We start from the raw sequence: 108,028 nt of genomic DNA, 5'->3' as shown, positions 1-108,028 counted from the left end.
GGATGGGTGTATATTAGATGCAACATTAATCTAATGTAATTGTTACACAATTTTTAAATTTTGAGTTTGTTATGGACTGAGGTTTTAAAAAAAATGTGCTAGGAATTTGATAATTTGAAATTTATATTTGGTTATAAATAAGCAGTGAAAATGCTGATGTTTGCTATATAATGGTAGAGTTAGCTTTTTTGCTTTGTTTAAGCTAGAATGAGAATCCAGTGCAGACAGTTCTGGTTAAGATGTGGAGGAACTGGATAATCTAAGTGATGGAACTGAGAGATTTGGAAAGATGAATAAGGGTTTTGATTAAAGATATGAAAGGCAGATAAGAAAGTTTGGATAGTTCCGGATGGGTCAGTTTCAGATGGTTTCAGTAAGTAGTGAGGTTGTGAGGAAGTATTTTAAGAACACAGAAAAATCATGTAACTTGATTTGATAATAAATAGCTCAATCAAATTTGATATGACTCTATCTGAAAGGATATGAAGTGATAGAGTGTACCCATGTGATGGTAAGGAGATGAATTACTGTGCAAGGTGATGTGGAAATGAATTAAGCTGAATGAGTAATGGCTTATTTTAAGTTTTAGGTAAACTTAAATAGCTTAAATTTTAAAATAAATCTAAATGTGGTTGTATTAGTAATTGCATTGTTAAATTAATGATGAATTGGTTAAAAAAGCTGTTATGAATTCTGCGTAAGAGTTTCTATGTTGTAGAATTCCTATTGAGAAAATGAGAATCTTAAAAAAAATACATACATGCACACATACATACATATGTATATATATATTTTATATATGGGTGTGATTTTCAAACCTCTTCCATCTAAGGATGTATTAAGTATGTTTAAAAGTTTATTTCTGCTGTTAAGAAGGAAATTTTAACTAAAATTGCTTTTGCTATGAATCAAGCATTTACAAAAATATGTTTGTAAAAGGAAGCTTATGACCAAATGTGAAAAGGCCTTGGTTTTAGATCTTGTAATTTTTGCCAATTAGGTTCAAGAGGGTTTTGTGATAAATTGTAAACTGTTCTTAGGAGAGGAAAATATTTTTTGTATGAAGAAATGTTTTGTAAAAATTTTTGTATGATTTTTGAAAGGCCTGACTACCAAATTTATATTTGTAAGCTAATTTGCTATAATGACTTCTAGCTTTATGGGGGGGTTGGAAGATAAGGGAAAAGATAAGGGAGACCAGGAATTTTATGGTTCCAGGAAGCTCTGTGATAATTTTAAGACAAAAAGCCTCCTGGCCCCATCCCCCTTTGCTTTTGAAGTCCAGTCACTACAGAAGGACTTCTTAATATCTAATCTGAACTCAGATGGAGTTCCTAAATAAGGAATTTGTTTTGGTGATAAATAATCTCTACTGATTGGTTATTAGAACAGATTCAAGATGTGAGTCCTGGTAAAAGTTTTGATTAGTGAAACCTGCCATTTGGTAAAAGCCTCTGGGACCATTACTTTTTGTGTCCTTAGTGTGGGATGGGATCCTTCTGGCTCAGTTTCCCCATTGTGTTCCTTTGAAAAGGAATGTTTTCCCCCTTGACTATTTCTGAGTATTATAAAGTGGAGATGATATCTAATTAGATCCTTGCTTTTCATCTTCATGGCATGTTTCAATAATCAAAGCAGATAATTTAAAATGTAAACACAATGCAAGAGGTAGAATCTTGATGTTTTCAATTAATTGGGTAAATGGGTACTCTGGTATTGTCTTGTTAAAGATAAAATCTCGGAAATAGAACATTCTTTCTGAATGTTATGGGAATAGTTAGATAAAGGATAGGAAAGCAAAGTATAACTGTGATGTTGTATCATTGTTCCAAAGAACAAGACTGGGATTTAAAGTTAACTGTAATTGTATGGAATTGTTGAGGTTAGGGGTGTTTGGGATCCCTCCCCCCAAAAAATTAGTTAACACATTGGGTCCTATTCAAATGAGTTCAACCCAAACCTTCTTTCAGCTAAAGAAGGTCAATGTTTGTTATCTTATCAACAGAGGAACTGAGGAAGGAGACCCTGACTGAGGAAGTATGGCCCGAGGTGGTCTGGGGGTTCCAGGGATCATCTTGATGGGAGTGGCCAGTAACCTGGAGATTTGGATTGATAGGGCATAGTGATAGGGAAAAACTCATGGGCCTCAGGAGAGCCAGTTCACATGGGGAAAGTCAAGGAGTTTTCAAGGTGAGGTTTTCCAGGGCCCTTTTAGACAAATGGGACTGAAACTCTTTTGGGTAAAGGACAAAGGTCCCATCTTGGAATAAGGTCTTTACCTATTACAAAATGATGTAAAAGTAATTGGGTAAATGCAGTTGACTCAACCAAGTTACTGAGACTAAATCAGAGACATCTTTAGTTTGGGGAAAAAATTTCAGTCTAAGTTTCCTAGAGGCAGGTAGCCTCTGGTAATACTTGGTATTTATGGAAAGTTAAATAATTCTGTTTTGATGTGAATTCATTTCATGAACAAAAGTTGAAGTTAGTGTTTGAACTTATCCTATGTGTAGCTCATTCTTTTAGGCTGAGTATGGTTAGAAAGGGATAGAGCAGTTTGGGAAACAGATATAAATCTATTAGAGCAATAACATGGTTTTAATGGTAAATATGATTATATGATTGTTATTTAATCAGGAACTAGAAAGAGTATAGAAAGGCACTCAAGTTACTTAAGACTTGCTTCAAAAGATGTTCCTTAGCCAGTGTGAAATTACAGGCATATCTGAAACTTCATTATTGGAGTTTGCTATTTTAAGATTTTGTGGGAACTGACCATTCTTCTGAATCTAACTCCAGGTATAGATAGCAAGAAAGGCAGTCTGAGCCATTGATCCATGGTGCCAGTGAGCATGTGAGATGCTGGTATGAACTGCAAAAAGGTGATCTCATGGAAAGGTTGGGAGAGGGGCTGTTCAGCCTGGGCTGCGGAAGGATTCTCCTGACTCAGTTTCCCCACTGACACCTGACTGACTTTAAGCCTGGCTGAGTACCAGCTGATAATCTATTCCTTCCTGGAATTGACATGAGGATAGGGAAATGTTGTTTCCCTGCAATGTCCCTACTGTTAGTGGCAATTTACTATAATCACAAGTTTTGTAAGCATAATACCATATCTATTAAATAATAGATTGTTGGTAGGGGAACATCTGAGGTTAAGTCTAAAATTAAGTTATTAGGCTTGAGATTTAGACCAACAACAAAAAGTTAGGATCCATTAATTCTAAATAATAGTATGGAGACAATCAGGTCAAGGGCTTGTGAGATTAACACGCATAGTTATTATTTTGTCTTAGTTGGTTCATGCTGGAAACAAAAAAAAAATGGTTTGTGGACTATATTGTAAATGCTTTAAAAGAAGCATCACATGATCAGAAGTTGGAATTGTTTTATGATGTGATATGCACTGTGTTAAAAATGATTATTTATTGTATTTATGTAAGTACTGGAGCCTGTTATTGGCTCCTTAGTGAAATCTCATCTTCCTGAAGTGGGAAATGGAGAGTGAATTAATGTAAAATATAAAAACTGGGTTCTAATGTGAATTTCTTAAACATGACAATTGACCAAAGTTACAATTTTGCTTTTGTAAGAGTGATAAGCTTAGGAATGGTCATCTAAAATTGTATCCAGGTCAGTTTTGTAGGACAGTGGACATCTGGATTTCTATAAGAAGATAAAGGGAAGAAGATGCAGAGATGCTATGCTGAAGACAGCTTGAATGAGCATCCAGATCAGAAAAGTGCATCAGATGATGTTCCTTCCCAGACTGCCGCATGAGATGGAATCTCTGAATGGACAATTCATTGATCTACCTTTGTATTTTGAATCTCTATATTTGTACTTATGAAAGGGGACTGCCCTCTTGTAATTTGTCAATGTGTTGGCCAACTTTGCTCCCTTCCCATATTCATATAACGGGGAGATAGATGAAGGGAAGAATTCATAGGGGGAAAGAATGTGAGGAGGTATTTATTGGATTTAGGTGTGGAAACAGAAATTTTAATAAGGAACAAAAAGGGGAATTTTGTGGAAAGCAAGAAAGTTCTGTTTTCCACATTCCTAGGTGATAAGGGTTGTGACCTAGCATGGACAGGTTAGAGATCAGAAACTAATGCACAGGCCCAAGGAACTGTGTGAGCAAAGGCCTATCAGAGAGGAGAACATGGAATCACATGGCCAGGGACAGCATCACGGGAGATCCCAAATTCAGAAAACAGTATAAGAAGCCCCATCTTTCTGAATATGTTGTCGTCATCCTGTAACCTTACTGGGGAGGCTGCCTGTCCATTCAGGGGGAATGGATGTAAAGATTAATAAAAGCTTTCCTGGTTTCACAACAGGCATTGTTCTTTGTTTAAGGTGAGCATGTTTCCCACTGTTGGGGGCTTGTGAGATAGGCTCACTTCTAAGACCACCTCATCCGTACTGTAAATCCTTCTATCTATCAGTTCTCTCTCTGGATGTGGATAGCAACTTTCATAGCTACTTTGTAGTTGGTTTGTGTACTTATGACACGCAAGATGAATTAGTCATTCAAAGTTGTTCTTAGGACAATATTTGGTACTTCTCATTTCTTTGTTCATTATTTCATGCAAGTCTTTCCGTGTGTTTCTAAAACAATGAGCGCCCTTCCACATTCCTTCCAGGTCTCCTGGTTTGGTTACATTGGATGCTGCTGCTCTGCAGTTGTACCTCCCCTCTCCCCTTGTGCTCACCCCAGGAGAATCTCAGCTCTTTTCTTCCACCATTCTGTCCGCTAAGGAGGATACTGGAGGGCAGTGTCGTTCCCTCCCTCTCCTTTCTCTTCTGGCCTCGCTGGTCCCAAACTGCAGCCATAGGTCTAAGAAAATCAAAATCACAAAAGAATGGACAGTGAGGTACAGAGGGATGGAAGAATTCTGGATCTGATTGATGATGCTTGGAGAGAAGATAAGCTGCCCTATGCCCTATGAAGACGTTGCAATACCACTGAATGAACTTCCTGAACCAGAACAAGACAATGGTGGCACAACAGAATCCGTCAAAGAACAAGAGATGAAGTGGACAGACTTAGCCTTACAGTATCTACATGAGAACATTTCCCCAGCAAGAAACTAATTAAATTCTTATCTTCCATGGACAGATTATTTTGTATCCAAAATGTTTTCATGTGGGTTCCCAAGTTGTATCTTTAATCTGTGAGCCACTTCTTTGAACTTTTGATTCTTGTTGACAAAGTAGAATTTAAAAATATTCATTCATGAAGAGATAAGTAATTTAGATTGCTTAATATTAGAGGATTTTAACAAATATTTAGCTCCATGGACCTAAATCTCTTCATTAGCTTGTCTTAAACTTAAATATTTACCTACAACTTTGGTTTTGATCCTATTGTCATAGGTTAGTACAATTTAATTTACCTTTATATTATCTTCAAGAGTAGAAAGACTCAAATAGTAACTGGGAGAATAATGTCAGATTACTGTACTTTACCTTGCTTTTCTGTTCAATGTCATAATCAACCTTAGATGTGAAAAGCTGATGAATCTGTTATGCAAACCTACCAAGACATTAGGAGAAGAGAACTCAATTTTATAGTTTTACCTCAGTTTTGTCATTAGCTAGGTAAGGTGCTGCCTCTACTTTAGTCATGTATTTTGAGTTGATGTGTTTAGAATATTGATACCATTAATATGGACATAAATTATTCACAGATGGATGGAATTAGTATTTTTTTGGTTTTCTTCCATTAAATTTAAGATTTGTGCATAAAACAACGAGCTTCATAATTTCTTAGAGCACAGTAGTGTTCAATCACAATCATATACCACAACTTGTTTAGTTCTTCCCCACTTGAAGGGCATCAATCATTTTAGCCAATCTGATAGGGCAAGATAATATATCAAAGATATTTTAATTCGCATTTTTGATTTAGAGAATTTTTTTCATGAGTATATATCATTTTGAATTCTTCATTGAAAAAAATGCCTATTCATATCCTTTGACCATTTATCAACTGAGGAATGATGTGTATTCTTATAAATTTGACAAGGGTCCTCATATATTTGAGAAATGAGACCTTTATCTGAGAAACTGTCTATAAAAAGTCCTCCCCCAAACCACACTTTTCTGCATTCCTTCTCATTTTGGCTATATTTGTTTTATTTTTATTTGTACAAAACACTTTTTAATTTAATATAATTGACATTATCCATTTTACATGTCACAATGCTCTCTATCTCTCGTTTCTTCATATATTATTCTCCTATCCATGAGTCTTATAGGTAATATGTTCCATGTTCTCATTTTCTTGTGATATCTCCTTTTATATCCAGGTCATGTATCTATCTTGACCTTATTTTGATAAATAGTTTAGGATATTGATCTATATCCAATTTCTGCCAGACTGCTTTCCAGCTTTTCCAATAATTTTTAACAAATAATGAATTTTTATCCCCAAAATTTAAATCTTTACATTTACCAAACACAAGATTACTCTGATTCTTTATTACTGTATATAGTATGTCTACTCTGTTCTACCTGTTCTACCTTTCTATTTTTCAGCCAGTCCTAGAGAGTTTTGCTATGGACTGCCTTAGAATAATAGTTATTCTTTCCACGTTGTGGGGCTTACGGGTGTGGCACCCCTGCAATCTGGAAAACCTTCATTAAGTTTTTTGACCCACCCTTTGTACCAAAGAAGTTTGAATTTTTTTCTTTTTCTTTTATGGGGTATTTACATCATCTTATTGTAAAATTTAGGTTAAGTATTTGGTCACAGGCTCTGTGTCATCTCCTGGCCTTCAGGTGTCATCTGTAGCTTCCACAAAACTCCCCAAAAGTTCCCACTTAATTTCTTACGCCAATGTATGACATATTGAAACCAAGATGGGGAAAGTCTCAGTGTGGAAAGGATAACTGAAGTTTAATATCTCATACTACTAAACCACCTTCCTTTACATTTTTTTCATTAGTTTCTTTGAAATTCTTGATCTTTTTTTCTTCCAAAAGAATTTTATTATTTTTTCTAACTTGGAATTTTTTTAGAGATTTAATTGGGATGGCATTAAATTAATAGATTAGTTAGGTAAAATTGTCATCTTTATCATACTGGCTTTCCCTACCCATGAAAAATCGATGTTTCTCCAATTATTTAAATCTGACTTTATATGTACAAAGAACATAGTTCCTGGGTTTGTTTTCACCGGTATCTCTCAGCTATTTTATACTGTCTGCAATTATTTTAAGTAGGGTATCTCTTACTATCTGTTTTTGCAGGGTTTTGTTGGTGATATGTAAAAATGCTGATGATTTATGTGGGTTTATTTTACATACTACTATTTTGCTAAAAGTCACTATTTCAACTAGCTTTTCAGTTGAATAATTAGGATTTTCCAAATATAATATTATAACCATTTGCAAAATGAGATTGTTTATTACCTTGTTTTCCATTATGATTCCCTCAGTTTCTTTTTTTTTAAATTTATTTATTTAATTTTAGTTTTCAACATTCATTTCCACAAGATTTTGAGTTCCAAATTTTGTCTCATCTTTCCCCTCCCCCCACCCCAAGACACCATGCATTCTGATTACCCCTTCCCCCAATCTGCCCTTCCTTCTGTCACACCTCTCCTTTCACTTATCCCCATCTTCTCTATTTTCTTGTAGGGCAAGATAGATTACTTTAACCTATTACCTCTATTTCTTATTTCCCAGTTGCATGCAAACACAATTCACAATATTAGTTTTTAAAACCTTGAGTTCCAACTTCTCTCCCTTCCTCCCTCCCCACCCATCCCCACTGAGAAGGCAAGCAATTCAAAATAGGCTGTACATGTGTAGTCATGCAAAAGACTTCCATAATAATAATGTTGTGAAAGACTAATTATATTTCTCTCCATCCTTTCTTGCTCCCCATTTATTCTATTTTCTCTTTTGACCTTGTCCCTCCCCCAAAATGTTTACTTCTAATTACTCCCTCCTCCCATTTGCCTTCCCTTCTATCATTCCCCCCCACACCCCACTTATCCCCTTCTCCCCTACTTTTCTGTAGTGTAAAAGAGATTTTCATACCAAATTGAGTGTCCATGTTGTTCCTTCCTTAAGTCAAATGTGATGAGCGTAAGCTTCACTTTTCCCTCTCACCACCTTCCTTTTTCCCTCCATTGAAAAAGCTTTTTCTTGCCTCTTTCATGAGAGATAACTTGTCCCATTCCATTTCTCCCCTTCTCCTCCCAATATATTCCTCTCTCACCCCTCACCCCTCAATTTTATTTGTTTAGATATCATCCTTTCCTATTCAATTCACCCTGTGCCCTCTGTCTATATGTATATAATCCCTTCAACTACCCAAATACTGAGAAAAGTCTCAAGAGTTACAAATATGATCTTTCCATGTAGAAATGTAAACAGTTCAACTTCTGTAAATCCCTTATGATTTCTCTTTCCTGTTTACCTTTTCATACTTCTCTTGATTCTTCTGTTTGAAAGTCAAATTTTCTATTCAACTCTAGTCTTTTCATCAAGTATGCTTGAAAGTCCTCTATTTCATTGAATGACCATTTTTTCCCCTGAAGTATTATACTCAGTTTTGCTGAGTAGATGATTCTTGGTTTTAATCCTAGTTCCTTTGACTTCTGGTATGTCATATTCCAAGCCCTTCAATCTCTTAATGTAGAAGTTGTTGATCTTTCATTATCCTGATTGTATTTCCACAATACTCTGGTCTGGGAGCAACCACAAGCACTCTTCTGTCCAGGATCTGTAAGTGAAATTCCTTCTCCAGAGCCTCCACCAGCTCCACCAGCCATTGCTCCTCCTTACCCCAGGACCGCCACTCAGGGCTGAGACTCAGATCAGCTGCTTGATTCCCTCAGGGTCTTTAGGCTGAGAGCTCCGAAATAGACACTGCTGCCACAGTGGCTGCTGCTGCCCTGGGCCCGGGCTCCTTTCTCACCCAGGTGAGAGACCTAAAAGACCTTCTTACTGACCTTTGAACTTGTCTTTGGTGTTTGTGGGTTGAGACATCTGGGAACCACAGCTGCTACCCATGATTTAGTGCCCTGAATCCTACTCTAGTCCTGTCCAGGCTAAGCCAAGTGGCCAAGGCTGTGCTCTGCTCAGAGCCCAGTGCAGTAGACCTTTCCTGTGGACCTTCCGGGCTGCCTTGGGCTGGAAATCTCTTTCACTCTGTCGTTTTGTGGCTTCCGTTGCTTTAGAATTTGTTTAAAGTCTTTTCTATAGGTATTTTATGGGCTATAAGAGTAGATCTAGAGCAAGTCTGTCCTTCCACTCTGCCATCTTGGATCCACCCACACTCCCCCTTCTCCATTTCCTTAATTTCTTTTTCTTTGCTTATTGCTTTTGCATGCATTTCTAAAAAAAAGATAATATTGGTGACACATAGTGTAGTTTCCCTGTTTATCTCTTTTAATTATATCAATTTTAATTTTAACTTTGTCTGAAATCATGATTGCTGTCCCTGGTTTTTTTACATCAGGTGAAGCATAATAAATTCTAATCCAGCCCTTTGTTTTAACTCTGTGTGTATCTCTCATTTTTAATTGTGTTTCTTGTAAATAACATATTGTTGGATTCTGATTTTTGATCCATTCTGCTATCCATCTCCATTTCATAGATAAATTCATCCCATTCACATTCAAAGTTATAGTTATTATTTGTGTATTTCCCTCGCTCCTATTTTTCCTCACTATCCTTCTTGCCCTATTTATCCTATCCTTCCTTACCGCAAAAAATTAATTTACTTCTAACCACTACCATGTCCTCCTAGTCCCTAATCTACCCACCCCTCTAATTGTTCCTCCCTCAACCTCTCCCAGCCTCCATCTTAATCTACCTACCCCTTTAAGAGTCCCTCCCTTATCCTATCTATCCCCTTGCCCTCTTATTTCTTTACAAATTTTATACCCTTCTAGATGTATACATTGTTCCCTCTTTAACATAGTTCTGATGAGAGTAAGGTTCCAGTACTACCAGCTCTCCATCCCCACTTGCTTCTTCTGTATCAGTTGGTTGGGTTTTTTTGAGTTTTATTAATTTATTTGTTTTCAGTGTTCTACAATCATTGCCATAAAGTTTAGATTTTCTCCCCCTCCCTCTTTTCTCCCTCCCTGAGACAGCATGCAATATTATATGGTTTCTATACATAAATTCTTTTTAAGCACATTTTCTTTTTTCCATAATTCATGCTTTATTCTATGTTGATTATCAGTTGAATACAGTCATTTCTGTTGTCACATTTTCAAGAAATCTTGAATGATTCTTATATATGTATGTTCATCACTATGTTCACGAACTTCTAAGGTGTCACTTTATAGAATAATTTAAAAATTTTTTTATTCATTTTTGGTTTACAACATTAATTTCCACAAGATTTTGAGTTCCAAATTTTGTCCCCATCTCTCCCCTTGCCCAGCCCAAGACACCATGCATTTTGATTACCCCTCCCTTTTATCACACCCCTCCCTTCCCTTGTCCTCATCTCCTCTATTTTCTTGTGGGGCAAGATAGATTTCTATACCCCATTACCTGTATTTCTGATTTCCCAGTTCTATGTAAAAACAATTTTCGTCATTCATTTTTAAAACTTTGAGTTCCAACTTTTCTCCTTTCCTCCCTCCCCATCCATCCCTACTGAGAAGGCAAGAAATTCAACATAGGTTATACATGTGTAGTTATGCAAAAGACTTCCATAAAAGTCATGTTGTGAAAGACTAACTGTATTTCCCTTCTATCCTGCCCCGCCATTTATTATATTCTCTCTTAATTTTTCATAAAGTCATTAGCTTCCATCTGCTCCATTCTAATGCTTAAGGAATTATTTTCCTCAGTGAACTTTTGGACCTCCTTTTCCATCTGGCCAGTCCTGATCTTTAGGACATTCTTCTCCTCATTGACCTTTTGGATCTCTTTTGCCATTTGGGTCAGTCTGTTTTTTAAAGTGTTATTTTCTTCAGCATTTTTTGGGTCTCTTTTAGCAAACAGTTGACTCGTTTTTCATGAATTTCTTGAATCGCTCTCATTTCTCTTCCCAATTTTTCTCTCTACTTCTCTTACTTCATTTTCAAAATCCTTTTTGAGCTCTTCCATGGCCTGAGACCAATTCATATTTTTCTTAGAGGCTTTGAATAGAGGAGTTTTGACTTTGTTTTCTTCTCTTTGCATGTTTTGGTCTTCCTTGTCACCAAAGTAAGATTCTATAGTTTGATTCTTTTTCCAGTTTTTACTCATTTCCCCAGCCATTTACTTAACTTTTGAGCTCTTTGTCAAGGTAGTTCTCTGCTTCCAGTGGGGGTGGTGGGTGTACTGTCAGCTGCTTGATCCCCCCACAATCTGTGGACCTAGAACTCCAGAAACAGTGGCTACAGCTGCCCCTGCTGCTGCTGTGACTGTCAGACGTTCCTCCAGGCCCTCCCCTCTCTTCCACCCTAGGGCTTGGGCCAGACCACTCCATTCTCCTACACTGATCCCACAAGCTTTTTCTATTGACCTTCCTATTTGTTCTCAACGCTTTAGGGTCCTGATGTCTGGAAACCACCACAGTTGTGAGAGATTCAGTGTCCCCAAGGCGTGCTTAGGTCATGTCTGTGCTGGTGTGGCCCATGCTGGACTGTGCTCCACCCCCTGCATGGTGTGATACACACTTCCCAGGGACCTTCCAGGCTGTCTTGGGCTAGAGATTTGCTTCACTCCATCATTCTGCGGGTTCTGTAGCTCCAGAATTTGTTTAGAGCCATTTTTTACAGGTATTTGGCTGGGCTTGGTGGGAGCCCTCTAGAAAGTCTGTGCTGTTACTCCTCCATCTTGGCTGCACCCCCTAAGCACATTTTCACATTAGTCATGTTGCATAGAAGAATTAAAATGAATGAGGGAAACCATGAAAAAACCCAAACCAAAACAAAACATAGCACAGGAGAAAATATTCTGCTTCACTCTGCTTTCCACTTCTGTAGTTCTTTCTCTGGATGTGGATGGCATTTTGCCTCAACTCCTTTGGTAATGTTCCAGGTCCTTGCATTGCTGTGAAGGGCTAAACCTACCAGAAAAATTCCTCGCACACTGTGGTTGTTGCTGGGTACAAAGTTCTCCTGGTTCTGTTCCTTTCACTCAGAATCAGTTCATATAAGTCCTTCCAGACCTCTCTGAAATCTTCCTTTTCATCATTATAGCACAATAGTATTCCATTACATTCATATACCACAACTTGTTCAGCCATTCCCCGATTGATGGGCATCCCCTCAATTACCAGTTCTTGGCCACCACAAAGAGAGCTGCTAGAAATACTTTTGTACATGTGGGACCCTTTCCCAATTTTATGATCTCTGGAATACTGGCCTAGCAGTGATATTGCTGGATCAAAGTGCATGTACATTTTTGTAGCCCTTTGGGCATAGTTCTAAATTGCTCTCCAGAATGGTTGGATCAGCTCACAGCTCCACCAACAAGGAATTAGTGTTCCAAGTCACCCACATCTTCTCCCACATTTTCCTGTTTTGTCATGTTAGCCAATCTGATAGGTGTGATGTGGTACCTCAGAGTTGTTCGATTTGCATTTCTCTAATCTATAGTGATTCAGAGCATTTTTTCATATGACTATCGATAGCTTTCATTTCTTCTTCTGAAAACTGCCTATTCATATCCTTTGACCATTTATCAACTGGGGAATGATTTGTATTCTTTTACATTTGCCTCAATTCTCCATATATTTTAGAAATGAGGCCTTTATCACAGACACTAGTTACAAAAATTCTTTCCCAGTTTTCTGCTTCCCTCCTAATCTTGGTTGCATTGGGTTAGTTTGTGCAAAAACCTTTCAATTTAACGTGATCAAAATGATCAGTTTTGCACTTCATAATATTCTCTATCTCTTGTTTGATCAAAAATTTCTCCATTCTCCATAAATCTGACAAATACACTATTCCTTTCTCCCCCAATTTGTTTGTAGTATCAGACTTTATACCTAGATCATATATGAATTTGGATTTTATTCTTGTGTACAGTGTCAGGCATTGTTCTGTGCCCAGTTTCCACCACAATGTTATCCAGTTTTACAAGGAGTTTTTGTCAAACAGTGAGTTCTTTTCCCAGAAGCTGGGGCCTTGGGTTTATCAAAGAGTAAACTGCTATATGCTTTGACTACTGTGTCTTGAGTACCTAACCCGTTCCACTGGTCTATCCCTCTATTTCTTAGCCAGTACCAGGTGGTTTTGATTGCTGCTTTATAATACAATTTGAGATCTGGTATGGCCAGGTTACCTTCCCTAGCATTCCTTTTCATTAATTCCCTTGATATTCTGGATCTTTTGTCCTTCTAGATGAATTTTGGTATTATTTTTTCTAGCTCTAGAAAATATTTTTTCTAGTGGTTTGATTGATATGGCACTGAATAAGTAAATTAATTTCAATACAGTTGTCATTTTTATTATATTAGCTTGGCCTACCCACAAGCAACTGATGTTTTTTCAGTTACTTAGATCTGACTTTATTTGTGTCAAAAGTGTTTTGTAATTTTATTCATATAGTCCCTGGATTTGTTTTGGCAGGTAGACTCCCAGATATTTTATAATGTGTCTACAGTACCTTTAAATGGGATTTCTCTTTTTATCTCTTGGGGTTGGGCTTTGTAAGCAATATACAGAAATGCAGATGATTTATGTGGGTTTATTTTGTAACCTGCAACTTTGCCAAAGTTGTTTATTATTTCATGTAGTTTTTTACTTAATTCTCTTGGTTCAATATTAGGAAAATTATCAGCATTATTGATCATGTCAACAACAAAACTAACAGAAACCATAGGATTATCTCAATAGATGCAGAAAAAACTTTTGACAAAATACAACACCCATTCCTATTGAAAACACTGGAAAGCATAGGAATTAATGGAGCCATCCTTCAAATGATAAGCAGTGTCTACCTAAAACCACCAGCCAGCATTATATGCAATAGTGAGAAGCTAGATGCATTTCCAATAAGATCAGAGGTGAAACAAGGATGTCCATTATCACTACTGTTATTCAATGTGGTACAAGAAATATTAGCTTTAGCAATAAGAGAAAAAAATGGAAGGAATTAGCATAGACAAAGAAGCAACTGAGTTATCACTCTTTGTATGATGATATACTTAGAGAATCCTAGAGAATCAAGTAAAAAATTACTTGAAATAATAAATAACTTTGGCAATTGCCCAGATTAAGAGAAGAGGAAGTTAAATGCTTAAACAATCCCGTCTCAAAAGAAGAAGTTGAACAAGACATCAATGAACTCCCTAGGAAAAAAATCTCCAGAGCCTGGTGGATTTACAAGTGTATTCTATCAAACATTTAAAGAACAGCTAATTCTAATACTAAATAGACTATCCATCTCATTTAGATTGTCATATTTATTGGCATACAGTTGGGTAAAATCATTTCTAATTATTGTTTTAATTTCCTCCTCATTGGAGGCGAGTTAACCCTTTTCATTTTTGATGTTGGTAATTTGGTTTTCTTCTTTCTTTTCTTAATCAATTTGACCAAAGGTTTGTCAATTTTATTGTTTTTTTTTCATAAAACTGACTCTTAGTTTTATTTATTAGTTCAATAGTTTTCTTAATTTCAATTTTGTTGATCTCTCCTTTCTTTTTCAGTATTTCTAATTTGGTGTTTACTTGGGGATTTTCAATTTGTTTTTTTTCTAGATTTTTCAGCTGCATGCCCAATTCATTGACCTTATCTTTGTCTATTTTATTCATGTAGGCATTCAATGACATAAAACTTCCCTTAGGAACTGCTTTCACAGCATCCCATAAGTTTTGGTAGGTTGTCTCATTATTGTCATTCTTGTTCCTATAATTTGTTGTTCAGCCTAGTTATTCTTTAGGATTAGATTATTTAATTTCCAATTAATTTCTGTTCTTTCAATAACCTTTATTACATGTAATTTTTATTGCATTATGATCTGAGAAGAATGGATTGACTATCTCTGCCTTTCTGCACTGGATTGTGAGGTTTTTGTGCCCTAGTATATGGTCATTTTTTGTATATGTGCCATGTACTGTTGAGAAAAAGGTATATTCCTTTCCATCCTCATTCAATTTTCTGCAGAGATCTATCATATCTACCTTATCCAGAGCTCTCTTGAGTTCCTTAACTTCTTTCTTGTTCATTTTGAGGTTAGATTCATTAAGTTAAGAGAGGAGGAGGTTGAGGTCCCCAACTAGTATAGTTTTGCTGCCTATTTCTTCCTGAAACTCCTTGAACTTCTCCACTAAGAATTTGGATGCTATGCCACTTGGTGCATATATGTTTAGTAATGATATTGCTTCATTGTCTATGGTGCCTTTTAGTAGGATATAGTTTCCTTCCTTATTTCTTTTCATTAGATCTATTTCTGCTTTTGCTTTGGCTGAGATTAGGATTGCTATCCTTGCTTTCTTAACATCAGCTGAAGCATAATATTCTGCTCCAACATTATACTTTTACCCTCTGTGTATTCCTCAGTTTCAAATGTGTTTCTTGTAAACAACATATTGTTGGATTATGGTTTTTAATCCATTCGCTATCCATCTCCATTTTATAGGAGAGTTCATCCCATTCACATTCACAGTTATGATTGCTATCTGTGTCTTTCTCTCCATCCTCTTCCCCCCATTTATGCTTTTAGTTCTCTCCTCCTTTCCTCTCCATAATAGAGTTTTAATTTTGGACCACTACCTCCCTTAGTCTTCCTTCCCTTCTATTAGCCCCCCTCACTTTTATTCCCTTTTCCCTTACTACTTCTTCCCTCCCTTTAACTTCACCATCCTTTTCTTTCCCCTTTCACCTCCTTACTTCCTATAGGGCAAGTGAGATTTCTATACTAACTGAGTTTGTTGTTCTCTCCTTGAGCTAAATCAGATGAGAGTAAATCTCAAACAGTGCTCATTTCCCTCCCCTCTTTCCCTCTACTATAATATGCTTTTGTGCCTCTTCCTCTGATGTAATTTGCCTTTTTCTGCCCCCTCCTTTTCACATCTCTCTTTAGAATCCCTTCTCACTCTTAAATACCATTTTTTTATCATCACATCAGTTAATTTGTACCCACTCTCTCTATGTATATCCCTTTTAAATATCATAATAAATTTACAATTCTCGAGATTAACAAGTATCATATTCCCTTATAGGGATGTAAACAGTTTTTCCATATTGAGTAACAAGTCTTTTTTCTCCTGTTTACCTCTTTATGCCTCTCTTGAGACTTGTATTTGAAGATCAAATTTTATATTAAGTTTTGACCTTTTCATCAGGAAGGTCTGGAAATCCCTTATTTCAATGAATATCCATCTCCTGACCTGGAATATTATGCTCAATTTTGCTGAGTAATTATCCAGCAAAATCCTTGGTTGTAGTCCAAGCTCCTTTGCCTTACAGAATATTATATTCCACTCCCTCCAATATTTTAATGTAGAAGCTGCAAGATCCTGTATGATCCTGTCTGCAGTTCCTCAATATTTGAAATGTTTCTTTCTGGATGCTTGCAGTATTTTCTCCTTAACTTGATAGTTCTGGAATTTGGCAACAGTATTCCTTGGAGTTTTCAGTTTGAGATCTCTTTCAGGTAGTGATTGGTGGATTCTTTCAATGACTATTTTGCCCTCTGGATCTAGGACCTCAGGGTAGTTTTCCTTGATGATTTCTTGGAAGATATTGTCCAGGCTCTTTTTTTCTTCATGGCTTTCCAGTAGATCAATAATTCTTAGATTTTTTTCTCTGCTGGATCTATTTTCCAAGTCAGTTGTTTTACCAATGAAATATTTTACATTTTCTTCTTTTTTTTGTTCTTTTGATTCTGTTTGACTGATTCTTGATGTCTCACAGAGTCATCAGCTTCTACTTGTCCAATTCTAACTTTTAATCGATGATTTTGTTCAGTTTACTTTTGCATCGCCTTTTCCATTTGTCCAATTGTTCCTGTTAAGGAGTTATTTTCTCCAGTTAGGTTCTGTATCTCCTTATCCATTGCCCAATTTTCCTTTTAAATTCTTTCGTGAATTCTTTTTTCGTATTTTTAAAATCATTGGCCAATTTTTCTTCTACCTCTCTAATTTGGCTTTTAAAGTCCTTCTTGAGCTCTTCCAAGAATGCTCTTTGGGCTTGAGATCAGTTCATATTTCCTTCTGAGATTTCAGATGGGAGTACAGTTTCAATGTTGACCTCTTTTGTATTCGTTTTTTGACCTTTGATCTTTTTTTTTTTAATTTTGATCAAAATCTTTGTCCCCATAGTAAGATTCTATGGTCTTTTCTTTTCTGATTTGCTTCTTGCTCATGATGATTGCGTTTTGCTGGCTTTTAAAGTGAATCTCTGCTTCTGAAGCACAGGGGCCTCTGTCCCATTGTTTTTGTGCTGAGAACTTGAGGATTTGTGTTTTGTGGCCTCTGATTCTTTCAGCTGGAAGCTAGAATGCTGCAGCTTACCTTGTGCTGAGTTGGCTGCTGTGCCAAAGCAGAGGCCAGGTGAAGTCTTTCTGAGTTTCCCTGAAGTTTGCTGCATGGGGTGTGAGGGAGGGGTGGTCTGGCTGCAGAAGGTCTCCTCTCTTGAGCTAGAGCATAGGCAGGCTCAGAGGTTGGTGAACCCCTGTCTGAGGTAATGTCTTCCCAATTCTCCTGGCTATGCTAAGGCATGCCTGGGGCTCCACCCCCCTGGGGCTCAGGATCTTCTCCTGGTTCGCTGAAATGGGACTGTCTAGAACAGCACAAGTCCTGAACTGGTCCCCTTCAGCCGCAGCAAAAGGGCCTCTCCTTAACAATTTTCCTGGCCTCTTTAGTTAAGAGACTTTTTACCCCTTCGACTGATCCCACTATTCCAGGATTTTTCTGGGGAAATATTCTCTGGGTTTTTCAAGGTCAACAAGGGGAGGTTATGAGCACTTACAGATCACTCTTACCTCTTGGCTACCGGAAGTTCAAGTAGGTGACTTAAAAACATTCAGTCTGTAGGCTGATAGTCTCAGGAGCAGCTGCTGCTGTTACCAGGGATCCTGCACTTCTCTCTCACTCAGGTCCACTGGACTCCTGTCCTGGCCTGATATGTTTGAGAATCCGCACTGCTGCTTCTGCTTCATTCTGCCCCGGCAGTTCCTGCTCAACTCTGCTTTGGCATCTGCACCATTACGGCCTGTGAGCTCTGCGCTCCCCAGCCACTTGTAACAAATCCTTCTCATTGACCTTCCAGGCTGTCCTGGGCTGGAAATCTTTCACACTTTGTCTCCCAGTGGATTCTGCCACTCTAAAATTTGTTCAGATTCTCTTTTTAGAGGTTTCTGAAAGATTTTGTTGGAAAGCTTCCAGTTCTTCCCTCCTTACCTCATTTGTATGAGATAATTGCTACTTTTTACCTCTCCTTACCCAGTATTATTTTTTGAGAATCAACCCATCATACTCAGTTCAGCCTAGGCCTTTCTTTCAAACTACCCAAGTAATAATGACAGTCTGAAGAATACTGATAACACTTTCACACATAAAAATAAACAGTTTGACCTTACAGAGTCCCTTGTAATTAGTCTTTAATGTTTCCGTTATGTTTCTCCTTCATTTTATATGTTGAATTTTCCATTGAGCTGTCTTTTTGTCACAAATACCTAAAAATCTTCTAATTCATTAAGGATATATTTTTTTCATTCAAGATTATACTCAACTTTTCTGGGTGTTAGTTTTGGTTACAATTCCAGCTCTTTTACTCTTTGAAATATAATGTTCCAAGACCTATGTTCTTTTCCTGAAGAGGCACTATGTCTTGTGTGATTCTGATTGTAGCTTTGTGGTATTTAAATTGTTTTTTTTCTTATTGCTTGTTTCCTTTAACCTGGGAGCTTTGAAACTTGACTATGATATTCCTCTAAGTTTTTATCTAGGGATCTCTTTCAGGTGGTTATCAGTGAATTTTTTTCTATTTCTCCTTTACCTTCTTGTTCTAGAAGTTCAGGGAAATTTTCCTTAATAATTTCTTGTAATTGTATTAGACTCTTTTTTAAAATTGTAACTTTCAGGTAGTCTAACGATTCTTATACTGTCTCTCCTCAATTTGTTCTCCAGATAAGTTGTTTATTTTTTCTAATAAGAGGTTTCACATTCACTTCTATTTTTTCATCTTTTGATTTTGTTTTATTTTTTCTTGGTGTCTTCTAAAGTCATTAGCTTCCCCTTGCCCAATTCTAGTTTTAAAGGAGTTATTTTCTTCCCTGAGTTTATAGGGCTCTTTTTCCAATTGGTTGATTTTCTTTTCATAATTTTCTTGATTTTCTTCAGTTGCTCTTGTTTTTTTTCCCCTAGTTTTTCCTCAATCTCTCTTATTTGATTTTTGAAGTCCTTTGTAAGTTCTTCCAAGAACTCTTTTTGGGCTTGTGACTATTTGGTATTTCTCTGGCTTCTCAACTTCATATCTTCCTCTGAATATGAACCCAGATCTTCTCTCTCACCATAATAGCTGTCTATGGTCAGGTTCTTTCTCCTTTGCTTACTCATATTTATTTTGGTTTATTTTATTTTTAGTTACTTATTATTATAATCAGGCTTCAGTCCCTAGGTGTGGGGAGTTAGGCTTCTTACTTAAATGATGCTTGTTAGATCATCAGAGTCTGCCTGGATAAGTTTGCCCTTCAATCAGGCCAAACCTTCACCCCTGAAGGTCAGGTCTTTCCTGAGATTCTCTGAAGTTGTCTTAGGAGGACAACTGCTTTACCCTGACTTTTATTTATTTCTACCCCTCCATATTCACTTTTGACAATGTTCTGTCTTGTTTATGTAGGAAATTTGGAGAGCCTGAAATTTTCTGACACACTCTGCCATCTTCCAAATAAAAAGCCTTTGTGAAGTAAGAGGAGGGCACAGTCTTTAACATCTAGTAATAACTAGGAAGGCTTCATTGACGAGGTGGCATGTGAAATGGACTTTAAAAGTTGAGTCATGACAAATCTATTTCTATTTAACAGGTAAAGAAACTAAACCTCAAACCCAAGTCTCCTGATTTGATAATACCACATGCAGTTATTCAGTATGCAGCCAGTCAGTCAGTTAATAAGCTATTTGCTAGTCACTGTGTTAAGCTGTTGTCTTTTTCATCCTTCATTTTTGAAGGCTAAAGACATTACAATGTCAGAGTCAGAGTACGGTGTTTAGCTGTGGCTGATCAGACTAATACGAGATTGGAAGGCTGTATCACAGGGCACAATTGGTCCCTTAGAACATTTATGTTGGATGTGGCTCTGGATTTGTACAGCTCAGCATCTGCTTCGATTTGGGCACTGTATTAAGTGAAGAGGACTCAAAGCCCCTGCCCTCAAGGAACTCCCATTCTAATGGCAGAGACTGCACGAAAACAACTATTTACAAATAAGCTAAGTACAGCATAAACTTGTGGAGGTTAAGGGAGGGCATTCCAGGAATAAAGACCAGAATGAGAATAGGCACTAAACCCTGGCATGAAAGGGAAGGGCAGAGGATTGTCCTGCCATCTAAGTCCTTGGTACAATTTTGAACACTGGTCCAGGCAGCTGTCTTCATTCTTCCAGTTTTATTGTCAGGCTCAAAGAAAAGTAGAGTTAAACTCTGAAAACAGAAAGTAAAACTCATGGAAACTCATGTACATTATGACTACAACATTGTAGATGGAATGACCAACATGAATGTTGTGTTATGATAAGAATCTTTTAAAAATTTAATTAATTTTGAGTTTTCAGCCTTCACTTTTGTAAGATTTTGAGTTCTACACTTTCCCCCTCCCTCTTCTTCCTCCTCTTCCCTCTCCCCAAGACAGCAAGCCATTTAATACAGGGTCTACATGTACAATCATATTAAACATTTCCACATTAGGCATGTTGTGAAAAGAAGACTCAGAACAAAAAAGAAAAATCATAAGGAAGATAAAAAAGAAAAAATAGTATGCATCCATCTACATTCAGACTCCGTAGCTCTTGCTCTGGATGTGGACAGCATTTTCCATCATGAGTCTTTTGGAATTGTCTTAGATCCTTGCATTGCTGAGAAGAGCCAAGTCTATCAAAGTTGGTCACATGATGAGGATCTTCTTTGCAGAGATGGGGGTTCTATGGGTATGAAACACTACGTGTGCTACTAGATTCTGTTATTTGTTGTTTAGTTTTGCTGAGTTGTCTTTCTTTCACTTTTGAATCTAAAGTTTTTTAATTTTAATACTTGATTTGGATCTATGACTCTCTAAATGGAGGGGGATTGGGGAACTATAGGCGATATAAAAACAAAAGATATAAATAAAAATGTTTTTAAAAGAAAAGGAACTATTAGGACACATTCACAATGTCCAACCCAGTAAGAGTGGAGGTCTTCTCTGATTCCTCCTGTTGCATTTGTCAAGTGCCCAGCACACAGCGGGTGCTTGGTAAATGCTTGTTGGTGGCTCTGTCCCTCCAGTTGCCCTGGCAACTTGCTCTTCTTTGGGGATGTGGCTTTCCCTTTCTAAGCCCCTCACTGTCTCTTGCCTTCTTCAGGGAGATGTGGATTTTTTTTCAAAATGCACTGGTAGCCACCAGCAGAAAAAAGGGAAAGTAGAAACACCTTCACTTTGCTTTCATTCCCCTCCAGCTATGCTTCCAGATTTCTCCACCATGACTCAGCTGTCTTCTCACCCTGAGATTTCCTTCAGTGCCTTGTACCTTCTCACCTTGGAACATCCATCTGCCATGCTGGCCACCTTCTCCCATTGATGAGTTCTTTCTAGTGTCCTCTATTTTGGAGACAGGTCCAAGTCACTTATGCTTTATTCTCCTGGCTTGTAACTCTGTTTCCACATTGTAAAGTGTTTAGCACAATGCCTGGCATATAGTAAGCACTTAATAAATGCTTGCTATCTACCTGCTTTCCCAGCCTGGAGTACACTTACCAGCTCACAGTTTTATTCCCACGGGCACATAGGTGGTATCAAGTGAGTGAGAGTCCAATACTTGTCTCCCTACTTTGTCCTAAAAAGCCTCTAAAGTCCCCACTTTAAGAAGTTAGGTAAAACGGTGTCTCATCTCAGGAAAGAACATTGTCTATGCTTTTCTTTCTGGATCAGCATGCATTAGCTAAGATAAAACACACAGTTTTGGATTTTTAAAAATTTTATTTATTTGTTTTTAGTTTTCAGCATTCACTTCTATGAGATTTGGAGTTCTAAATTTTCTCCCCCTACCTCCACACCCCAAGACGGCATGCAGTCTGATATTGGCTATACATGTACAATCATATTAAGCATATTTCTACATTAGTCATATTGTAAAGAAGAATTAGAACCTAAGGGGAAAGCCATGAGAAAGAAGAAACAAAAAAGAGAAGATAGTATCCTTCGATGTGCATTCAGACTCCATAGTTCTTTCTCCAGATGTGGATACAGCTTTGGATTTCTGTTGATCAACAGTTTTATCACATCTGTCAGCGTTATCATATCTGTCATTCATCCTTTATTTTCAAGGAGGACCAGTGACATCACAGGTGATATCTTGACTTGTTCATGAATTGGATTTAAGTGAGGCAGAGCCACACAAAATCATCAGCCCCACTCTCTCCTCTAGAGTCATCTGAGTCCAGTGGCAAGACTAAAGTCAGGGCAAGTGGCAATGGCTCACATGCAATGGATGATCTTGAATTCTTCAATATCTGACCAAGCTCTTCAAAGTGTCATGAAAGTGATTTCCTTTAAGACTCAGTTCACATCCTGTCTTAGAAAGGAAGCCTTTTCCCTATCCCCTCCATCACTAGACCTGTCCTGAGATTGCCCCTAATTTACTCTGTGAAAGTAAACATTTAGACACAAGCCCCAAGGGAAACAGGAGGCATAATGTGATTAACTTAGGATACATCTGACTCCTCTCTCCAGAGAGAGAAAGGAGAGGAGGAAGGAGCGCCCTTGCGCTATCTCCTCAGATTGGCAATCTAAGTTTCTCCCAGGACATACTTCACACTCAAATTATCCCCACTGCCCTGGCTCTGAACTCATCTCTGCCACTGACAACCTCTCCCTCCATCACCCTGCATTCAATTCTTCTGCTCATGCCAGTATCTGCTTCTTTGTTCTTCACTTTTCTGCTTTCTTCTCTTGCCTTTCCTCCAGTAAGCCCCTCCCTCAATGTCAAGGTCAGTGGCTCTGTGTTGTTAACTCCCAGGTCAAGCTCTCTCAGCACTTCAGACTGGGAAGAAGAGTGTCGACAGATGCCCCCATCTTCTCCAGCTCTGTATCCAAATCTCTTAGTAGAACTCCAAAAGTTGATCTACAGGTTTAACTGCAAATAAACAAGCCTTCAGCATGTGTCCCTTAACACTCTTTAAAACACTCCCAACTCAGATTGGCCCACATGGGACTTTGCCAAAGGTCAGTCTTCTGGTTATTACTGTTCAGTCATGTCTAACCTTTCGTGAACCCATTGACTTGTCCATGGGCTTTTGCTTTGGCTCCTCAGGCAAAATATTGGAGTGGTTTGCCATTTCTGTCTCCAGTGTGTCCCCATTTTACAGATGAGGAACTGAGGCAAACAGGGGATTAAGTGACTTGCCCGGGCTCACACATCTAGTAAGTGTCTGAGGCCATGTTTGAACTTAGGTCTTCCTGACTTCAAGCTCAGTACTATCCACTGAATCACCAGATGTTTAATTATGAGTTGCCTAAAAAGTTTTCTGTTATCTCCAAAAAAAAGGGGAGAAAACTTGGGTTCAAGCTTTCTCTAAGTATAGGTGAGGCAGGGCTTTTATCTTTTTCCCTTTTCATTTCTCTTTAGAATTTTCCTGCACAGGCAAAGCAATTCTGGAACTTTGGTGGATGGACCAGGGGAGACCTGGGATGGCTCTTTGGACACTGGGGGATTGGCTGGACAAACCATCCTATAAATGAAACTGAATATTATTAAGCCACCAAGGAAGATAGAAGGGGTGATTTTATAGAATTCTGGGGAGTACGAATGGAAAGAACCAGGAGAACAACTGATAGAAGCACAACCTCATCATACAGGAAAAGTTTCAAAAGACTTAAGAACTGTGATCGATGCAACAGCCAGCCATGCCCATGATGAGGCATGTTACCAACATCTCACAGAGATGAACCCCAGGTACAGAAAGAGACAGATACTTCTGGACATGGGCGTTATGTGGATTCATTTTCCTTCATTATGCTTATTTGAGTATTGAGTATTTTTTTTCTCATAGTTTTTAATTGGAGGGAAGGAATCAGGGATAAGGAAGTTACCACTAGTGATTTTTTAAAAAGAGAGCTATTGAAACATGATTTTAAATGCACATTTAAATGAACAGAAGGATCTCTGAAGGAAGGATGGATGAGTAGGATGAAAATAATGTATAGAATTTACTATAAAAAATTTAAAACAACAAATAAGTAATGCAGCTTCATATGGGACCCATTTTTGAATTCTTCTGTGTGTTTAGGAATGCTCTTTCTCAATGTTTGAAGTTTGGAATTCAAAATGTTTAAATAAGAGCCCTCTGTATTGACCCTTTATACTAGACTATAATTCTTCAGAGACCCCAAATCAACATTGGTTCCAACTGCTGATTCTATAAAGGTCTCAGTACAAGGTTTTCTTAATCAGATTTACTGATATCTGTGTAAATCATTTAAGATCATCAATGAATATGCTCGGTAAATCAAGCAAGAGTCAGTAATGATTTTTCTTCCTTGATCATGCCATCTAGAAGGATGTGTGCACTTGTGAGTTGGAGCAAGAAAACAGGGAAATGGGATTGCTGGGTGGAGGCCCATGAGTCAAAGATATGAACAAGAACCTTTGGGATTTGTTTTTTTAAGTATTGTACAACACCAACTCCTCTTCTTTGCAGAGATGGAAGACCAAAGGTATGGAATGTTGCATATTATGTCAAGCTTTTTCCATACATTGGTCACTTTTGTTGAACAGTTTTTTCTTTATTTCCTCCTCTATTAAAAGGGATGCCTTCCTGCAAGAGGGAAAAACATTCATTGGATAATGTAGGTAAAGTAAAAACAAAAACAAACAATAAAAATGGGTTTTTAGTTGATTCTCTAAGGTTCTCTACATATACCATTATATCATTTGCAAAGAGTGATAATTTTGTTTCCTCATTGACTATTCCTATTCCTTCTATTTCTTTTTCTTCTCATTGCTAAAGTTAACATTTCTAGCACAATATTGAATAATAGTGGTGATAATGGGCATCCTTACTTTGCCCCTGATTTTAGTGGGAAGACTTCATTAATCCCCATTACAGATAATCTTGCTCTTGATTGTAGATAGACATTGCTTATCATTTTAAGATATGTTCCATTCATTTCTAGAGTTTTTTAAAAATAGGGATGGGCATGGTATTTTATCAAAAAGCTTTTTTTTACATCTATTGAGATAATCATGTGATTCTGTTGCTTTTGTTATTGATATGGTCAATTACATTGATAGTTTTCCTAAAATTGCAATAGCCCTACATTCCTGGTATAAATCCCACAAGGTCCTAGTGTATGATCCATGTGATAGACTGATGTAATCTCTTTACTAGTAAAAATTGTTTTTTTAATTTTTTAAAATATTTTTTCTTATTTTATTAATTTTTTTAATGTTCTACAATCACTACCATAAAATTTAGATTTTTACCCCCCCACACCTACCCCCACCCCACCTCTCCCTCCCCAAGACAGCATACAATTCTATATAGGATCTACATATACTTTCTTATTGAATATGTATTCACTATAGTCATGCTATGTAGATGAACTAAAATAAATGGAAGAAATCATATAACAAATCAAAACATAATACACACACACACACACACACACACACACACACTCAAACATGATCTGCTACATTCTGCAAATGAATTCCATAGTTCTGTCTCTGAGTGTGGAAGGCATTTTGCCTTAGAAAACCATTGGGAATTTTTTTAAAAATTGATTTTTTTAAAAAAGCACAGTTAAGAAAAGTTTTGATGAATTTTTTGACTGTAGCAACTTTCAAAGGTTATTACTAAGGTGTAGAACGTTTGTTTTGATCCTTGTCAGAGAGGAAGTGGGTATAGTCCAAAGTGACAGACCCTTGAAGCATCAATGAAAGAAAAATGGGAATAGAAAAGCTTTCATGTGAACGTAAGTGGGCTTGGTAGGGATCTGCTTACTGAACTTTCTTCCCAGAGTCTTTGGGAAAGGGGCTGGGAATCTGAGCTCCAGCCCTGGTCTCACCACTTACATTAGCTATATGACCTTGGGCAAGTCATATCCTTGAGTCTCAGTTTTCCTCACCAGTAAAATGGAGGGGTAGGACTAAATGATCCCAAATATTCCTCGCGCCCCTGCTTCTTAATTCTAAGATTTTGCACGGCCCTCCCTCACTTAAATCTGATTCACTTGCAAGTCGTAGAACACCTTCCTGAAGTCATGGTCTTCTTCTAGAACAAAGAGCAACAACAATCCTATGGTTCTAAAATGAGGAGAAAATGAAGGTGGAAGGGATGAAAGCAAAGAGACCTGTGTTCTGGGCACAGATTCAAGCCTCTTCTCTTTTCCTTGTGGCATGAAACATACAGTGAGCATTTACAAAAGCAAATGACAGATGTTTTCCTGCCCAGAGTTAGCAGTCACTTGCTGTGTTTGGAATGGAGAGAGGTGATTTCATAGGGACAGACAGAATGACCATGCCGGCTCCATATGGACAGTATCCTGCCCACTGAGTAGGGCAGAGGAGGGAAGAGACTGTTGGACCAAGAGAGAGATGCTTCAGGCTTTAACCCTTTGAAGCCATGTGCAAACTGAGTCATAACAAAGCTCCCATGATAGGTAGATGACTGGATATGCTCCTTCTTGTCCAAATCCTTTTGCCTCCAGGGTAAAACATGAAACAAGATACACCATGACTCTAATAATGGAAAAGAAAAGAACAAAACTGAAACAATATTTTGAGATGATAATGGCAAAGCTTACTCCGCAGAAGAAGATATGAGATGCCATCCCATGCTTTTTTTAAATTAAATTTTATTTTCTAATCAACAAAAATCAGTCCCTTTACCTAAGCAGGCTTCTTGTGTTTTATTCCCCTCCTTCTACAGAATAGGCTGGTCAAGCGGACTTTTTTTAGTACTTCTTATATGTAGCACTCATCTCTTGCCTCCAGGTTTTTGTTATGGTTGTGCCCCCCTGCCAGGTATGTGCACCATCCTCATTGTGATTTCTTAGAGTTCTTGGTTTCCTTCAAGTCAACAAGAAGCATTTATTAAGTGCTTACTTTTTGCTGCATTAATCACGAAGGAGTCAAAGAAAAGCAAAACACAGTTTGTACCTTCAAAGAGGTAGCATCTTTTTTTTTCCCCAAATATGTTAATTTATTTGTTTTCAGTTTTCAACATTCACTTCCATAAGCTTTAAATTTTCTCCCCCTCTTTCTCCCCTCCCTGAAGAGGATGCAATCTTATATGGGTTCTACACATACATTCTTATTAAACACATTTTCACCTTACTCATGTTGCATAAAGAATTAAATGAATGGGAGAAACCATGAGAAAAAACAAAACAAAACAAAATATAATAAAAGAAAAAATAGTCTACTTGAGGTTACATTCCTTATGGGGAGTGACTGTGCAAATGGAGGCAGCCACTAGAAGTAGGCATGACCTGAACAAAGATCCAGCAGAGGAGACTGAGAAAGCTCCCTCAGAGAGGTAGGGGAAGTGGCTTAGAGAAAAGAGAGGACCAAGGAGGAAAGAGGGATCAGTAGGGTCCCAGGCTGCAGAGAGGTCAAGGAGAAGGAAGGTGGAGAGAAGGCCATTGGACTTGGCAATCATCTCCAGAGAGATCACTGGAAACTTGAGAGAGATGGTTTCAGTTGGATAATGAGGCTGGAAGTCAGATTGTAGAGTGAAGAAGAAAAGACCATTGAAGTGTCACTTGTAGATGACTTTGAGGAGTTTAACCAGAAACAGAAGGAGAAATATAGGACAGTGTCCAGTGGGGATGGATGAATCGATGGTTTTTTCTGAGGACAGAGGACACATGGGCATAGTTTGTGGGCAGCAGGAAAGCAGCCAGTAGACAGAGATTGAAAATAAGTGTATCATTTGTATCAGGGTCAGCCCTGGGAAGGACAAGGGAAGGACCATATCATATTGTGAGGAAGGGGTGGCAGGGAGTGTGGTAGAAGGTAGATGGATGGTATGAAATGAGGAGAAGGGGAAAAGGAAGCTCTTAGGGAACAGCCTCAATTTTTTCATGAAATAGGAAGCCAGGTTCTCAGGTGAGAGGGTGGATGGAGAAGGAGTCGAAGGAAGTTTGAGAATGAAGTTATAGAAAGGATCTTGTGATGAGTGGGTTGGTTGGTTGTTGTCCTTCATTCTCAAAGAGGACCAAGATGACATCACCATGATAAGGTGAAGTTTCAGTGTGTCCAACTGTGACTGATCAGACCAATATGAGCTTGGAATGCTCTACCACAGGCTGGGAACAGATAGTCCCTGTGAATATTTGGGATGGTTACTCCAAATTTGCGCCTCCTACATTTACTTTGTGTTATCTCAATTCTGCTTTGCTCATAGAGCACAGCACCTTTTCTGATGTGCGCACACCATGCTGAGCAGTCCTGTGCCAATATTTCCCATGTTAAACAATCATGAGTGGGCTAGTGAATTGATTAAGGTGGTATAAGAAGATTGCCTTGCTGCACCGAGGGCCCAGTAAAGGTTATGTACAATCAATTTATAGTGGCCCCAATCAGCATGGTTTCATTATTTTCTCCAACTTGTTGTTACTGAGAACAAACCTCCCAAATGTGAAATTGTTTTAGAAAGAAATTTACTAGATCATTTGTAGAGGAGAGCTAGCTGGAAAGGGAGTGGTTCTCTCTCCCTAGATGGTGGAAGATTTGAATTATAGAGGACTTTGACAAAGGGTTCCCACTTAAGAATCCTATATACCCCATGTACATCGGTAAGCAATTTTGCCAAAAGTACAGCCTGAAAGCAAGGCAGATTGAGATAGATGGACATGTGCAACTGTAACCCAAAACAGGAACTTGGGGTGGACCCCTCAGAAATTCCTGGGTGTGGCAACCCCCAGTGGGAAGGCTTTGGACAGAGCCAGGCCTGGGAGATTTGGAAATACCTGGTAGCCATCTCTGGCATTCCTAGAGTTACTGGGGTCAAATAACATCCTGGGTCATACCTTTAATCATATATAGTTGGATTTAAAAAGTATAATAATTTCCCCAAACAGTATAAGAAATATTTTTCCCCCACAAGCCTTATTGAGCATTATGTGAATAGGAGCAAAGGACCCAGATGATGGGAGTAATCCAAAGTTGGAGGCTGACAGAGCAAGAGTAGTGGTAGGATGAGGAGACAAGGGATTCAAGAGGTCAGTGTACAGTTGAACTGTTTCCCCAAGGGGTCGAGATGGGAAGGGAGGAGAGTGAGGCCAGTGCACAGTGGATGGTCTAGGAAAGAACTGAGGGGTCTAGAGACTGGAGGTCAAGTGAGGAAGAAGAATGCAGTTTGGGGTTGTAAATCAACCGATAAACATTAAGTGCCTACTATGTGGTAAGCACCGGGGACTGCTGTTTGTCCTTGATTCTAGAAGAGGACCATGACATCAGGGAGGAGAAGTCATGGTATGCAAATGAACTGGATTTAAGTGAGGCAGGGCTGTGCAAGGTCACCAGCCTCACTTTCTCTTCTGGAGCCATCTGGGTCCAGCCTTAATCATTGAATAGGTGTTGCCTGAGTCAAACTGAGAGCTAGGCACTTGTTAAAGACCTTAACTTGGAAAGACCAAGGTCCCCAACTAGGGATACAGATAAGATAAAGAGGCAGTTCCTGCCCTCATGGAACTTCCAATGTAATTGGGGAAGACTCCTTACTAAAGAGAACGGAATAGCTGGGGCGGGTAGGGAAAGGTACCTGACCTGGGGGCCCTCCTATTAAAGTGGCTGAGAGTACTGAAGAGGTGTGGGAACCAAAGCTGATGCAATCTCATTGGATGATGAGTTTCTGGGGAAGAGATTTCCCAGAATCATGTCGATAGTGGAATTCAAGCCAAGGAGTGCAGCTAGGGGGAAACAAAGAGCTGGTTGATCGATGAGCCCTCTTTAAATGGAAGCTTTGGGAGAAGTTCTTTGCTCTGAAAAAGGCAGAGGGAGAGGTATAATGATGATACATTGAAATCAGATAAAGGAATGTAATAGTTCATGAACATAGAAGTGGTTCTTTCACAGGTGATGGCAAGATGAAGGCTTGAACATCTTTGTGTGTAGCTGAGTGGGGGGAGGGAGAATGAGTGGGGAGTGAGTAACTGGAGGAAGTGAGAGGTTGGGGGTATTTAAGAATCAATGGTGTATACTGAAGTCCCCTCGTATCAGGGCAGATAGTATATACAGGGGCCAAACCCTGATAAACTGTCTTGATAGATGAGTTAAGCCAAGTTGAAGGTAACCAATGGACCTCAAAACTGTTAGTGAGTTGGGGGTGAGGTGTCTAACCCAAGCCTGTGAAGACTTCCCCCATGGAATGGGTAGATGAGAACAATTTGTTCCAACGGCCATGAAGGCAGCTGAAAGCAGATGCAATGATGCTCTTAGAGCTCGGTCAGATATCAAAGATGCCAAAGTCACCCACTGCATCCCAAGCCACTGTCAGTCATCCTGACTTTTATCTTGTCATTGGACTTTAATGGCTCAGGAAAAGAGAGAAGTTGCTAACTTTGTACAGCTCTGCCTCCCTTAAATCCAGTTCACAGGTGAGTCAAGACATCACCCAAGGACAACAAAACTCCACAGCAACAGTGGGATAGGAGTTGAGGAAGAGAGAAGGCACTGAGCTCACTGAAGAAAGAAGGAGAATGTCTTGGAGATCTGTAGGCAGCAGCTGCCAAAATCTTGATTGCGTCATAAGTCCAGATTGAAATGAACCTCAAAGGAGGAGGGGTTTTGGAGTGATGGAGGTTTTGGAGGTAGAGGGAGAGAATGGAAGTGGCAATGGGGAGCAAGGAGGGTTCCAACTCTCCGAGCTCACTAGGAAATCAGAGAAGATGAGTGAAATGTCACCAGTGCTGGAAAGGATAGCCCAGGAGACTGGGCAACCAGGAAGGAGGCAGGTCTCATGGACTACAAGAAGATGGGAGGGATTGGGAAAGGAAAAGATTTGAGATGAAAACAAGTTAAGCAGGTATTCCAGAGAGAGTGGGCAGACCTTGAATGAGGCACAGCCTGGGTTGAAGGGGATGGGAATAAGGCGGAAGACAGTAAAAGATGGTGAGTAGGGTTTGTACCACAACTAAGGGTTCAGAATTATTGGGGTGGGGAGGGCATGATGGGGTGGGAGTGTAAACAGGTTATCATTATTCTCAGGGCCAGTGTGAATGGGCAGGCAGGTGGCACCATAAGAGCAGTGAAACCAGGCCTTCTTACAATATGGAGGCTTCAGGCAGGGACTTCCCAATAATTGAGTCAACCCCAGGGTGTAGTTATCCCAGGTCCCAAGGCTCAGGCAATGGTGTTCAGCCAGAACGTGGCAGGGGGTGGGGAGCATCCAGCAAGGGGCTAAGGTACCCAGTGTGGAGTTTTAGAAGTTCGGAGGAGATGTTAGAGGTGTGATGGAGTGCCAGGGCTAGGTAAGGAGCCATCAAGGCTCAGCTCCCTTCTTGTCTTCCCAGGCTTCAATGACCTAGCATTGATTTGGTATGTATCTATATATGTATGTTTTCTGGAGTCAGACTGAGGGCAGGCAATGTTGTCACTTTTATCTTTATATTCCCAGTGCCTAGAGCACACAGTAGGGGCTTAATAAATGCTTGTGGACTTATGTAGCACCCCCAGTATACAAACTGTATAAGTTGGTGGATTTTCTCATTTTTGTCTCTATATCCCTAGTGCCTGGCACGTAGTAGGGGCTAATAAATGCTTGTTGAATGAGTGATTGAATGACTAGAATATCCAGGGCAAGAAAAATACTAAAATTATATGAAGGCCAAGCACAGAGAATTTAGTCCTCACTCTTTCTCACCGCGCTCTCCCCCCCCCCCCCCCCCATTCAGACTCTTGCCAGGGCCTCTGTATTTCACCTTTGCAACATTTCTTGTATGCACCCTTCTGTCCTCTGACCTTGCCCCTATAGATCCTAATCCCCTCACCCCTGGACTATTGTTATAGCTATGGGGGGGAAGAGGGTCTGCCTGCCTCAAGTCTCTTCCCATTCTAGTTCATCCCCTTTCAGCTGCTAGTGATTTTCCTAATATACAGGTCTGATCATGTCACTCTGCCCACCTCACCTACCACTTCAATAAATTTCAAGACTCCTCATTACCTTCAGAAATGGACAAATCCTCTCCTTGGCATTCAAAGCCCTGAGTAACCTAGTCCTCTCCTACCTTTCCAGTCTTCTTACATCTACTCTCAGACTTGCACTGATCACTGACACTAGCCCATTGGTTGTTGCACAACAGTACTCCATCTCTCCACTCTGGGCATCTTCTCTGGCTGTTCCCCATGCCTCCTCATGTCTGTCTCCTGGCTTAATCCCAGCTAAAGCCCCATCTTCTCCAGGAAGTCTTTTCTAGCCCCTTTGAATTCCAGGGTTCTTGTTTCCTAATTCTCCTGTCTACAGCTTGTTTGTGCAAGTTTGCTTCCTTCTTGCTTCCCTCACTTGAATGTAAGCTCCTTTTAGGAAGGGATTGTCTTTCCCCTCTTCTTGTCTCTTTAGTTAGCACAGTGCCTGGCACATAATAGGTGCTTAATAAATGTTTATTGATTCACTGACTGAAAGAGGACTAGCTCTGGCAGCAGAGAACCTTTAATGCTTTCTAGAGAGCAAGCATGGACTTGGGAGCTGGGTGTCTCTGGACCTGTTCCCTTATCAAGAAGGACCTGGATTAAATGGTGTCTAGGGCCCCTTCCCATCTAGATCCAAGATCCTGTGACAGCTTTCAAAGGCTGAAACCTTTTACTTTCTCTACCTCCTTCCCCTGCTGTCCTGCCCTTGCTCCTCTCCTCCCATAATCGACTGGAGAGGGCTCAGTTCAAAAATCTATCCAAGGGCTTTTACAATCCGAGCTGCAGATGTTTCCAGTCATGGAAGAAGTTCAGAGGAGCCCAGCCAACATCTTAATTTATGGATCCTTCTGTCTGAGGCCACGAGCTTATTGGCAAGGACTGGCAACCTGGTTGGTGAGGCTGACTCTCAGACAGTTTCGTGCAGTTCAGGATCACATCTTGGGTTAATCAAGCTCTTGGCTGCATTTTTTCTTAATTCTGAAGCAGCTAGGGAGCTTTTATTCTCATTCATAAACTTTTTCAAGATAATTGACTAAAAAGTATGTAAATTTTAATGTATTTTCTAGTCTCATTTTTACTCTTAATAACTTTTTGATATTCCCCAATGTAGAGAAAAGGCCTCTTTTGAACAGTGGGGGAAGCGTGGTGTAGCACAGGGCTTCATAACCACTTCTGTGCGATAAGCCCACAGACATACACTTTGGCAGTCTGGTGAAGCCTGTTGACTCCTCCTCAGAATGTTTCTAAATGCATAATGATTTGTCAAGGAAACCAATCATCTTAAAACAAAGTTTTCAAAATATTTTTTTAAAAATTAAAAAAAAAATTGAGTTCAGTAAAACAGTTCAGGTTAAGAACTCTTCCTGGCTGTATATCTAATACCCATGCAACTGGCAAAGTTGACAAGAAAGGAAAATGACAAATGCTGGAGGAGAGATGGGAAAATGGTACATTAATGCACTACTGGTGGAGCTCTGAATAAGTCTAACCATTCTAGAAAGCAACTTGGAACTATGGCCAAAAAGCCACTCACTGTGAATACCTTTTGAATCAGTTATAACACTACCAGGTCTGTATCCCAAAGAGATGAAAAAAGGAGAAAAAAGTCTTATATTTACAAAAATATTCACAGCAGCTCTTTTGGTGTGTATTGACAAAGAGAAATCGGGAATTATCAACTGGGAAATGTTTGAACAAATTATGGTAATATGAATGTTCTGGAATACTATTGTGTGAGATGAAGGACATGGTTTGAGAGAAACCTGGGAAGACTTGTATGGACTGATGCAGAGTGCAGTGAGCAGAACCAGGGTAATGATTCATTCAATAACAATAGTTTAAAGACAACTTTCAAAGACACAGATCAGCACATGACCAACCAAGGGACTCACAGGGAAGCATGTTCTCTACCTCCAAATAGAAAGCTGATGGACTCAGAGCACAAAAAATATTTTTGAGACATGGCCATGTTTGTTTTGATTTGACAGTACATGTTTGTAGCAGGTTTTGTTTTTCTTGCCTTCTCAATGGGGCAGGGAGAGAGGTGAGAGACAGTTCTTCATTTGAAAATAAAATTTAATTAAAAAGTAGAATAAAGACCCCTCCCCCCCAGCTCTGAACAGAACATTAGTCTTGGAATTGGGAAGACATGGATTTAAATTCCATCTCTAACACTTACCAGCTGTGTGACCCAGGGCAAATCCCTTAGTCTTACTTTAGATTTTACTCATCTGTACAATGAAAGCGTCAGGAACAGTAGCTCCTAAGGCCCCTTCAAGCTTCATATGATCTTTAATTTGGGCTTTTCCGAAGACATCAGTATGCGATGGACTAAAACTCTGTGGTATCAAAGGGGAAATAGAATAGCTGGAGTTTGTCAAAGTGAGGACTTGTTCCTTCTCATTGTATCGTCAAGGCAATATCCACAGCACTGGTGGTGACTAGGAATATGCCAGCGTAGTTCTCAATCACCAAATCTAAAAGCCTCTCCATGTAGAAGGCAGAAGAAAAAGCATTTATTTAAACATTAGAAAGCCAAATCCGAGAACCAGAAAGCAAAATCTGTCAGGGTGATCAAGAAGTTAATAAACATGATCACAGCAGGGGGCAAAGCCATTCTGAAACCTCCCCTCCCTCAGCCAGGGCCTTCTCACTATCAACTGTCAGACTGCGTCCGTCCGTTGGCCTGCATTCTATCCCTTCTGACCTGACCCCACTCACTCACTTCCTCTGGGTTCCACTCCACCCTTCCCGCTCCACCTCTTTAGCAAGCTCCTCCTACCACATGTGACTTAGGCTTCCAGGTGATTTAAGAGATCACATGGGCCTATTAATTAATGAGAAAGATCTTTCCATTTAAATGACTATTACATTTGACCCCAAGATCTTTCATATTCATTACATAGATTGGTGGGGCAACTGGTATTAGAAGCACATTATTCTCCCTCAACAAATGGGGCCCAAAATCTTGGGGTAAGAGGCGAAGGTCTCTTCTTTCACAACTACTTCCTGCTGGGATTGGACGGAGATCTGTCCCTGCCCCAAGAGGTCCCATGTGAGACATCAGTTCTTTATATGGCATCTAGAGTTGGGTCAACTTCAGGTCCAGAGATGACACGTCACCGTCGTGGATAAGAGGTGATATCCGCTTAAGTGATCAGGCATCTTCTGGAGGAGGGTACTAAGCCTAGAGCAAACAAATCTAGCAAATAAGTTTAACAGATGAAAAGCCAAAAGCCAAAGAAACAAAAACCAAAACCACAAGGAAACAATAACCAGAAGCAGGGTAGATACAGGGTCAGCCGTGGTTCTGGAGTTCCTAAATCCACTACCATAGCTTTTATTAGACAGTTTTCTAGTCACATAGAGCGAGATATTAATAAGTGATATCAACAAATGGCACAAGGAAAACAAATATTAATATGCATCTCTCTATATTGATTATATGATTATAATAACACATATTAATCATAATATTTAAAAAATACCAACAATATAACCCAAACAATATTTTCCTTCAGGTCACACAGTTAACAAGTATTGGATCCTGGATTTGGACAAAAGTCCTTTGATTCCAGGGGTGCAAGGACAATAGATGTCCCCAAATCCTCTAGCCATGGGGCCCTCCCTAGCTTGAGCCAGTGGCATGATGACTTTAAAAGCAGCTCTGCTGGAACCCCAACACTGCGAGAGTAGCTTGAAGAAATTTCCCCAACAAGGGTTCCCCTGGAACCCTTACTCTTCTACCCTGTAGGGACTCATTCTTCCCATTAGACTAACAGAGAGTTTATAATTGGGTAGGGATAAATCTTAAATCTTTAGAGCCCTTGATGGAATGCATCCCTTTTCTTGTGTTTCAAAGGCATGCCACAATTCTTTTTTTTTCATTTTCATTTTTTCATTTTTTTTTTTATTTAGCTTTTAACATTCATTTTCACAAAATTTTGGGTTACAAATTTTCTCCCCTTTTCTCCCCTCCCCCCCAAACCCAAGCATTCTAATTGCCCCTGTGACCAATCTGCTCTCTCTTCTATCATCCCTCTCTGCCCTTGTCTCTGTCTTCTCTTTTGTCCTGTAGGGCCAGATAGCTTTCTATACCCCTTTACCTGTATTTCTTATTTCCTAGTGGTAAGAACATTACAGTTGATCCTAACACTTTGAGTTCCAACTTCTTTACCTCCCTCCCTCTCCACCCCTTCCCTTTGGAAGGCAAGCAATTCAATATAGGCCAAATCTGTGTAGTTTTGCAAATGACTTCCATAATAGTTGTGTTGTATAGGACTAACTATATTTCCCTCCATCCTATCCTGTCCCCCATTACTTCTATTCTCTTTTGATCCTATCCCTCCCCATGAGTGTTGACCTCAAATTGCACTCTCCTCCCCATGCCCTCCCTTCTATCATCCCCCCCACCCTGCTTATCCCCTTATCCTCCACTTTCCTGTATTGTAAGATAGGTTTTCATACCAAAATGAGTAGGCATTTTATTCTTTCCTTTAGTGGAATGTGATGAGAGTAGACTTCATGTTTTTCTCTCACCTCCCCTCTTTATCCCTCCACTAATGAGTCTTTTGCTTGCCTCTTTTATGAGAGATAATTTGCCCCATTCAATTCTCCCTTTCTCCTCCCAATATCTTTCTCTCTCACTGCTTGATTTCATTTTTTTTTTAAGATATGATCCCATCCTCTTCAATTCACTCTGTGCACTCTGTCTCTATGTGTGTGTGCGTGTGCATGTGTGTGTGTGTAATCCCACCCAGTACCCAGATACTGAAATGTTTCAAGAGTTACAAATATTGTCTTTCCATGTAGGAATGTAAACAGTTCAACTTTAGTAAGTCCCTTATGACTTCTCTTTGCTGTTCACCTTTTCATGGTTCTCTTCATTCTTGTGTTTGGAAGTCAAATTTTCTTTTCAGCTCTGGTCTTTTCATCAAGAATGCTTGAAAATCCTCTATTTCATTGAAAGACCAATTTTTCCCCTGAAGTATTATACTCAGTTTTGCTGGGTAGGTGATTCTTGGTTTTAGTCCTAGTTCCTTTGACTTCTGGAATATCCTATTCCATGCCCTTCGATCCCTTAATGTAGAAGCTGCTAGATCTTGTGTTATCCTGATTGTATTTCCACAATACTTGAATTGTTTCTTTCTAGCTGCTTGCAATATTTTCTCTTTCACCTGGGAGTTCTGGAATTTGGCCACAATGTTCCTAGGAGTTTCTCTTTTTGGATCTCTTTCAGGAGGTGTTCTGTGGATTCCTTGAATATTTATTTTGCCCTCTGGTTCTAGAATCTCAGGGCAGTTTTTCATTGATAATTTCATGAAAGATGATGTCTAGGCTCTTCTTTTGATCATGGCTTTCAGGTAGTCCCATAATTTTTAAATTGTCTCTCCTGGATCTATTTTCAAGGTCAGTTGTTTTTCCAATGAGATATTTCACATTATCTTCCATTTTTCCATTCCTCTGGCTTTGTTCTGTGATTTCTTGCTTTCTCATAAAGTCCTTAGCCTCCATCTGTGCCATTCTAATTTTGAAAGAACTATTTTCTTCAGTGAGCTTTTGAATCTCCTTTTCCATTTGGCTAATTCTGCTTTTGAAAGCATTCTTCTCCTCATTGGCTTTTTGAACCTCTTTTGCCAATTGAGTTAGGCTAGTTTTCAAGGTGTTATTTTCTTCAACATTTTTTTGGGTCTCCTTTAGCAGGGAGCTGATTTGCTGTTCATGCTTTGACTTCATGTCTCTCATTTCTCTTCCCAGCTTTTCCTCCACCTCTCTAACTTGATTTTCAAAATTCTTTTTAAGCTCTTCCATGGCCTGAGCCCATTGAGTGGGCTGGGACACAGAAGCCTTGATTTCTGTGTCTTTGCCTGATGGTAAGCATTGTTCTTCCTCATCAGAAAGGAAGGGAGGAAATGCCTGTTCACCAAGAAAGTAACCTTCTATAGTCTTATTTCTTTTCCCTTTTCTGGGCATTTTCCCAGCCAGTGACTTGACCTCTGAATATTTTCCTCACACCCACCTCACCTCCTGATCCTCCCAGCCAGTGTTTGGGGTCTGAGATTCAAATGCTGCTTCCAGCCTCAGGGCTTTGGGCGGGGGCAGGGCTGCTATTCAGTGTGAGATTAAATTCAGATGCTCAGGTGAGGGCAGGGCTGCCTCTCAGGCTCAGTTCCCTCAGGGAGTTTATGCACAGACCTTCAACAATGGATCCAGGCTCCTGCCTGCTTGGAGAGCCCTGGTCTGCCGCTGTCCCTCAGCTTCTGTCTCCCGAGGGGGCCCGAGCCATGGGGGCACCCCACTCCCCCCTCGACCCGCCAAAGGGACTCTCTCACCGACCCCCGTCACCTGTGGGTGGAGGTACTTGTGCGGCCGCTGGAGATCCCGTCCCTGAAGCCCGCTCGGATCTGTTCCTCTCAGTGCCGCGGCCACGGCAGGGCTGTACTCAGCTCCCAGTCCCGGTGCCCAGTCCGCAGCACGAAGGACCTTTTACGAGAGGTTTGCAGGTCTCTCCGGAACAGAAATCTCCCTCGCTCCAATGTTCTGTGGCCTCTGGATGCAGAATTCGCCGTGAGTTACTTCTTTGTAGTTGTTCTATGGGTTGTGGGTTCGGAGCTATGTGTATGTGCGTCTTTCTACTACGTCATCTTGGCTCCGCCCCCACAATTCTTTTTTTTTCAAGAGAAAATGGTCTGCTTCATTCTGCAATCCAATTCCATAGTTCTTTCTCTGGATGTGGATAGCATTTTGTCTCGAGTCTATTGGGAATTTTTTAGGTCCTTGCATTGCTGTGAAGGGCTAAGTGTACCAGAAAAATTCTTCTTCTCAGTGTTTGGGAGGCTCCAAAGAAAGGTATGAGAGAGAAGAGCTATTAGGCTGACTACCAAACAGAACGTCTACAGAGCCATTGTGCTGACCTCATTGTTATATGCTCATGAAACATGGACAGTCTACCGGCACCATGCCAGGAAACTGAATCGCTTCCACTTGAACTGTCTTAGGAAGATTCTGAGGATCACCTGGCAGGATAGGTACCAGACACTGAGGTCCTTACTTGAGCTGAACCGCCAAGCCATTCAAACTATGCTTCAGAGAGCGCAACTGATAGCCACGTTGTTTGAATGCAAAATGTACGCTTGCCAAAAAGACTATTTTATAGACAACTTCCATGAGATAGGCGATCACATGGTGGCCAGAAGAAATGATTCAAGGACACTCTCAAGGTCTCTCTCAAGAACTTTGGATTTGACTGTGCAATATGGGAGACGCTGGCACAGGACTGCTCAGCATGGCATGCCCACACAAGAAAAGGTGCTGTGCTCTTTGAGGAAAGCAGAACTGAGACAGCACAAAGTAAATGCAGGATGCACATATTTGGGATATCCACCCCAAACGTGGACTATCTGTGCCCAACCTGTGGTAGAGCATTCCGAGCTCGTATTGGTCCGATCAGCCACAGTTGGACACGCTGAAATTTTACTTTACAATGGTGATGTCATTTTGGTCCTCTTTGAAAATGGACAACAACCAAACAACCAAACACCATTTTTTTATAGATGAGGAAACTGAGGCACAAATAGGTGAAGGGAGTTGCCCTTAACTCTTTCTCAGACCACCTCCTACCTTTCTACTGGCTACACTCTCCTTTCTTCAGTATCTTGGTCTTATCTCGTCCTGGTCACCAATTCTCCTTTGCCAAACCCCACCTTCGATTCCTCCCACCTTTGCTCCAATGTACTGAACAGATCTGGAGGATATCACAGAACTGTGCTGAGCTGATTATCAATTTATGCTATGTAATCTCACCTGGGCTCTCACCACAGCAAGGCAATCCTATTCCTTCCTTAACAATCTGCCATCCCATTCTACTCCAAACCTTCTGGTCTTCGTCAAACCTCCCAGAGCCCTCCAGCCCCTCACCTGAGGACCTCACCTTTCATGCTGTTTTGTACTGTGATATCTGTGAGCACATTATCATTATTACAAGATAAGGGTATTGCTGGGACATGAGCATATGATCTATCTTGTGTGGGATTTAGACATGAAGTCCAAGAACTTGTCAAGAGATGTTTTGCGTTGTAATAGGTCTACTGTAAGTAGTACTGTATATTTGTAGGGAATGGAAACTAAAGGTAATTATTAACCTGGGATAAATTAATCATACTTGCTCTGTCAAATTATGATGTCAATTGCTAATTCTGGGTGTCAAGTGGACTGAAGTAATTCTGTAAGGGACTACAAGATTCCAAGCCTGGAGGAGGAACGTAATCAGGGTTTGAGAAGTGACTAGTACCTTGAGATTTGGGGTTCACAAGGATAAGCATTCTCCTGGAGACTGCGGACTACAGTAATCTCTGAGACAGAAGATAAAATTGAGTCACACCTTGGAGTTTTTAGAAAAACACTTGAGTCTGGGCAAGGCAGACTAGGAGAGGGGGGAACTTCAACAGGCAAACAGCAGCAGCAGCAGTGGGGACAGAGTCTTCCCCAGAATGCTGAGCCATAAGAAAATGGTGGCACAGGAGCAAGAGCAGAAAGTAGAAAGAAAATGCAGGTTTGAGCAGAGGCAGAAAAGGGCAAACTGAGGAGGGTCATGGGACCTTTGGGCATTTTAGAGCAGAAGACCTGGGCTAAAGTCACATTTCACCCTCCTCTTCAAGGATGCTGAGAGCTTGGGAGTTCCAAGGACAGATCTGCTTCTCCCCCAACTTCCCCTCTTGGTGCTTGTCCATGAACAGACACTAACCATGCCCCAGGTGTGTTTCTACTCAATTTTGATTTGACCCTGAAGAGGGGAAGATAGAGAGGGATAAACATCAATTTAAAGATGGCAGATAGTCAAATTTCTGCCTAAATGTCAGGAATTTTTCTCAGTGAGTGTACTACCATCTTGATAAAGCAAAAAGAACCATCGTGGATCTGAGAGGCAATACAGGGGTGAGGAACCTGCAGTCTCAAGGCCACATGTGGCCCTCTACATCTAAGTCCTAGTTTAACAGAACAAATTCTTTTATTAAGGGGATTTGTTTTGTAAAGTTTGGGCTCAGTCAAAGGGCTGAACTTGAGGACCTAGAGGGCCACATGTGGCCTGGAGGCAGCAGGTTCCCCATCCCTGGGCTATTATATTAATTCAAGCCAAAAAAAAAAAAATCCAACCAGCTCATTGTTAACAGGATGTGAAGCAATGAACTTCCAAAGACAAAGGAATAAGAAAGGAAGGGTGGCTTCAGACCTACCTCACTGTACATGAGTAACGTAAATAAATAAAGGTAAGTTATTACTGGTTTTAACTAGTTACCAAAACCTTTTGTCACAAGTTTGCCACGGCACAGACCCACAATTAGGAAGAAATCTCACATGCTTTGCGAACTTCGGCATTTCCTCAGATTCTGGGTCTCACGGTGGACTCAGTGCTCCATTTGGAGTTAAGATCAAAGTTCACAAATTGCCTCTCACACTTGCTTTGCAACTCTGAAGAAAATTCCCTTAGGCTTTCCAAGCCTCAGTCTCATCTGTACAATGGGTATAATAAAGTTGCTGTGAGTGTCATATGAGAGAACGAATCTAACTTGTTTATATTTCTATAGGCACAAATTGTTTCTCCTGATAGAACTAAAGGGCAGAGATGATTTCGTTTCTACCTGCATCTCCAGCACTGAGCACAGTGCTTGGCACATAGTAAGCACTTTAGAAATGCTTGTTGATACATAAATATGTTCGTGGCTCTTCTGATAGATGTCAGTTCCTTGAGAGCAGGCATGGTTTCGCTTCTGTATTTGTATCTCTGGCACTTAGCACAGTGCTGGGCACATAGTAGGTGCTTCAGAAAGTCTTGTTTATTGCTTGAATGTAAATCATTTTGCAAACTTTTAAGTGCTATATAATATAGGCCATTATTCTTATTCTAATTTCTCTCCCACGTATATGAGCCAGGTTCTCTGACTAATGATTTCATTTACCTATGTCAAAACTAGAATTCTGACCCAACTCATTAAAGAAATCAAATTGAAGTGTACCTAGAAGGCTGATCATGAGACACTCTAGAAAATACCACCATTTTATCTCTAGATCCAATTTATTCAGATCAAGGCTATGACATTTTTCTGCTGTTCCCTGGCAATTATGGGATGCTGTCACTAGCCTCCCCCAGCTCCAGCCTCTGGTCTCCTCCTGGTTATTGCTCCTGACCCTGCGCCTGCCTCTGGAGGCCCAGCTTTTCAGGCATCTTCCTCCCTCTTCTTCAGGCTGAACACCTGTTACCATCTTTACTGGACAAGGGAAAGACGCTCCTCTGGTTTTTCTCTCACCCTGGGTTTTCCACAGCTGGTGAGTTCTCTGCCACCCTGTGATGTGCCTGCACATCATGAGGCTCCAGTCTGCCTTCCAGAATCAGATTCAGCCCACACCCTATAGAAAGCAGTTAAGGTATGTCTGGTCAGTTCAGCTCAAAAGCTCTCAGGTGGGCACAGAAGACTGAAATCAGAGTGGCAGGCTCATGGCTGGGGATACATGGTGACCCTCTCCAAACACAGTCCCTGAAAATGGGTCCAATAAAGGCCAAACAACAACAAAGCAGTTAACAGAAGATGTAGACAGGCCAAAGGAAAACAATAAAGCCACTTCCCAGCCCCCCCCAGCCACACCTCCCCTCCTGCATACCTGGGATGCAGTCTCTTCTCATGACCATTTTTCAGAAGCTTCTCCTGCTTTCACAGCTCACCCAGGTACCAACTCTTCCAGGAAGCTCAGGGGCAGCTGACTTGTTAAATCCTGTCCTTTTATCTTTGCAACATCCTTCATTTCTCTCCTCTGACAGGAACTACCCCTCTAGTGCAAGCCCCCATTACTGACCCCTGGGTGACTCTTCCACCTCATCTGTCCTTCCAATCTATTCTCCACTTAGTGCCCCCACCCTCTGTTCAATATACTCTAGCAGTGCCTCATTGTCTTTAGGATCAAAAGTAAAATCTTGCTGGGCTGTGAAAGCTCCTGACAACCTGGCACCTTCTCACCTTCCCAGTTTCCTTGCTCCTTACTCCCCTCCACTGATGACTGGCCTTTTTGAAGTTCCTCACACATTACCCTGCATCTGCCACCTCTGTGTCTTTTCACTGGAAGGCCCCATACCGACTATGCTCTCCCTCCTGGCCTCTATTTCCTGGCTTGACCTTATCTTTTTAAAGAAGCCTTTCCCAGTGCCCCCACTGATGGGGCTTCCCTCTGGGATGACCACTGACTCACGTATTATCTTGTACATGTCACTGGTGATATGCTTCCCCAACAGAATGGAAGTTCTTTGAGGGTAGGAATCTCTAATGCTTTGCATGATGCTTGGTACATTATTAAGAGCTTAATGAGTGCTTGTTGAATGTGTGATGTTTACCTCCTCACCTCATACCAGAAGCTGTGGTCTAGATGAGCTTCTATCTAAATCTATGAACCTGTCTATCAATCAACCAATCAACAAGTTTGTTAACTTGTTAACTGAAGGAAGGAAGGAAGGAAGGAAGGAAGGAAGGAAGGAAGGAAGGAAGGAAGGAAGGAAGGAAGGAAAGAAGGAAGGAAGGAAAGAAGGAAGGACGGGGGAAAGAGGGAACATATATTCATTAAGTACCTTGCCAAGCACTGTGTTAGGAAGGAAGGAAGAAGAAAAATGCCTTCGTGAAGTGGCTACTATGCATTAAGCCCCTTGCTAGGGAGACAGTCTCTGACCTCGAGCTTTCTTTCCATCGTGGGAAGCCACACTGCACACATACGTAGCAACAAAATGCAAAGCATAATCAGTACAAGATAATCTGAGGTACAAAGCACTGAGAGAGGTGGGGGCAGGGCACCGTCTCTTACTGTCTGCCTTATTCACCCATCCCATTTATCAGATTTGTTTGAAATTAACTTTGAGCAGTGTCTAAAGATTAAAAGTTGAATCTATGCCCCCACTAAGGCCAGGAAGGTCAACCCACCCCAGGTCCAGAGGGAAGCTTGACATGAAGTCGATCAATGAAATCTCGCCAGGGACACAACGAGTGGCAATGGACACAACACCCTAGGGAATCACTGAAGAAGGGGGTGTTCACTGGAATGTACATGTTTAGATTCTTAGGGCTGAAGAATCTCTCTCCTCACCCAGGGTCACAGTTTACTCCCATTATGGCTGTAGCTATAAGAAAGAATCACACAGACTGAGAATTTTTTGAAACGTTTTCAAAAAACATTTTTTTATTGTCATAAATTAACACATAAAACAGTGGGAATTTTAGAGTCACAAACTACCAAACAGAAATGGAACTGCAAGGGGCATGATTGATGCCAATATTACCAAAAATGTACAAATTTCACTGAACTATTTCTCATGATAAGATAGGAACACTTTATTCAGGCAGTTACTGGCCCTGTCCAGCACGAGAGGTGCTGAAATGTCACCCAGAAGTCCAACGCAGCACCAGAAGGCGGCTTGTGAAAATGCCTAAGCAACCATTGGAACCGTCATCAGTCTACGCAGGGTCAGTGAAACACCATCTCTCCCCGACGCCCCAACCCCCACTTTGCCCCACCCCACCCCACCCACCAGCAAAATCCAGAAGACTCTGGGGGCCGGGTTTGTGGCTCAATGAATATTAAACTCTGATTTCCGTCAGCTGAAGCCTTCTCCCCTGTCCACTGACTGGATATAAGGAGTTCAGTTCTCTTGGCAGGGAGGGTCCTCTCGTGAGAAGGTACAGAGGAAAGGACACTTCTGCCAATTCTTTGTAATGCTTTGGATAAAGCCACCTACAATGTGGTACATCCTAGGTCCTTTCACAGACACGAGAAGAAAGCTTAAAAAATATTTCCCCACAGGCATTAAAGGAGAAAAAAAATTAAAAACAAAACAACTGCCTATCTTTCCCCTGCCTTGAAGTGACAAGAGAAAAGTATCATTGCCTAAAGGTTGGCCTTAACATATATAGTGTTTCATGAAAGAACATCAAATCTTCACCTGGAGGCAGAGGGGGCCACTAGAGTCCCAACCCCAGCCCACTTACAACCTGTGACTGGCTGCACCCCAGCATCCGGGGGCAGGCTAGTCTTGGCAGAAGTGGGGGGGACAGGGACCAAAAACAGATGTCCTGATTCTAAGTTGGCTCCACTCCAGCATGCCCTTCAGGCAAAAGTGTGACCAAGTGTCATGATTTTCACAGCTGGGGGGAGGGCATCATGTTTTGGGATTCACAGCATGAGTTTCTGAGCTCATTGGGCTCCGAGTAAGGCAAATGCTACATGTCTCTTCACTGCACCCCCCTCAGTAAGACAACACAGACATGATTGGCTTGAATGAGGTACTTTCACACCAAGACAGTAATAAGACTGGAAAAGGGCAGGGAATGGCATGGAGTGGGAAGGGAGGAAAGTCAGCCATGAAGGCTCAGTGACAGCAGAACCTGAGGTGATCTGGGCTACCTAGGAAGAAGACCTGGTCCCTGCCAGGGGCAGCATGGGCCCCAGGACTGAAGGGGTCACTGAAAAGCCTGCAGACAGGTGTGGCTCTGGTATTGCTATCATCCCAGATCCATCAACTTCTTGTGAGTGATTTGAAGCCTGACCAGAGACTTGGAAGGGGGTGCAAAGGTCTCTAGAAGCGTTTTCTAGCCCCTTTCCACATTAAAGCTGGGAGTGAGAAGTCAAGCAGGGGGAGCCTTGAGGATCCCAGAACTGGCCAGGGCTGCCTGAGTACATAGCGCAGTGAGCCCCGGGATCCCTTCCCCCTTCAGGGTGTTGTCAGAGCTGCACCAGCCCCAACCCCTGGTCATCTGGCCCTCACAGGTGCCACTTCTGGGTATGCTGAAGCTGAATTAACATCTATAATTACAACATCATGGCTACTACTGCAGTGCCTGCCTTCTGGTCCATCAAGTGTAATGGCCTTGGTATCTTCCAAACTTCTGACACCACCAATGACAACATGGTCCCACTGGAACAAGACAGCTAGGTAGGGGAATCCCTGAAAAGAGGCTGCCAAGGACACACACAATTCCTCAAAGGTAGTGCATGGAGAAAGGAGCTTAGCATCAAGAAAGCTCCATCCTAGGCAGAAACATCAAGCTGAAATGCAGGTCCTGATGATACAGGCCTCTAGTATTTGGCTGGTCCAAAGGGAAGGGCCTGTCCCTGTGGTATAACCACATATGGTACTGAGCTGGTCCAACTGGAGGGGTGGGGAGCTGGTCCCATTCAGCTGTAGTGGATACCCTAGGTCTCTAAGGCCAGGAGCTTCCCAGGGAAAAAGTCCACACTCTCCCAAAATGGCAGACAGGGAAGGCAGAGAGGCAAACTCCCTCTCTACCTCAATCTAACAAGTTAATCCCAAGTGGGTATGTAAGACCCAATAGATGAGTCTTCTGTGCCCCGTAGAGGCTTGTCAGGAGGGTACATGTCTCAAGGCAGCCCAGCAGGGTGGCCTCCTGGGATGGAGAGAGATGCCAGGAGTGTGGAGAAGAGGGGAAGCACCCCATTCACTGGCTGAGAACTCTAGCTCTGTACATTTGTTTCACAGGAAGACCTGCTTATGAGAAAGAGAAATGCAAAGGGGAGAGAGAAAGAGGGCCAGGTGGATCGAGTGGAGAAGGGTTCAGGAGATGTAGGCACTAAGGAGGAACCAGGAGCTGGCAATCCCTCTGCCTCTCAGCAATGCTTCAAGTATGTTTCACAAACATGGTACCCCAGAGGGCCAGCATCCTTCCTGGGACCAGCTAGGGCTGGCTTCCTTGAGGCGACTTCTAGCAGGAAGAAGCAGGGGTGGATGGCTTTTCATACTTTGAGACCCAGGCTGCCCATATCTGCCGTCATTATTGTGGCCATAAATCAACCTACAATCCCACTCATCCTGGTATGTCAGGAGGTTCCTGGGAGCAAGCTTGCTCTCTGACCTGCACGTGAGCTGGGGGTGAGAACAGGGAGCCTCCCTCCTGGGCCTGCAGCCCTACGTGTAGGGAGGAAAGCCATGGCTCCCACTGCCCAGGAGGGAGAGACACATCACATGCCCCCTTCCCTTCCCTGTTAGAAAATGAAAACAAAATCCCATTTCAAGGCTCCCAACATGCAGCAGTGATAATTAATAATGACAGCGACAACAATATTAATAAAAGAGGAAACACCACGACACTGGAAAGTGCAGCTGACTTGGACTGGGCCTCGCGGGGCTCTGCCAGCAGGTGGCACAGACCACACACACAGAAGGAAGGGTGCCTTGCAGGTGGCACAGGGCCGGGTGGAGCGTGGGCCACACACAGAGCCCAGCTCTAAGCCCACTCATTCCCAGGATTTAAGAACAAAATCAGGATGAACCATTCTCCAGCTTGGAGAGCTGGGGGATTCCAAGAACAAGGTGATTCAGCTTCTGTGACAAGCACCTCTGTAAACAATGGAGAGTCCACAGGGACGTGCAGAATGAGGTGGCTGGGCCCTGGGGATCCTAGTGTTATCTGGGAAGGATGGCTGCTGGCAGCTGCAGGAGGGAGCAGGTAGGCCTCCCGGAGCCCTCCACTACTCAGCAGCAAAGCAGAGAGATCCTCCCAACCTTACAAGAGATGTCTGCGCCTTGACAACCAGGGATCCCTCATGTGGGTTGAATGGTTTAAATGACCGGAAAAAGCCAAGAGATCCTTGCCAAGGTGGTCCAAGAGAAAGACCAACACAAGGTCCCCAGATGCTGCTGTGGACTTGACTTCTCAGCAGCCTGACGCCGGTTCCTCTTCTCCCTCCTTGGCAAGGAAGGCCTCCAGGTCCATCAGCTTCTGAATCAAAAGGGTGTCCAGCTCCTGGCTTTGCAGGGCAGCCTTTTTTGCCCTGGTAAAACTGCCCATCACCTTGATCTTACCGCGATTCCTCCTCTTCCGAGGAACAGTAAAATCCTGGAATTCCAAGACCCGCTTTCTCTTCTGCTGGCTGATTGAAATGAGCGCCCCGTTTCTCTCTTTGGGCTCTTCAAAGATGGTCTCTAAACACCTGGGATTGGAGCATCAAAATGGGACCATCAGCCCTGGGCTCCCCTCTTCTACCCCTTAGAAGTTCTGACTAGGAAGGATCCTCAAGGGCCAGGGCTAGCTACACACCCCTGTCTCTGGGCAGGAATCCCCTTGAAAATATCCCTGGGAAGACCCTGAATGAAGAGGAACCTGCCACCTCCCAGGGCAGACCCTTCCACTTCTGGACTGCTCAGACTGTTAGTATGTCTGTCCTGCTGCTGAGCCTAGACCCACCTCTTTACCTTCCCTACTCTCAGGCCTGGTTTCACAAGCTGGGGCCAATTCTGGCCTCCTGGTCGTCCTCACTGGAAGTGTCCTGGCTTCCCAATCTGCAAGGATTTGGAGAGTACTCCCATTGTGGTCTGACATCATGATGTTTACTCTTCGCTGGCAGGTCATTATTATCATGACAGGACCTATGCTGACTTGACTGCTCAGCATCCTGGTGCAAGCACAGTCCTGACTCCAGGAAGTCACCTGGTGCTAGCCTCAGTCCTCCTGCCAAATTCTACCGCCACATCCAGCTAGGACTTACTGGAGTACGGTCCACCCCCTCCCCACTCACTTCTCACAGAGCATGTTGGGAGCAACGCCTTGGGACCATGCTTCTGCATTTCCCATAACCCCCTCTGCTGGAGCTGGATCTCAGAGAGCGATGGCATGGCCTTGCATGCCCTTCTCTAATCCCATGGGACATACCTGGATGCAGGAGGGGACTTGTAATTTTTATTGGTGTATATTTCTTCTAAACTGAATTCCTTTTTCTTCAGCCTAAGAAAAGAGAACATGAGGACATCCTCACCTTCAGCCGGTTCATGGGCAACGTCATCATCAAAGACCTGGCAACAGCTTTGCCACTGTTCACCCAAGGCCAGGGAAGCCCAGTGAGGCCACAGAGCTGGGACCAAAACCCATAGAGTCCTTCTCTTGGTCAGTGTTCTCCACCCATCTCCCGCAGGAGAGTTCTCATGCATGAAGACTCAACCCCTTGGAAAAAGGCAACACGGGAGCCTGTGCCCAGTGAAGGAGGGCAGAGGACAGATAGTGGCTGAAACAGTCTGTTTCCAGAGCACCATGGGAACAATGAGTGGCTGCTCTGAGCGGACCCAGATTCTGGTCCCTCCTCCCAGGAGGGTGCAGGGGGAAAGGCGGGGAGGAATCAGCAGACAAGGCCACAGTGGGAGTCAGTCCCCTACTCAGAACACCTCCTTCTCCCAGGCTACTGAAACAAGCTGACTACCCCCACATCTACTTCTCAGTTATTGATTAAGTAGGGGTCCCTGAAAAATCATGTGGGCCGTCAACTTTGGAGGATCAGCAAAGAAAGCCTTCTCTTTACTCCACAAAAAGGAAGGCCTATCTAAATGACTTGGCTAAAGAGGGAAGGAATGTTAAGGGGTCAGAACACGCAAGGCAATGTTTGCCACACCACGCCCACAGCAAGATTAGCAAAAGCCAATTAAAATTCTTACAATTTTGCTGTCTCGCAGAATAAGGGCCCAAGCCCCAGAGAACGTGATGAGTTGTCTCCTAAACCTCATCAGAGGTTTAGCTCCCTTTTGGTAGTCTTTCCCAATAGGTTCATGTTTCAGCTACAGCTCTTTCTATGCAATGAACTGGAAAGTCAGCATACCCCTCCAAGGGAAAACTCAGAGGTGGAGGATCACACAGTCAAGAATCAAAGTCTTGGTTGCTACCAAGTTGTAAGACTTCTTTACTCACCTTTTTGGTCGAGGCAGTCCCATTGGGGTGAGGTTGGGGTCTGGCCTAGGAATGGTTTTCCGGATTCGAATCTGTGAGACTTTTTTGGGCCGCTTCTCTGGCTCAATCTATTTTTAAGAGTTAGGATGGAGAGGAAAGAAGAAAAATAACAGAAACCAACAAAACATATGATATCTTAAGCATCTTTGTAAGATGCTTAAGTATCATTTCACTGATTTTTTGGATTACTACGCCCAACAAGCAGCCAATCTATTCCTCAAGAGGTTGTCACTGGCCCTGCCAAACCCTAATTTATATGACTGGAATACAATCTCACAATTCAGTTATGAAATCTGGAATATGAAAATTCTTCATGGATGTCCCTTTGCTTTGTACTCCCTTGTCCACCTGGGATCTGACCTTATTCTGAGAAATATACAAGAGCACAAGGGCATGGCAAAGGTATGGAGGTAGGAATGGAGAGACCCAGGTAGTGATGCTGCACTTTGAGGATGTACACCAGGCAAGCAAACCAGGACAGCAGCTCTGGAGGTATGGAACTCACATGGTCCTTCAGTTTTGCTATCTGGGCGGCCTATGGCCAAATGGTATACTCAGTCAAGAGCTAGACGGGAATGCCAAAGGAGAATGCATCTCTTGCGATGGACCAGAAGAAGGCTAAAACTAGCAGCTGTAGGACCAACACCCAAGAAAAGGTCAAGGGGCACAAAGGGCACCCAGGCTGTGATTAACAATGAATGTCTCTATTTATGGTCATGGCCCTTTTCAAGGTCAGAATTACAGAATTCTTGATCAAAGGACCTTAGTGCCTACTGAGTCAAGTCCAGTCCAGCCCAGCCTCCAGAAAGACTCACCCCCCCATATTATTCCCAAAAAAAGTTAGCCAGACTTTACCTGAAAACTTACAAAGAAGGGAAATCCAGTACTTCCTGAGGCAGACCCATCTTTTTCTGGACAGCCCTGACCGTTATGAAATTTTTCTTGACCCCAAGTCAGTTTCCCCTGTCATTGCTGGTTCTGCCCTCCAGGGCCAAGCAGAACAAGGCTAATTTGTTTATCATTTGGGAACTCCTCAGATACCAGCACCAAAGGGCATCATCCCCACTTACCTCTTTCTGGGTGGCACTACTGTGCTGACTGGCACACGCCGAAGGAACTCTTCTAAGCTCTTTGAAAGCAGGAATCTGGAAGTCAGAGGCTGAAAGTCGGAGCACGCTGACCACTGGTTCAAAGGCTAAGCGGGACTTCGGTGCCAAAGCAAAGAATGGAGATCCCGGCCTGAGATAATGGAAAGGAGAGAGAAGGAAAGCATTAGAGATGACCATTTTTTACTTCCATGTAGCTATTTCTGTAGGGCCCCTTGAGCCAGGAAGGAGTTTGCTAAGCCCTGTTCTAGTCCACTGGAAATCCGCAGCAGGACAGAAAGACAGAATGAAACAATGCCACTGTTCTAGCCACTCCCCCCTCCCCTGAACACCGTACGTATTTACCGTATGCCAATAAATACGCAAAGGATAACAACAACACCTCCAGAGAACCTTTACAAAGTGCTTTCCTCTTAACGGCCATGGAGGAAATGAAAGACTGTGGGAGGGAAAGTCCAAAGTCCTTGGTGAGGAGGGATGGAGCCAGAGAACAATGCCAGCTTTGACCCCCAAGTACAACACTCTCCATGAGCACCGTCTGGCCAGAATGTACAACATCTCAGAGGAGCCTCATAGATGGAAATATCTTTTGTAATAAGGAAGGTGATGGGGCACTGGACAGAGAACGTGCTCAGGTGACACATTTATGGGATGACAAAGGTGAGCTGAGCCCTCATTCATAACCACGTTTTGTTAGAAGAGACACCAGAACCTATAGAGGCTTCTTTACTTGACGTTTTAAATCACCCAAATTCAGCCTTGATTTGTCCTTTTCCCTCTGGGTAGTTCAGGGCCCACGAGCTCTTCCATTGTGAGTGGTGTACGACATATGGTCTGAGGCTTACCTAACTGGACTGCCTCCGGTCCTAGCAGCAGTGGCTTCCATGCCCAACAGAGGCACGTGTGGTGAGATGGCATGGCTGGTGTGAGGGAGAAAAAGCATAAAAGGCAGCAGGTTAAGGACATGCAACAACGGGATTAAAAAATGTGATCGCTAGAGTGGTTTTAAACCCTAATTTAGAATTCCTTAGAAGAGAAAAAGCCTGTGGCATCTTAAAAAAACCAAAACTCCCCCAACCCCCACAAAAAACTCAATAAACCCTCCATAAACCTCCCAACCAAGAGAGTGTCCACATGCTGTGTGTTCTTGGTAGCTCGGGCAGGCTGACATGGCCCTATGTTAGAGCTTAAATAGAGACCAAAAGATGGAAGAAAAGGGAAAGGGGAGCGGAGTATGAGGGGTGGGGAGGGGATCACCAGCAGACTCTCAGAGCACCTTACTAAACTGTGACTTGAGGAAAAAAAACAATCCAAGGATGATGTGCATCCATAGTGCCTGCTCAATTTCATAGGCACTCTGTGCTACTCTTGTATGTGGACAATCTGCTCGTGATTTCTCCCATCTGCCTTATAGACGGCAGAGGACACCAAGGCCAGTCTCTGGAGCAGGAGTGGGATAGCGATTGCCCACAGGGCTGTTACCTTTCTGATTAAATGGCTATTTTTACCAACACACCAAAAACACTCTTGCTCTATGATTGGGGAGGGCTCTGAAGCTCTCCCAACAGAGAGAGTCCATTATCCTTCCTGGAGAAAATACCAATTTTTACGACCTCCAGAATACTCTTTTCATTGTGAGGCACTACAGGATGCCTAAAAACACATTCTTCCCAATAGTAAGAGGTTCTGCAGGGTGAAGAGGTAAACTCTCTGTACACTAAAACCTCTCATGTTACTGCTGCTGCCCTTGGTCACACATATGTATGTAAAGGTGACTGGCCATGCCCCCCAAGACCCCATCCTGCCCCTTCTCCTCTCCTTCTGAGGGGGTGGGGTTGGGGAGGGAAGATGACTTTGGGCTGGTTATATCTCTTCTGGGCCTGGTCCACAAAATGACAAGCACACAACACATTTTTAAGTCTCTTTGCTGCTCTAAATAATTTTTCTAATCAAATGGGAAAAAAACCCCAACCAAACAAACCAGGCATTGACAAAAAAAGGCATGAAAGTCTTTGTTCACACAAAATCTGAAGGTCACTTGATGTCAGTCCCATCACTAATGTAGCAATCCTATGATCTGCGTTAGTAAATGGTACTGAACTAAAGACAGGAGTTGTGTAGTCTTGGGGAAGGAAGTGATCCTCCATGTTTCTCATTTTCAAACCTGACCACATGTTTCAAATGGTGATTGTATCCACCTGTGCTATTTCACAAGGGGATGGCAAGGCTCAAAGGAGGTTTTTGAAAAATGTAACAACATGAGACACATGTATATTATGATTAATGGAAACTTTGGCTGTCCAAAGCTACCCATCCACTGGGTTAAAAAATTGAGATCATCAGTATTCACATGCCCTGCTCGGGGAAGGCATCAAATATTCTAGGTGTTGTCTATGAATTAGTCCACAGATGGAAACATGAATTCTACAATAAAGGTTGGGAAATGATCTTTCAGCCCTGGCATGAAACTTTGAGGGACCTTCCTGAAAAGCACATGGCAGGATGGGAACTCTTAACGACTGGTAAGGATCTGAAACTAAGGAGAAGCCCCCTTGTCCTCACAGGTGTCATTGTGGCAGAACAGCCTCTTTCTCCCTGTCCCTCCCTGTGAGAAAAGGCCCCAAATGCCTGTCCATCATAATTCTAAGAATCAGAGACAGAGAATTAAGAGACAAGAGAGAGGAGAGAGATGAGAGAAATAAAAAGACAGACAAGAGATGACAAATATGCATGGGAGTCTGAGAGAGAAAATCACATGGAAGAAAACAGAGCAGGTCGGTGGTTTAGTCCATTTATCACATGGTGAAATGTTTAAAGGTTGAACCAAACTCAACCCAGAGATCTTTCCAAGAGTCTAACAGCTTAATGGCTCATGCTCTGTGTATGAGAGAACTCAGAGGCACATTGAACTCAGAGGGCTTCTGTCATTCCTCAACTTGATTTGTTCTCAAGGGATCAGTCAGTAAATGGGCCAGTCCACAAGGGCCTGACCCAAGAAACCCAGCTGGCATTTCTTACATCAGCAATTGCCCCATTCTTAGGATCTTGAAGGATTAGAACACTGAAGGTGTTGGGGGCTACTTCTGGGCTTCTGTTTTCATTTTTAAAATTCTGTTTTGCTGATAAGCCCCCAAAACTGCCAGGTCCAGAGAAACATTCTGGAAGCACAAGACAAATCCAGAATGAGCTCTCTCTACAACACAAGGGACATTAATTTAGCCGTGGCTCCTCAGAACTTTTAAGGGGTTGGGGTGGGATATTTTTTTGTTTCCAAAGTGAGAAAAATGGCTGTTTTATTACAATTCAAGTAACTTTAACCGACATTATATTAAGTGCCCACTATCCGCAAGATACTGGGACTACAAAGCCAACATATAAGCAGTCTCCGCCCTTGAAGAGCTTCTGTTCTATTCCAGTGAGTGAGAAATGGTGGACACATAGGAGGAATATATTCTGTCATTTCTGTTTCGACATCCAGTGTTTGTTTATGAATCTTTATGAATCAGAAGGTGGAAAGCCAGACCAGTTATTAGTGAGAGAAGTCACCATTCAATGTTTCCTTCTCTTAGCTTTCAGGAACAGAGAGCAAATCCTATAGATGAGGTGATTTCCAACTGTTGGGGAGCAAAGCACTGCCCTCTGAAGGTGCAGCAGATTGACCCATTTCCAGGCCTGTCACAGCACAGATGCTGTAGAGTGAGTTTTTCAAACTTCTTTTCCAGTTTAAAAAGGTTAATGAGCTAAATTCCATCATGTTTGGATAATGATCAGTTCTGCGATCTCTGCAGAAAGGTGCTACTGGAGAGATCACATGTGAGGCACAGGGCAAACTTGTGCCATCTCATCTTTTCTGATGGGCTTCAGATGAAAATGGTCATAGGACATCACTTTATTATTTGTACACTATTATTATGATTATTATTATTATCTCTCTGTATATGTTCTTGTTGAGTTTGGGCAGGAAGAGAAAAAAATGTGGAGAAAAAAAGAAAGAAATGGGAGTTTCAAAAGTGAAGAGAATCCAGGAAATGAAATTAAAAAAAAAAAAATGAAAGTGCCCTTATGAGCCAACAGAAGGCATCTAGACAAGCCTTCTTATTGGCCTTTCTCTGGAGAGTTGGCCAGGTTATCACAAGAGGAAAGCAGAAGTTAAAGGCCAGAAAAGAATCCTCTGTGTCCCACTCAGACTCAGTCCCCATCTCCTTTGCCCAATGGCAGGGATTATACACTGAACATTTGCAAAAAAAAAGCCGACAGACTTGGACATTACCTGTTCCTGATGCCCAGAGTTGGCGGCCACTTGCTGTGTTTGGAATGGAGAGTAGTGATTTCGAAGGGGCAGGCAGAAGGACCATGCTGGCTCCATATGGACAGTACCCTGCCCACTGAGTAGGGCAGAGAAGGGAAGAGACTGTTGGGCAAGGATGCTGGAAGCCTTAACCCTTTGAAGCCCTGTGTAAACTGAGTCATGAAGAGCCTCTGGATGGTAGGCAAATGACTGGATAAGCTCCTTCTTCTCGTCCAAATCCTGTAACATCCAGGGGAAGAAAGTGCTAAAACTGTATGAAGGCCAAGGGCAGAGCAACCAGCTCTCACCTTCATGACAGCATTGCTTCCAGGGGCTTGCTCGGGGGAGAGGGTCTGCAGAGCAGCCTGGGAGCGCAGCTCACAATGGAGCCCATTGTCTTCCCTGAACATGGCTGTCCCTGAAGACCCCTGGGACATAATGAAAGAAAAGGTCCACTTTGGAGGCTGAGGTGGGTGTGTGGGATCCCCACCTGGGGCACTCTCAGGAGGAGAGCAGTACTCAGAAAAAATCCTTGAGGAATCAGCTGTGCGCTCCGAGTCCAGATTTATGTGGAAGGACATTGGGTAGAGTTGGGCACTGAATTGCAATGAGGGCATTTTGCTCATCAAGTCTAAGAGGCCCACTCTGAGGGCCTCAAGGGGATAAAGTGCCCAAGTCCGACTGTCGAGTGTCTTGTTGCACCCATAATCACCTAGGTGTAGGTTTAGCCGCATCATATTGTAGGGAGATTCACCCTGGAACTGTTTAAACCTGAGCCACTTGTAGGTCTCAGCCACTGGAAGAAGTTCGACAGAGTGTGGCTGAGATCTTAACTCTTGGGTGGCCGTGGACACTGCCAGCAGCTTCTCCGCCAGAACAGACAACTTGTTTAGCAAGGCCAACTCTTTGGTAGGTTTCCGAAGTCTCGTGCTGTTTAGCAGAAGGCGTCCCACAGCTTTTGGCTTGGGCGTGTGATTAGCCACTGAAGCTGAGGACCAGCTGAGGACTTTGTGTTCTTTGATCGAGATGGTTTCTGAAGTGTTTTTTAGAAGAATCCACTTTTGGACATCACTCATCTTTCTTTCAGTCTTGATGGGCTCATAAGTGATGTTTGGCCCTTTCTTTAACGGTGGAAGAGACTTTCTTTGATATGATGTCATCGCAAAGGTATTATGCATTTTCTCACATCCAGTACCACTGATATCTTGGGGTGTTAAGGTGGAGATGGGGAGACGGGGACCTAAAGATGATGCAGTCTTGGGACGGAAATGAAGAGCTTGTCTTCCTGCCTCTGAATCACACATCTTTAAAGCCTGAGGAGAAGGCTCATCCTTGGTCACCTTTGTTCCTTTGATATCCTTCAAAGTACTCTGCATAGCATGTCCCTTAGAGTGGCTTTGACTTGCCAAGTCTTGTGATGATAGGCCCACTGTTAGCCCAAAAAAAAGCTTGGCATTCAGTAATTCTTCCTGCTGGGAAAAAGTTTCTCTTTTCTTTGGCTGCACATTTTCCTGCCCTCCTTTAAGACACCTGCAGCTCTGGACAACTTGAGCTTTCTGGCCGTCAGTCTCTCCACATGTTCTCCTTCGTTTAAAATGGGGACCATAAGCATCTGAACTCTCATCACCACCATCTTCTGTCAAAGTTTTGCCTTCAGATTCCTCTCTGACTTTTAAATCATTTAGCGTTCCTTGGTGTTCTTTAATTTCTCTTCTATTCATTTTATTTTCTGGATTCAGTATAAAAGATGAACGTGTCACACTGGAAACCAGCTTTGGCTGGAATGTTCCTGGTATATAGTTTTTGCTTCCCATATCAATGTTAGGGGTCCCCCCAGGTGGTCTTTTCTTCACTGTGCTCTTCAATGTGCTGCTCTTTACAATTTCAGGGAGCATTTTGACATTCACTGATTCAGGAAGCTGTTTTGTTTCAGCTTTTTCACCCAGGTGACCATCTGAACCACTGGATGAATTTTCTTGGGAAGAGATATGCAAAGAAGTTGTCTCAGCAGATCCTAACACAGGTTCTTTGGAATAAAACTCTAAGGAATCTTCATCATCAAATGCAGAATTTGCTTGTGGCCTTAACCTGCCAGTTGTCCCTTCTGTCTCCCCTGGAAGCATTTCTTCAACAATTCTCCCACGATGGGTACTCCCAAAAAACAAATTACTGGTATCTGATAACTCCATATTTGGGTCATGACTTGTAACAGATCTGATACCATGTGTCTTACTCTTCCAGAACACTGCATTACAAAGGCTGTCATCTCTTTGTTCAAATGATGGGGTCCCTTCACAAGATGGTATGGTTTTCAGAGCTCTTGTATTAAAAGAATAGGAAGTACATGGTAAAATAGAGTCCTGGTCAATCAGTCCTTCTCCTCCCTGAGACTGTTCACTCCTCAAAGGTCCGACTGGCTGTAGCCAGGAGGGATCCTCTTGTCTTCTATGACTATCAGCAGAATCAAACTCTTTCATTTTTGACACCTCTTCTCCAAGCTTATTACCAAGCTGAACTGAGTCTGCTCTGCACACAGGAGAGTCTTCATTACCAAAGGAAGTTTTAAAACTATTTTTCTTTGGAAGAATGCAAGATGATTGGACATTGCTCAAGTCTTTAACTTGCAGCTCTTTGTGACTGGAGCTCAATTCTTTGTTAGTATTATCTGTGTGCTGGACATCAAAGATTCCCTTGCTGTGATGTTTGCTCTTGGACAATTTATTTTCACTCCAGCATTCAAATGGACTGTTAAGGTCACTCTGGCAATTAAGGCCTTGATTTGTCCCATCTGCTTGGTTTGTAATCCTAACATCTGAGTGCTCCATGTGAAGACGTATGTCCTTCAGCTTTTTAAGACTTGGAATGTTTGAGGATAGCTGGCTTTCTAAAACACTACCTTCAGAGGGATGGGATTCACAAGGTGATGCAGTCTCCTTACTGTGTGTTCCCAGTTTCTTTTCTTCTAACCCTACCTTTCCAGCTGATCTTGCTATGAGATTTCCAGGCTTAACATGGCTCAAGGTAAGTATGCTTTTGTTTAAGGCTCTGCTGAGTAATGGATGTAAAGTCACTTCATTCCTGATCTTGCCTTCTTGAAAACAATCTTCAATTTCTTCTCCAGAAAGTTCATTTTCCCTTGAGGGATGTTTCACATGGAGGGTGCTTTCTACCAGACTACTTTCTGTTCTTGGACAGTGAGGATCACTGGGCACCAATATGTCTTCAGAGGTCAATATAGACTGATTCTCAGCTTCTGGAGAGATTGCAGAGGACTTACAAATAATGCCCTCTGAGGACACGTTCCCTTCTGGGGCATTCTCAACTCTCTGGTGGTGGCTGCAACATCCCTGAGGTGTAGTACTTTCATTATCTATGTCAGGAGCCTCTTCAGATAATTCTGCTACTTCTTTTACAAGTACTGACATGGCCGCCAGTTTTCCTACAATTGTGTTGTTTGACACCCTTTTGAAGTTTACTGCTTTAGCACTGATGTCATGATTCTTGGGAGAGGCACAACAGGTGGTAGCACCTGGGCAGAAGGCATCCTTCACTTCTCTCATTTGGGTCAGAATGGTTTGCGGGGTGGCAATGACCCTGACTCCATCCTCCGACATAAAGCTAACCTGTTGCTGAGAAACCTTCCTTGTTCCCTTAGAGACATCTGCACAATCCCCTAGAGATGACTCTTGGGAAGCTGTTGCTTCCTTGTGAACATCAAAGGGCATCTTTCCAGATAAGATGCATAAAAGCTTCCCTTTGTCTTCACTGGACTCAGCAGGATAAGAAGCCATTCTCTGTCCATCTACAAATGGAATAACAACCCTCCTTGTAGTTCCTATAGTTTCTTTTGCCTCAGGCTGGTTAGCAACGTCACATTTTTGGTTCACCTGTAGCTGAGGAAGAACCCTTTTAACCTCTGAGACTTTATTTACAGGCGTGGGTGGTTCATCGGGCACAGAACAAGCTGTGGGGTCTCTTTTCTCAGGGAGGCTTCTCAGGCCTCTCCGGCTGCTGACCAAAGAACCAGGATTCTGACTGCGAACATTCTTGCCTAATACACTTGAGACAGCAGGGACAGTCTTTTCTGATTCTTCAGTCTGCATCACCAAGGAGTCACTTTCCTCTATGAAGTCTTCATCTTGGTGTGTATCACAAGCGCAAGTTACTTTCTCACCTTCATGTTTTTTGAAATTTTCTTGCATTTCTGAAGGAACTTTCACAGAATCTTCTTCTGAAGGAGAAAGAGAGTTCTTTTGTTGGAGACTTCCTTGAGTCCCTGGGCTGGGGCTGTGTAAGGAGCGGCTATCATGGGCACATCCTCTTTGATCACTGGTATAGTTCAGAGGAGGTATGCTGCTCTTTCCTTCTGCTAGCTTGGCACTGACAAGAAGTACTTCACTCCTTTTGCTCCTGACACTCTGAACTCTTTTTTCTTCCATTCTAGAAGCTGAGTCTTCTCTCAGGATCACTCCAGTCCAGAAAGGTTTTTCCATCTTCTGCAGGTCATCTCCAGAGCCACTTTCTTCAAGAGAGATACTTCCTGATCCCACATAGGGTAAGCTCAATGGGTAACATGACCCTTGGGGATCTGCTTCCAAAGGAAGAACACCATTTTCCTTTCTCTTTGCCCAAGGAATACTGATCTTGGAAGGATTTTCAATGCCACAGCCACAGTTGTGTTGGTGATTGTCAACGGCTTTATGGTCAAGGCTCACTTTGGATAGTACATCTCCACTGTACAATGGGAGGCTGGCACTGTCCTCTGTTGATGGCAGATAAAGTGGACAAGCACTGGATGTTTCACATTCTTTTTCTGTTGAAGGCGCTTTTGTCAATCCAGGCTCCATAGAATTTAAAGGCTCTAGGGACACTAAGGTGCTGGTTTCTGAAACCTCACCACTGGTCATGATTTTGTCTACATCTGGGCAGTTGATATGCCCAGGTGGGAGACTTTTACTCACTTTGTTATTCCTGTGTTCTGCATTACTAATCATCTTAGTCCCATTGACCTTCATACCTTGTCCTTCTTCAGTAGGTTTTGGCAGAGTTTCTGTTGTAACCTGTACGTTTCCTTGGTTTTCTTCTGCACAAGAGAAATGAACCCAAATCAGTATGACATGCCATTTCATTAAAATGCCCCAATCCTTTTGCTTTAACTTCATTAACAAAACCTTATCCTGGGGCAGGAGAAGAGTGCTGGATCCAGAGTCAGGAGACCTGGGTTCAAATCCTGACTCTGCCACTTGATACCTGTGTGACCTTTCCAGTCTTTCATATTAAAAACTAGTTTGCTAGCTGTTCCCTGTATTTGATGGTCCACCTCTAGCCTCTGTGCCTTGGAATAAGTGGTCTCTCAAAGCTAGAATACAGTGCTTTCTCCCCTTTACCTCTCAGAATTCCTGTGTTCCTTTAAAGCCTAATTTTAAAGGAGGTACCACCTCCTACGTAAAGCCTGTCTTGTTTGCAAGTTATCAACACATTCACCTTGAAATGGTTTTGAATATATCTGTGCTCATGTTGTATCCACCCAGTTGGATGTAAGCTCCTTGAGGGCAAAGACTGTTTCATTTCGATTTTTGTATCCTCGGTGCTTGGTACATAAAAGGCACTTAATAAATGTTTGTTACTGAATCAAACTGGGCAAATCACTTGACCTCTCTGGGCCCAAGTTTCCTCATCTGTAAAATGACAGAGCTGGACTGTATAACCTTAGAGGTCCTTTCCAAATCTAAACCTATGTTCCACAGGTCTGTTCTTCTTGAAGAAGTGTTCAACATGTGGAGACGGCTGCTGGGGCTACAATCCGCTAAGCTACAGTGCCAAAGTTGGGATTGGTAGACTGTCTATATTAACAAGAACTATTACACAGATTTCTCATTATTACAATAGTTGGCTAGTTCAGCCTCCCTGAGAAATACATAAAAGGCCCACGAATTAAGGTAGGTGCTCCTCCTTTCTCCACGACCGATGTTACCTTTGAATGATTAAATCACAAGAGTATCAAAGGAGGTCACAGGCCCACTAGATATTTCCAGAATCGGATCACACCTGAAGTGTTGGGTTCAGTTCTGGGCACCATGTTTTAGGCAATACACTGCCAAGCTACAGTCCATCCTTTGAGGTTATGAGAAGATTGGTCAAAAGAGGTGAGAAGTAATGATACAATTAGAATGTCCACTCCTTAAAGGCCTTATTTATTTGTATCTCTTTGAAGCAAACACAGTGCACAAGTAGGTGCACAACCATCCTGAGACGATGGAGTTGTTCCACCAAAGACTGAACCTGGATTCTTGCCTCTGCACTAGTGTTCTCAAAGCCATCTCATTCAGAAGATTAATAAGGTTGTTGGTTAAATATGAGGTTTGATTTCAAAGAATAAAAAGCCTCAACAACTTTTTTCAGCAAGTCCTCTGCTCTTTCCATCTCAGATTTTAATTTGATCTCAAGAGAAATAGACTATGTGAATATCTCTCTTATTGTTACATAAGCTTTACCAAGGACAGGAATTATTTTATCTTGTCTTTGTATCCTTAGCACTTAGCACAGTGCTTGACACATGGCAGACACCAAAAAAATGCTTATGGATTGAATTTTTATTCATTTACTGCTTTGTATAAAGGAAACCCTCCACATGAGGAAAAATGTTACTAGCATTTGAGATGATAATAATCAAGTGCCAGCTCACTGCTAGAGTGCTATGCAAGCATTATCAGCTATGTAAATGGGGAAAGAGAATCAATTCCAGTGAAGGTTCCAGTGCAGACTAGTCTCTGATTCTTTATCTCTATCCTGTGGGGCCAGTCCAAGTATGGCCATGTGGTGATGGATCTTTGAGTCAGAGCAAGTAAAAAAAAAAACAAAACTGGCTACTAGGCTATACAGGGGGTTGAGATCTGTATTGGAGGATGGGCTTCTACACCACTGAAATCAGAGATCCTCAGAGCCCTGGAACATGTTCAGGAGAAAGGAGGTCTCCTTCAACGTGACATGGATTCAGAGAAGGCAGGAGACTTAGAGGACACTGATAGTTTAGTTGTTTCACTTGACAGATGAGGAAACTGAGGTCCAGAGAAGGGGCTTGCCAAAGGTAGTAAACCACAAGTTCAGGATTTAGATCCAAGCCAGGTTCTGATTCCAAATCCTGAGATTTTCCCGCTAGAGCATGCTGAAGGAACATTCTGAGCAGACCATACAAGTAGTGACTTCAGAAGGTTGCTCAATGGGAAAAGAATTATCTTTGGCCAAAGCAACTGAAGATGATCATCTATTGAGGTACCAAGGGACCGGAATCTACATGGAGAGGATTTACCATAGGGATGAAAGTAGAGCTCCCTGAAATACTTACAGGGATGAAACACATTAAAACAACTGACAGTGGTGGGAGTTGGCAAACGAGCCAAGGGCCATACAAAAGATAAACCACTTTAGTCCAATTAATCCTGGGACTTCATCCATGTACAGATGATGAATACAAAAAGGAATGGGCTAGCTTATCAAGATCCAGGTGTGGCTCATGTTGGACATGGAGGACAATGATAATAATTAAGATAGCTGCACTTTGTAGATCTTATTTGATCCCTCGAGAATGTGAGGACGTTCCTTGTCATTAAGGCCATTTTTTAGATGAGGGACCTGAGGCTCTGAAGGCAAGTGGCCTGATCAGAACCACACAGCTGTGCAGAGACAGGGCTAGGGACATTCTAGAAGAGATTCTAGGAAAACCTCATAATACTATTAATATAGGGTGTGCCAAGATGGAATTCCCACTGAGTTCTGGAACCTGTGGTGGAAACAGCCATGTGCCAGTTATGACAAAAGTCACAAAGGCAGTGGGAAAGGTTGGCCATATGAGGATACTGAGGGGCTTGAAATGTGAATCATACAGCTGGAGAGAGGGAGTGGAGAGCAGCCAGCTAAAGCCTCTGGCTTTAACATGAAAAAACTGAGGTTCAGAGGCTGCTCATTTATGCTGACTCCCCAATCCAATTCAATCCAACCATTTCATAGTGCTCTGTCAGGTGTGAAGATACAAAGATCAAATTGAACTGTTCTTGCCCTCAGGGAGCTCCCACTCCAATACACCAGGCAACCTCCCAACCAAGCTCTGCATAGGTCAGGTGTGGAGCCCTTCTGGATTTGCTGGAGTAGCCCTAAGGAAGTCTCCTAGAGAGGACAGCTACACAATGAAACTCAATGTCCTGGGGAGAAGTTGGCCTCTCCCTCCTTTCTCAGGAGTGCCGGGATAGAAGAGGAGGAGATTATGGTTGTGAATAAAATGTGGGTCTGTTTCACTGAATGTTGTTTTTTTCTTCTTTGTCTTAAGAGATGGTTTTCCAGGAGAGAAATGGGTGAGAAAGATTAGGAAACAGGTAATGTGAAAACAAGAACAATAAATAAAAAGCAACAAAGTGTATTTCTTACAACATTTAAACCTGGGAAAAAAATCCTGTGGAAAAGGAAAGCCAACTTCCATTTGGGCACTCATTTTTTAAAAAAGGGAAAACAAGACTGACCACACTGAACATGCCACGAAGCAAAAACTCCAAAGACGTCTCAGCTAGAAGGAAAAGGTTGTGTTGGCCAAAACATTTATTTATAGAAGCGTTTCTTGTGTGAGTAAACAACTGAAACAAAGTGGGTGCCCACTGGTTGAAGAAGCACTACAAAACATGGTAAATGCATGTAATGGAATATTATTATGGTATAGGTAACAATAATATTGAATTCTGAGAAAATAATATTGAATTCAGAGAAACAGTTGATGCAGAATAAAACAGGTAAAATTTTTTAAAAGACACACTATGTACAATGGCCAACAGAACATAAACACTTTCAAAATGACACCAGGACCCCCTCCCATCAAGGCAGGAACCACTCCTGACTGCTGGAGGAACGTGGCTGGCACAACCCTCCCTCCTTCTAACACAGACCAAGGAAGGAGGTTTAATGGTACAGACCATGTGTCAAGTCTATTTTGTGTTCGCCCTCTCTCTCCCTCTCTCATATATACCGTTAGGGACATATACTCTGTTCCATCTGAATGTGAGCTCCCTGAGAGCAGCAATCCCGTTTTTGCCCTTTTCTGTCTCCAAAGCATTTTGCCTAGTGCCTGCTTTTATCAATGCTTGCTGACCAACTAACTTAAAAGTACTTATGTTTCTACTGGCAGTTTGACTGAGACAGGAGAGGGATGTAAAAAAAAGCATCAATAAAACATTTGTAAAAGCAGGAAATACAATGAAATGCAAACTTCCAGGGAGAAAGAGAAGTATATCTGAAGTAAACAATCTGGAGACTGTCCTTCCAACATACTTCACTGAAATCTGACGAAAAACCTATGGCCCCTGCCATCTGTCCTGAATCTGGCCCGGGCAAAGGGATAGGGAAATGGAAATGGAAATGGAAATGTCAACAAAACTTCTCAGCTCCCTACTAAAAAAAGGAAGACTGAGGACTGTAAAGAAAAGTTGTTGTTGAGTCATCCAACTCTTCCTGACAAATCCGGGGTTTTCTTGGCAAAGATTCTGGAGTGGTTCACCATTCCCTTCTCCAGTAGGAAAGAGGGCATGGCAAACAGGACCTTGTTGGTCCCACTGGCAGAGGACAATCACGAGAGCAGTAGGTTATGCTTGGAGAGAGCACTGAGGTTTACAAAATGAGAAGTGATTCTCAGGAGCAGACAGGCTCCTCCCAAGGGTGCTGAAAGTCAAGGATGGACAGGAAAACTGATTATAAGTGCAGTTCCACTTCTCAGAGGGCTGTGGTATGGTGTGGTGTGTTGAAACAAGCTCTGGACATGGGGTCAAGAGCCTTGGACTTGAATTCTGACCCTTACTCACTTACTCTAGGACTTTGAACAAGATCCTTTATCTTTGGGAGTCGGTTTTGTCATCCATATAATGAGGACAATGTCACTTGAATTCTACCTTTCTTACCAAACTCTGGGGAAGAAGACCTGCTGGACATCCTAGAAGGTGATAGTTGGAAAGGACCTCAGCAGCGATCCAGTCTAACTCAAAACAAAACACCAAGCCTGGTGCACTATGCTTGGTAAGTGGCTGTCCAGCCTCTGCTTGAGGAGGGAGAGCCTGCCACTGCCTGAGGCAGACAGTCCTCCAGGATCAGGAGGTTTTTCCTGAATCTGCCTCCCTTCTACTTGTTTCCATGGCTCCCAGTTCTGCCCATCAGGGCCAAATAGAACAATCTAAAGCCTCCAACTTCCTGGTCAGTGTCCAAGGAAGACTCTTGCCTAGCCCTGAATATCATGCTCCTTAGAGGCCTATAGGCATGTAGACTATGGAACCACCCTATGAGAGGATGACTTCTACTGTGCCTCCCATCTGGAAGAAAGGAGCCAGAGGCACACCTGGGAATGACACAACAGTGCATTTGAGATCCAGCTGGCTTTAATTATAATAAAGGGGAGGACTGCTGAACACATAAGCAGAAATTACTTGGATAAACAAAGGAGGCGATGTTCTATCTATAAAGGGAAATCACTTTGGTTTAATAAACTAGAATGCATTTAGGGGAAAAAACAAGGAATGGCTAAGGAAGAGACAGTTGGCATTATTCAGACTTTCATAAAACCTCTGATAAGTTTATATAACAAAGATTTTCTGCCCCCTGGATTAACTCACCATGGCATTGGGCAGAACTTTTGTCATGGATAAGAAAATAGCTTAGGGCCTTGGAAACAAAAGGTAGGAATAAACAGGCATTTCTGAACATGGAAAAATGTCAGACATGGACTCCCCCCAAACCTGGCTTGGTTCAATATAAAAGGGAAAATAAATAAACAGGATCAGTTAGAGGCTAGGGAGGAACTCTTTGGGTTCAGCTCAACAGGCGGCCACAACCAAGTTTAGCCAAATACGGGGCACCTTCAGGAAGGAGGAGAGACACTAAATAAGGATGATCATCATAGTAATCGTTAACAGCCCTGGGAGGCAGGTGCTGTTATTATAACCCCCATTGTACAGAGGCAAAAAGAAGTTAAAGCGATTTGCCCAGGATCACAGAGCTAGCAACTGTCTGAGGCAGAATCTGAACTTGGGACTTTCTGATTCCAACCCCTATTCTCTAGCCCCAAAAGAAATGTTATGTGAAAGCTGAATATGGATTTATATATCCAGGCAAACTAAAAAAAATTATGAAATGTGAACATTAAGGGGCTTAAGACCGAAGAAAAACATGTTCAGACTTAAAGAGTGAATATGGACACAAGAAGCCTGTCTGAGCAGTGTATCTGGAAATGAGGGCATAAAAACCAAAGGCATTATTAAAACAATAAAAAACAAAATGAAAACAGTGACTTTACACTTATTTGCCCCAAATGCCAATTTAGGGATCATTTCCAGGTTAAAGACTGGCTGCTTAACTTGGCATTGGCTGCACAGCCAACTTTGATACAGAGCCAGGGGGTGATGGTAACTTCTGGAACGCCTGATCTTAACAAGTTGAATTCAAGTAATATTCCTCTAACTCAAGGTTTCTTTGAGGAAAGTGCTGCTTCTTTGGCCATCATCGCATGGCCTTCCCTTTCCCAGAGCGGCCTGCCAACATTAGCCTTTTCAAGTGTTGTAACCCTGAACTATGCCCCTTCTGCAAACACCTCCCCATGCCACTGTCCAAACCACAATCAACTGGCCCAGCGTATATCTTCTATGTCCACATTGTCTCTTCCGTTAGATTGGGATTCCTTGAGGGCAGGAGCATCCCTGGCATGTAGCAGAGTGCCTGGCACACAGCAGCTGTTCACTAAGTGCTTGTTGACTTGACAATACTATGACAACTTGTGCCTATTTGAAGGCATATCTATTGAAAACAAACTCTCTGGGGTCTCTTTATTTGGTTTCAGAGATGGACGTTCACGCTCAGAACTTGGAAGAAACAGAGAGTGTATGGGTTCAAGGAAGCACAAAGGTTTAATGTGCCATTGTCCGTGTCTCTCTCTAAGTTTTCTGTTCTGTGACCCCACATGGCAAAAAGAGATTGACAACCAACAAAGAGCACATTTCTGGTAGTCTCAGGGGCTGTTGTTGTCATGTCTTAGCCACTAAATCCAACTTGCAATGGACAAGTGGTTATCCAAACTTTTTTTGAATTATGACTTTAAATTTATCTCTGATTATTTTTTAAAGTGACTGATCTTATTTTAATCCTGTCTTTATTTCTGAACCTATCTCCTCCCCAACAACCCAAGCCTTTCCTTCCAACAAAATTTTTTAAAAAGAGAAAAAAAACTAACCCGTCCCCTGAGCCCAACAATACACAAAATCCTCCACAATAGTTTCCCACTTCTGCAAAGGGCAGAGGGCTTCCTCATCTTTTCTGGAGTCAAAGTGGGTCCTAAGAATCACACAGCACTGTTTGGTTTCGTTTTTTTGTTCTTGAGGCTTACGTTGCTGGCTGCCAACTTCCCTTTTCTTCAGTTCATCTAAGTCTTCCCAGGCTTTTCAGTCTTCATCTCGCTGGTCATTTCTTAGAGCAGAGATATCCCCTTACATTCAAACAATTTGTTCATCCATTCCATTTGTTTGTACATCTCTTTTATTTATCTCTAAGTGGGTTGGCCCAAATATTTCTGTGTATATGGAGCCTTTCTTTTTGTCAAGGACCCATCCACATTGATCATCTTACTAGAATCACTACGTGAGAGACTCTGTTGTAAATGCTTGAGGCACAGGTGCCTGAGAAAGGGGGAAAGTCCCTCTCAATCAAAGCCTTCCTAGTAAATAATATAAAGCAGAGTGCTGCTTTTCTGTGAACCCTTCTAACACTTTTGGAAAACAAACAAAAAAAGACAAGGGAAATGCCTTCAAGTCTAATTTGTAAAAAAGTCATTGGAAATGGGTAAGGAGGAAACTCCTCTTTACTTTCAGCCGAAGCAGGAAACAGAGATCATTTCTAGGGCAGCCCTGCATACTAACACCCCATCAGGTAGTTATTCTTCCACAATGGCCACTTGCAATTAGGATAAACCCATCAACTCAGGTGCGCTTTTCTCCACCCTCTTTATTGGAGGCTGAGAGGTGAGCAGCCTCATTAACTCCTGGTGAATTTGTGGGCATTGTCCTCTTAAATGCCCAGAAGCACCTGGCCTCCTGTCAGCAAGGGAACCCCACCCCCAACAAAAAGAATGTCCCCCTTCCCAGATCTGCTGAGGTCATGCATAGTCTAATATGGACCACGCTTTCAGGTCTATCTCAGCCCCTACCAGAATGAGCCACTGCAGGAAACGGGGCTTGTTTTCCTCACTGGCTATAAGGCTGTCTGGTGTGGAGAAGCAGCCCCTGGGACACCGATGCACAGAGCTCCAGGCCTGGAGTCAGGAAGCCCTGGCTTCCAGTTCAGCCTCAATCACTAGCTGTGTGACCCTGAGCAAGTCATTTCACTACTCTTTGCCATAATTTCTCCGTTAAATGGGGATAATAACAGCCCCTACCTCTCAAGTTTGTTGTGAGACAATGCACTTACCACAGTGCCTGGCACACAGCAAGCCCTTAACAAATGCTGCTGGAAGACCCCCTACCTGTGTCACCACTCGGTGCCAGCCTGTCCTAGTGAGGACGTGCCCACATCAGGTGACCCTGGGTCCAGGCCTCACCCCGCCCCCAGCACTAAGCCAGATCCTCTGCCCACAGTGTGTGTTTTTCCATAAATGCTTGTGGAATTAAATGGAATTTGTCAAAGGTTTAGCAGCTCTTTTGTGAAATTATTTTCCACCCAGAATAATATAAGCTTTGGGGGGTGGTACCATGGGGTATAACTCACACATCCAAAGGCATTCATGAGGGAGGGAGAAGAATGTTCACTCTGGACGCAGGAGGCCTGACTCAGAGGAGAACTGGATGTGAGTGCATTGGAAAGCCATGCCAACTTTCCAAGCCTCGGTCCACTCACCTGCACAATGGGGATGTTGTTTCTTGCTTCCTTGGACTGGAGTGAAGAAAAGTCATTTTACAAAGGTACCATTTCAGCCTTTTGTTTCTGTCTTGATCCAGATCCTTGCAGACACTCCAAAGGTTTTCTCCCCTTTTGTCTACTTTTGCCCTCCTCCTCATTTTGTATCTAAAAGGTTGGCTGAGGAATGTATGCATAAAATATGTACAAAGTGGACGAAGAAGGAACACAGCACAGAGGATGAGATGTAATCAGTGGTTGGCCCACTGTTAGGTTATCCCGGATGAATTGGGCCCAGAAACGAGAAGAAAGCAGCCTGGTCTGGGTCTGGGACAATCCTTCCCCCTGGTCCCAAGGCCAGTCACCCATGCCTGACAAAAAGGGGATGGCCTTGAGGGGCAGCATAAGACACCTCCTGTCAGGTGAAGTCAATGAGTTGAATTACTCTGCTTGACTCTGTTTATTTGTTGTAAGAGAGGGTTCCTGGGGCAGGAGGGTGTAAGTCAGCAGAATGTGTTAGGGATGAGAAAAGGCTGAGAAAGGGTTAAAGACCGAAGAAAAGAAATTCCCAAAGGGACTAACGTGGCAATTTTATTATTACCATATTAAATATGTATATACTTTTAAGGAAAAACAAGTTGCACGTAACAAGCTCATGGTTTCAAACAGAATCTTCTTCTGTCCTATGTGTGAGTGTGTGTGTTGTGTATGTGTGCTTACAAACATAAATAACCCAGATGGCTCACTCTCATGGGAACCTATCCTGACAATTCTGCCTCCTGGAGATGCCATGTGGTCATCGCTAGGAGGATGGCAGGCTCTCTGGGGCAGGATGCCTGCCAGGTAAGGGACCCGAGGAACAAAAGAACGCCATGGCGCATCACCAACGGTGCTAACTTGTGCAAGGTAAATGTTAAGGACATCATCCCTGGTATGGTCGAGAGGGGTCAGTGAAAGCAGCAGATCCTCTGGACAGTCTTCGCCAAGGAAAGGACTGCATGATAAAGTGTGATAAGGCACATAAGGATGCAATCTGCACAGAATCCACAGAGGGCATCAGCTAGAGGATCAGAAGACTCTCTTTACCCCTCTCTGTGTCTCTGTCACACACGCACATGCACACGCACACACATGCATGCACACACACGCACGCACACATGCACACGCACACATCCCCAATCCTTTTTCACTCCCCATTTAATAAGACCTCTGTTTTAAGGATGATGACCAGACTGTAATCGGTTCTTAGGGGAGCCTGTCTTTCTAGGCTGCCTGGAGGCCTACCCACGCAGAGGATCTTTCAAGGATCCTTCCCTCTCCCAGAGTCCATCCCTTATAGGCAGCATCTGAACATGGTTCTTGGGGTTGCACAAATGAACAGAGATATTGATTAAGCACTCACCACATGGAAATCTTTGGATAACGTGTATTGGTCAGCTCTCTAACCTTCATCCAAAGAAGTTTAAATTTTGAAATATTGAAAGACATGAATTTGGAAACCAACTTCTACATAAAGACCACATATGAACCCAAACAGAATCCCTCGGGATAAGCTAAGCTGTTAGTTTGTTGTGGGGTTGGGGCAACACAACAAGTCTAAAGGAAAACAGAAAAAAACAAAACCAAGCATTGGGAGTAGGTATGACACCATGGCTTTATTCAGCATCAAAACACTGCTCTGAATGAGCTAAACCAATGCAAGTGTTCACAAAGAAGAAATCAATATGGCATCCATACATAACCACATAACATTTCCCCCACAATATTACATCAACATGTGTCTCCCCTTAGGACTGCTGCCCTTTCATCCCACATCCTGTTCATTTAGCGCCTCACCAGAGGCTCTCCCTGATGCTGCTGTCCCCACCAACCCTGTCCCAGTTAGACTGATGGCTTTATTCATCCCCCAAACCACCATATCCTTGAACTCTTGTGAATGGACACTTTAAATCTGGTGAAATGGTGGGAATGAACAGGGAACTTGCTATCAGACACCCTTCTACCACTTACTACCTGGAGGACGGACCTTAACTCACTTGGCCTTTCTGGGCCTTAGTTTCCTCCTATGACACTATAACCCGGAGTCCAGGTTTGATAAAAAAAATATTTAAAGAAATAAGATAAAATGTCATACTAGAACAGATTTGTTAAAACATCTTTATCAGAAGAACAAGAAACGTGGAACATGAACTAGAGCCTGGAGTCAGGGAGGACCTGGGCTCAAGTTCTGCCAAGGGCCCAGCTGGGCTGGCTGGTACCCAGCCACGTCTCTCCAGCTTGGAGCAGTCCCAGAACAGTTGCTGCTCAGAGCATCTGGGCAGGTCCAATGACAGGCCCAGCACCCCCTCAGAAGGAAAATCCATGAGAGCAGCCTTTCTCTAGGTAGTCTCCTTCAAATGGGGTCTGATTTCCCTCTCTCTCCCTCTCCTGCTACCTCTGAGAGGAAGCAGCAATGTTACTGTGAAATCCAGACCAAGAGGGAAAAATAACCACTGGGACCAGGAGCATGGGATGAGTTAGGCAGGGAAGGCGAGGCCAGGTCTCCAACACTGTTCTACCCATTAAAGCCAGCCTCGGGCTAACAAGTCCTCCTTTAGAGTTGCTGCTGCTAATGGCACTGCCTGTGCAGGCCCAAACCCAGGCAGGCCTGGTGGGGAGAGGGAGAAAGGAGAGACCCTGGAACCACACCTCGCTCTGTCACCAGCTGAGGCCACCAGCAGGTCACTTCAATTCAACTATTTACTAAAGGCTAGAATGTGTGGTATGTGCAAGGCAGACTTCTTGATACCTCAGTTTCCTTAGCTGCCAAGTGGGGACAATCACAGCCCACTGGGAGTGATTCTAGAGTTAGGAAGTGAAAACATCAGGGGTATCAAATGAGGGGCTGGTCAGCCAGAGACCCCGAATGTATGGGCACCAGGTACTGACAGGGTGAAGGTCACGCAGGCAGGGAGCTGACAGGGCTCCAAAGGCACCTTCCCTTTACCGATGGGCAGCCACCTGGGCCCCACTGAGAACCACCTCATCTGTAGAGGATGGAACTTCACTTAGAAATGTGACCAGGTATCAGAAGGACAGAAACACCAGCTGGTCACAACATGTAGACAAGAGGCCCCAGTGGATGGCCTGTGAACTCCAGGAGTCAAAGAGCTGCAAGTAATACTGTAGAGAGGATGCTAGATTTGGAGCCAGGGATGGCTGGTTCCCAATCTCAGCTTTGACCCAAGCTGAGGCTGAGTCTCAAGGCTCACAGGATTGGCAGCCCTCCTCCAGATACTCTTTGGGGCCCCTTTTGGACCCTGACCTCCTGCACCCTTCCCTTCAGGAGCCCTTGCATAACTGGGAGCTCAGGGGGACTTCCCTCCCCAGCAAACACTTCTGAGAAAAGCTTCCATTCTGCAGCATTTCCAAGAGAACCTAGGAAAATGGTTTCAGAAGAAGCAGAGAACTGAAAGTTTAGGGAAAGGAGGCAATGGGGACCTGGGGGGAAGAACCCAGCTAAGACAGGCCTCCTTTCCTGAGGCTCCTGCCCAGAGAGGAGACATCCATCAGGGACCTGATTCCCTAGACAGATTGCCAGCAGGAAGCACAGGGACCAAAGGGTCCTGGCGAGAGATCGCCAGTGGGCAGGACTGGTCCATGATGAACTCACTCTCCTAGAGAAGCAGTTCCGACTTAAAAGACAAGTTCATTTGATCCGTCCCCCATTCCTTTATTTAGGGCCCACTGTATTCCAGGCCCGGTACCAGGTCCTGAGGATACAAAGACACAGCATTTCCAGCAGGCGAGGTGGTAGCAGTATGAAGGTGCTGCTTAAGTCCCAACACTAATCTTCCCCTCCCATCCTCCTCCTGTGGGAAGCAGGTGACCCTAGGCTGCACCCCCCTTGGCCAGCCCCATTCTGGGGCTTGGTGATTGGCAGTCATGGGAGGAACAGCAAAATGGAGCAAACACAAGGTCATCCCTGAAAAGGTGGACCCAGTAATTCCTCAAACCCTCTGCTCTGGCTAGAGTCCACCACATTTAGTGGTGGAGGGGGCAGCACTAGTGTCACATTGGTAGTGCCCCCAGGTGACAAAGTACTCACCACACCATAGCCCCATATAAGTTAGCGCACCATTTTCACATGAGAGGTAAGGAAACAGGCACAGAGAACTGGAAGCTGAGGGCATCATGCCCATCAACTGCAAAATGAATGGCAGATGAACGGGATGGAATACTACCGTACTAGGAAGAAAAGACGAGGGAGAGGGTTTCAGAGAATCCTGATAAAACTTGTATGAGCTGATGCAGAATGAAGAGCCATTTCTACAGTTAACTGCAACATTGTAAAGACTTACTAACTCTGATGGACACAATGACCCATCACAATTCAAAACACTTTTCCGAAACATGCTACCTACCTCCAGACAGAGAAGTGATGTCCTCAGAGTACCCGCAGAAGCACATTTTCTTCTATTTCTTTCTTTTCCTTTTTTTTGTGGGGGAGGGAGGTGAGGAGAGGAAGACACAGCTAACACAGAAATGTTTTCACTTCTATACATATTTGTAATGGGTTTCATTTCTCTTCCTTTCACAATGGGTGGAGAAGGGGAGGGAGAGAACACTTGGAAATGAAGTAAAGTTGATTTTTTTGTTTTTAAAGGAGAAATAGAGGGATAAAAACAGAAAGGCTGTTAATTTTTTTTTAAAGAAAATTAAAGCTCCAATAAATCTCCTCCGTCACAATAGGGAAAACAAGACTAGACTTGGAGGAGGGAGAAAGCTCGTAGAAATCCATCCCTACCTGTGAGCTGTGGCTCATCCTCAGACGGGCTCCTGCTCAGGTCTCGTTTCAGCTGTTTCCCAACGACCACCTATAGAAACAGGGTCTATGAGTCAGCTCGGCCTGGAAGTCTTCCCTCAGCCCTACCCACAACCACTGGGGAAGAGCACCTCACCCTGAGGTGACAACACCAAGCACAGCCCACTTTCACTGATCCAGACAACAAAAAACTCACTTTATTTTCCAAAAACAATACAGTCACTCATGAGTGTCTTTGGAGCCAGAGGATGACTGGTTTATATTCCATTATGGTTTGACTATTTAATAAGAAAATAGGTGTAACCATGTGTGTATGTAGTAAGAAGGGCATAATGAAAAGAAAACAGGCATTCAAATCAGCAGCCCTGACCAGAAAGCCAAACCCCACCCCTCTTGGAGGCCAGGTGACCTTAGCAATATAGATGGGAATGGGGGCGACCAGAGATACCCAGAGTTCATTCTTTTGAAAACTACAGAAATTGAGTCATATATTTTAGAGCTGGACCAGAGATGTCATATGTGAAAAAGATAGGTAAGACCTGCCCACAGTGGTCTCTGGGTTGGTGTGAAGAAAGTATTTTGGAAAACCTCAGTGTGCTAGAGAAAGCCTGAAATCCATCTCGACTCTATCTACTCCCTTCTAAACAGACAAGAAGTACCTTGGTACAATAAAAAGCTGATCCTGGAACTAGAGACAAAGGTTCAAATCCCACATCTCCCAGGAGCAAAGAGAGCCCTTCAGTCTGATCTTCGGTTTCCTTACACATTGTGTAATACATACCTGTAAGTGGTACCTAAGGCTCCAAGAAGGCAATAATGTTAAATGCAAAGTGGTGTTAAGGCTGGTTATTATCATCATCACTAACAACAAATGCAAGGTAGGGATCATGTGCTCTGTGAAAGGGGAGGGTGTTTCAGATAGCTGCGAATTCTGGTAAAGCCTGGGGACCCAGAAATGGAAGAAAAGAGGAGGTTCAGGGGCAGGGGGCAGCTGCCAGGTGGATCACATCAAGCTCCTAGATCTCCAGGGAGATCTCAAACTATGGCTGAGGACCCCTCAGGGGACAAAAAGACCAGATTCCTGCTTGAACAGTGAAGTTTCTTTTTGTTTATCTTCTGAATTAGATCTTCTTTTGCATATTTCTGAAAGAATCTGTTTTAATTTAAACCTTACTACTGACACAAAATCCACTTTTAAAATGTCACATTACTCATCTGTGTTCAGACAAATCCTTCCTGATCAGGAAAAGACAGCTCATAGCTTCCCACCACCCATCCCCCAACACACAAAGAGAGATGAAAGTGGTGCTCAATACAGTGTCCCTTCCTTTCCCAATCAACTGCAGATCCTCCATTTATACTTGTCTTTGACTCTATAAGACCTTGGACAAGTCACCCCTAATGAGACTGGCCACTCCCTGAATGCAGGGGGACAGTGCCCTTCCATCTGGCGCCCATTTCCCGATGGCAGGAAGGGGTCACAAGGGCACCATTACATCCTGTATTAGTCTCCAACATGAGGTATTTCCTGAATAGAGGACAGTACTCTTCTATCCAATGCCCATCTCCTAGGCTGGTCTTCAAGGAGAAGAGGGAAAGGTGCCATTCCATCCCATGTGGGTTTCCTAGGTTGGCCATTTCCTAGTGGCAGGCAGAAGAAAGAAAGGCACCACTGCATCCTATGTCAATCTCCTGGAGTGGTCATTTCCTAACTGCAGAGGGACAAAGAGAGGTACCACTCCATCCCATGGGGGTCTCCTATACTGCTTCTTCCCACTTGTAGGGAACCCTGCCTGCCTGCAGAGAACGGAGAGAAGGTAGCATTCCATTGCCTGCTGCTCTCCTGAACCATTCCTGTGGGCAAGAAACAGAGAAATGCCATTCTATCTTGCTCCCTCCACTTATCTCCTGGGTTGGCCTACTTGCAAGGAAAGGAGAGAAACAGCATTTCATCAGCTCCCCCAAGTGGTCCCCTCACCTGAGCTGCCTAGCACTCTGAGAGTGAAATCTTAATGATGCTGATAAGACACCTGAACTCAATTATCAATGACTAACACATTTCCACCATCATATTCTTCCCCACAGAAGGGATTCTGGATTCCTGGCTGCCAGTCTGCCACCTGGTTGGTTGATTGTTGTCCTTTGTTCCTGAGGAGGACCAAAATGACCTCACTATGTCAGAGTCAAGTTCCAGCATGTCCAACTGTGGCTGAGCAGACCAATATAAGCTCAGAATGTTCTAGCACAGGTAGGGCACAAAAAGTCTATGTGAACATTTGGGGTGAATTCTCTAAATCTGGGCATGTGGTGGTTCTTTGTAACTCCTTCAATTCTGCTTTGCTCATACAGCACAGCACCTTCGCTGACCAGAGCACAGCCAGTGTCTCCCATGCTACACAATCAGCTCCAAAGTCCTTTAGAGAGACCTTGAGAGTGTCCTTGTATCACTTCTTCTGACCATTATATAATTTTGATTACATTAAAAAGTTTTTGCACAAACAAAATCAATGCAACCAAGATTAGAAGGAAAGCAGAAAGCTGGGAAACAATTTTCACAGCCAGTGTTCCTGATAAAAGGCTTCTTTTCTAAAATATATAGAGAAGTGAGTCAAATTTTTGAGAATGTAAGTCATTCCCCAATTGATAAATGGCCAAAGGATATGCACAAGTAGTTTTAAGATGAAGAAAATAAAGTTTTCCATAGCCATATGAAAAAATGCTCTAAATCACTACTGATTAGAGAAATACAAATTAAAGCAACTCTGAGATACCACATTACACCTATCAGATTGGCTAACAAGACAAAACAGGAAAATGATAAATTCTGGGAAAAGATGTGAGAAAATTGGAACACTAATGCATTGCTGGTGGAGTTGTGAACTGATCCAACCATTCTGAAGAGCAATTTGGAACTATGCCCAAAAGGCTATAAAACTGCATATCCTTTGATCCAAAAATGCTGCTCCTAGGTCTGTATCCCAAAGGTATCACAAAAAGGAGAAAGGGATCCACATACACAAAAATATTTATAGCAACTCTTTTTGTGGTGGCAAATAATTGGAAACTGAGGGGATGCCCCATCAACTGGGGAATGGCTGAACAAGTTGTATATGAGGGTAATGGAAAGCTATTGTGCTATAAGAAATGATGGACAGGCAGACTTCAGAAAAACCTGGAAAGATTTAGATGAACTGATGCTGAGTGAAATGAGCAGAACCAGGAGAACGTTGTACACAGTAACAGCAACACTGTATGATGACCAATTCTGATAGACTTAGCTGTTTTCAGCAATGCAAGGATCTAAGACAACTCCAAGGAATTGGTGATGGAAGATGCTATCCACATCCAGAGAAAGAAATATGGAGTGTGAATGCAGATTGAAGCATACTGTTTTCTCTGTTCTTTCTCATGTTTTTTCCCTTTTATTCAGATTCTTCTTTGACAATATGACTGATGTGGAAATGTTTAATATGATTGTACATGGATAGCCTATATCAGACTGCTTGCTGTCTTGGGGAGGGGAGGAAGGGATGGAGGGGGAAAAATTTAGAATTCACAATCTTATAAAAGTGAATGTTAAAAACTAAAAATAAATAAACAACAAAAAAAGAAAATGCTCTGGCTCTGGCATCAGAGGAGTTGGATTCAAATCATGCCTTTTATGTTGACTACCTTTGTGTGACCAAGACTGCCACAGCTTCTACCTGGTCTCCCTGTCTCAAGATCACCCCTCACTTCAGTTCACACTGCTGCCAAAATGATTTTTCACTCCCCTAGTCTTTATTGCTTGTAGGAACAAATATAAATTCCTTGGTCCATCTTTTCAAACTCCTCACAACTTGACCCCAACCTATCTTTTCAGTCTCACTGGCCATCCCCCAACAGAAAGGGATCTAGCCAAAGTGGCCTCTCTGGAACACAATTCAGAGGAGGGGGTGGAGCCAAATTGGCAGAGTAGAAGGATGGACCTATAGAAGCTCTCCCCCCAAAGCCCATAAAATACCTGTAAAAAATGACCCTAAAATTCTAGAGCAGCTTAGAACCACAAAACGACAAAGTGAAAGACATTTCTACCTCAAGACAGCCTGGAAGGCCCTATCCTACAGAAAGGTCTATCACACTGGAATCTGAGCAGAGGGCAGTGTAGATGCAGTGCAAGGCAGGTCCAAGACTGGAGCAGGCTTCAGGGTGTGGAGTCACAGGTAGCAGGTAAGGATCCCAGATCCCCACAAACACCAAAGACAGCCTCAAAGGTCAGTGAGAAAGGAAGCTCTTTCACCTGGGTGAGAAGGGAATAGGGTCCTGCCCTAGCCCTGGCCCCAGGCAGTACAGGCAGTGTCCATTGAGCCCTTGGCCTAAAAGACCCTGGGGGAATTGCACAGCTGATCTGGATCTCAGCCCTGAATGGTGGCCCTGGGGTGAGGAGGAGCACTAGCATGGTGGAGCTGGTAGAGAGGAAATTTTACTTGCAGATCCTGGGCAGAAAAGCTTGTAGTTGCTCCCAGACCAGAGTGTAGGCCAGGAGAGGACTTTATTCCTCTCCCTTGATTGTGCTACCCTGGAGGAACTGAGAACTTACCCTAGAGCATATCCTCCACTTGACAAAGGACTCAAAAGTCAATTAACTGGCTGGGGAAATGCCCCCAAAAAGGGAAAAAAATAAGACTACAGAAGGTTATTTTCTTGGTGAATAAGTATTCTCATAGCTCCCAGCCCCCATTTGAGAGGGGCACCCAGAGCAGTTATATCATCATTTCCCACCAAGATATCTCTTGAAACATATCCTTCTACAAGACGACATCGACCCTGGAACTCAGACCTACTGAGCACCCCCTGTCCCTGTTAAAAAGGAAGGTGGACATCGGGGGATGGGGGGACATGCAGCTTCCAGACCCTCCACCATTTGAAGGCACCCAAGCATCAACCAATGATGGGAGCACCTCATCATTTCCCACCCCAATGACAAGACTTAATCATGTCCCTGCATAGAGTATGTTTGTACCTTTGCCTCTCTCTCAACTTCTTTTTATGTCCTGTCTCCCCCATTAGACCTTGAACAACTTCCTTTGTATCCTTGCCTGGCCTGAGTCAGGAAGACCTGACCTGGGCAAGTCACTTTACCTTTGCTTGCCTCAAGTTTTGACCTCTGTAAAATGGGGGTTAATAATAGCACCTACCTCCCAGGGAAGTTGTGAAGATCAAATGAGATAATTATAAAGCACTTAGCACAGTGCCTGGCACACAGTAAGTAATATATCAATATTAGTTGTTACTTATTATTTTTATTATTCTCAATAAATGTTTACTGTCTCTGACCACATTCCCACTAACCCATTCACCTCTTCTAGGATTCCTCTCTTGTATCAGACTGAGCAGAGTCAAGCAAAACCTATCCACACACTGTCCATACCTCGCACCATGCCGGCACACTGCCTCCATGTCAGCAGGCGCTTCCTTAGCAGTGTTCGCTGAGCCACTGTTTATTCCTGACTGGTTAGCTCTGGGTTCACTTATGTCACTGCGGTCCAGCTCACTTCGCTCTGCATGGACCCATCTAAGTCTTCCCAAGTTTCTCTGATGTCTGATGGAACAATAACATCCTAAGCATTTATATGCTAGTTGGGGGCTGCCCATCTACTTGCACTGCCTTTCCTCTCTCTGGCCTCTGGGTTAGTAGTGAGAGTCCCAGGCCAAAGTATATGCATAGTTTAGTGACTTTCTAGCCCAATTCATAGTCTACCAATAGTACACCAGTATGCCAAGGAGCTGAGAAATGATAGTCCACCAAAGATGGCTTGTTTGCCCTAACACAAGTCAGTGAAATAAGAAGAGCATTCAAGAGCACAGTTTGTTGACTATAAAAACAAATGTGGTTCAGGAGAACAAAACACTGCCTTCTATAAAGCTTCTCTTCCAACAAAGCATTTCCCACATGTACAACATTTACGTAAGACTCCTTTAAAGACAAAAACTTCTGGTCATTAATATCAGGAAAAGTATAAAGCAAGAAAATATACGGTCATCAACATCACAGGGGAGAAAGAATGCAAAGAGTCAAAAAAGTCAAAAATAAAGAAAGAGTCAAAAATGAAAATGGATTTGGAGTGTACACAGTAACAGCAGCGTGTATGATGATCAACTGGGAATAATAGTTACATCTCAGCAATACGATGATCCAAGACAACTCTGAAGGACTCATGATGGAAAAATGCTATCCTCCTCCAGAGAAAGAACCAATAAGAATCTGAATGCAGATCAAAGCACACTGTTTTTACTTTATTCTTCTGGGGTTTTTTTCCTTTTTTTGGGAGGGGGAATCCTATATTTTCTTTTACATCCTGATTAATATGGAAATATGTTTCACATGACTGCACATGTGTTAGCAACCTATATCAAAATGCTTGCCTTCTCAATAAGGAGAGAGAGAAAGGAGGAAGAGAATTTGAAACTCAAAATATTTTTAAATGGATGTTAAAAATTTTTTTTACATGAAATTGGAAAAAAAATTTTTTTTAAATAGTCATTCCAGTGGGGGAGAGCCAGAGCCAAGATAGTGGAGTAAAACGAGCATTTTAACTAAGCTCTTTACAAAAGTAAAATGCAAAAGATATACTGAGAGAAGGGGAGAGAGGAAGAACAGGGGAAATGATTTTTCTATAAAAGAGGAACACAAGGAAGAGCTTTCACAATAAAAGGGAAAATGGTGGGGAACAGGCAATTACTGAGCCTTATGCTCATCTCAAGTAGTTTAAAGGGGGAATACACACACACAAAAACACATATACACACACACACACAGTTGGATAGAGAAATTCATCTTATCCAACAGGTAAGTAAGAAGGGAAGTCGCTAAGTTAGAGAGGAGGGTTTATAAAGGGAGGAAGTAGGGGACAGGGTCAAAAAAAAAGGATAAAGGGAAGAGAATATGATGCAAGGGAAACACAGTTAGCAATCATAACCATGAATAGGATGAATTCGTCAATATAATAAAAGAGGATAAACAGATAATAGATTCCGTTCCAGTTTCTTATTTCAACTGTGTGTTAACAACATTACAGAATCTATTATACTTCAGTTGAAGTCAAAAAGGCAGAGAGGTAGTGATCATGACTTCAGACAAAGCAAAAACAAAAACAGGATTAAAACAGATAATCAGGGAAACCACATTTTTGCTTAAAAGATACTACAAACCAGAGTTCTTAAAATTTCTTCTTCTCCCAACCCCTTTAGCCCTTCTTGAAACTGTGGGTCACACAATACACAATGAAGAAATAACAATACTAAACATATACATACCAAATGGCACAGCATCTAAATTCTTGAAGGAAAAGTTAAATGAATTACAATAGGAAAAAGACTATCCTAATGGGGAACCTCAATTTACCCCTCTCATACCTAGACAAATCTAAGCATAAAATAAATACGTTAAGGAAATGACTATAAGTTCAGAAAAGTTAGATATGAAAGACTTCTGAGGAACACTGAATGAGAATAGAAAGAGGTATATCTTTTTTTCACCTTTTACATAGCACATGCACAAAAAACTGAACAAGTATTAGTGCATAAAAAAAACCTCACAAACAAATGCAGAAAAGTAGAAATATTCAATGCACCCTTTTCAGATCACAAAGCAAGAAAAATTACATTCAATAAAGGGACTTTGAAACATAGATTAAAAATTAACTGGAAAATAAATAATCCCAAAGAAACAGTGGGTCAAAGAACAAATGATACAATCAATCAATAATTTCATTAAAAGGAATGTCAAAAATGAGACAACATAGCACTCCAAAATTTGTGGGATGCAATTAAAGTAGTACTTAAAGACAAAATTAATTAATCTCTAAAACCCTTAAATCAATAAAAGAAAAAGCAGGTCAATGAAATGGGCATACAACTAAAAAAAAAATTAGAAAAAGAACAAATTAAAAATCTCCAAAATACCAAAATAGAAATCAAAACGATTAATAAAATGAGAAGAAAAAAAACAAACCACTGAACTAATTAATAAAACTAAGAAATAGTTTTATGAAAAAAAATAAAATCATTGGTTAATTTGATTTAAAAAAAGAAAAGTAAATTATCAAAAATGAAAAGTTGTGGCTGCATACCTAATGATGATGAAACTGAAGCAATACTGTGCCAGTAAAAATGCCCATCTAAATTAAATGGATAATATTTTTAAAAATACAACCAAAAGACAACATAGAATACTTAAATAACCCTATCTAAAAAAAAAAAAAGGAAACTCAACAGTCATAAATGATCTATCTCCCTAAGGGGGAGAGGATCCCAGGACCAGATGGATTTACAAATTAATTTCTACCAAATGTTTAAAGAACAATTAATTACAATGCTACATAAAGTATTTAAAAAGAAAAAGGTAAAAGAATATCACCAAATTCCTTCTATCACATAAATATAGTTTTCATACCTAAACCAGGGAGAGCAAAAACAAAAGACCATTGACCAATTTTCCTAATGAATATTGATGCAAAAATTTAAAATAGAATACTAGCAAGGAGATTACAGCAATATATCACCAAAATCACATACTATAAGAAGGTTGGATTTATACCAAGAATGCAAGACTGATTCCACAAAAACTACAAGCACAACTGACCATTTAAATAACAAAAACAAGAAAAATCATATGAGTCCATCAAGATGTAGAAAATGCTTTTGAGAGCAAGAAGGAAACAAAACTACCCCTCTTTGTAGATTATCTGATGCTGTACTGAAGGAAACTCAAGAGAAGCAGGTAAAAACTAGCCAAAAACAGTAACTTCAGGAAAGTTGCAGGACATAAAACAAACCCACATAAACCAGCAGCATTTCTATATATCACCAACAAAACTCAGTAAGAGATTATGTTTTACATGACTTTATACGTATAATTAATGCCACATTTCTTGCCTTCTCAATGGATGGGAGAGGGAAAGAACTATGAATTAAAAAATTTTTAATGAATACTGAAATTTTTTTTTCAAAAAAGATGTAGAAAGAGAAATTCCATTCAAAGTAACTGCTGACAACATAAAGTACTTGGAAATCTACCTGCCAAGAACATACAAAGGAACTATATGAACACAATTACAAAACACTTCTTACACAAATAAAAGGTCTAAACAATTAGAGAAATATTAATTGCTCATTGGTAGGCTGAACCAACAAAATAAAAATGACAATGATACCTAAATTAATTTACTTATTCAGTGCCATGTCAATCAAATTACCAAAGAATTATTTTAAAGAGCTAGAGAAAAAAATGACAAAATTCATCCTAGAGGAAAAAAAGGTTAAGAAAATCAAGGACAATACCATACTATACATACTGTACTATACCATATTTCAAACTAATATAGAATGCAGTAATCATCTAAATGTTGGAGAAGAGGTAGGAGAGTTGGCACACTAATTCATTGCTGGTGGAGCTGTGAGCTGATCCAACCATTCTGGAGAACAATTTGGAACTATGGCCAAAGGGCTACAAAAATGTGCATACCCTTTGACCCATCAATATCGCTTCCAGGACTGTATCACAAAGAAATCATAAAAATGGGAAAATGACCCACATGTACCAAAACCTTTATAGCAACTCTTCTTGTGGTGGCCAAGAACTGGAAATCGAGGGGATGACCATCATCTGGAGAATCGTTGAACAAGTTGTGGTATATGAATGTAATAGAATACTATTGCACTATAAGAAATGATCAACAGGAAGACTTCAGAGAGGCCTGGAAGGACTTACATGATCTGATGCTGAGTGAAAGGAGCAGAAAGGAGAACTATGTACACGGCAACGACCACAGTGTGCCAGGTTTTTCTGGTAGACTTGGAATTTCATCGCAATGCAAGGACTTAAAAAAAATTCCCAATGGTCTTCTAAGGCAAACTGCCTTCCACGCCCAGAGAAAGAACTATGGAATTCAGTCACAGAATGCAGCAGATCATGTGTGTGTGTATTGTGTTTTGGTTCGTTAGATGATTTCTTCCACTCATTTTAATTCTTCAACATAGCATGACTAAGGTGAAAATGTATTTAATAGGAATGTATGTGTAGAGCCTATACAAAACAGTATGCCGTCCTGGGGAGGGAGGGGAAAATAATAATCTAAGTTATATGGTGGTTATTGTAGAACACTGAAAATAAATAAAATTAATTAAAAAAAAAAGAAATGATGAACAGTTAGACTTCAGAAAAACCTGGAAAGACTTACATGAACTGATGCTGAGCAACATGAGCAGAACCAGGAGAACTTTGTACACAGCAACAACCACAGTGTGCAAGGACTGTTTCTGATACTTAACCCTTCACAGTAATGCAAGGACCTAAAACATTTCCAAAGCACTCTTCATGCAAAATGCCATCCATATCCAGAGAAAGCACTATAGAATCGGTTTCAGAATGAAGTTCTTTTGTTATGTTTTGTTTTTTTTCATGGTTTCTCCCATTCACTCTAATTCTTCTAGGCAACATGACTAACATGAAAATGCGTTTGATAAGAATGTATATGTATAATCCACAAGATTGCATACTATCTTGGGGAAAGAGGGGGAGAAAATTTAAAACATATGGAAGTGATGAAAATTGAAAACAACAAAAAAGCAGTAATCATCAGAACAGTTTTTAGTATGGGAAAAGAAATGAGTGGTAGATCAATGGAATAGACTAGGTATACAATATATAGAAGTGAATGATTATAGTCACCTGGTGTTTGGTAAACCCAAATATTCAAGTTACAAGGGCAAGAACTCACTATGTGACAAAAACTGCTGGGAAAACTAGAAAAAAAAGTCAGGCAGAAACTAGCAATACACCAACATCTCACACCATATACAAACCACACAACAAGAAAAACTCAAAAAGCGTTCATAATTTAAACATAAAAGGTAGTATGTAGTATCATAAGAAAATTAGGGGAACATGGAAAAATTACCTATTAGATCTAAGGCTAAGGGAAGAATTTATGACCAAACATGAGCTAAAGAGTATAGTTGTAAGCAGAATGCATAATTCTGATTACATGAAATTGAAAAGGTTTTGCACAAACAAAATCAATGCATCTCAGAAGAAAAGCAGGAAACTGGAAGAAAAAGAATTTACACCAAGTTTGTTTCATAAAGGTCTCATTTCTCAAATATATTGAACTGAGCCAATTTATTTTAAAAAAAGCCATTCAGCAACTGATAAAAGGTGAAAGGATATGAGCAGTTTTCAGAATATGTTTCAATCAATATCATGATCAATAATCATGTAAAAATGTTCTAAATCATTAATGATTAGAGAAATGCAAATTAAGGCAATTTTGAGGTAGCACTTCAGACCTATCAGATTGGCTAATATGACAGAAAAGAAAATGACAAATGAAGGGGATGTGGAAAACTAGACACTAATGCACTGTTGATGGGGCTGTAAATGGATCTAACCATTTTGAGAACAATTTGGAACTATACCCAAAGGGCTATAAAACTGTCCATATTCTTAGACTCAGCAGTATCACTAGGTCTGTACCTCAAAGAGATAAAAGAAGAAAAGGACCCACATGTATAAAAATATTTATAGCAGTTCTTTTTCTGGAGACAAAGAATTGAAAACTGAGAATGTCAATTGATTTGGGAATGGCTGAACAAACTGTGGTATATGAATATAATGGAATACTGTTCTATGAGAAATGATGAAATATCATGCCATAAAAAATGATGAAGGGGATGGCTTAAGGAAAACCCAGGAAGATTTATATGAACTGATGCAAAGTGAAGTCAACAAATCTAGGAAGAACTTGGTAGACAGTAATAGCAGTATTGTAATGATGATCAACTGTGAAAGGCTTAGCTATTCTGATCAATACAATGATCCAAGAGGATTCCAAAGGACTCATGGTAAAAAATGCTATCCACCTTCAAGAGGGAAAACTAATGAACTCTGAGGACAGACTGAAGCATATTTTTTCCACTTTATTTTTCTTGCTTTTTATTCACATCTGTGCTAATGAGGAAATATTTGGCATGACTTCACATGTAAAAAAAACACAACCCATAAGAACTCCGAACAGTATAATGACCATCCATGATCCAGGGGATCAATGATAATAAATGTGATGGGCCTCCAAAACAAGAGGTGATAGGATAAATATGCAGAACATGAGATCCATTTTAGAACTTTGTCAATATGAGAATTTGTTAAAAAGGTATTCTTTTTCCTTTTGGGGGGGGAAGGGGAGTTTGATAGGGAATAAACATTGCAATTTACTGAAATAAATATCAGTAAAGAAAAAGAAAGAAGGATTCCTCATAAATGGTGAGGTCTTCTAGATGTATTAGTGAATGCATGAGTCCTCAGCACACTGCAGAGACCCCTAGACAAAGTCCACTGCCACTAAAGATGGAAAATTCAATGTATAAAAAAATTCCCACTGCCCATATTCTGACCTCAAATTATACAGACAACCTCTAGAATGTGTCCTTCTATCTAGATCAAGTAAGCTTGGCCACTGGACTATATGAGTTGGGCTGAGAATCATACAGGAGAAAGACAGCAGGCTGGACAGTCTTTAGGAAATTAGAAAGCTCCTTTAATGAATTTAACTATAGTTGGAAAAATTTATATTTGAGGTTTTCATGTTAAGGTCCTGAAAGGAATCACAAGTTAGAAATCCAAAGGCAGAAAAATCAATAAAAAGAGACTTCCAAACAGGAAACATTTTCCCAACAAATAAAAGACTTAGAGGTTATGATTGCTGTCTTCAAGTATGCCATACCTGCAGGCCTCCTCACAAAGGTATTCCACTTGGTCTGTTTAGCGCCTGAGAACAGAACTAGGTATAATGGTGAGAATCTGCAGAGAGGAAGATGGAGGCCTACGATCATAGAACACTTGCCAACAACAAAACTTTTCTAAAGAAGAGGAGTGGGGGTGGGGGAGGTGGTGGAGATATTCTTGATGGGGGTCGATTAAAGCAAACGGGAGGTCCTAGCCATTTGGCAAAGAAGTCAGTGTTGGAGAGGCTGGGAAAAACCAAACAGTGGCAGGAGAGATTCCCGGCCAGGAACACTGGGGATCGACAGCCCCAGAGGCCCTTTCCCAGGCTCAAAATTCTGTGAAACCTCTGGATAAATAAAAATAAAACCCTGTGACCCAGGTACATAAAACCCTAAAACCCCAGAGCACTGTTCCAGAAAAATCCAGTTGTAATGATCTGTTATAACGGGGGTCACATCACTGACTCTCAAACACATTAAATGGACTCCTGGCTTTTTGTCCACATATACATGTGTCATTAATCACCAAGATTACAGAAATCACGACCCCTCTATGTCAAGCCCTCTACATCGTGCTTTGCAGTGGACAAAGTCCTTCCCTTGCATCCCACTGTGGGCAGCGTGAAGACTCTTCTACTGCTTTTCCAAGGAAGAAAGGGAAGCTTCTGCAGGTCCAAGGTGAGGACAGGAGGCACGCAAACAGGATGTGCAGAATGCGCTCAGTGCTCTTCAAGCTGTCGCTCTGTTTAGCTTTAGACACCAGGCATTTCTCAATAAAGCCTGCCTCCTGAACACCAACCTTCTCTAAGCCAGCCTTACAACCTAAAGAACCAGCCCTGGCAGCACATTCAACGCAAACCCTCTATTCACCTGCCGCTCCACTAAGCGATGGAAGCACTGGTCATCACTGCTCCTCACTGCCTGACTGGTCTGCACATTTTGTGTGATTTCTGATATCTAGCTGTGTGGTTTCCATTGACAGAATAATCAGTTCTACTTCCTTTGCTCTGCATCGGTTCATCCCAATCTTCTCATGTTTCTCCGATGTCTTCTGTCTGTCACCTTTGCCCACTTGATAGGAGTGAGGTGAAAAAAACCTCAATTGTTTTATTAATAGTTTTAAATTTTACATTCCCCTCATTTTTAGTGCTATGGAACACTGGTTTCATAAGGCTGTTGCTAGTTTGTATTTCTTCTGAAAACCCATTCATTCTCTGACCTCAGGTCATCTCTCCATGTCTCCACAATTAATCTTTGCATATGTCTCAAACCAGCTGGATCTAAGACCAGCAATAAGCCCTCCCTCCCCGCGCCATCTTGTTTCTCCCATCCAGCACTTTAGGACTGTGTACGTATTAACCCCTGCACTTAACATATTATGATTGCATGAATGAATATATAGCAAAAGGCAATAAAACTCTACAAGTAATCTATGTAGTATCTTAACAAGTCACGCACTGTGGTGAGGGCACAAGGACAAAAACCAAACAGTCCCTTCCCTCCAGGCACTGATGGGGGTGATGCCTCCCCCCCCAAGGAGTAAAGCAGCCAATCAACATTTATTAAGCACCTACTCATGTGCAGCACTGTGCAAAAGGCTTCACTTGATTCTCACATAGACAACCATGGGAGGGAGGTGCTCTTACTGCCCCCACTTTACATTTGAGGAAATTGAGACCGGGAGGTAAAAGAAATGGAAACCTAGACAAGTCAGAATCAAGCCCCTACAAAGGAACCGCAGAGGGCAGAGAGAGCCCTGAAGAGGAGCACGAAAGGGAAGCTTCAGAAAAGGGGAGGAAGGAATGTGTGTCACCGACTTCTTCACTGGCGAGGCACTACTTCATCCTTCCCACCCACAGAAGAGGAAAGCCTTGTAGCCGCACACACTTTAAACAATAAAAAATGAATCCACACAAAATGCTCTTTTACCTACTGCTCCAAGAACATTAAGTGCTGCTAGCTATAAAAGGTCATTTTTTTTTTTTGCTTTAAAGGTAATGAATGCAAAATTTATGAAAAGGAAAGTCTCTGGGAGGGGGGATAAATGAGGAAAAAACTACGCTGATGCAAAAAAAAAACAAAGATGTTGATAAAGCTTAATGAAAAATAATTTCTCTGGGTCCATGATGTTCTTGTCCTTTGAAGAAGAGAAATGCCCTAAGAGCAGAGACCCTCTCTCTGCCTTTGTCTCTGGATCCTCAGCACATGGCAGCTACAGCAGTATACAGTGCTGGCAGTGCTCTCAGGAAGGACACTCAAGTGCCTCTTAAAAGTCCAAGGAGTTGGATGGACCCAAGCCCAAAGCCAACCAACACCCTAACAGCAAGTGCAGCCTGAGAATGAGGATTTCAGGACCAGGGGCACTTTCAGCCTATGAGATCCCATTTCTGTGGTGTTGGAGTCACAAGAGACCTGGGAAGACCCACTCCATACTACAGCTGAGGAAACTGAGGCTGAGAGTTAGAAGGTTCTGCCTTTTGATGCAAGCTCCAACGCTTATTAGCTCTACACTCATCACACGACCCTCCTCCCAGAAACGTTGTAAGGAAAGTGGTTTTTTTAAATACATTTTTATTGACAGGGTTTGTCTTTATATCATCTACAACACAGACTGCTAGGTGTGAAGCCAGGGAGACTCATCTCCCTGAGTTCTAATCTGGCCTCAGATACTTGCCAGCTGTATGACCCTGGTGAGTCACTTTACCCTGTTTGCCTCAGTTTCTCATCTGCAAAATAAACCATAGAAGAAAATCCCAGACGGGGTTATGAAGAGTTGGACATGACTGAAAAATGACTGAACAACAGCATATTCTCTTCCTTATAACAAAGAATCAAAAAGAGAGTAATCAAAAGCCATTATGAGAAACTACCCTGACACCACGAGCCTGCCATTTGTGAGGTGTCCCACCCCCAAACAGCTTGTCATGGCCTAACTTGAAAGAGCCCCGGTCACAGACTGAAGGATTCCTCCCTCCTTCAAATCTGCTACTCCCAATGAAGGAATGGCTCACTGAAGGAACTCTGAATAGTGCCTGTGAGAACAAAAGACCGCCCTGGGAAGCAGGTGACACTTGCAACATGCCTGTGACTCTGTGGGCCATTTGCTGCCAGCAGGCAGCCCCCAGGCCTCACCCTCCTCCACCACAACAGAAGCTCCTGGTAGCTGGGACCAACCACTTTTGGTCCTCTTTTTCCCCCAGCGCTGAGCACATAGTAAATGCTTCATAATCACTTTTCATTCACTCACTCCCAGAGTTCATTATTCAGAAATTCTGTGGGTTGGTCTCTTACCTGGCATGAGCCACACGTTCCTTCAGCAGCTGCTGGGGAAGGCTGCTCCTGGCCTTCCACTGATCCCTCCTGGGGGGCTCTCACAGTTCTCGTTGCCTCCTCCTCCTGCTCCGATCTCTCTTTTGCAAGGACTCCTGAAGCTGCAGGGTCTCTGACTGTGCAGCCAGCAGCCAGACCACAACCCCTTGGCTCTTCCCCATCATCCATGGGATCAGCGTCTTGAGAGCAATTTTCCACATGAGTTCTCAGTGGTTCTAAAGGCAAAGTCCGCACCAAGGAGTTTGAGGCTTCAGGTTTTGTATCTGGAATAATGCTTGGCTCAAACTCTGCAGAAAGGTCTGGGGAGACGCTTACTGGAAGTTCCGTGTACAACTCCTGGGCCACCGAAGACATGGGGGAAACAAGAGGCACTGGTGGCGTCTCTACGCCAGATGACAGCATGAGGGCTGCTGAGGATGCCGGGTTCCAGTTTATCGATCCAGATGGTTCTCCCTGGCAAGACCAAAAAAGGGGAAAATATGGTTAAGAAAAACCCAAACAGTTAAATGATAAAGATAATAAATTCCCTCATTATCATTAATTATGCCCACCATGGATAGGAAATTCCTAGAACTTACTGACAAAGAAAATAAATACCCCATCAGCTATAGGATGAAGGAAGGCAGCTGTCAGATCTCAATCCAAAATACCTTTCCCCCTCAATTTAACTACGAAGGCCAACAAACACAGAAGGGAGGATCACAGTCATAGAATTCTGTCCAGTGATGTCAGTTTGGAGAGGAGGTGACTGAGATCCAGAGATGAAAGCTCCTGACACCACACTGACACAAGTACTAAACATTGGGACCAGAATCTGCACTCCATACTTCTGCCTACAGATCCGGCCCCTAACACAGTGGCTGGCACATTATGGGGCCCCCCATCTGAATCAGGGGACTCAGGGTCAGGTTCCATTGTGGCAGCACCTTTTGGGAATAAGAATTCACATCTCTATAGCACCTTCAGACTTACAAAGCACTTACAGATGTTGCCTCACCTGATACACAAACAACCTTTTAAAGCAGGTGCTTTATTATTCCCATTTTAGAGATGAGCAAACTGGTGCTCAGAAAGAAACTGACCTGCCCAGTGACACTTAGCTAATAAGCATCTGAGGCTGGATCTCATTCATCCCAAGTATCTCCAACTCCCCAGCCCAACCCTCTAACCCACCATTCTGCCTCCTAGGAAGGCCGCTGAGAAGCTGGAGTGCATCCAGAAAAGGATGACCAGGACAGAAAGGAAGGCTCTGAGATCATGCCAAATGAGGCTGGCTGAAGAAATGAGGGAGCGTTAGACCGCAGCCGAGAAGACTGGGAGAGACTGGCCCTGCTCGGTTTGGCCACACAGGAGCATCGGCACAAGTGGCCAAGAGCCCATGCCCAGTAGGATGTTGCCAGATGAGCACCTCCGCAGAAGCAGGAGGTGGGGGGCTCCCCCTCTCTGGACAAAAGACTGTCCCCTTGTTGGTCCCAGTAGAGAGGAGTCCTCTGTAGGGATGGCAAGGACCAGAGAGTCTGCAGAGCACAGATCTGGGAACTAAGAAAGCTGGGATGCAAATCCTCCCTGAGTCACCAAATGGGGGATAACACTCTCCCTAGTCCTTACCACCCAGCTCAAAGGAAAGATATGAAGTGGATTAAAGGGACCTTGAATTGATTTACTTATTGGTTGAGCTGATCTTATTGATCAGTGGAGATGAGGAAAGTCTCTCTGCACCTTCCAGCCCTTGAAGGAAAAGTGACCTGTCCAGAGGCAGAACTGGCCCCTTGGGTCCTCCTGACCACTCTACCCCTCTACTCTGGAGCCTTAGATGGATGGCCCAAGGTCCCTTCCAACTCATTTTCTATAACTCCATGAAAACCACCTTTGACTACCTCAAGGGCTGTCCCATGGAAAAGACAAGACTTGTTCTCACTGGCACTGAATTCTAGACTGGGTGGTTCCTTGCCCCAAGCAGCTGACCCCTGATGGCTCTGTGCTCTGAGAGGAGGGGAAGGGAGGCAGCTGCTTCACTTTTGCCTACATGAGCTCCTTGCCCAGCCCAGGGTTTGACCCAGAGAAGACCCCAGATAAAGAACCAGCAGCTCCACAGAGGCCTGGTCTGGGCTGCTAGTTAGCTGCCAGGATTTCCAGGCACAACTCTAAGGAGAACCATCAGAAATGTTCAGAAGCAGAAAGCGAGTCAAGGTGTCTCCATCACAGAGCTGGGGTGGAAGGGGGCTTGGGGACCCCATTCTGCAGGAGGAGACTGAAGTTCATCCACCAAAGTGAAGGGACTGGCTCAAGGTCACACAGGCTAGACTGAGGCCAAAGCCTGTATTCCGTCCCCTAAGCATTGCTCCTCTGTCTGACTACTGGTACAAAATAATGACAAACAGAAAAAGATATTCATTACGATCAAGGAGAATTTTTACCAGAATTGCAAGTAGAGTTCAGTATGGATGATCACCTATGGGGAGGCTATTAAGGGGATTCATGTTCAAGGCTGGGATTGAACTAGGCAGTCAGTCAACAAGCATGAAGTGCTGACTATAAACTGGCAATACAGACACAATGAACTGAAGAACTATGAGCAAAGATCTGCAATGTTGTGCAGGAGAAAGCAACAAAAAAATATCCCAAAGAAAAAGAAGTGCAAGAAAGTAAAATGGCAGCCCGATGAGGCTTTGGGAAGGACATGCCCAACTGAAGGCAGAATTCTAGAACAGCGAGGTAAGGTTTTCTAAACTGGGCAATGCAAAGAAACGGAAGAAAACAAACAGAATGGGAAAGACAACAGATCTCTCCAAGAAAATGAGAGATGTCAAGAGGATGTTTCATGCAAAAATAGTCATGATAAAAGACAAAAATAGTAGGGACTTAACAGAAGTACAAGAGATTAAGAACACATCAAAGAACTCTACAAGGAAGCTCTTTACACCCCCAATAACCACAACCATGTGCTTACTGATCTGGAGCCAGACATCCCAGAGAATGACATCAAGTAACAATGAGGCTGGTAGAGGTGATCGAACTCCAGCTGAGCTGTTAAGCACCCTAAAAAATGATACTGTTTAAGTGCTGCACTTAATATGTCAACAAATCTGGAAAACTCAACAGTGGATCCTGGATTGGAAAAGATCAATTTATGTCTGAATCCTAAAGAAGGGAAATGCCAACGAACATTCAAGTTACTGAACAACTGCATTCATTTCATATGCCAGCAAGGTTATTCTTATGATTCTGTAAGCTAGGCTTCAGACAATACGTGAACCAAGGATTACTGGGACAGCAGGCTGGTTTTTGATGAGGCAAAGGAACTAGAGACCAAATTGCCATTTGCTGAATTATGGAGAAACCAACGGAGTTTCAGAAAAATATCTATCTCTGTTTCACTGACAACACTAAGTCTTTCACTTTGTGGATCACAACAAAATGTGGCAAGTCCTCAAAGAGATGGGAGAACCAGATCATCTTACCTGTCTCCTGAGGAACCTGAATGTAGGCCCAGAAGCAACAGTTAGAACCAAATATGGAACAGCTGATTGGTTTAAGATTGGAAAAGGAATATCACAAGGCTGTCTATCGTCACCATATCTATTTAACTTCTATGCAGATCACAGCAAGCAAAATGCCAGACTGCATGAATCAAAAGTTGATATCAAGTTTGCCAGGAGAAATATCAACAATCTCTGATATGTAGATGATACCGCTCTGCAGGCAAAAAGTGGATAGGAATTAAGAAGCCTCCTGATGAGGGCAAAAGAGAAGGGTGCAAAAGCAGGCTTGAAGCTTAACATCAAAAAAATTTAGATCTTGGCAACTGGCCCCATCACTTCCCAGTAAATAGAGGGAGAAGAAATGGAAGCAGTGTCAGATTTTACACTCTTAGGCTCAAAGATCACTGCAAAAGGCAACTGAAGCCATGAAATGAAAAGATGAAGAAAAAAAGCTATGACAAATCAGGACAACAGACTAAAGAGTAGACACATCACCTTGCCAATAAAGGTCTGTATAGTCTAACTATGGTTCTTCCAGTGGCAGTGTATGGCTGTGAGAGTTGAACTGTAAGGAAAACTGAGCACCATAGAACTGATGTTTTAGAATTGTGGTGCTAGAGAAGACTTTTGAGAGTCCTTTGGACAGCAAGAAGGTCAAGTCGGTCAATACTTAAAGAAATTCAGACTATTCATTGGAAGGTCAAATAGCGAAGCTGAAGCTTAAACATTCTGGCCATATAACAAGAGGATGGTACTCACTGGAAAAGACTCTGATGTTGGGAAAGACTGAAGGCAAAAAGAGAAGGAGGTGGCAGAGGATGAGATGGATAGATAGTGTCATGGAAACAACGAATGGACAGACTTCAAGAGATAGTGGAGGAGAGAAGGGCCTGATGTGCTATGGTCCATTGGGTCTGACACAATTGAATGACTCAACAACAACAAATAGAAATAAAAACACACTCCCTGCTCTGAAGCTCTCATTCTAATGGAGGAGGAAACACACACAAGTATAGATGAGATATAGACTGAGTAGATAGATGAAAGGTGCTCTCAGGGAGAAGGCACTGGGGTAGGTGGGAGGAACGACACAGTAACAACACTGTGAGAAGACCAACTATGGATAACTTAGCTCTTCTCAGCAATTCACATTTTTTTAAATCTTTTTCATGGTTTTCTCCTTTTGGTCTGTTTCTTCTTTCACAATATGACTAATGTGGAAATGTTTCACTCAACTGCACATATATAATCTATTTAAAATTCTTACTTTTTTAGGGAGGGGAGAGAGAAAACTTGGAATTCAAAAATTTTTTAATGAATGTCTTTACGTGTAACTGGAAGAAAAAGTGCTATTTTAAAAGACAAGGAAAAGCCTCCTTCAGAAGTAGGGATTTGAGCAGTCTTGAAGGAAGTCCAGGAACCCTAGGAGATGGAAGTGAAAAGAGGGATGATTTATAATGCAGAGGGGACAGGTAGTACAAATGCATGAAGGCAGGAGATGGTGTATGGTGCTTAAACATCAAGAAGTGGAATAGTGTGAAGCTGGATCCTTGTGCATGTGAAAGGAAGTCAAGAAGCCTAGGGAGGGAGGAAGAGGTCTCTGAATGCCAAATCAATGTATTTGATCCTAGTAGGAAAGAGTGAGTTACCAGGTGCCTTTGTGCTCCAGGCAGCTCTGGGATCCTGGGATGGTAGAAAGATTACTCAAACTGAGTTCACCTTCAGCCTCTGGGACAACACCAAGCCTCTCCAGCCATCCTACTACAACCTTGTGTAGGGGACACAAGGGAGAGCCCTCTTGTCTCCTTCCCTACAACTTGTGAAATGGTGCAAGCAGCTAGCAACAGAAAGCACAAGACCTTGGAGGCCGTAAAGAATCAGGCTGTTAGCCCTTAGAAGGCCCTTTCATCGATTCAAACTCAGTGACTCCTTCCCTTACACCCACAGCAAAAAAAGAAAAAAAACAAAGGACCCCAGAAGTGGCTTCACTTCTCTCCCAGTAGGTCAAGGGGCCACAAGACCTCCATCAAACTCCAGGTTTTACAGAGGCCCTGGCGATATGGTACATGAGGGGCTTACGAGGCTGATCTCTGCAGAGGGATCCTACCGATCTTTTCTGCTCTAGGGTACACCCAGCTTCGCATCCAAACTCTTCTTCCTTTCCTATCTGCCACTTATCGCCTGCATAATCTTGGGCAAGAAGTTGCCCTTGGGCCTCAGGGTCTTCATCTCTAAAGGGAAGGGACTGCTGAGCTCTTCCAGTTCTGGATCTAAACCTATGATCCGGCTTAACTTCATTCTGTTGTTACACTGGGTGGTGCCCCATCTCCCCTCTCCTAATCTATGGTGAAGGCCTTCAGGACACTTCTTGGTGAAGGGACGGTGGCCAATGAGCCCAAAGGACAAGGGGACCTCAAACTATAGGGAGATCAAAGAGTGGATGCCTAACCTAAGGGAGAGGGGGATCAGAAGTGAAAGAAGTGTTGCTTTGGACCCAATAGGGAAAGCAAGGAGAAGCCAAGTGTTCCCTCCTCTCCCTCCCCAGCACCCCACTGCACCAGGGCACCCACCAGGGCAAGGCACTGCTCTAACAAAGCAGCCTTTCCCTTCCTCCAGGGGAGGATGCCACCTTTTCTGCTTCTGGCTCATTTTGTGGGTCATTCCAGGAAATGGGGGGAAGGGGAAGAAGGAAGGGTACTATTTAGAGGCTTGAATGGTTTCTCAAAGAGACAAAAGGTAATACTGACTTGGTGACCAGACAAAAGGACTGCAAAAAAAGCCCAAGAGATGCAAGGCTAAATTAATATGGAGGCCTTTGTGCTAGCAGCCTGAACTGAGCCTCCTTAGAGAAAGGGGACAGCTGAAGCAAATTCAGAGGAAGGCAGGAAGGCCTCTGTGTGGGATGGGGTGCCTGGAGACTGATCCAGGGAAGGAACTGGGGGGTTTGACCCGGCAACACCCAGGGGAGAGCTGTCCATGTCCCAGAACCCTAACCCTAATTCACCTGGTTCTGCTTAGCCCCAGAGGACAGAGCTCAGAGCCATGAAGTTAGTAACAGAGAAGTGGATTTAGGTGAGATGTATGAAAAATATCCTAACAGAGTGTGGTCAAGGGGCTGCCTGGGAAAGCCGTGGGCGCTCCTGGTCCATTAGCACCAGATCAAATGGTCCCAGGCCCCTTTTGGGGGCGGCAGCTTAAGCTCTACTCTGGCTTGGCTCAGGCCACATTCTGTTGCATGGTCCTTAAGCCTAACTTCTTCAGTTCTGGGTCAGTCACAGGCTTTGCTGAAACAAACTCCACCAGCCTGGGTGCATAGGCCTCAACACCAGCTCGGTCATGCCAACACTGTGGAAGGGGCCTGCTGCTTTGTTCAAGTAGAACACAGCAGGTAGAATCTGTCCTCTCCCACAGCCCTACACATCCAGTGCCTCCCAGTGGTTCAGATCCTCTTGAAGTGAGTGGCCCCGGCTCACCAGAGGACTTCCCAAGACTCAAAGGATCCATGAAAACCATGGAGGCAGGGGAAACTAAAGACCTGCTAGCCAACCTTTTGGAGGGAAGGAAGGCCTTTCCACTAAGGTTTAGAGAGCTGGGCACTAAGGCAGAGCCTTCCATCTCAGCAGAAAATGTCAAACTGCGCCTGGCTCATGTGGCCCCCACAGAGCAAGCAAACCCCCACACTGCAGAAGCCTCTAGAAGAGCTTCCTCTGAGGCCACCTGTTACCTTCATTAAGTTCATGCCTCTCTCCCCTGTGTATCTGATAGACTTCAAAGGTGCCTAGTAAGTAGACTAAGCCTCAGCCCCCTCCCTTCCTCCAGGCCTTTTTGAGTACCATTGCTAACTACCCAACCTTCCCAACCAGAAGAAACAGACAGGCTGGCCTTTCCTTCATGACCTGGGTTGCTTTTACATACATACTCCCACTGGAGTGGGAGTCAGAAGTCCTGGGTTCAAATCCTGGCCCCATCAATTAAAATCAGAGAATTCAGAACTGGAGGGGCAGCTTATTTAAAAGTCTCATGAGGAAGCTGGGGCTCAGGTTCATAGAATCTAGTGCCAGAAAGGAATGCAGAGGTTGTCTCATCTAACACTTTGATTTTACAGGTCAGGAAATTGAGGCTCACAGAGGCTGATAACTGTTTCAAGGGCACAGGCTGTGGTAGCAGGGTCCATGTTCCATCCCAGAACTCATGAGCCCAAACTCCATTCTCTTTTTAGTAGATCATGCAGGTCTGGCAAACCATTCCTCCCCTGGCGACCACATCCCCCACGCTTGGTGCCAGTGTTCTCACGGGCAGAATGAGGCTAATGCTCCAGGGGAACAGGAGCTGCTTGGTGAGTACAAGCAAGCTACAAGTGTCATAAAAGGTAACATGGAGGAAATGACATTGAAGAAGATCCAGAGAAAACTATGGAATCGGAACACAGAATGAAGCAGAATATTTTCTCTTGTGTTATGTTTTGTTTTGGTTTGTTTTTTCTCATGGTTTCTCTCATGCGTTTTGATTCTTCTATGCAACACGACTAATGTGAAAATATAGCTAATGAGAATGTATGTGTAGAACCCATGTAAGACTGCATGCTGTCTCAAGGATGGGGTGGGAATCTAAGACTTGTGGAAGTGATTGTAGAAAACTGAAAACAAATAAATTAATTTAAGAAAAAAGATCAAGAGGCTCGTCATAGGGCAAGATGGGACAACAACCCACATGATGGAAGGGTTCCCATGAAAGGTTTCAATCGACAGGAAGGTGCCTAAGAGCAAAGATTAAATGACAGTACTTTGTGATCATTAGGCATCATACAAATGCAAGCAGTTATTTTATACTTGGAAATTCTGTAAATGTCACATCAAAATCTGGGCAAAGTATTCACTTATTTATTCAAGCAACAGATAGCACCCACATTATTCGAACCCTGCCCAAAGGTATTTCCAGCTGAAACCAGCACAACCCCAAACCTCAAAGCTATTACGATTATCATTATCCAAGTTATTATGTCTGAGAAACTTTAAATTGGAAAAGCAGTTTACAGCTACATTTATTAGTCGCCCTTTCTGGCTGCTCAGATAAATCATGTTATCACCATATATGGGGTAAGGCCAAGGGGCAGGATGATAAGCAGCTACTCTGGATCACACAGCATGTTGAGGAGCAAACTCTTGGAGAAACTTTCATTCAAACCATTAAAAAAAGAATCTGCTGCCTGCGCTTCACCTTGAGGATGCCACAATCCTCCTACTAGTGGCAGTTTTGTTCCATGCCATCCCCACTCTGTCTCTGGCAGTGCCCCTGGTGGCACCCAGGATACCACAGAGGGGCAGCCAGGTCTCCACTTAAGGCTTCCCTCCCCTCCCTCTGCAGGGTCCCAGATGACAGATCGGGAATCTGAGGCCTGCAGCTAGGCTCCTGTCGCTAGTCTCACTTTTTTCCCACCTGGTCTCATCCTCTTCCTGGGCCTCTTTTTTCCTTTCTTGCAAACCAAGGGGGCTCCTAAGAACCCTTCAGCTACATCTGGGATCCTTCAACCTGCTCTCTTCTCTTCTTGCTCATTTCCTACAAAGTGGCTTCATCAGATCCGATCACCCCCTTCCTGCCTCTAAGGTTTCTCCCTTATATGGTCAGATACTGTTTCTATCCAGGTTGGGCTCCAGTAACCCCAACCACTTGGAATGTAGCCAGAAGCCTTCTTTTGGCAGGCGGGCAGTGTTGTGGGCAGAGCTCTCTGCCCCCCCCCTGCTTCCACTGATTTTGTCATTACTACCTAAACATTAAGCTGTGATTATAAACAATCCCAACAAGGTTAATCATTGACTTCAGGGTCAGACCCTTTAATGGCTTCTGGAGGCAGGTTCAATGACAAAAAACATCTGGGGAAGACAGAGGAAGCAGGAAAACCAAAAACTCCTAAGGTTACCAGCCAACTGTAAAGTTCATAGCCAGGGACATCAAGCTCCCAGACCAAAAGTCACAAGGCCCTGAGAGTCTCCCAAGCCAATTTAGCTGGATGTTCATAAGGCTAACCACTATGGTGCCTAAGCAAGGGTCCTGTTCAATCATGCAACCAGACTCTCAAAATTGGAAGGGAAAATTAGAGGGTAGGAAGTCTGACCCATGACAAGCCAGGAATCCCTTCAGCACTCCAGACACATGGTCCTGTAGTGGGGAGGAGCCCACCACCTCCACCCCAGGCCCATTCCACCATGGGACAGTTGTGATGGCTGCCAAGGTTTTTTTCTGACATTAGACGTAGGGTTGGGAAGGGTATAATGCCTTCTTTTAAATTTTCCTTTAAAAATAGGTAAGATAAAAATAGTTTGGGCACATAATGGGATCAGTTTCAGTTACCTGGAAAATTGACTGAAATGGAACACAATTCATTACCCAATGATGCCAGAAAAATCTCTTATTCCTACAGTGCCTGAAACAGCAATGACACCCCTAAAGTCCCTTGACTGCATCCCCCCCAGAGACCACCAAACTCAGCCTTTATGACATCACCCCCAAGCAGCTTTGGCTGGTCACTGAGCCTGAAACTTCAGGCTCTACAACTGGTGTGGCTCCCCAACAAAACGAGCCTGCCCTGGTCTTTAGTATCAAGGACATGGGTTTCAGAATCAGTAAAGTTGAATTTCAAGATCACCTAGTCCACCCCACCCCCAAAAGCCCCCACAGTTTACAGTTAGAAAGCAAAGCCAAGAGGAGTTATGGGACTTGCACATTTTTGCCTATAAACATATTTTTAGGTGGAGGCTCAATTCTGCAGTTCCCTTCCTCTTCATAACCAATCAATAAACTTCCCCCCAGGAGCCACAATGCTTCTGCTCTAAATAGAATACAGAAATGCATACTTTGTAACTCAACTTTAGAAAGTGCTTTCTCCTCAACAGCCTCATGATGTAGTGGATGGGAATGAAATACTTACAAAGTAAATGGAAACTCAACAAATTTAAATGATTCACCCAAAGTCACAAAGCTAATGTCAGACCTCGGCCTTGAACCCAGGGCTTAATATTAGAGCTATTACCGCTGATAGCTTACAGAAATTGGGCAATTACATAAAAATGCCAAGAAAATTACTTATGGAAAATAACTTACAGGTCTGTGCTGCCCAATGTAAGGAATGTGATTGGCCAAGTTAGAATTTGAGAACGTTTACCCAACAGACTGTTGAGCTGGAGCTAGGAGGGGTCTTGGAACAGGATGTCAGAGCTGGGAGGGGCCTAAGAACAGGAGATGCCAGGGCTGGGAGGGGCTTCAGAATAGAGGATGTCAGGGCTGGGAGGGGCCTCGGAACAGGGGATGTCAGGGCTGGGAGGGGCTTCAGAACAGGGGATGCAGGGCTGGGAGGGGCTTCAGAACAGGGGATGCAGGGCTGGGAGGGGCTTCAGAACAGGGGATGCAGGGCTGGGAGGGGCTTCAGAACTGGTGATATCAGAGCTGGGAGGGGCCTCAGAACAGGGGATGCCAGGGCTGGGAGGGGCCTCAGAACAGGGGATGTCAGGGCTGGGAGGGGCCTCAGAACAGGGGATGCAGGGCTGGGAGGGGCTTCAGAACAGGGGATGTCAGGGCTGGGAGGGGCCTCAGAACTGGTGATATCAGAGCTGGGAGGAGCCTTAGAATATACAGAGCTGAGGGGGGACAACTTAGAAGATAGAATGCCTGAATTCGGAGGGGTCTTAGAATAGGGAATTGTCAGGGCTGGGAGCGACCTTAGAGATAACCTAGTCCAGCCCTCTCATTTTACTAATGAGAAAAATGAGATGCCCTGAAGTTGAGACTTACAGGATGGACTGAGGCAGGTGACTGAGAAAGCTGTGACTGCCATGACCTCTGATCTTCTTTCCAGCTCTGTGAAACCCCATGTGTATGTTCCCCTTTTATGAGTCTATTATGTCTACAATTCAATGGAATGCAATTCAAGAAGAAGTTACTAGGCTCCAGCTGTGCACTGGATGTGAAGATAAAACCAACCAGTGTCTCCTCTCAAAGACCGCACTTAGAATCCCACCTTGGGCACTATGGCCAGTCAGCACACCTCAGAGCCTGTTTCCTCACCTGCCCCACTTCTTCCATGAGAGTCATGGTCTCAGAGATGCTCTTCTCCTGATGGCTGCTAACTGTCCCTCTCTCTCTGGCCTCTCCTCCCCTCTGCCTTTAGACATCACTATTTTCCTTCAAAGGTTAATAATGCTCAGGTGTTGTCTTTGCCATCCCCCACGGTTGCCCTCCATCATCTTATACTTATATATATATATATATACACTTCATGAGCAGCCAAGTGGTTCAATGGATAGAGCCCTGGGCCTGGGGTCAGGAAGACACCTTCCTGAGTTCAAATCCAGCCTCAGACACCTGGGTGACCTTGGGCAAGTCACTTCACCCTGCTTGCCTCAGTTGCCCCACCTGTAAAATGAACTGGAGAAGGACATGGCAAACCACTCCAGGATCTCTGCCAAGAAAACCCCAAATAGGATGACATGACGCGCTCCACCACCCCCACCGAAAAGGGCTATGTATGATAGTGGTAAGACAGGTTCACAAATATATATAATACACATTTACAAACTGGTACATTTAAAAAGAGTGCAAAGTACCATGAGATCAATGAGAAATGAAATACACTTTCAAACTACTGGCCCTCCCTCTTTTTTCCTTTTAATTTCCATTTATTTCATAGTAAAGTCCAATGTGAAGGCCAGTTTTTCCAGTAAGTCATTCCTCCTCCCAGCAGAAATGACCTCACACAGCATTCTGCTCTATAACTCTCACTGATCACACCACAAATGTGGTGCGTAAAGCCGTGTATGCTCAGTGGCTTGTTCTCCCACCAGCCAGTGAAGGAGCTTTGGGAGAGCAGGGACGTGTCCTCTTCTTTGGGCTGCCCAGCACCTCAAACAGACATTTAATAAACATTTACCATCTGACTAAAAAAATCCACCCCCAGAAGGCTCTTGTTGTCAGAGACAACCCTGTGCTGAGCATTCAGTTTCTATTCTGACCAAGCCATGGATAACAGAAAAGAAGGTTCTGGAGATGCTGGCACCACAGGCATCCTCCTTCCACGTGCAGGCAAGAGAAAGGTAAGAAGCAGCTTCTCAGAAGACTGGCCTGGAGTTAGAAGCCTCAGGGTGCATGCCTCATGCCACTCAAGAAACTCCCTGGGGCCTCAGGTTTCTCCTCAGTAAAATGGGAGAATATCTGTGGCGTCTGCATCAAGTAAGATCAAGTACATAAAATAATTTGTGATCTTAGCAGTTCACATGAGAAGTATTCTCCCAATGCCCCCTTTCCCATCCAACTACACGCAGTACTTTAACTGCACATCTATGAAGATCCTCACCTTGCATTACTTTGTGTTACTCGAAAGGAAGAAGCATTTATTAAGGACCCACTATGTGCCAGGTGTGTATATCTTTTAATATGTTGTCTTTATTTCATATATATATATAAATACATATATTTGTATATGTAATATAGTTATTTGTAAGCATATCTTACAAATATAATCCCCTTGAGGGGGTATGTGGGCGGCCCATTAGACAGTAAAGCCCACGAGGACAAGAACCGATCCTCTGCATCTCCTGGAGTCCATTTCACAGATGTGATCTGGGCAGTCACAACCTTTGAGTCTTTCCTCAGATGTAAAACAACCCTTCAAAAACTGGTCATTTCCCTGTTCTGGGGCTCCCTCTACTTTCACTTAATCCTAACAGGAGTTACTGTGGTTTCAGTAAAAAATCACCACCTAGAAGCCAACGTTCTGGTGATGCTGACAAGGCGCTGGTGTCTGGATGGCAGATATGGGGCCGGTGCCCAACATCAAGGCTTTCTCTCTCAGGCACACCTGCCAAAGCTTACGAGACCACATCCCCTGAGAAGCCAGAGTCCTTTCCGTGGACTTTAGGAGAGAACAGCTTATTAATGAAAGTTAGAATTTCCACAGCAGCCTAGGAACAGAGGTCAAACCTGGAGAGTGAGCCCAGGGGTCAAATCCGGCCCACTGACAAAAACAAGCTGAAGTTTGCTCACCCTTGCCCAAGATGTATAAAGATTATCACAACCTCGTGATATTGGCAAGGCAGGAATTCTGACCCCATTTTACAAATCTAGCTTTAGGGCGACCACAGTTAGAAATGTTACAAATCTGATGAGCTAGCACGCCAAGAACGTAGCCTCTCACAAGACATTTTACAAGTGTGTGCTTCTTTGTTCCCTAAAATATACTGGCAAGAATGCCTATCCTTCCGGAGCTACTGTAGCAGAGAACAAGCTACAAAATAACAATGAAAAACAATCAACAAATTTATCAACTGTCCTTCCATTCTACTTCAGTTCTACTGGGGGAATTTTAGGCAAAGCTGGTCTTCAGGACTTGATAAAACAGATCTTTCCATAAGAAAGTGTTCAATTAAAATGGGAGTTCCCAGAGGGCAGCTCTCAGAGCCTGGAAAACAGCGAGGGTTGGGGCTAGTAATTCGTACCTGCAGACTAACTGGCTGAGCTTGGCTGTCTGGTCCAAGGCATGAAATGAAGTAAACCTGGGAAACAGAATTTCACCTGTGATCCTGACTCATGACTCATATTCAGACTGTTTAAATTAACTTATCTAAAAACATCTGGAGCTAAGGTTTATAAAATCGATGTTATGGATGCCTTAGAATGTTTCTAAATGTACAAAATCAAATAGAAGGAAATCAGTTCTACAGAAATATTTTTTAAAAGACCAAGTTAAGAACCTGGATCTAGGGGAAAATTCACAAACTTACTAATTGTTCTTCTGTCCAGTCTCCTCCCTGCTCCGAGGTCAGCAGTCTAAACTCTGAACTAATGATGGATTTCTTCCTGTAAAGCTGAGGCTTAGCCTATGGAAGCCAGGGTTCCAGTACAGCCTCTGATACATAATGCCTTCCTACTAAATAGAAATCAGTCCTACTAAGCAAATCAGTCATGCAGTGCCCCAAGCCACTCTCAGAAACAGCAAGGGTGCTGACCTGCAAACCCACGGGAAGTTTCCACACCAGAGGATCCTCCCCAGAAGGAGAAATTATATTCACAGGAATTTTGTAGTAAATCATAGAGGGGGCCAGTGCATCGATTGAGGTAATTTTTATAAATTTATTATAATTTATCCTATCTATGCAAAAGCATTTTAAATGCAAATATTTATAAGTAGATATTATAATTTTATGTTGAAATTAAAAAAACTCTATCCTACTTTCTCTATTTTCTTTGCCTTGCAATTTTAAAAAAAATCGATAAAGTATTGTTTGAAAGAAAAGAGTCCTTCAAAGTATTCTTAAATTCAGGGCCTTCCAGGGTGAAGGTTTCCAAGGTGCTTTCCTCACAATGACCCTGTCATGATCCCCAAGATTCTTTCCCATCTTTTTTCAGTGAAAAGGATAGTCTGCTCCATTTTGTTCTCTATATGGAGGTGTTCTAGAATGGGGTTAAGAGCACTGGCCTAGGGGTCAGTCAGTAAGGAGCTCTGGGGTTCACGATGCCCCTCAGAGGATGAGGATCTTTACTTCTTGATGCCAGCTGGGGAGGTAGGGGGGCTAGACTCCAAATGCCCCTAGCATCCTGGATCTTTCCTACTGGGGAAGTACACTGAGAACACAACAAAGCGAGAACTAATACTTCTAGGTTTGCAAAAGCATACCAAGTTAGGTAAGCTAAGAACCCATCCCACTCAGCTGGCTCAAGAATGGGAGGGAAAGAAGTCATCTATTGGGTACCAGGAAAAAGCACTCATGTTAACTCCCACAAAACGAGTCCAGGATAGTAAGTTTGTAGGAAGAAGAAGTAAAAACAGATTTAATAACGTCTACTGAAACACAAGCAGCCCTTCTGATGGTTCCTATTAAAAGCCTGGAAAACCAAGAATAAAAACATCATCCACTTTTACTGCTGATCTTTTAGTAAGGAATGGGTCTCGAGATCCTCCCCCAAAACATCACAACACGCAGTCAGGGACAAAGAAACACAAAAGACAAAGCAGGGTAACAATTCCCAGGATGTTTGTCTTCTACAAACCTAACCTCATTCATTTCATGTCTTATTGAAAAGCTATCCACAATGAACACTGGCTGCCATGCTCAGCTGGAGGAACTTGCTCACAGAAAGTCATAACCGATCTCCTCCCCCTCCAAGAAAGGGACTTTATTTCCCCAAACTTCAGACAAATGTACTGGGAGGACAGAGGTAGGCCTTCAGTAACAGAAGTGGGAGGCAGAAGGGCCTTTCTTCGGCTTTGGGAAGGAAAACTTCAACCAAAGGGAGCTAGAAAGCCAAGGCCAATCTCTCCACAAGGAATATTCCAGAAATGTCCAAGTAAGAAGGGCCATCCCCCTCTTGCTGCTTCACCCAGGAAGAAAGGGGGTTAAAAGAATAAAAATACAGAGATGGGAGGGTAGTGGAGAGCCAAGGACGCTGTGGGAACGTGGTGGGAGGTAGCTTTGTTTCTGCCTCCCTGTGGTGAACAGTTCTATCTTCCCTGGAGAAGGGAGAGGGGAAGGTTTTCTGCTTTCCAAGGAGATGGGCCAGCGAAGTCCTCTCCCTTTCCATTGGGAAGGCCTTTTTTTGATTACTTAAAGAAATTTGGGTCTTCTCAATCCAAAGGATCACACGTTCCTGGATTTGAGCTAGATGATCTAAGCCAATCCCCTCACTTCACAGAAGAGGAAACTGAGGCCAACTCCAAATCAAGCTCTCCTTTCACAGTGAAAAGCCAAGGGAAATTGGGAAATCAGTCTCTTTCCTCTCTTAATGATTATGGTGGGAGGGAAAGAGGAAAAGAAGATAGTTTCCCCTCTTTCTTTCCCCCAGTCTCGGAGGGAAAGACAAGGAAGGCTGAGATCTCTCTCTAGACAAGGAGTAAAGGAGAGAATGCTGAGATCTCTCCTCTTATGTGCAGCCTGCCTGTCTCAGAATGGGGGTTCAGGGTGCTTTCTCTTGACAGGAGGGAGTGGGGGGAGAAAATGCAGCGCTGATGGGAGAGGCCTTCCCTTCCTCCTTCTAGTATTTAATAAGAAGACAGGGCTCCCCACCCCCACACCAGGAGGCCGGAGAGCTGGAAGGAGGCTGGGGGCTGGGTACTCAGATGGGATGAGAAGGCATTCTTAGAGGGGTTGGGGAGAGAACTGGGGGAAGGGGGACCAGGATCTTACTCCCCTCTACTTGTACCACGGGAGGGGGGAGGGGCACTGGGGAGAGGTTCTATCTACCTTAAAGGACGGGAAGAATTTAGAACTTTGGCAAGGGGGGGTCCTCCATTAAAGTGGGGCAGGGGGGGCTTTCTCTACTTGGGATATTTAGGGAGATCTGTGGTACAAATGAGGAAGCTCTCTCCAGGGCGGGTCCCCTCCGGTCTTGGGGAGCACGAAGGGGGCTTTTCTTCTGGTACCTGAGGTCTCTGGGGGAGGGCACGCTCCCACTTGGGGGGCTGAGGAAGGGGGGGATGGAGCAGCTCTCTACACCAGGGAGGGACTTGGGGCTTGCCCCCCCCAAACTGCGGGGGGGAGAGGGGAAGAATTGGGGGCTCTCTGGGGGACAAGGGAGGGGCCTCTAGGAGGGTCAGGTCCAAGGCCAGGGTCAGGGGCGGCCCCTCCCAGCCCCCACTGCGGATCCCTGACAGCCCCCAGGAGCTGGGGGGCGGAGGAAGGAAAAAGGGTTTCTGTCGCGACATGGGGGCGCCCGGGGTGACCCTGTCGGGACGTGGCCGAAAAGGGGCGAAAGACCCAGCGCGCCCTCCAGGTCCCCTCCCCTTCTGTCGCGACAGGGGAAGCTTGTCGCGACATGGCCGGGCCCCTCCCCGGGCCCGCGCGGCGGACGACGCCTGGCCCCAGGCCCGCCATCGCCTTCCCGGCCCCTCCCCCCCCGGAGCCGCCGCTACCGCGGCTGCAGCTACTACCTGAGCCGAGGGAGGGAGGGAGCGAGGGAGGGCCGGGCCGCTCTCGCCGCCGCCGCCGCCGCCGCCGCCGCTTCTCTATGGTCGCCCGCACTTCCCCATCCGGGACCCGCAGCGGACTGACTGGCCGCGCACGCGCACTCGCCCTGCCCCGCGCCAGCCACGCGGGCTCTTCCCAGCTCCGCCGCCCCGCCCCCTGGGCTCGGCGCAGCCCCGCCCTCCGCCATTCCCGAAGTCGGACGTCCTCCCCCGACGCGCCCGCCGGCCCCAGCGCAGCCCCGCCCCCTCCCTGCTGCGCTGTTCCAGCCAAGTCACTTCGCTTCGCTTGGATTCTGTTTCACCGGCCCTTGTTCTGGACTTGTCAAAGTCATCCAATGAGTTCACGTTTGTGAAGGGTCCTGGGCCCGGGCCCAGCACGTAGTGGGTGCCTAAT

General features: G+C 43.0%; 1 protein-coding gene and 1 pseudogene across 4 annotated transcripts; one reads left to right on the top strand and one right to left on the bottom strand.

The window, feature by feature from the left end:
* The first annotated feature begins 4,695 nt into the window (after positions 1-4,695).
* On the top strand, positions 4,696-5,696 carry LOC140498051 (anaphase-promoting complex subunit 13 pseudogene; annotated as a pseudogene).
* A 38,737-nt stretch (positions 5,697-44,433) lies between these two features.
* PRR14L (proline rich 14 like) lies at positions 44,434-107,753 on the bottom strand. Of its 4 annotated transcripts, none has more exons than XM_072599861.1 (10): positions 107,599-107,753; positions 90,166-90,657; positions 74,095-74,164; positions 55,386-60,486; positions 51,961-52,035; positions 51,080-51,248; positions 49,971-50,077; positions 48,948-49,019; positions 48,491-48,577; positions 44,434-48,228 (listed from the first exon to the last, which is right to left on the bottom strand). In XM_072599861.1, the coding sequence occupies exons 2-9, from the start codon at positions 90,604-90,606 to the stop codon at positions 48,514-48,516; spliced, it is 6,099 nt and encodes a 2,032-aa protein (XP_072455962.1). In that variant the 5' UTR covers positions 90,607-90,657; positions 107,599-107,753; the 3' UTR covers positions 44,434-48,228; positions 48,491-48,513. The 4 variants fall into 4 exon arrangements, with proteins under 4 accessions (XP_072455962.1, XP_072455960.1, XP_072455961.1 ...); XM_072599862.1 differs by having other exon boundaries at positions 48,149-48,228; positions 48,483-48,577; XM_072599859.1 differs by lacking the exon at positions 48,491-48,577.
* Between the last annotated feature and the right edge of the window lie 275 nt (positions 107,754-108,028).

Source organism: Notamacropus eugenii, chromosome 4 (assembly GCF_028372415.1).
Source record: "Notamacropus eugenii isolate mMacEug1 chromosome 4, mMacEug1.pri_v2, whole genome shotgun sequence".
Taxonomy (NCBI): Eukaryota; Metazoa; Chordata; class Mammalia; order Diprotodontia; family Macropodidae; genus Notamacropus; species Notamacropus eugenii.
Note: the sequence above shows the minus strand (reverse complement) of the source record. Positions and strands in the feature narration are given on the sequence as shown.

What these genes read in the sequence shown, in the direction of transcription:
- PRR14L (XM_072599859.1), bottom strand. Translation starts at nt 90,606, where the DNA reads ATGCTGTCATCTGGCGTAGAGACGCCACCAGTGCCTCTTGTTTCCCCC. An exon ending in GGATGAGCCACAGCTCACAG is followed by an intron (nt 60,487 to 74,094) that starts GTAGGGATGGAT and finishes TCTCTTGTGCAG; the next exon opens with AAGAAAACCAAGGAAACGTA. An exon ending in ACTCTGGGCATCAGGAACAG is followed by an intron (nt 52,036 to 55,385) that starts GTAATGTCCAAG and finishes CCCTCACACCAG; the next exon opens with CCATGCCATCTCACCACACG.